The sequence below is a fragment of the Triturus cristatus genome, chromosome 6, assembly GCF_964204655.1.
Source record: "Triturus cristatus chromosome 6, aTriCri1.1, whole genome shotgun sequence".
Classification (NCBI taxonomy): domain Eukaryota; kingdom Metazoa; phylum Chordata; class Amphibia; order Caudata; family Salamandridae; genus Triturus; species Triturus cristatus.
In genome coordinates, this window is record NC_140589.1 from 1659942212 (window position 1) to 1660086390 (window position 144179).

Here is a 144179-nt window from a genome sequence, read left to right on the forward strand (position 1 = left end):
CAGTGTTCTCTCTGTTCTGGTGCTCTTCAGAAACATATGTGCTCAGTTCAAGGGCTAGCATACCACTAGTCACAAATGGTGGTGATTGCTCCTTATAGTGTATTTTCGGTTTAATCATAATTTAACTTAAAAAGTGCAAGCAGATTATCTTTTTTGCTTTCATATTGTAACTAAATGCATATTTACTGGTACAATTAATTTTCTAGAAATATTTTGACCTTCTTATGTCTTTTCGGCCTCCATATTGGTTGGAGAAACCTGTTTTTCACGTCATAATCACGTTAATCTTTTTTATCTTATTACTAAACATCTTTAACTGATATTTTAATTAGAAAAACACTTGTATGTTAAAGAAATGCCTGTTAAAAATATATGTGCTATAAAAGATGTGTTGTAAAGATCTTTTTAGTGTTACTCTAGCTAGCGGCGTGCTAAAGGCATGCATTGTATAACACGCGTGATAGAGGTCCTCGATGTAAAGGCATGCATTGTAACGACATAAATCACCCTCAAGTGTTTGGTGAATGGCTCACACACACACAGATGCTAGCAGTGTTTGCTCGTAGGAACCCTGCCTTCATTTGTAAGGGAGCAACCACCCACCATGGGGCAGTCATGATAAGGACCATCCAACATCTGGGTACTCTCCCAAACTACAGGTGCGGGGGCTCTTTAAAAGCGTGCCATCTCTTTGGTGCCACCCCCGATTTACAGTGGCGGCCGGCACAGCCCGTGGGTGGTGAGCGAGGGAGAAGCAGCGGGGGCCCGGTCAAGCATCTTGGCTCCCCTCCGTCTCAGACTCCAGGAAACAGCCAGGCTCCCTTGACCAATAACAACACTGCAAACAGCATTGTGATTGATCTGAGAGCCGTGGTTCAGTGCTCAGCCATGGACAGGGAGCTGTAATGCAGCCTGCATGGAGATCAGGGAAAGTGTGCATGGCTGTTTTAGGTGGCCAGAGAGGGCCGACAAAACCGTCATTGCGCCCTCAGGAGGGTTCTACAAATTCTCCCCTGCTCTGCAGCCCCGCCCCGCCCCCTCACGCAAAGCTGCCACAGCAGGAGGACAAAATAAAATGATGTTAGCATTACGTTATTTTTTTATTTTTATACTGCGGCAAGGCAGTGGGGCGACGCCCGTCCGCCTTAGTGGAGGAACTGCCCCAGCCAATTTACCTGTTGCATGCTCCACCACCAGAAACGTGCACGGACAGATAGATTTTCTCATGTGCCTGGTGACATTCATGAAAATAGCTTAAAGGCCACATTTGAATACCGCCATCTGTAAGACTAGTCACCCAATCAGTATTATCAGATGCATCCGCTACAGCGCCAACTGTCAAAAGGGACGCTGCCAGCAGGGTACAATTTTGCTAATTCGGCTATAGAACTGTAACGTACTGGGGTGATAATAAACAGTAGAAAACTATACTTTTCAAATGGAAACATCAATTTAATTAAACCTGCAAGGTATGTATGTGCTTTCCATCTTTGGGTAGGTGTACGGAAGGGGCGCTTCTCTCCAACTGTACTTATGTAGTTGTTTTCATTCTATATACTTTGTAGGGTTTATGTCTTGAAATGGAAGGACAGTCCTAAAACCTTCTCTGGAATGTAGGTTTCCATGACAGAGAAGAAGCATGCACCGTAAACCTTCACCTAAGTTCAGAACAATAATCCCTTCAAATAGTTAGCCTAAACCCCTCTCCTTTTATTTGGTTTACTAAGCACATGTTAAAAGTTAGCTTGAAATGATTTGCGCCTTCAGTGTGTAAATGTTTGCTCACGGTGTAAGGGTCAGAAAATCTTTAGCATTGTCAATACCTAGAAAAGATGCCCTGAGGATCGGGTCAGAGGTCACTCGAAGAACTGCTCACAGTAGCGCACGTAGGCGGAATGGTGCCAGCCCTGTGTGTGCCTTCGCCCGCCCCCCTTCCAGTACATTGTTTTCCAGTTAGCTGCAATCAGAGAGTGTTGGTTTGGATTCCAGCAAATATCACTCAGCTCGGACCCCAGTTTGTTCTCGCCTGATCCGAAAGGTCAACTATTCCAGCGGTGCTTGGAGTTTCCTTTCAGTTATTTGGTTTGTCCGGGATTCCAAGGCATTTGGAAGAAGTAAACACACGTGCAGTGCACCTCATGGGATCATCGGAAACGTAGAAAGTTTAGCGCTGCAAAGGGTTTCTTTGTTTTATGCTTTAAGCGCTTTTGTGGACAGAAGTCCAGTGGCCACTCTACTAAAAGCTCCAAGGAACGGCTCTTTCAGTGGAACAGATGGATTAATGCTAACTATATGTTGACTTTCTGAATCGATGGTTCATTGTGGCCCAAATAAACCATAGGAATAGTTAAAGCCTTACACCGCATTTACTTCCCGCACAATTAAGTTGAAAAGTATTGCTTTTGCTCTGTATGCCTGTTTCATTGCAAACATCACGAATTGCTTTATTTAACGAATGACCATGTTTTCAAGAATTGTTATATGTCACTACATCTGCAATGCTAAGCACTGTGGCTTCTTCCTTCACTCCAAGATAAAACTTCTTTTAAAAAGTACAGAACGACCCTCTGGTTTGCAAAATGTTCACCTTTGTTAAAGTGCTTCCCTGATTGATTTTCTAAACATTATATTTTGGGTCTGTTTTTATAAATCGGATTTGTAAAACAAATCCACATAATGCAAGAGTTTGTGGGGTGAGAGCTGGTGTTCAATTTGAAATTGTAAAGGATTCTGTTGTCTTCATAGTACTGTATGAATAAATTAGTCTGTATTCATTCAGTTCTATATTATATGAATGGCAGTGAGAGTTTTTTACTACCGGCTAACCGCAAATGGCATTCATTGTGAACACAAGAGGATGAATTCACTAAAATATGGTGCTACAGTGGTCAGGACAATGTGTTTTCTTCTTTTCCCACTAGTAGCGATTCCCCATTCAGACTAGTCGCTAATGGCGGACTAGCCCCCAAATACAGTATCTGAACTCAAATTTACTGGCCCCCTGTTCTTGCACACTATCACACAGTGCAAGTGCCCCTTCCTCTGATTCAAGAGGACAGAGAGATAGAGACCTGATATGTTAGGAGGCTCCCTTGCTGTGAGTCAAGCGAGTAGAGGGATAGAGACCTGATATGTTAGGAGGCTCCCTTGCTGTGAGTCAAGATAGCAGAGGGATAGAGACTTGATTTGTTAGGAGGCTCCCTTGCTGTGAGTCAAGCGAGTAGAGGGATAGAGACCTGATATGTTAGGAGGCTCCCTTGCTGTGAGTCAAGCGAGCAGAGGGATAGAGACCTGATATGTTAGGAGGCTCCCTTGCTGTGAGTCAAGCGAGCAGAGGGATAGAGACCTGATATGTTAGGAGGCTCCCTTGCTGTGAGTCAAGCGAGCAGAGGGATAGAGACCTGATATGTTAGGAGGCTCCCTTGCTGTGAGTCAAGCGAGCAGAGGGATAGAGACCTGATATGTTAGGAGGCTCCCTTGCTGTGAGTCAAGCGAGCAGAGGGATAGAGACCTGATATGTTAGGAGGCTCCCTTGCTGTGAGTCAAGCGAGCAGAGGGATCGAGACATGATATGTTAAGAGACTCCTTTGCTCTGAGTCAAGCGGGCAGAGGGATAGAGATCTGAAATGTTAGATGGCTCCCTTGCTGTGAGTCAAGGGAGTAGAGGATAGAGACCTGATATGATTAGAAGTCTCCTTTGCTCCGAGTCAAGCGAGCAGAGGGATGAATACCTGACATGTTAGGAGGCTCCCTTGATGTGAGTCAAGCGAGCAGAGGAATAGAGACCTGATATGCTAGGAGGCTCCCTTGCTGTGAGTCTAGCTAGCAGAGGGATAGAGACCTGATATGTTAGGACACTCCTTTGCTTTGAGTCAAGCAGGCAGAGGTATAGAGACCTGAAATGTTAGATGGCTCCCTTGATGTGAGTCAAGCGAGCAGAGGGATAGAGACCTGAAATGTTAGATGGCTCCCTTGATGTGAGTCAAGCGAGCAGAGGGATAGAGACCTGATATGTTAGGAGGCTCCCTTGCTGTGAGTCTAGCTAGCAGAGGGCTAGAGACCTGATATGTCAAAAAAATACGACCCTGGGGCATGGGGTACCCAGGGCCTAATAAGGCTGCGAGAGGGTCAATGTGGCCACCTACCCATTAAAAAAAAGTCCCTGGGATTGCACTACCAGGCACTGTTGCTAACCACCTGATGCGCATGGCCAAATGCCATGCACAATGATGTGTTAGGAGATTCCTTTGCTCTGAGTCAAGCGAGCAGAGGGATAGAGACCTGATATGTTAAGAGACTCCTTTGCTCTGAGTCAAGCGGGCAGAGGGACAGAGACCTGATATGTTAGAAGGCTCCCGCAAGTGGCTCATGGGACAACATTTCCTTGCACAGACTTTGGCGATTAGTGCAGTAAAATAAAAAAGAATGGATTCCTAATCCTAATCTCATGGTATCAACGTGTTCCTCTAGTCCTCTTCTAATTCCACTGCATTGTAGGCCTGTTGACTGCTAAGTCGTTTTGTAGATGAGACCAAAAATACATTTCAATGAAAAGGGAGTCAGCATCATCAAGGCCGGACTTGCCGGACCCGTCTTCAGGAATTTCCCTGGGAGGCTGGAGGGGTCAGGGCCAGTTTTGCAGTGGTGGGGGGCGGTTTTGTTAATGGAGGCCAGTTTGGCAGCAATGCTGCAATACTGGCCCCCAGTAACAAAAGCAGCAAGTAAGCATCTCCAGCCTCCCAGGGCCGAGCAGTGGTTCCCCAAGTGCTGGTCCGAGAAAATTGCCAACGATGCTTTGGGTTCCCAGTCCAGCCCTGCTCATTATACATACACAGTTGCTATTGCCAACTGGGGGAATAGTAATTTTTATTTATTTCCTAAAAGTGCATGGAGAACACAGACTTTATCCTCTAACAATAGAAATACTGAAAATAAAAACATTTGTGAAGGTTGTGGGAGAAGGGGTATCATTTGTGTACATGTTGTGAGGTAGATAGAGAACAAGAGGGTCTTTAATCAAATAGAGTAGAAACAAGTCACATTTCTTGTAAGAAGACTAAAGTACTGTAACTTAATTTCGAATATTGTATTTTTGACGTGTGAAATTACAATATCCATTGAGGTCATTTGTTGCATTTTGGAAGCCATTGTAAAATGATGTTTGTATTGCAGTAAGGAGGGCTGAACAAGAGAATTTTTGTATATGTTGGGCATCACCTTTAATGAGATTTAAGCTTTTAGGAGAATCTTTAGTGTACACAATCGTGGAGAGGGGAGGCAATGGGTTTGTTAACTCTAACGGCATTAACATATTACCTCTTGGATATTTTTACCAACCGCCCAAACACCATACACCTCGATGGTGCACGTCTGCAGGAGAAAACTTCATGGGAAGCAGGGAAACCAGATACCCGGTCCAAATGAGTAATAGTTTTGAATCCACTGGAAGACATTGACTGACTGGCCTCAGGGAACTTTGCTCATCCTAAGCCCGCATTTGGTTGGTTCAAAGGTAAGGGTCACCTTGGAGTGACGCGGGCAGGAAAGGATGATCTCCCTCCCATTTCCACCAGTAGACGTCATAGAGATGAGGACCCAGGGATAACAGCTCCGAATTTAGAAGCTTTAACTGATCCCGTGGGTTGTTCAAATATATCTCATCCATATAGTAATACAATTGAGGACATATGTGGGATAGCAACCCCTATTAACCTTTTAGACAGTGGTAAATTACCTCTCTGTAACATTGTTTCATGGAACATTGCGAGTATTTGTTCCAAGTTAAGTAATCATCTTTGGTGGGATTTTATTCTAGAATTTGAGGTTTTATGTTTTCAAGAAACATGGTCTAAGGAGGTGACTCATATGAATGGTTATAGGACGTACCATACCCCAGCAATAGATGATCTGTGTGGAAGGGCTAAGGGCGGGCTGTGTACGTATATATCGAGCAGTTTGAAAGCAAAGGAAATAAAGGTGCTTGCTAATGATCCCTATTACCAAATGGTTATATTGGATTTAGATGCAAAACATTGTATAGTCCTGACCAACCTTTATATTAACATCTCCTCAGACAAATTGGGAACTGTTGTAAAAAATATGATCAAATTGCTGAAATCTGCTGGTAAAAACAAGGCAAAAGACATGATGCTAACATTGGTAGTGATTTTTTATTGTGCGTTATGTGCTAATGCCGAGGATAATTTATGTGGTGTTCTAAATGAAGAAGGGGCATGTTCATCCCATTTTCGGCATTCTGCTTTGGGAGAGCAATTTAATGAATTCATTTTTAGCCTTAACTTGGTTTTTTTAAATAAACTATGCCCATCACCCATCCCTATGCCCTGGACCTTTAGTGGTAGGGGTTTCCACTCTACCATAGACTATATTTTAATATCAAGTAATCATGCGCATAGTCTTTACTCGCTTAATGTCTCAGAGAATTCTCTCAGTGATCATTTTCCTTTTAGTCTGTCAGTTATATTACCCTCAAGTAGAATTGTCAAACCTAACAGAAATGATCAGCTGCTAGAAAATATAGTTAATGGGAGATTGAATGGGTATTCTCTGCGCTGGTCCATGGTAGATCAAGTAGCGATAATTAAAACAGTGGTGAACAAATGTAAATCTGCTATTGGGACTTGTTTGAGTGAAACAGCTGCCCCAGATAATATTTTAGCCTCATTTCTGGTGATATCTTTTTTGATTTCAAAGTGTTTTATTCGTTTTTTATAAACAAGTACATTAGCATTTCCGTTACGGGGTACCCGCCAAAATGTGGTTGGTTTTGCAGTAGAGACAGGTATTTGGTATACATGTTTAGCTGTGCCCCTTTACATTGATTTGCTAGGAAGTTAAGGACCAAATGAAAGAAAGAGAGAGGAGAGAAAAGAAAGGGTGGCGATAGAATACAAGAAGTGTTCTATAGCAATGAGCCTATTCTGGGTTTGTAGCCTTGTGTGCCAGTCCGACACCCCCCAAGTGGCCTCACGGGGGTTCATAGGTGTCCAGAAATGTGTCGAGCGACTTCCACGTCCCCCTAGTGGCTGGTTTCCAGGGTGAGATTTGCAGGGCCGTGCTGTCTGCGCCTCTGAGGTACGTCACCCAGTTAAACCAGCCTCTGTATGATGTCTTAGCGGTATCCTTCCAGTTGGACAGGACCATTTTCACTGCCGCGGTCAGCAGGAGATCTAGCAGGTCCCTGTCATGCTGTGAGGCAAGTCCTGTGGTCAAAAATGTGGTAGCGAGGGAAGAGCATTCTGGGTTTAGAGTACATCCCAGCGCCTTTTTCATGAAATCAAAGATTTTTCTCCAGAACGTTGAGTTTTGGGCAGTAGAAGATAAGATGTGCTAGATCCCCCTTTTCGTTGCCGCAGCTCCAGCATAGGTCGTTTTCTCTGAGGCCTGGTGAGGCTAACCGAGCAGGGGTCCAGTATTCCTGGTGATATCTAATGCAATAAAAGAATCCCTTCTTAGACATAAAAGCAGTATCATACATTCGAATGGATGGTTCGACTCTAGGTGCACCCTAGCATATTCTCATTTAAAAAAGGATCTACACAAAACCCAGAGAAACCCTGTTGATCTGAGATAAGCCAGAGGGGAATATAAACAAGCAATTAAGGCTAGAAAAACTACCTTGAAAAATGAGGCCTGCGAGGCATTACATAAGGCCTCAATAGCGAACGATAGTTCGGCATTTTGGAAGGTAGTTAAAGCACCTTTTCTGTCGAGTGAGGCTGGTCCATCCATAGAAATTGCAATTACTGAGGAACAGTGGATTAAACACTTTTCTAGAGTATACAACAGTGAGGGAAACCCTGACGTGATGGGTATCAATGTTCAGGAGGATTATAATTTGAAGTTTCCTCCTTATCTTTCTGACTTGCTGTTTACTTTAGATAAAGTGGAGAGGGCATTATCCGTAAGCCAGGGTGACAAGGCCCCTGGACCGGATGGGGTCCCCAAAGATTTTTTTAAATTAAACATTTCTCTGTGGGGGCCCATCATAGTCCAGGTGATTACTGCTAGCTGTAGCACTGCTATTCCATCTACATGGGTAGAATCTACCATTGTGCATATCTTCAAAAAAGGGGAGACAGGATCCGGGATGTTATAGGCCAATCTCCTTACTGGACGCTGTAACAAAAGTAATAGTTAGAATTATTTTAGAACGTCACCAGGACTGGGCGGAGGAGAACTCTGTTCTATCTGACCTGCAATATGGTTTTCGTGCGGGTTTGGGGATGGTAGAACAGGGTTTAAATCTGTCCATCTTGGTGGGGAAATATACGAGGGCAAAGAAGGGGAACCTGTTTTTAGCATTTGTGGATCTCACAGCCGCTTTCCACTGTGTGATTCACAGTAAACTCTGGTCAATATTAAGAGCTATGGGAGTTGATGATCAGATTATTTATTTTCTTAAGCGTTTTTATAGTGATGCCAAGGCACGTGTGCGCTGTGGATTGAAGGGTGAGTGTTCGGCTGCATTTCTGATAAGGAGCGGAGTCAGGCAAGGTTGTGTCCTGGCTCCGTTCCTTTTTAATCTTTACATTAATGGTTTGGGGGAGGCTCTTTTTAAAGATAATCAAGACTTCCCACAAGTGGCCGGACGTTCAATGCCAGCCCTCCTATATGCAGATGATGCGGTGCTGATGTCCCGCACACAAGTAGGTCTTCAGAGGGTGCTCGATAGTTTCTCTTATTTTATGAAAGATCTTGGTTTAAGAGTAAACTCCTCTAAAATCTTTATTATGCAATGTGGCCACGGCTTTAAGAAATCGAAAGATATGTTTGTGACAGGACAAAAGATTGGGGCTCCTAAAAACATTTGCCCTCACTAACTTTGCTAGGAAATTGGGAAAAAGACCACCTGAGGAGCTCATTAAAATTTATAAGGCAAAGTGTGTTTCATGAGTAGTGTATGGTGATTCACTGATCTGCTTCCTATCCAACATATAGAAATTTCCTTCTTAAGATATATTTTATCTGTTCCGAATAGTACTTCATCATGTATATGCCATGCGGATCTGGGACTTCCCTTCATCTCTGATTTAATAAAGCTTGAGGCTGTACTTTTATGGCACAGGCTCTGGACCAAAGAAGAGGCAAAGTTAAACAGAGACATTTTATCAGATAACTTGAAATTGGAAGGGGCCCTAAAATCCCATGGATAAGATACATCCGCAATTTTCTAATTTATCTGGGTCGTATAGAATGCTTTACTAATCCCAGAACTATTCGGACAATAACAAGGAAAGAATTAAGAAAAGAGGGTCCTTTGTTGTTGGACACTATTAGAATGTCATCTGAGATATTAAAACCCACTGTCCGGTACAACCAGTTGATTTTAACTACTTTTAACATTCAACCCTATTTAACTTTTGTACCAGGAGTTTATGACAGGTTTTTATTAACTAGATTTAGGTTGGGGGTATTTCATAGACTAGTCACTTTACCTATAATGAATGACTGGTCTCAAAACCTTCAACTATGCCTTTGTGATAACAATTCTAACCAATCCACAATTCATGTGGTCTTCTTTTGTAGATTCTATACCCATGTAAGGAGAATGTACTTAGTACCAGTTTTAAAATTGCTTGGGCTCCGTCAATGCCGACCTGCTCTTCTTGCATTACAACACTTAGACAACGAGCACAGTGCTTTCAGGCTAGTCTTAGACAACGAGCACAGTGCTTTCAGGATAATAATCTTCCTGAAGGAAGTTCTGAGTCAAAGGAAACGTATGCTTATTTAATCGATTCTAATTGGATGAGGGATTTTGTCAATTTAATAATGTTTTTAACTTTGTAATGTATTGTAGATTATGTTTATATTTGTATGACACTTTTTAACCTATGAACTGATTGATGTGTTTTTTCAGATTTTATGTGCTTTTATGATTGTCTGATATAGCAATCGAATAAAGCTTTCTTTGACTGACTTTGACACCCGTCATATACAAGAAGTTCAACAGTAAAAAGCATGCCAAGGATTTGCAATGTGGACCGAACTAGTATGCTGAGGTGTCTATACTCATTCTTTAACATCATATGATGTCTAAATGAACATTTCAAAATTTGTTGCACATATTCAGGTAAAAGTATTCTTGATTTCGGGATGAAAGTGCTTTTAGAGGGGTTGGATAATTCCACTGTATAAAATTAGGTATTAATTTAATGCTTATAGTATTGTGCTTTTGTGTTCAGAATGAGGATGTTAAAAGATGTCATTTGTTTTTAAAATATGACAGAGAGACAGGGCTGGGCTTGTATTCTCCAAGTTTCCAGAGATGTGGCTGCTGATTGAGGTCAGTCATGTGAGATAGAGATGATGATTTTTGCTTCACAGGTTTCAGTGTAATTGATTTATTTTTGCTTGAAATCTGTTTATTAAAGATTTTCCAGAAAACAAAACAAACCATGAGCATCAGTACTGAGGTCGCACCTCATTAACATAGGAGGACAGTATTGATTTTAAGGTGCTGGTGATATTGAGAATTTCATGGCTGTAGAAATTAAAGAACACTTTAAAAAATGCTCTTGATGAAGAAACAAACAAGATTATTCCATGCCCAGAAAGATCTTATTAAAATATGCTTTTTAGGGTTCTGCTAGAATGTTCTTTGGTTTTAATCGTCCGCTGCACTTGATTTGGAACTGGGCTGTTTGTAAAGAACTGCTGTGCTGCTCTAGAAATCTCAGCCTCAATTGACCCTTTGCTGTGGGTGGGTTAGGTCAAATAGATCCAAAGTCATCTCAAAGCGTTGATCGCTTAACTATTCCTGTGGCTACCCAGAATATGTAGTTCATTGAGGTTATAAAAACGGGGTTGTAACACGAGGGACGATAGATGTTATAAAACTGATTTTCCTAAAAAAATAATGTTTGGAAGAGATATTTAATGGAGAAAAAAGAGGGGGCGTCAAGAGTTATCAAGAATAGACACTTTTTTGTGTGAGATCAAGGACACCATTAGTGTGGTTGGCTAGTTTTGTGTTTGTTTAAACACTGAATAAGCAATGGAGATAAACAAGTAAAACAATGAACAGACACAGAGAATATGTTTCATAGAGGAAGAGCAAGTCTAGTTTGCGAGCATGAGTGTGAGCAGTGTCTAATCGTTTTGAGATTCTTTCACTGAGTAGGCGTTGGATAATGTGAGTGCTGTGAAAATGTTGAATCTATAATATTTGTAATATGATAGTCCCATCAAAACCTTTCTGTAGCATTTCTGTTTTTGTGGATAGTGAAACTAAAGGCACGCAGTGTGTGGTCACTTTAGATATACATGTATTGAAATAAGAGATGAACAATCGTTTAAAGAAGTTGTGAATGTACCAAGATATTAATCATCCCTAGAAAGATCAACTCATCTTGATGGAATGAAGTCTTCATTCAAGAGAGAACATTGCCACTGATGCTAACAGAAGAGGTATTTAAGGATGGCAAGATGCATCAAATTCTGAACTTGATTGTGGAGTGTGGTTTAAGTGGAGCAGATTTATTGTAGCAGTTCTGAAATGCTGGAAGGGTCAGTGTGGGTCCGCAGAATCACCAACCACCTAACAAGAAGACACACAGATTTACTCCTGCAGACATTGAAAAGACAGCTAAAGAAGGTAGACCAAAGGCAGGCAAAAAAAGACTGCAGAGATAAGGTTGGCCTGAAATGAAAAAATTAGTATTTTGGAACCGGACTAACTTCAGTATATCCAGTAGTATATTGTAACATGACTGGATGGTGCAAAATTATTAAACACCATCTTTAGGACTTCACTGTCATTTGTGTAGACATCCTATGCATGCTAGGATGTTTGAAGCATCTGCTCCTTCTTCTAAGGCCTGGGTATTTTTTCTCAAGGACAAAAAGTGCCGGCCTTAATACAGTTTAACATAATTATGGCGGCACACTGCAACATACCAAAGGTGGCTGCACCGAATGTGGTATATACTGGGGATGGAACGCATTACCCTCACTTTATCGAACCAGGGTGATTCTTTTCCCAAGCTATGGAGCCCCTTTTTGAAACTATTAATGTCAGAGTTCCATGAACCCGCCTGTCCCAAATATCTACAACTTCTTCGTCTGTCTGAGGCCCCTTCAACTACCACTTGAAAGAGTCCCATTCGTGGTTTGGAAATGCATAAGACAGTGTTGTTCTGTTTTTTCATGCTGCCGGGTCTCAGGGTGGGGCGTTATGGGGATGTGCTGCATTCTAATGCTATTTGGCCTGATAACTATAATCAAAGGAGAGTGACCCCTGTGGGTTCCATAGGACATGGGAAGTCCAGAATTAACCTGAAGCCCTCAACCAATCTTGACACTGGTGGTGTATAAGGATCACCGCTATGGTGTGCTTTTGGGCGGCATCATCATTGGGCTTCACACTTAGGTACTCGCTTCCCTAGGTGAGTACCGCCTGTATCTGAGGGAAAGTACAGGTGGGATCTGTAAGGTGTTTTTTGACCACTGAAGTGTGATGAGTAGCACAATTCACATGTCCATACAACGTCAGCATTTCACTCTTTAAAATCTTACCCCTACATACTTGATCTTCATTAAAAAATATTTTCATAGGATACATGAGGCCCTTTTAAACAAACACCTTACGGACCCCAACAGTACTTTCCCTAAGATAGAGTCACTACTCATCTAGGGAAGCGAGTACCTAGGAGCTAAATCCAATGATGATGCCGCTGAACAACACACCATAGTAGTGCTCACTATACATCTCCCCTTTAAAAGAAAATACAGACCTGGCCTTTAAAAAAATACGGCCCTGGGGGATGAGGTCCCCAGGGCCTAAAAATGCTCAGGCAGAGGGTCCATGCAGTCACCTACCCCTTAAAAAAACACAGTCCCGTGGAATGGGGTCCCAGGGATTGCACTACAGGGCAATGTTGCTAACCCCCTGCTGCACATGGCCAAATGCTGTGCACAGTGTGGGGTTGGCTGCCTGTGGGGAGGTTTGCCAAAGGCCATGCATGGCAGGGCGTTGGCTTTACGTAGGGTAATAAAATATTACTTTACGTAAAAAAAAAACACCTAGTCATTCACTAAAAAAAACAAAGGTTAAAGTAATGTTATAGTTTAGGTGTGATGAAAAGATTTGCTTTCATTTAAAAAAAACCTTAGAAATTCACAGAAAAAAACGTAATAGTTAAGTGAATATGTCATTGACCACACTAATATTTTGAACTAAAAAACACATAAATTCACCCGTTCTCATTGCCAGGGCTAACTATAACTTGTGTCCCTGCCATGCACTGTTTATGTCCTCAAATAATACTTCACTCATGACAAGTTCTATGACATCACTGATGACATCTCAAATGACCATCCAAGCTTCTTTTGTACACATTACTCTACAAACTAGTATGGCATCAGAGGCCTGAAAGTAAGTACAAAATAGCTCAGAATAATGTGAAGCATCATGCCTTCACGCATACAACTTAGTTAGGTGTAAAAAGCATGTGTTATGTGCAACATTAACCCTATACCATACACCTCACGGGTAGCCTAGTTCGTATTAACAATCAGCTACAGATATATGGGAAACTCTCCTTGCACACAGTGTTCAATATGCAGTTTAACCTTTGATTTTTTTGCCAGTGAATTTCTAGGTTTATTTTTACGAAAATATTTAATTATCCTATGTAAAATCATCCCCCGCCATGCATAGCCACTGCAGCCACACCCTGAAGTCGACCACCAACATGCAGCCAACCCCACACTCAGTGGGGGGTTGGCAGCAAGGCCTGGCCTGTGCCAACCCCACACTGCACAGGGCCTCCGGTCATGCATGGCGGGGGGTTGGCCAAAGGACCTGGTCGGCCAACCCCCGCATGCAGCTAACCCCCACACTGAGCACAGTCTTTGATTGTGCATGGTGGGGTGTTGACCACAAGGCCTGGCTCTGTGACCTACACCCCCAAAGGCAGCCAACCCCACACTGCACACAACCTTTGGCTGTGCGCGAAGGTGGGTTGGCCATAGGGCCTGGCCCTGGGGACCCTATCAGGAGGATCCGCAAATCCACAGAAAAAAAGTTTTAAAAACAAGCGTGGGCTCCACCCTTGTTTCAGAAAACAACCCAGGGTGGGCCAGGGCCCGGGAGTGCGAAGCATGTAGTTGTTTTGGGGAGTGGGGCATGTGTCCCCCTCCCTGCGCCATTTGAAGGCTCGGGAAGGGGGCCACGCAGCCCTCCTACCCTTTTTCATATATTTCAGTCTCAGGGGATAGGATACCCAGGGTCTAATAAGACTTACCTCTGACGTGGGTGCCACTATAGGCTTGGGGAGGGGGGGCCATGCAGTCCCTTCCCTTTCTAATGAAAATCAGCCCTGGGGATGGGGTCTCCGGGGCCTATTATGCTCAGGGGCGGGTTCCATGCACCTCTCCACTGTTTATTGGAATTTGGTGCAAGGAAATGGGGTCCCCGTGGCCAATTAAGGTTTGGGGAGGGGGACTGCACACCCACCTCTCCTTAATATGTATGTTTTGGCCCTGAGGGATGGGGTACCAATTAAAAATATGGGCGGAGAGTGGGAGGGGCTTCCAAGCCATTCTCCGATACTGCATGCCTCGCAGCAGCGCATGCGCTACCCAGCTTCGACCTAAAAACTAGCTCTTGCTCATGTTGTTTAAAATGAATAAAACAAGATTGCACATGACTAAAATCTCAATGAAACCCTCTAAAATGATTTTCTCTTTGGCTGTCTAGCTTTCTGGCATGTAAGTTTACTATGACTGTGGTGAAAGTAATGTAGACGGTGGGTATCACCAGATGTATCTTTGGGTCTCATCCAGTGCAAGCAAGGGACGTCTTCTTCATCGTTTGCATAGTGTAGACATTAAGAAACAAAGACGGATGCATCAACAACCAAATGTAGGGTATAAATTCTCAATTCAGTTACCCTGAACAAACTTATTCTCAAGGCCAAAATGTCTCCAAGCAGCTTCTCCGTGTATGCCACAGTGAAAGGCTACTTTTAAATACAAAATGTACCATGAATAGTTTTATATTTCTTGACTTCTGTTTTTTTCTGGCAGGTATGTTAATGCTACTATTTTAAAGCAATTTAAACGTGTATTTTAACCTTTGGTTGTAAATATGGCTGCCAGCATGTAGGAAAGGTAGAAAGGCCCCTGCAGGCTTCCATTTTGCCCATGCAGATCACCTAATGCTGCTCAGCTAAATTCCAAAATCAACACCACCATCCAGAAAAGCACCACCAAGTGAAGGAAAGTGACACTCATGAACAACCGTGGAAGAACACCATGTAGTAATACAGTCGACTGTGCATGATTCTTTGTTGTAGGTGTGACAGCGTCCAAGCAATTCATTCTGCACTTTGCACAACATGCACTGCAAGTCACCAACGGATTCCTGCCCCTTTAGCTATGAAAAGCTGGTGCACAGCACGCAGGGCCTGTAATCACACAACTGAGCAGTTGGAAACGAAACAAAGGAACCGCCAAAGCCTCTTGTCTCCGACGAAAAGGTCATCGCCTCCTGTTGGCGCAGACACAATGGAGCTGGGAAAGCAGCCGCGACCAGAAGAACCAGCCATGCGTCAAGCCATTTCAGAAACATTTATTTATTTTTTTACAAAAATAATTTTAGAAATAACCAAAGTAACAAAAAGTCCGAATGTACAAACGACTGTACAAAACATTATGACAATGGTCACGTTTAGCATTTTTATTAGTTTACTGCTTTCACTGAAAGCAAGCCCTCTAGACACACCATGCCTATAAATAGCCACTCACTTGCATTTTGTCAGTAATTAAGGCTCCTGTTCCTTTGCCAACATAAAAATGTTTGCCTACTACAACTTGTCAGCAGCTGGAGAACTAAGAATCTGAATGCAAAAAAAAAAAAGAAACTTACGAACTATCTTTCTTGTTCAAGTTTGCAGAGGTTGATCATTTCAAAATGATATTGGCAACGACAAAAGCATTTTTCAGAAATTGATTAATAAATTAAACTTGGCTGGGAAATTTTAAATAGGATTTAGTTATGCTACATTCATAAGCCATAACCAAAGGGTATCGGTGACACATGTTTATAAATAAAAACGGATGTTGCTGCAGGTCACAGGAAGTACACACTTTGGTAGTCCATGTTTACATTTGATTTTGTTGAATGAGCCACATCACTAAATAATTTTGCCTGCAAGCATGTCTGATCTTTTCACACAAAACGACAGCCACGCGCGCCTACAGCGTTGCACCCGACATACAAACAACACAGTGTATCCTTTGTTTCTTCAAACAAAATGTCACATTTCACCATTGCGGCGTTATTGCACATTCCTCCTGGTAGTTGAAGTCATTGTCAAACGTGTAGTTAGCACTCGAGGGGGCAGAGAATGATTCATAGTGCAATTATCTCTCCATCCGCAGCTGGACACAGCACTTTGCATCTGTTTTGCAAACAGATTTGGGCTGGTGCAGCCTGTGCATCCGGAGAACCGTCAGCCAGTCACTTTCACATACGCCATCTTTGCAGGATCCTTCAGCAGATGACTGGACCCCGTCTTGAAGAAGACAAGATGCCGACCTGGAAATATCCAAGCAGAGAGGTTAATAAAGGCAAAAGGCATCTTGGCTGCATGAGATCATCATAAGAACAGCAATACCCTTCCTGGATACTTCTGACAGCACTATCATGGAAGTGTGGGGACGGGGAAACAAACTCCTTGGTGTCAACACTTGTGTGGTGCAGGAACCATCCATGTAACAATGTGTTTACTTCATAACAAGGCTCTTTTCGATAATCGTCAGACTTTGTTCCACCCTCATCTTTGTGGGGCTCTCACGCCACCATTTTAACCGAACCAGTGAAAATGAATTTACCTCAGGAGAGCACTGTAATGCGTAAACCACACCCCCCGTTGATCTGCCTCCCTTGTTTGTGGTCTCCCCAAAGCTTTATTTAGATGTTGGGAACCACTAAGCCAAGGCGTTTATGTCAATGTGGCACAGATGACTTCATGGTGGACAGAAGATAAAAGAAAGTCCTTGTTGTATTATGCACCACAGGAGGGGGCTTACAGCATCATATGGAAGGAAATGAATGCCAGAGTATGGCCCACAGGCCCGAAAATATCATGATAATGTTTTGCCACTTGACTCATCCTCTTTGCTTGTTGGGTGTTGCTGAGTAAGAAGATTTCAGTTCAGTTTGCAGTCGGTTCGGGACTGAAATGCACAATTAGTGAGAAATAGTAGAGCCATTCTTAAAGGATAGGGTTTTGTTTTATGTTCTGTATTATCACAGTTCTTAACTGAGAAGTTTATGTCACCTCATAAAATGTACATCTGGGTTATTAGAATTCATTAGATATCGAGGGCCAAATGAATCAACTTTTTGAATCGTCCCTTGCACCATGCAAGGTGGCGCACGGCCATGCATAACCAAGATTCAGATTTACCTATCCATGCAAGGCCACCCTGCGTGGCTCGGTATGTCTGGTGTGACTCAAGGCAGAGCAAGTCACTGCCTTGCTTGCTGCTGCATGGCGCGGTGTTACATGGGGTGAGTACAGGTGTTCCCACGCATCTACTCATGTATTCTGGTGCACTCCCAGATTTACCAACACTGGGAGACCTGGGAATGCGTCAGATTTGTAAGCCTTCCACCAGCGGTGCAAAGAGAAGAAATATACTTATTTCTTCTTGTTTTTTCCTCAATCTAAATGTCCTGTAGGACACTTAGAAAGAGTAAAATACCTCTTAGGATTGTTCTGCACAGGAGAGTAAAAGAATCCTGCGTACAATGCAGGCACCCTTGCACCATGGTGCGTTTGCCCAAGGCAGCACATTGTGCGTCCTCATACACCATATAATGTTAAATATGGCACAATCTGCCCTCTTCCTTTCACACAGCACAGCAAGGTGACGTGCTGCGTTGCATGAAACATTGCTAAGCTGGCCCCCTATTGACTGGGCAAAGACTAGGGTGAGAAAGGACATGGACTAAAGGTGTGCACTAAGATCAGGGAGGCACTGCTCTCCAACTCGGTTAAAAATAACTTAATTTGCTGTTCAAAACTTTACAAACATTGCAAATTTCAAAATGTGGGTTACTTTTTGTTTAAAAAAAATGAAAAAAAACTCACTAAACGTAGGTTCTGCATGTGAAACAATTCATTTTGTAGCCAGATAACTTTGCCACGCCTACTTCTCCCTTTGCTTTCCTGGCTGCATTGCTTGCTATATTTGTCATCTGTTGCACTGAAACAGATTCAACACTATTCCAACCAAATACATAAAAGATAGCACTCAAACGAAGAGAGTGCAGTGGAAGAATATCTGCATTAAGGCACTCTAGATTGGAATGACTTTTTCTACCATTTAGAGATAAAACTGTAGAATGTAGTCCAAATCAATAAATGAAATGTTAATCTTTGGTGAGTGCTGACTTCATTGTATGCACGCCCTCCTTGGGCCCGATTCAAAATTGCATTTCCAAGTGTAATGTTAACTCGGTATTCAAATAAATCCATTTACTATTGCAAAATTCCAAAACCAATTCACAAACTAATGATTGACAGGTTTATACTCAAATTGGATATGTGAATATGGAAAATTCACAATACTGCAAATATAAAGCCGCAATGAGGTTGGTGGTTGTTAGTGTGAGATCCTATGAGCGAAAGTAGATGAGCACCCACAAACCGATAAGTTGTTGGGTAGGGGGTTCTCCATGAGGGAAACATTTTTCTGAGGAAGATACCAGCAAAAATGTATGTGTGCAAATGTGAGTTCGTTTCACCTGGTAAATGTTCTACGTGAGTATACTGTAAGCATGTGAGTACCATAGGAAAGCTGAGCCTTCACTGCTTTCCAAGAGCACCATGGGGAATGCCATGCAAGTAATACATTTGCCCCAAGATTAATCCTGCAAGGGCAATGTTTAAGCTTTTTCTCCCAACTTTTGAGAACTGGGCTGCTCATGTTCAGTGACTTGTGGAGAATGCACCAATGTCCCTTCAGTTACTATGAAGCTTTACATGTTTGGCCCCCATGCAACAGTATGGCTTACTGTAAAGTTTGAATACACTAAAATAGCTAACAGCAGATGGCATGTAAGATAAAGTGAAGTAAATAGGACCTTTGAAAAGAGCTTGTTTAAAAAAACCTTTGGTGCTCCAAAATTAAAGACAATTCCAGCCTTGCAATGAAGCAGTGTTAGTTACAGGACTCAGGGGCACTTCCTTTGGGATTTCAATTACTCCATCAATCCATCCACACGTCAGGGTTAATTTGAGACAATCTTTCAGTACGGTGTCATATGCTGGTGTTTGCTGGTGTCTAGATACTACTGCCTGATTCTAGCCGTTGAAGTGGTCTCCTACATACTTCCGCTAACAGCTGGGTGGGATCTATGCATAATCACTACAGCAAACACCGTGAAGGACACCAGGAAATCACTGAACATATGCGATCGCTCCTGTAGCTGTTAACCACCCTCCCCCTACACACACCATAAAAACCTAACTACTGAAAGATGTGTTCTTCAACATAGGCACTAGTTCCGGCTCCAGAATGTGCTGTCTATGTGTCTGTCATCTTAGCAATTTATAAGTTATTGGAGCATTTAGCAGGCCCTGGAAATGGCAGAACAATATTGCAGAACACACTGGTGTGCTTATGCAGCAAATTAGCAGATAGTTTTTTGTGTCCAATAAAAAATATATGGTGCAGTGCTCATAAGATGTAGGAGAAAAAGGATACTTAACTTTTGACAGATACTGAACTTTTGACAGATCTGTAAAGGTCTGAATATTTTGTGTGTTTGCAGGAATAAATTATTCACAAAGTTAACCTGAAGTCATGTCTATCTCAACATTCATATTTGGCTTCTTTGTAAAATTACGTGCTTGACATATTGACTTCTTAGTACCAGCATTTTATTAGGGACATGCAAATTTGGGAAGTTTTTCTCTTGTGAATACAACGGAATAATATCCATATTTAACAGTTTTCTGCATGTGGGCTTTTACTTTAAAATAGTTGTTTTCCCCTTTAAGCTGTGTCAGGAGGAAAAAAGTCTGCCTAAATCCATCTAGTTTCAAAGTCACAAGGAAAACAGTTGTACCACTAACAGCCCAGAAAACAGAACATCCACTTTCAACACCAACTAGCTCAGAAGGGAAAACTACCACTATCTGGTGAAAACAATGCAAGTGTGCAGATACAGGAACATATGGAAAGTCAGTGAACTACACATAGGACTTCTAGCTGTTCTGAATGTAAAAGGACCTTCAGTTCATATTTTGTGGATCCATTGACTACATCGAAATACCATGAGATTTAATACTCTGTTCTCTTCACGCCCTTCTTTAGATTGGTGTCGTGTTTTATCTGATTAACATAAATTGAGCAACAAACATTGTCCGCGGATAGGAAGCATGCTAGGAACTCTTTTGCATAAAGCAGAACAATGAAGGAGTGCACACACCTGAAAACGTATGAGTTTCTGAAATTCTAATTTACCGCAGAGAAAGGAGCAGTAAATTAAGAAATTGAAGTGGTAATAATGGAAGGAATTGCTTAGCACAGTTGTACCATCATCTGGCACACTTAGGTTGGTCCAATACACAAAGCGTTTTCCATGAGAAGTGTTGCTATGCTGTTGCATAACGTGTGAACCTACTCTTGAAATTTCAGGTCTGATTTACACATTTGTGCCTCTTGCTGGCTTGAAACAAGCCTGTCATAAATACGATCTGAATAATGCAATCTGGGAACCCGTCAACCAATGCTAACATTTTAGAGGAATGTTAACGGTCAGACTTTGACCATTTGGATCTGCGGTGACATGAAGTGCAGTTCCACTGTGCAGCTAATGGAGAGATTGTTGGGATGCTCAACATGCTCTCCACCATCGCATGAACATGTAACCTAACTTGATTACCTTGGGGTGTTGACAGAGCCTGCCAAAATTCAATAAACAAACTGTATGGAATTATTGCCACAGGCTGAAACAACGAGAATGCTTAGAATTTAGGCATTAACTACTACTGACTGCTTGAACTATGTGTACAGTGAGAGTATGAAGCAGGGAGTCAGGGGTAGTGGCCATGTGTTTTTGTCTGGGTTGTATGAGATTGGGGGGGTGTTACTATGGGCCCTCTTACAATGGGCTCCTACAGCTGTTATTTCTTTTTCCACTTATTAAAACCATACTAGCCTTCAGGCTCAGGCTCATGGTTAAATGACAGGCAATTGGCATCAGTTTATTGGCTGAGCAGAGAGCAGCAATTACTGCTAATATTCTGAGCACTGGGCAATAATGCTTAGTTTTGTGCTTCAATTAAAATGCAGAGATATATAATAACCCAAAGATAAATTACAAAGTGCAATAAAACCAAGTGGCAGTTTTTCCCCATAGTTTGTCTGTTTATAAATATGACAAATTATCTGAATTTACATATACAGGAAACTGCAAATGTCAACAAGGCCTGCCTAATGAAGGAGCCATCACCTCAATGAAACTAAAAAGAGCACAAGACCTAAAAAAAGATGCCATTAATTAAAATCAAAAAGAAGCAACAGGTCCTATTCCGATACCAGGGAAAGCAGCGTATACAGGGACGTAATACAGGCCTCTGCAGCCCCATCAGCGCGTGCGTGGGTGGGGGGAGGGAACTCCTAACCCTTCGGGCCCAGACAATCCTTCAGGGGGTGCCCCTTCTCCCACAAGGCCAAAGAATATCTGTGAGATATGGGAGAGTCAGGGGCCCCTCTTTACATTCCGCAGGGGTGACCCATCATTTTGTTATGCCACTGCCTATATAGATAACAACATGAAGTACATTCTTAGATCCTTTCAACAGGTCCACTTTGCTTTCACCAGCCTTGCTCCTGCTGCAGCAATTTAGATATTACATCAAATTTTCTTTCTCTGCCCTATTTTGAAATGTCCTCTCTTACTTTGATCTCAAAGCCTTATTCAGAAAAAAACCTCTCTTTTCCTCCAGTACACATCTGAGCTGCCTTAAGCAGCTGCTTGCAGTGCCCGTTGCTCATTAATTTGAAAGAGGGCATTCAGTAATGTTTCACTGCTGTAAGGGGCACAGCGCTGTGCTATTCAAGCACTCCTCGCGCGCCTTCGCTGCCAGGGTAATTACCTGTCCATGTCGTCTGATTGGTCCACACAAAGGCGCTGCACTGGGAGTGATTCTCACAGACCTCGATGGCTTCCGCAACATCAAACACCGACAGAAGACAACCTTTGTGGTGGTAAGAAGGCCAACATTTGTAATCCTCGTCAGAAATAGAAGCTTCCGGCATTCGTCTGTACTCTGGAATGGAGGACAGTGACATCTTAGCATCAAAGGATAATTGTCAGCTTAAAGCAGAGAATCCTGAACATCAATATATATGGTGGATGGTGGTGGAATACAGCAGATAGTATTCTGGCTATTTTATTCTACCTATTACATCCCTCTTGGAGGTTTTATATATCTGCAACAACGTTATGTCTTTGTGATGGAGGGTTCCTGTATTTTTCTTACAATCCCACATGTCCACCACCTAAAGTTTCAATTAAGTACGGTTTTGAAGGTGCCACATCTGGAGTGCTGTACAATTCGTGGAATATTATTATTAATAGTATGATTATCATTGTTGTTATTACTGTTATTAAATATTATGAATACGAATAAAGCTAATAATTATACTGATATTAATGTTCATCTGATTCGTGTCGTCAGATTTTTCGATTCCGCTTTGTTCGCCTTATGCTTCCTCGAACATAGAGCCGTTCTGTGCGGCCTTTTGCCTACATTAATGTTGTTTCCCTCCCTCCCTGCCCTGCTGGAATGTGGCATTAAATCAACAGCATCTAATGAACGGCCGAGATGCCCTGTGTACAACGTGAGCAGCACCGTCAGCGCGAGACGTGATGAGATCAAGTGTTCCAGGCTCGCCCCTGCTCCACGAGCACGCCACGCTGTCCCCGCGCCAACCAAGCATGAATGAAAAAACAACTTTCTAATGAGGCAAAGCCCGCTTCCCTCTGGTCAGATGAACACGCGGGGGCTGGGGAGGGGCAGGTTGCGTGCGAGGGCCCCTGGGAGCTGAACACACGAGGCGCCCCAGTCTGCTCCCCCCTAGAAACGTTTCAGGGTACTACGGCCTGTTGGGTAAAACTGACTGCCTCGCAGGCTCTCTCTTTTCTTCTCTCTCACACTCCTTCTCACGCTCTTTCTCTACCGGATTGTGTTGCTTTTTTTACTTTTTATTTGCTTGGTCTTTTCTCTATTATTTTCTCAATCCCTGACTCTTTTTCACACTTGCTTTCTTATGCACCCAGGTTGTCTCTACTCTATTTCTCTTTCAATATCCAGCCTCTCTCTTTCTCTGCCATTATCTGTCTCTCTTAACCTGTCGCTTAATCTCTGCCTCACAAGGCCTTACTCTATCTCTTGTCTCATAATACCTATCTTTTTTTCTCTTTCTTTAGCCGGCTGCCACTGTGCTTTTATGTTCTCTTTGCATCTGTCTATCTCTTTCTCTCTTTACCTCTCTCTCTGTCTCTGCCACCTGCTCCGTCTTGAAACTCCATGCCACCTCTCATGATAAATCGGTCTCTTTTCACCAACCTTGTTCATTCACTCCTTTTCTTCCAGTCCTTTTAAATAATCCAACTCTCTGGCTCCATATGTTTTCTTTTTTTTATCTTTAGCCCTCTCGCTTGCTTTCTCTGTGTGTCTTTCAATCTCACGGTCTCTTATTAACCTATTTTCCTTTCACTCTGTTTCTCCTTTTCGCGGTGTGTTCCCTCTCTAAACTTTCTTTTTCTTTCTCTCTCAGTATCACATGGCCTCTGTCCGTCTCTCTTCTTATCTGTCTCTATACCTTTGTCACCAGCATTCTCTTTTAACGTTCTTGCACTCTTTCTGGCCTCTCAGTCTCTCTTGACATATGTCTCTCTTGACATATGTCTAAGTTTCTCACTCTCTCGTGCTCTTTATCTCCCCCTTCTCTCTCTCTCCCAGTCACTGTCTCTTTTCGCCTCTATGTGTTACTCTCTTTCTCTTCCACTATCCTTTTGCATGCTAACTCGGAAAGATGGAAGGACGAATCTGCCTTTAAACAGAACAGATTCGAACTAGTGGCCTTCAGATCACTGCAGTTGTCAGTAGCGAGCGTTAAGTCACAAATCCATCTTGACAGAAATGAAGACAGACACGAGAATTGTACTCATGCGTATACCAGAGGGAAAAAGGGATAACAGAACTGGAATAGATATACATGTTAATAAATGCAATCAGTGCCATGTGAAGAGTAAAGCTCTGTAAATAGACAGTTCTCTACAGCTAGAGGTTACAATATAAGACAGAGGGATCAGGGGTCTCAGGAGTAACTTGAGAACATATATTTCACAAGGAGAGCAGTGGATTTGGGAAGCAGCCTCGTGAAAACTGCTAATATTTGAGAATGCCCAGGCGTCTCCTCTTCATGAAACGGGTTCTCTTCTCAATTTGGTCGCTGGTTGAAATGATATCAAACTTGGGTGGCAGCAGAGGTAACGCACACAACCGCACCCTCCATTTCAAATGTGATGAACATCTATACATGTTTATCATAAAATACAAGTAATTCGACTTTAAAACCCCTGTCTACTACAGTTTGCTTGTTGCCAAAACTGTTGAAAGATTTCATGCCATTCTTGATATGTCTGGACAAGTTTTCAACATTTGCCCATCATATAATACACAGATATAACTAAACATGTTTCATTAAAACTGTGACAGCCCACTAGACATATATTTCTTAGTCTTTTTTGTTTCTAACTTTAGCTAGCCATATTTGTGTTTTGCAGTAACACATCAGGTTTTATTATTTTTCGGTGGGGATATCGTCCAAGTATGTAATGCATTCAAATAAACTCCACGAAGGCCTGACTACGAGGTGTGGGGTACATTTTGGTCTCTGTGCAAACAGGAGTTTGGGTTCGAACTGTGAGTAGTTAGGTAAATACTGGACCCCTCCAGATATTTCTCATGGCAGGAGGTATCATTTCAATTCCACATGGCCCTCCTCCCTTTCCAGAGGAAAACACAAAATAAGAAGAATTGACTGCATCTTCGGGTATCCCAACTTTATAACCAGGGTCTAAGAGTGGAGGCACTACTGACCCCGGGTCTCACATCTGCTCAGATCTGAGTGCAAAATCACAGGTGATGTGCAGAATCGCAGCTGAATCCACTTCCTCCTCTGAAGCATTTGTTCATAGGCAAACTCCTCAACGGCAAACGTGTGGATGGAGTCTGTCTCAGCAGCTCATGCGCTCTGTCTGATTCCAATTCTTTCCATTATGCGTGTGACCTTTGATTGTTTCTCCTGTTTTTCTTCCTCACTTACACACTCTCGCTCTCTCACCCGCACATTCTCACTCTCTAACCCACACACTCGTGCTCTGTCTTTTGCTCTTAGCCCTTCCTCTTTCCCACTCGCTCCTGCTGCTCCAACTCTTGGTCTGTCTCTGGGCCCCTTTATCACTTCTCAGTTACTGCTTCTTTAGCCTTCTCTCTTTGTTTGGAGCTCCTCTTCCCCACCTGCTCTTAACCGCCTGCGTACTTAAACTCTTGTCCTGTCTTGCTTTCACACTCTCATTTTCTCTCCAATGATCTTTCAGGTTCCCCTCATCACTTTTACTTCCTCATACACTCGTTTCCATTTTTGCTGTCTCGCTCTTTTTTTCTCTTCCTTGCTTTCTTCTCTTTCTCCATCCTCTCTTTCTCTATAAACCTCTCTCTCGATATTCAGTGTCTGCACGACATTTACGCTTTTTATGGCTATATTAAGCCGTCTGCCCTTTTGAACATGTTTTTCGGTGTAACCTCTTGTACACACAACTGAACTTTAAATAGCTGAATACTTCAAACGCTTCAGTGGAACACGGTGCTCTGTCACGCCATCAGTGTCAGCCTGCTTAAACATAAATAGTGTGTGGCATTTGAAAGCTCACAGCAGTAAAGCACAACTGAAAAGGTCATTGCTCGACTTCTGAACTAACGTTGTTCAAAACCAGCAAATACTTGCCATTCACTTCAAAGGCAGCAAAATATTTGGGGTCCAATCAAGAAAGTTATTTTAATCTATAAACATCATTATATGATCTTAAATTGCTGCACAGAATGGCATCTAGAGTAAATGCAATTCCTGCTGCTGCCTGTAGTCACTACTGAGAAAAATTAAGCATTGGTAAAACTCGCACCAGGGGTGGGTAGTGGACGGATCAACGCAGGGCTGTTCTTAAGAGTTAGTGAATGCCCACAAGATTCTCTGTTTGTGGACATTCACAAACTCCGCTCCAAGCATTTCCCCCTAATCCCCCCCCCCCCCCCCCGGCAAGGGTTGGAGATTTCTTCCAGCAAAGAACTGGGGAAAGTACCCTGGATCGCTGACAGAATGTATGAAACTAAAATATCGTGTGGGCAATTAATTGCGTCAAAAATATCGAGATCCAAAATACTGAGAAGGTAAGTACAAAGAGGTAAGTATAGATTTACTATTCTTAACTCTACATCTGCGTACCTTCAAGATATATACATTGTCACGGCAGCGGCGGCTCCTCGAGCGAGTGCTGCGGGGCGGGGGAGGGGCAGGGTGGGAGGTAGTAAACTCTGGTATACGGCCGAACGGAATTAAGTCAATAAATAAAATGAATTACATTGCGCGTGCTGCAACGCCAAATTGGCGATGCAGTACACAATGTAATTCGTTTTATATATCTATTTATTTACTCAACTCCGTTCGGCCGTATGCCGGAGTTGACTACCCCACACCCTGCCCCTCCCCCATCCCGCAGCACTCCCTCAAGGAGCTGCCTATGCGTCAAGGTACATATATGTGGAGTTATATATAGTAAAACTTGGCTTACATATAGAAACTGACCTTCACAATATCTTTGCCCTCGATATTCTTGACGCAATATTTTTTCCCACGATATTTCTGTTTCCGATACTATGTCTAAACACCACTACCCTTCCAGGGTGGGACGTGAAGGAGAATAGCCCCAAACTTAGTTGTGCTCTAGGGTTAGGGATTTCTCTATCTCCAAGACGGAAAAGAAACAAGTGAACCATTGCAAAGTGGGCTGCCTTTCCCCAGTGGTGCCTTGTACACTATGTACAATTCCCCACACTGGAAATAGCAAAGTCCAAAGATTCCACATGACTCTGTCAATAAAACACCAGGAAATCTGTGACAGGTGTAGTTTACAGGAAATCCTGCTGGCTAGTTTTGTGAATTTCACAATGTAGCAGATCTGCACCAGTTTTTATGAGTGAATGTAGGAGTGTGGATTTTCTTAACTTTTTGTGATATGGGCAATTGTGCTTCACTTCACATTCAAGCGACTCACCATTCTACAGTCTGCATGAAAAGCCAGCTGCTGCGAAGATGTGCAATGCATTATGCGACAGCGTGGGTTGCCTTTGGCCTGGTGAGAAGTGTAAGAACTGTGCCAGTTTCTACAGACCTTAAGATCTACTTCTGAAAAACCTGCCAGTGTAAGACACCGGAGCACTATAGCAGCTATCGTTTCTATCACAATTCAAACATGTGCTCCAGTCCGAGCTGGAAACAATAATATACAATGCAAGCAAAAAAACTCACAGGCAAACCATCACATTCAGGGTTCAAATGAATAATTCAAACTATACCTCCTGACATTCCATCATCAGAGAGACTGCAAACGCTCAAAATAAATATCCAAAGAATATCACCCGTTAGACCCTGTCCTAAGCTTACCTTTTTTCTTCTTCAGAGTATTTTAACTGTTTTCAACTTTTCATTGATGTTACTCAATAGATATTTTAGTGCTAAGTCCTCTGGCTGTGTGGCAATTCTCCCACATGATCATGTGTTTCATGTTTTGTGCACCATTATGGATTTGTGTGGTTGTGATTTTAACTGGGCTAAACACCTTCTCCTGACCGCTACATAAGTAAGGTTTGATAGTAGGGAAATGATATGGTTTGTTGACTTAAAATCAGCTTTTGACTTAGTGACCCAGCCTGGCCTGTGGAAAGGCCTTACTGACCTGGAAATACCACCACATATTTTATCGCTAGTAGTTTGTCTACATGAGGACAACTATGCCCGCATCAGGTGGAGGAAACAGGGCCAGTTGACTGATAGGGTACCAGTTCTTAAAGGCGTATTGGCACCCACATTGTTTTAGCTATTTAACATTGTACATATTAACAAGGCAGCCACAAAACGTAAGCAGATTTTGGGTGCATCATAAAGGAATATTTTACTTCATATACCAAACCCATTACACCAGCACTCAAAATCTATGAGTCCAAAGGGCTCTGCCATTTATGAAAGCTGACCGTTTTAGCAAGGTCTCCTGGCTCTCCAGTATTAAGGAGGCATTTCACTCTCTTGGGTTGCTCGAGTTGTGGGACCATCCGGATTCTTCTAAGTACCTGTCAAAGGACTCTATGAAACAGCACTACTGGCCAATTTCAAAGGCCAATGAATCCCGATAAGCCACTTGCTCTAAGTTAACTAATGACATTATCGACTTCAAGCGGATTCTCGGGTTTGAGCCCTTCTGGGATCAGGTGTTTGTCACTTTGGACAAAAACTTATATTTTCAGTTTTGAGTAGGCACCCTACCAATGAAATGGTTCACTTCCAACCAGGCGAGTGGGAGAGCTGCTGGGTATCCGGCTTGCAACTCCCCAGAGGAGAATGTTCCGCATGTTTTCTTTGTGTGTCCAGCTTATTCCTCTCCCTGAAGTACATGGTTAGCTCCTATATGTAGGCTGCTGGGTGTGAGCAGTCACTCCGTTGCCCTCCGTATTCTTAGGGTGGACAGTCTACAAGTTTTTGCCATTTTTGTTTCCAAATTCTTGGGTGCCATGTGCCCACTTAGAAGGAAGGCTCTTCCCCCCTCACCCCCCGTAGTCGCTTGATGTTGTTTGTACCACCTAATATGTACCGCATTTTTTTTCTGTATCACTTATGTACACTCGCTCCTTGTAAAATCAATGTATTGCTAGCTTTTTAGACTGCTGACAATTTTAGTCCTTGGCATGCAACAATGTTTTTATGAACTGGTTCCTTTGGTCTTTTCCATCGTGCATTTTTTATTTATTTATTTTATGCTTTTATCTGTTTGTACTGTCATCGCCCTGGTGGCCGCAATAAAGTTATTTAAACTGAACTGAACTGATTCAGGGTATGTAAGAAAATTAGTTAATATGTAAAAGAAAGATGCTAATTTGCTATAAATGACTACACAGTTAACATTGCCATATAAAAACCATTGATACTTTCCTTTGCAAAATGAATGCATGTGTAGTCTCATCTACTACTTTTACTCTTCATTAACCTAAGTAGATGAGGGACACGTGTCAGTTAATGCATAATATGTGAAGAAGCATAAGAAATAAAACATATATGAATGTCTAAAGCTTTTCAAAGTATCTTTTAGACACGCATTCTCATGTTTATTAAAACATTACCTCCCAAATCAAGGGGGAGAAAAGTAAACCGAGCACAGGCTCATTCTGTTGAACAAAATAATTGTAAATGAGCAAGAATCGTGCTTTTGCTAGGGGTGTGTAATACTCGGCAGGAGACTGTGGCAAACACAGAACGTTCTGGATTGGACAAGCCCAATATATTGTATGCATCTATAAACAATCGACAACAGAGAAATGCTGAAAATATTCTAGATGTTTCACCCTCTTCAAAATATAGTAGTGTTTTCTGAAAACGGACTAACTTTCTGCATATTACTTTCACGAAAATAAGATTAGTTGATTTTGATCCGAAATGCTACTTTCATTTTTGTTATATTCCTTTGTAAACTGTAAAATGGGTCCACTGTGGTTTATGGAATGTATAAACTAAAAATAAACAATGTATTACTCTGAACTGAAATTACTAACTTATTTTCGTGTTGCCCAAAATATCCTGTACAGAAACACACAGCTGCAGAAACAAACGGTCTAGTAAAATGACAGCAATAAAAAAAATCCAAAGCGAGGCAGCCAAGTTGATGCGATGTACAAATGTAGACCAGATATGATGGAGCGCGTCCTCCGAATAACCCGGTGTCTGAAAAGCAGGCGGGGAGAGCGGCGGTGCTGCGGGGTAGAGCCCGCCTAACTCTGATTCTAATCAGTCCTAACGACCAGTTATCTCAGTCCCCGCAGCCCGGATTGCATGCTTTACCACCAGTGGCAGCTATCTCCCTCTTGGAAGGCTGCCCGGGCTTCGTTTCCAGTTATCACCTGCCATTGCGTCACGGCTCAGTGAGCCAGACCCGTCGATGCTGTGCACATGTAATCACATTACCCCTTCCTGTCTTCACTCCAAGGGTTACAATGAGGAGAGGGCGTGGCTTCAAGCCGCCATTTCACGGCAGCGCTGTTAGCGCTCATTAATAGCCAGGGGACCTCTGCTTGTTGTCTTTTTTCGGGGCTTCACGATTCACGGGGTAGCAAACTTTGTACTTTTTTTTTTTAATCGCAAACACCATGCAGCAGTTATATAAAAACACACTAAAATGCACAACCATGAATAAAAAAGTTTGACACAATCAAAAATGCTAAAATTACTAAAAGTGCAATAAAATACTTACACGCCTTGTTAGCGCTGTATCCAGGCGCGGCCAGTACAGGTAAGAGCAGTAGGGCCGTGGGAAGTATACAGATGACGGGATAGGGTAAATAAAGTTTTAAAAAAAAACACTTACCTTGCGCTCGCCGCATCAACGATGCAGCGGACGCGAGGTAAGCGGTTTTATTTCTTTTTTTATTTAATTTTCCCTATCCCGTCATCTGTCGACTTACCCCCTGCCCCACCCCGCACCTGCCCCACCGCTCTTACCCGTACCGGCATGCCTGGCTGTATTTTTAAAGGGTGAGATTGCAGTAAAGAGCTCTGCTACTCAAGTTCAATAGACTCTACAGTCCTATATACCAGGAAAGAGTAACCCCAATTACCAAAAGGCCCAATAATTTGCTTCTCTCTACAGCCTTTGATAATATATTATAAAGGATTCACATCAACAGAAAAGCACATGGCTGTGAGTGAGTAGACTTTCACACATAGAGCTAGAAAAGGAGTTCAATTTGTGTCTACCATTCCCGCTTGGCCCCACAGTACATAGAAGTACAATGTAAAAAACTAAGGTGGCAATCACACCATCACTTTTTTGGGGGTCTCTACTAGACGAGACTCTCGGTTAAGAATTTGCTTAGAGTATATTATGATGGACTGATATCACAAGACTTCACCCACAGAGGTACAGGACCAGAGCCGGACTCGCCGGAGTAGGCACCGGGTGTTTACCAGGCAGGCCGTCAGGGTGGGGGCCGGTTTTGGACCCCTAGGGGGCCATTTTTGTTACGAGGGGTGGTTTTGCAGCATAGCTGCAATATCAGCCCCCTGTAACAAAACCTCCCCCCCTACCCCTGCGGGTGGTCCGACTCAACAGCCAGGGCTGGTTTGCATTCTGTACTGGACAAACCTTCAAGGTATGGAAACACAATTTTATGAAGGCTATAAAGGATCTTGTTGGATATAAATATTTCTCAGCTATTCTGATCTTAACACTGAATTTTGAAAAGAGTTAAATATTTAATCGACTAAACACTTGTTGGGCGGATGTTTGTACAGGATAGCATGCCCCCGGAAGCATTTGTGTACATAAAAACAAAGTGACCTTCTAGTTCAGTATTTCTAGAGAAGTGTATGCGTCAGTTCTACACTTAAGGAGGGACCTATGCATGATAACGAGTGAACTCCTGTTGGGATTAGTAAATCTTTACTTTCCTAATATACTTATCTTAACAAGACAGTGGTAGTCGATATTGTGGATGAGATATTTTTGAATGTCAATATTTGCACCTTGAAATAGTGTCATACAACCATTATGAATGACCGAAAAAGGCAAGTGGGGACCATTCCCTGATTGTTACTGGGCACTTAGTAGAGACCTGGTGGAATATAAGTGTGGAGGTCAGTTAACCTGGCTCAATCCTTCCAACCAAACAGCCTGATGTAATCTGGCACATTCTGATTGGCGTGCATTGCTACTTTAAATTAACCAGAAAACAAATGCTTGGAAGAAATGTATTGCACATTTCTGCAGAAAGGCAAATTCATGCTACAAAATGATGTTCACAAAGTGTAGGCATTTGAATATTTCAAGCTCAAATTCTCAGCTTCCAGAAGCAGCAATGTAACAAAGTGTACCTTTCACATACCATTTAGTGGGAGTATTTATTGTTTCATTAAGTAAGCCAGCTATCTCAGACAAAAGCAAATTTGGTGTACACCGGATGATGTGCCTTAGTTTAAAGAGTATAATAACACTGTAAGCGATATTCCCATCAGACGAACAGCCGAGCCTCTCAGTGTTGAAAACTGCTTCTGAACAGCTACTTTATGCTCGGAGGATTACATTTTTTAATGATACCCTTTATTCTCTCAGTCAAAGCACTGGTCGCTTTGATTCTCAGCTAATTACATCCTTGTCACCTCATAGACGCACTCCTTAGGAATGGTAATGGCTTTTCATCAATTATTTTATGATAATGTGCATGAAAAAACTTGTTTTTGATTAACTGGATATGTTATAAAAGGATTTTGTTTGTAACCCTTGAAAAAATCTGCTTGCTCAGACCTTGTATTAATTCAGTTTTATAAATGCCAAGAGGGTTAAAGTGTTTATACTCCAGTCTGAACATTTCTCTTAAAGGGGAACTTCATCCTTCAAAGAAGATATTGAAATTCGAAAGTCATCACTCATTAAACACAGGGAAAGGCTTTGAATTCTGATCTATAATTTTTAGAGAAAGATCTGTTTTTCTCACACTCAGTCTTAGACATTTTTAAATATACTCTCTTTCTTCTCCTTTGGCCTATGATCTGGCGCAGCAACATAACTCTTGTGTATTTCAGTGCAATGTTACTGTGTAGGTACCTGGGACTTCACAACCATTCAGCACTGACTGGTTCATCCCCCGAGGGCCGCCACTGAGCAAAGGCTCTGAAGAAAATGTATGACCGGGGCCTAGATTTACAAAACAGCCCCCCAGCCCTCCTAGACAGACCTGAATTCTGAATAAAGTGGTAATTCTAATTGAAGCAATAAACTTAGAAAGGCAATTATGTTTATTTGTAAGGTTATAGTCTATCAAAACACATATACTTCTCTATGGATAAAGTTCTCTGTGGTATATGGTAGAAGATAAGGGGCAGTGGAATTTACATGAAAACAAGAGTGATGCATCCTTCCCCAAAACATTGTGATGCAAATGTATTTGTAAGGAAATAATTATGACATTTTCAATACCAAAAATCCTTAAACTGCCTTCTACTTATCACAATGTCACAGACACCAGTCTACGAGGAATCAAGAAAAATCCAGAAGAGTAGCTACCAAACCGGGTGACGCTGCAATGCTATACCAGTGGCAGAATGTATGTTACATAAGTAACTATACCATAATACCACACACACTAGTCTAGTTCCTGAAGACCTGGCTATTCAGCTAATGAGGTAGACCCTACTAGCGCCTGGATACCCTCACGGGTGACAAGTAGCGCTCTACAAATTTACTGATTGACTGATACTCTGAGTACCTAGAGAGGAAAGAAATGTTTTTCGTGGTTTTTGAAGAGCAAGGGTAGGTGGGTAAATTGGTAAGCAACGGCAATCTTGGTGGAGGAAATACAGCTTTTTTGCCAAAGAAGTGCAGGTATAAATGGAAATAAGAAGCAACTGATCAATGATCGGTGCCAGTTCATGATATTGCAGGGATAAGTATATCAACTTACATTTTGGAATACTCGTTTCTGGATTTACACAAATATGCGGCATAAAAGTCAGCCAGTAGTGTGGTTATAGCAGCACAGGAACCCAGCATATACAGCAACAAGCATTGGCAAAAAACACAGGTCTGGCTTCTATGTGCCAATGCATACAATGCTGTTTACATATATTGCATGCAAAAATACTGTTTTTTACATTATAGCCCGCCCTGTCAGCTTTATCAGCGCTAGGAAAAAGTAGCAAAATGGATTTCTTCCTGTATAGAATGCACGTAGGAGATAAAGAATTGAATGGGACATATAGCGTGAGGATTAAGTGCACCTTCAAATGTAATATAGTCCCACGTGCATCCCAAAAGAAGCCCTTTTTGATAGGTAGAATGATACACCAAATATGCAATAGTATGAAGTGAGACAGTATAACTTCTCTGGTTGGAGACAGACACCACTCCATTTATATTTTAAAGAATTTGTAACAATATATCTTGCAAGACAGCTGTGCTATCAAGTCAAACCCATAAAGGACACGTATAGATGAACTATTGCGGTGGAGGGAAGATGAAAGTGAATGTTTTACTAAAAAGCAAAAAGTAGACAAGATGAAGACCATTGGGTAAAGCGAATTGCTAATTGCATAAATGATTTTTACTAAACGATACTTTTCTTTATATCGTGCATTATTCCACACATCTGCCATTTCCAAGCATTGCAGGTAATGGGAATATCCCCTGGCCACCAGGAAGGTGTTTATTGCACGGCCCTATCAGCCAGACTGTGCCTCACATTGGATTTGCTGTTCCTTAAGTGTCTCACGCGGAGTTAGAGTAGAAAGAATACTCCCAAAGGATTGTTATCTGTATCTGCCACAAACGGAGAAATATCCGAAAATATACACTTTCGAAAGAGTGCCTGGGTGTGCTGATTTACTGTGCACACATTGTATGCATTATAAATGTAAAGAACGTTTGGCACACCCCTCTAGCCGCTTGCACAGAGGGAACGAACACCGGGGCAAGTTAACTTCTGACTGCACTTGATTTATCTCAGTAGGTTGGGCTCGCAAATGTTTTAAATGGCCAATAAAAACCGTGACTCAGACTTCAAATGCGGTGGCTCCAGTCTACAAAGGTGCCCCGACGCAGCAATAAGGCCAATGCCATGGGGCCAGACCGTGACCTTGGGGGCTGTCTCGAGGGATGCTTGCAGTCTATTGCCTCGGCCCAAACACTGCCCTCACAACACAGCACAAACAAGGCGAATCGTCAGACTGTGGCCCTGAATATTTACCGTTGCATCGCCCACGATTCATCGTAGGCAGCAGACCGAGGGCAGCGCGTTAGGCTGAATCAGACACCCGCTGTGCACCTTATGTACTGTGCACTGGAGTTACTGAAGCAGAGTGGGGCCTAATTTACAGCGCTGTAAAATGTTTTACAGCTGGAACATTATGGCAGCTTAGGGCTCCACGCTCTGTGTAACCCGATCAGAGTTCACCTTGTTAAACTTTATTTCTGCCAGAGTCCAGATTGACAACAGGCTTCAGAACACTTTGCTGCTGATTGGTAATGTCACTTTTCTCACTCCCCTTGTACAAAGCAGGCGGTCCGTCCCTCCCAAAAAGTAAGAGGTACTCGAGCCGGAGAGCTTTGCGAAAAGTTACTCTTTGTTTTCTCCCGCTAAAAGAAGCTTTACTAATTGTTGCAGTACTCTGGATCTTGTCCTATTTTGCATTTAGGATTTATAAAAGTACAAAAAGAAAATAGAAGCTAAATATCTTCGAGACAAAGAATTATTTTTGCTGGAAAAGACTATCAAAGAAAACTTACTAAGAAATTAAAATAAGAATATGAAAAAATCAATGTGGGTTTTATAGAGGGCAGAACACTGATAGGATGGTAGCTGCCGGACAGAATTGTACCCACATCCTATTGTTGAGGCCTTTGTGAAAGAACCAAGATCCATTCCCCCTTAGCTGAAACTATGATGGTGGAGGCTCCTCTGGTGAAATGACCTTCTCCTGTTTCCTACGACAGGGATAATTCCATTGGAGGATTCCTCACGCAAAATGTTGATGGGAGAATTGCTTGCAATAAGTGTAGCCAGTGGCAATCGCGCGGGGTTGAATTCCAACCCATTGTTCTTTTGTGCACCATGCCACCTCAGTTGGGAAGCAGCCACATGAACACCAGTCTTGCGCCTGCTCCAACAAGAACAGTCCAGCCTGAGCTGTATGAATTACTGCTTTAAATGGCAAGGGTATGGACAGACTTGGCTCCCATGCTCACTGTGCCACTGGAACCAACCTATACCCAGCTGATGAGCACTAATAAGGGCAAACCGGTCCTGGGTTGCTTATGTTTCAGTTCAGGGAGGACTTGGCCTGGCAGTTTGGGCTAGAGTGACTCCCATTGGAGAAGGGTCAAGAATGATTCGCGTATGGCTGGGTTCGATCTGAGGTGGCATGGTGTGTAAAATTATGATGGACTGGGATGCGGCCCATGTAACTGCCAGTGGCGGAGATTAATTCAAGAATTCCATCCATCACTTTCTTGTATCCTTCAGTGTGATGCCCTAAGGGGCATGGGTATGCAGAGATGTAGGTCCTGTGCCCATTGTGCCACTGGAACTAAGCTATACATGGCTGACGAGTCCAGTCCTAGGCTGCTTTTGTTCTGGTTCAGGGAGGTCCTAGCCTAGCAGTTTGAACTTGAGTGTTCCCACTGGAGGAGGCTCAAGACTGATGTGCATATGGCTGGGTCCATACAAGTGTGGCATGAGGTGAAAAATAACGATGGGCTGGGATGTGGCCCAAGTAATTACCAGTAACTGAGATTAATTCAAGCATTACTGGGCACTCAGTACAGTTGTCGTAGTGTATTTTGTATGCCTCAATGTAACGCCCTAAGTGGGAGGATTATGAAATTCATGGATCCCGTGCACACTGTGCCACTGGAACCAAGTTATACCCAGCTGATGAGCTCTTATTAGGATGAAACCGGGCCTGAGCTGCTTGCATTTCGGATTAGGGAGGACATGGTCTGGCACTTTGGGCTCCCACTAGAGCAGGCTTAAAACTGATTTGCATAGTCCCGAGTACAAACTGGGGTGGCATGGTGTGCAAAATTGATGCAAACTTGAATAATTACCACTGACTGAGATTATTTCAAGCATTCCATAAATCACTTTTTGCATGCTTCATTTGATAATTCTCCACTGGTGGGGAATCCTCAAACAAAGGTGCATATTACTTGCCCACAAGTTGGAAGATTTTCTAGTATCACCCAGCTCAATTTCATTTCTTAAGTATTGGACACTTTTCAGAGTTTGATGTCCCCTCTTTTGTTCCAGCAAGGCAGTCACTGTAAAAAACACGCTGCTCAACACATTTATGGCAGACAGAGGCCTACCACCAACCATGGCGGCGGCAGAGATAGTACGTATATCCTAACCTGGCAAGGAACCCACTCTGTGTGCATCTTACAGCTCGATTGCTCTTCTGAACACAGGCCAAGATCTATACCAAGATTCTGGTGAACAGACTGCTGCCTTATCTCTCTGGACTAATTGACCAGGATCAAGTGGGATTCATCCGCCAGAGGCAGGGAGCGGACATCAGTCGTCTTGCACACTATGGGGCCGATTCCGATGTCCGTCTGACATCGGTCAGGAGCCGTAACCGACCGACCTGCTGTCGTCGGTTACGGCCCTGCAAGTACGATGCGACCGAACAGGGCTCTGTCGCACTCGTATACTTCACAATGCAAGCATGCATTCCGAGCGGAATGCATGCTTGCATTGTGAAAAGCAGGGGTGCAGTTCATCCCTGCACCCTGTGGCCGGCACCCCAAGTTGCCTGCTACCGGGTAAAGGGATCCACAGAGGGGCACCATTGGTGCCCCCAGGCTGCCATTAGGCAGCCTCGCACCCCTGGGGGCCCCCAAAGACAGTTTCTGACTGCCTTTTCGTGCCAGAGAGACCGGCATGAAATGGCAGTGAAAAACTGCCATCGTACTCCCTCGGTCGTAAAGAGGTGGCCGGAGGAGTACTGAGGGATTTCCGGACGGCGGACGGGCTCTCCAAGCCTGTCGTCAGCCATCCGGAAATCCGAGTCGGATTACTGAACAATTCTCACAGCCGATCCACCTGGCGAGGGTCACTAGACAAGGTTGTCAGCTATCGCCCTTACTCTTTGCCCTAGCTGTAGATCTTCCTATCTTCTTTTCGTTATCAGGGTTAGATATTTTCTCCTCTGTTGCTGGGCTATCTATGCGCCTTGTGTGCTCTCACGCTGGTCCGGCATCGATGTAACCTTGAAGAGGGGCTTACAATATGAACCTGAGAAAATACATTTTTGTTTCAATGGCCTGATGACTTTCTCTTTACGGCCCTCTCATAGGCAAGCAACAGTGCTTCTGAAGACACTGGCTACAGATTCAGGTTTCTGAGCCAGTGCCATGCAGTAATACTCTGAATCACATGCAGTCAAGGTGGGGTCTTCGTGGGCAGAGACCATGGATGGCATGTAAGCGTAGGTGGTAATAGGAAATTTGATTTCCCGACCACCCTCCTCTAGTTTCCTGCACCCCATTTAGAGGTAGTAAATAACTTAATGTCTGAGAATGGAGCCTCAGCTGGCTTCGCTGTTGGAAAGAACAGGCCGCCAGTGCTTCTTTTTTCTTACTGGGGTCACTACACAAACCATGGTAGTGTTCACAGGCAGGAAAAAAGCAACAATTTCTTATGAAAAAACTCCTAGCTCATCAGAGACATTACATTTTTGATTTATCAAAAACATCATTCGGCCGTGCGTAGGTTCTGTTAAACAACAAAATGCCAAATGTGCCGTCTAGAAATGGGGGGCCAGTCAGTACTGCACAGTTTTGGTGAAAGTGCATTTGCTCTGTTGGCAAAAGTCCTTTTGGAAAATATCCTGTGTGATTTTGATGGGGAATTCTAAACTGGGTAGTCCTACTGTCCCAGCGGCCTGATGCCAGCGCACCTGTGCTTAAACAAGGCCCTAAGGACCTGTTTAGAGTTACCTGGGAAAGAAATTACTCTAATTTGCAGAGGAAAAGGTAAACCCTCTGTTGGAGAGTTGTCCTTGTGTGCCAAAGTCTCTGACGAAATCACAACTACCTCAGGCAAAATATGATAGGATTAAATTCAGCAGAGCAGTCTCCAACAGAGTAGAATCCTCCAAGAAAGGATTACCACTTCCTCCACCAACTGAAGGACTACCGTGAAAACTGAACTCCAGAAGCGCGACAGCCAAATCCAGTTCAGATTCCCACCAACCTTGGAAACCTTAGTGAAATTGAAGTGACAGAAAATATCGGATCATCAAGGCGCTGGGATGTAGATTTTTTTTATGAATGAGCCATGCTGCATTAAATACTATGTCAGTGAGAGAAATTCTGACAAAGACAAACCTATGGCATTAAGTTGAAGGAACCATGACAAGCCAAGCCCTACCGGCTTTGAGAAACAGAAGGCTAACGTATGGTTAAGAATGAAACATGAAATGAAATGAAAAGTATAGCTTACTAACGGAATCTCCTGGCGCTGTAGATAACCAAAGTCAGCTGTATCAGTTTGAAAGCTAAATGAGGGCCAGACAGCAGGTGTCTGCTTTTCCAAAAATCCAAGTCTTTAGAGCCTTTCTAAACTGCTCTTCCTGTTCTGTCGCTCTAAGTTCCTTTGGCATGGAATTCCAGGCCTTTGCCCCCAATACCGTTGCCAATTTCCCTCCTTTGGTTGACAATTTGAAGCCAGACACCTTAAGTAGATTTGCAGAGCTAGATCTAAGTGTCCTCGTTGTGATATATGGCTTGAATCTTGTAGAGAGGTATATAGGACCCAAGCGGTGAAATGCTCTGAACGTTGTCAATAGTAATTTAAACAAAATTCTTTTATGAATCGGGAGCCAGTGAAGGGTCTTCAGGGCGGCATACTACTCCAGCATCATTATAAAAAACATGAGAAAAGGAGATATCTGAGTAGAGTTTTCTTTTATTTTTTCGATGAAAGGACTTTCATGTGAAGACTATGAGCTACTAATGCATAACACTTTTGGTGATGTTCTGATAACTACTCTTATTGAACCCACAAAAAGAAATTGATCCTTCAGTATCAGGGATACAGACAGAATTAAAATGATAGTCTCCCTAATTATTAAAAAATTATCAATTGGAGCAACAAGATTTCGCATTTATATTTTTATCTTAACGAAAGCACATCACAGTTGAGTAGGTGGAATACAATATTACCGGAATCAAAAAACAGAACGCCAAAGTTAATCTACCTAGAAAGTCGTGATGGAAATGCTTTCAAAGTTAACTTGCAAGAAAAAGACTCATCCATATTCAGATCAAATAGCACTCAGGAGGAAATACTGAAGACTACGAGGAAAAACTATGCCAGGACATACACGTAGTAAAAGCAGAAAACCATGAACTACAAGTAGGGCAACCTGAATCTCCAGGACACTTCACTTGTTTAATAAAAGTTTTATACACCACTGGCCGCCAGATATTAACGAATCAAACCATTCAGCACATGCCCATTTCCAATTACAATAAATATAATTACTTCAGTAGCTAAATGCTTAAAAATGTGGATTCTCTGAACAAGACTGCAAAACTGGAAGACATTTTTGCATTCCCTAATTCCTCGTTTGATGCCCAAAGCCTGCTTGAAAAAAACACAAGAATTTGAGAGAATGGCACTGCTGAGAGCACTTGTCAAATGAAGGAGGCTAGGAGAGCAGGAGATAAATTTCACTTCTGAAAAAACATCGGTGACATTCAGGTAAAAAAGTGCCACGGACCCACAAACATTCACATAATAGAAAATACTCTGTTTAGTTTTTCAACATTAACTAAAACACTGTGGTGTGATATTCCATAACTGGGTGCGTAAGTCTGAAATGTTTTCTGTATCGTACAACCAAATTATATAAAATACGAGACCTAGCTCAAATATTGTCTGAATGGATGAAATATGACCCAGAATGTAAGAAGTATAGACAACATTTAAGTCTGGGCTCTGGTGTTGATGAAATAGACTTTCTTGATTTCCAAAGTCAAGCAGAATCAATATCAATACAAAGTTGAAACCTGTGAATGAGTGAGCCGGGGTGCAAGTGTATTAGAAACATACATTTAATATCACCCTAAGGTAATATCTGACAATTACCTAACAATGGGAAGGATTTTATGTGCCTTGTGGCAAAAGTAAAAACAAATTGAAAGCAAACTGCTTTCTGAGGTCCATGACCTATTTTTTTAAGATGATGTGTAAGAGCAATGCTAGGGTGCTCGAACCTGCTGGCAACTTTCACAATGTAGATCCTGCCAAGTGTGGTGCACCTGTTTTAGTCAGACTGCATACTACACAGGACTAGCGCTGGGCCTTAAAATTTGGCTTGCTTCACTCGCTAGATGAGAGAGTAAAGCAACAATCCATCAATCCTCCAATGAACTAAAGGGATGTTTTTCAACCTGGAAACGTGACGTCATACCTACTGCATCCTCAGGGGCAAAACTATGCATTTATTAAATACAAAGAGTGAACAGCAAGAAATTAATTACTTAATGCTCAAGAAAATCAAGAATGGCGTGGCAGATTGCGCTTCAACCTTTAGAAGCTGGACCACATCACCTGTACTCTTTAAGGCCTGCTTAGTTCGCAGTGGTTCCAAGAATAAAATTCAAAGCAGTCTGCGCCATAATTATAGATTTTGAAAACTGCACCCTAATGCACCTCCGGCCAGAACATCAATGTGTCCCCTCCATGTTACTTTGAGTGCAGATGTGCTCCTTGTGAAAGTGCAGAATGCTGTTACCCCCACTGAGGTTAGTCAATGGCTGATATGGGCCATATGCCAGCTGCCCCATGCGGCATGCTGCAGTGGGCGTAACAAAAATGAGAACGGCAAAATAAGAGACCAATGAATGAAATAGGCTCGTGGAAAGCACCTATAAGTAAATTATGTATCTAATTTGACTAAAATCAAAATTTCTTAGCTTCCACCAGACCTAATAAATAATAAAAATGTGATATGTGCTTCTCACGTCAACCAACATTGTTTTTGCAGTGGCATGAGAAATTATACTGTTAACCACAGTGACTCTTTGAATAATTTTAACTACTTCCCAGTTTTAAATCATTTTAAAATGTCTACAAATGGGCACATATCTTGTGCAGGCACCTACATTGATACTTTCACATTGTAATCATGGAGCCCATAACTGCAAAACTTTTCTTTTTTTTTACATGATGGCTGCGCGTAAACTGACCCTCATCTTGATGCGACTTGTACCAATTAAATGCAAATTAGCGCCGCACATGTGCAATATGGAACCGATATTCCCAAACCTGGCCTGTGTGTGCCCTTCAGCTCTTGAGGCGGGAGCTGGCGGTACACGAGGAAAGCTGATCCGCGCGGCACGGCCATGTTCACGCGCGCCTAAAATGGCCGCTGGAAACACTTGTCCAGAGCACTGTGCGGCCTTATCAGGTTGCTTAAATATATCAAATCAACACGAGTGAGATTTAGCAGTTGAGAAACTGCAGTACAGCCTTCACTAACTTACCAGAGGCCAGACACCGCCCGACTATTTAATCACTGTGAACACAAGACGTTTACATTCACAGCCACACAATACGCAAGTCATTTCATCTGAAATAAATGTAAAATCAGGAACTGGGCAGACCTGGCAGCTGCTACTGGAATCAACGGCCGTCGCAGTCAGGCTCAGCCTCTCGCACTTATGCAACAAAGGGCTGTTTGTGTTTTCGACCGGACTGCTGAAAATAATTCCCCCGCGCTGACAGGCATCACTCAGCTCAGAATGTGACGACAATCTGAGAATTAGCGAAGGCGGCCGCTCACCTGCACCCGCTTCCCTGCCAGGCCCGGAGGAACCGTTTATAATTGTTGAATCTCTGGTCGGGACATTGTAAAGAAATATCTCTGTCTACGTTTCAATGTCTGACGAGGAGCACACTGTCTCCTCTGCCTCTTTCCAAAGGTTTGATGTTTGCAACTAATCAGCAGTCGCGTGCCTTTTCGAATCACTGGTGCTGTGAGGCTGCTGAACTTTGAATAATAACCTCGATTTTTAATCCACAACGTCACAGTGGACAGGGCTCGTGCCACTTGGGCCAGGGGCGTTCTTCCCACGGGTGCATTGGGTGCAGTTGCACAGGGGCCCAATGAACCCTGATAATTGGTGTATTTCATAATTTAAAAAGCAGCGGGAGGGGGGCTTGTCCTTACAGGCACTCAGGCATAGGACACACAGGCTATGCCACTGAACCAGGTGCCTGAATTAAACTCAAACAACACCAAGTATCTAGTTTTACCAATAACACGCGTTTGTCGCCGTGTCCATTTTAGATGCTATGGTGTAGTGTATATGGAGAACCAAGGCGCCTATGAATCCAAGATTACTTTAGAGTCCAACAGAGATAACGAGATTTTGCCCAACATTGTTCTGAGTGCAAAGCAAAGTCTCGTGAAGCAAGCAGAATTATAACAACACCACTGTCTCCCGAGCAGGTCTTAAACCTTCTACCACAGACATACACAAGACAAGCGGGACCACAGATCCAACTCACGCCGCATTAAAAGCACCTGAAATGCTCTTACAGTAGAGTGATGTGCCCCCATATAACATGTTTCAAGTGTGATGGCAATGGACTTACAAACCATCTTAATCGCACTGATTTACCTTTGAAAAGCCTGCTCTACATGCCATAAAATGCAAGGTTCAATAAGATTTGGCAAAACATGGTTCAGACCGAGATAAACTTCCTTGGTCTTTGCAATTTTTACATATTTTAAAGACACTATTCCATGGAGGGTTAACCTGCAACAAGTAACCAGCAACAAAGAAATGCATACTCAAACATAGCAAGTGAATGGATCAGTGTAGCATAATAGTCCTTAAGCCGGCGAATAACACCCCAAAAAATACATAGATGTATTTTGTAAACTTCCTCGACTCTAAAGTGTTCTTCCTTCACATGGTAACTTGTGGGCTTGAGAATCTTAGAAGAAAACGTCTACAAATGAAAAATTTACAACACTACACCTGATTTTTAAAGAAAATGTTAACACCTAAAAGGATAACTGGATCGTGGGTTCTGTGAATCAGGATTCTAATATGACGTTTCTTTTAGCAGAAGACAGAGCATCATAAGAAATCAAGTACAATAAGTCCAAATATGCATTGGTTTGGGAAAACGTTTTAGGTTCTCTAACTATATTAGCGTGCCTTCGAAAAGGCCTTTTAAATGATGTTTTGAATTAGCTTACCTGCTTTCAGAGTTCGGGTCGTGTTTCCCAAATAAAGGCCACTCTTGTACAAGTACAAAACTTTTTCTAGCTGACCAATGGTTTCATCGATCCCCCAACGAAGCTCTCCTAAAAAAGTGCCAAAGAAGACATTTCAGAAAATGATCAAAAATAGCACCTCTACTACAACTCAAACATATTGTAACGACTACATCTGCTATTTTAAATGCTTTTGATCAAAGTTGCCTGAGTAAGTTGCATGCAGTCATCTATGTGTGCGATTGGTTCCCAGGAATGTGAATGAAAGGAGAACAGGGGGTGTTTGCAGTTCATCCTGAACTATACCAATATTCAGGACCTGGTAGCCCAGCGCCATGGCTTTCCATGACCCATGGATCACCAAATATTCTTTGCTCAGTCAACCCTCTCTTTTATCCATCTTCTTCCCACTGTGCACAGCCCTGTCAATGTCTGACTTAACTCTCTGATACTCCTGCACCATCCTCAGCATCCATAGCTTACTTTTGGTTCCCTCTTCTCCTCTGGCCCTATCTTCTCAATCTGTTACTAGTATACGGAAGTCGGGATGTGTGACACAGATTGGTTTTGTCTGCGAGCTTTAGGTGGAAACCAAACACAACTTAACTTGTAGAAAAAAATCACAGACACAACAGGTGGAAACCAAACGTAACTTGCAGATGGCACACAAACCACACTAATTTAGAAAAGGCAGGCAAATAATTTATCATGCAAATATCCAGACATGCAAGAAGTTTCGTGACAACAAAATACTGGGTACAAATGTGTGTGTACCAACAAAAAATAGCCACCATTCAAAAACTAGAGGCATATTCAACACGTGCACACAAATAAAGAATTACAAAATACAAAGAAAGAGGGGCAAATAGTGAGTCAATGCAGTATAGCAGAAAGCGTTAGCACAAAGATGCCCGGAGTCGGGCTGCTATGAGCGTGGGTGGTTTGAAAAGAGCGGCAATACAATGCTTGCTGGATGTAGTGGACATGAGTAGCAGGAGATAAATTAGTGTACACTGGAGCTGAGTACTTCTAATGCAGCTATATAAAGAATGAGACATTTTACTGGAATAAAGCTCACAAAGACAGAACATAATCATATTAGAAGACCAGGACTGTTGCCACATCAGATAGAAAAAGTGATAAAAAAAACTCTCCACTGATATTGAATATAAAAACTTCCTTATACATATTCATTGAAAATATCCTGAAAACCTCTTTGCCAGCATACTTTAACTTGGATAGTCATTTTGCGTTAAGTCTCTGATTAAAAGAAACACACTTTTATGACTAATTGCTTTATGCAGAGGTTTCCTTGTAAAACTGCTGGTCTTCAATATACATAGAACATATGAAAAGAAAATAGTTGCAAAACAATTTAATGTAGGGATTCTCAAACCATAACAGTATATTTTTGGAGAACTCCTTATTCAACCCTCTTGGACACATATCACTACAAAGCGAATCAGAAGTACTACAATACCTGTTGCATTCACCACTGCATCCAACAAAGGTCTCAGTAAAGAAGGTGCGCTGTGTGGCAGAAGGTACGTGAAGAAAAACCTGCCGAAGAAAAAGACATCCTTTATTGAAGCAGGGTATGTCTCTAGTAACCATGGGACAGCTACAAATACAGTTCCAATATTTGCTATGTTACCAGTCTTCTCAGGAAATATCTTCATATTCTCTAATCAAATAAATACATGGCTGAAGCCATTCCCACAGCTGTCTGGCTCAGCTGGACCAAGCGAGCATACACAAGGCAGCCTTGTGGTCACCAGTAAATGCTCCATTAATACAGCAGCCTGCTGGGAAGCCCAGTGTAGGGTGGTTGTTTGCGAGCCTGTCTGCTTTCTGGACAGATTTTATTAAATATCTATTTCTGGAGCTTCGGCCCTGCAGTCCTGTACAGATGTGGGACGGAGCAGATAGAATTATAGCCTGAGCAGGGCAGAGTGGATGAGACAGCATGAGCAGAGATGATGGATGAAACCACAAACAATGTATGTAAGGAATGGTCGGGAACTGCATGTACGGTCCGATTGTTCTACATGCCACCCAGCTTCACGGGAACAGATGGAAGCAGCCCCCCCCTAATGCATAGTTAGACCACTCTGCTGTCTTTGCATATTTCTTACAGGTTCGGAAGGAGGATATCTCCATCCTGAGAAATGAGACAACTAGCAAATTGTGAAAAATCTCAGGACTTTACGAACAATTCAAAATGAAAAACAATATTGCCGCCTTTTTCTAGAGCTCCTGCGATACATTGGACGTTAGCACCTGATGGTCCCTTCTGTTAAAGGCAGAGACATAGTCTGCCTACTGTCTGTCCCCACCATCGGGCTGTTATAACCATCTCCACCTCCAGATGGCAACAGGCCCAATGATGACGCAGGGAAGAGGCAGGGGAGGCAAGGAGGATGGAGTGAAGTAAAAAAAAAAGAGCTGGACTGGCATGTGATCTGCGTGATGTGTAAAGGAAGTTTCTTACAAAGCATGTGGACTTGGAGGGCGAATCACCTCTCACTCCATCCACTGTCATTTGAATGAAGGGCGTCAAAAGGGGTAATTTGTCAAAATATTGCTGCAAAAGACATACAGTAGAGAAGGCTGTGCATAAATACCAATTTACCAAAAAGTCTGCATAGAAACGACTAAAAGACTGAAAAAGAATCATGTTCCTGTGGACCCTCCCCTGCTCCTTGCAAAGAAGGTCCAGTCATAGACCAGACTCCAGCGGTGCAAGGCCCATGGGAGAGAGTTTGAAAAAAGTAAAAGCGCTTGACTAAGCAGCCCATGGAATGACCGTAGACGACTTGAGGATGATTAAAATAGTCTTGCAAGGGTCTTGTATTCAGTTCTCTCTTTAACCAGCAGCCAATGGATTTACGCGAGCACAGGCACAATGTACTATTATAGATTAGATAAATAGGAGTCTAGCAACATGGTTCAGGACCCTTTGCAATTTGGGAAGTAACTCCTCTGTTATTATTGATCTGTGACACACATTTTAAGGCGTTCACTTTTTAGATTTTTGGAGCTTTATCTTGCAAGTCATAAGCCCCTCCCCCGCCTACCTATTTCACCATGCAGGATTCACTTTCCTTAAATGTGTCAATTACACAGAGTACATCATAATAAGTCACTCTTGATTAGTCGCTTTAATTTACTGGCTCAATATACTTTTGCCATGTCTTATCCAAGGTCACAAATTGTTGTGCCTCTTTAGCCATCTCTCTCCTTTATAAAATTTGCATAAATAAGCTCTTTGCACCTCTTTAAATTCAAGGTTGAGATTACATGCTGTGATTGGAAGCTCTGTGTGTCTGTGTGTGTGTGTGTGCGTGCATGTGTTGCTGTGTGTGCGCCAATAAGTCAGCCATTCCCCCTGTGTATGTGCCATCTCATTCTCTTTTGCCACCTGTGCTTCCTGGTTTTTGTTGGAGCATTTGCAGGTCCCTCACCTGATCCAGCAGGAATCAATTTGTACTGATCTGCTATGGCTGCCACAGATCAAATGCTCTATGTTTGGTCCTTGTGGCATGAAGAGAGGATTGCGGAGCCCCGAAACACCTGCTATATTGTTTCGAGACCATCTATCTTTGAATTTTAATCATGCACTAATCTGGAAACAATTAGGGAACAGTGGAGTAAAGATATCAGCTTGGTAAGGCTTGGGTCTAGCTTTTCAACCGCGTGGGATTAATGGAATGCATTTCCAATCAAAACAGCTTTTAAATATATGCACTTATTTTATTAGGCTTATGATTTATATCCACACCAGGGACGATCCTTCTTTCAAAGTCACTTCAGTGGAGCCAGAGGGTTACTTTTGATTTGATGTCCCGTCCAATAATGTTGGTTTCTGAAATGTTCCATCTTGTAGAGATTAGAAGGGCTCAGCATATTCCTTTTCTGACAAAGGCTCGCTCAAACCCCCCCCAAAAATAAAAAATACGGCCCTGTTGCCTTCATTATATGCAGTGCAGCGCTCAGCAACACATTTTACCTACCCTTAAAAGCTCCGCTCCCTCGTGGTCATTGAACTTCATGCAACAAAGGTGTTTTGCTTTCTTTTTTACACATAATGATCTTCTAGTATGTGCTCAAAATAAAAACTAAGGACTTAATTTCTTTTTCTGTGAATACTCATGCTCAACTCCCAACTTAAATGTCAGTTTCTAATTTCCAGATGTAACATACGCTTTTTTGTGTTGAAAAAAAATTGATTGGACCTCTGTTGTCCGATGATTGCGGTTTGTGCTGTACAACACTAACTTGTCTTACTATACCACAGTCATATTTTAGGCTGCGTACGGATATGATGTAGAACACATGCAACAAAGACTAAACATAAAGAGGCGCAAAAAGACATCACAGATTACAGAAGAGAAATTTCTACATGAAGAGAAAACCACACTAAACAAGACAAATACCACCGGGAAATGTATAAAAATCTGATGGGCGGAAAACAACTCTTCCTTTGTGGATAGGCTCTCTTCCAAACATCTGGCGTGTTCTTAATTTAGTTTTCTGTTTCATCGTTGGTCTTCTAGAGGAATACTATTTGACACTGAAAAGAAGAATAACATGGCTGCATCGGTTCCCATCTTCTTGAAATACACTGAAGGTTAAGGCACAGAAGGGCGGATACCATCATGGGTTCAATGTGTTCTTTTCGAAACACTGCAGCTGCACTGGAAGGGCCGCGTAAGAGGCAGAAAAGATGAACTCAGGCTGCCTTGGTAGCCATCTGAGGAACACTAACCCTAGCACTAAATCACCATCAAAGTTTTGTGTCTGTGAAGGAAGTCAAAATGCATCTTCTTGGTCTATGTCAGAATACTGTTAAGAAAAATACCATCTGACACAAATATTGTGTCTTAAATATAATTTACAAAACTATTGTTGCGTTGTGTGTAGATTTTCTAATATAAAATTCAATGGAGTATTTTTGCACACTATATTTTGAACATAATATTTTTATCAGACGATATTTAGACTACGATATTCTGCTAGTATACCCATCCTCTAAAAATCCAAGCACACATTTTGCATTTTCATTTGGAGATTTCTTGTATACTTTTACTTGTGCTAAAAAAATACAACCTCTGTATACGCCCAGTCGAACAGCCCACAGCATTTTACGTTATTTAACTTGCTTGACTTTCACTGTTTGAGATGCAGTAACACATTTACTAGCTTCTCTTGTGTGGAATCACTTATGTGGTGTATAGAAGTAGTGAACAAAGCTACTGCCCTCATGCCCACTCAGCAGGGAATGATAGGAAAGCATTGGAGACACTACGTGGGTCACGTGCTATCGGATGAGATGTAGTTCTCATCACTACAAATTCATGAAGGTCCGTCAGAGGGGTGGCAGATTTAAAGGGGTGGTGAGAAGTGTTCATTTTTTTGTATTTTTGGTACCAATTGATGAATCTACATGAACGTTGTCAGGCATTTGGCAGGTTTAAGCTTATTTTGGCTACAATAGGTTTTGAACAGATAAGCCTAGGGAGACAAAGATAAATGAAGGGCAAACACAGTTTCATTCACTTACAGAGTCGGCGCTGTTTGATTAATCGAGTCTGAATGAAATTTCACACACAGTGAATTATGTCCGGTACAGGTGCTGCGATTACCCTACCCCCGTGCACAGTTGGAGGGGGCTGGGCACAGGGCCTGGCTAAAGTCTGTGCTTAGCACAAAATGGGCGCCTGGCAGTTCAATGGGGCACACTGAAAAGATATCAATGAAAGGAACTGACCTGAACTGAAAAACAGAGTTAAAAGTTAGCTATGGTTCAGTGAATGCAAAAAAGGATAAAACCTGATATTCACAAACGCACAATCCACACCATAACGCATGACCTCCCAACCCCCGTCATTTTCAGTAGACCGCTTAGTGGACAGCATAAAAAAGGCTGTCTACAAAGACCGAAATATAGCTGAAGTGTGCGTTATGTGTTGCACACTATAAATGGCAAATTCAGGGCATTTTGAGCTTTGAGTTAGCTGACGCGGAACTCACCTTTAGCTGTGGTATACATATCGTGATCGAGGTCATCTGGCATGGCCGAAACGCGTCATGGATATAATTAAGCACTAAGTAATAAATATGTTTTGCACTGCAACAGTTGGAGTCTGTGCCTGCTTCTTCTGAAGTTTGTGGAATTGGGATTGTTTTCTGAATATATATATATGTGTGTGTGTGTGTATTAATATATAAATATATATGTTTATGGGGTTGTGTGCATCTCAAAATAATAAATAAGAGACACTGACTCAGTAAGGTCACCCAAGGTGGTGAATATTGTGGCCTATATATCATCCGACAAACATATAGTGTCCTAAATATAATTTCCCAAAATATTATCTAATATTACTAATAAAAAATTCTACACCAAAGGTAGCAATATTTTTGTAAACAATGTTTAGGACTCCATATTTATGTCAGACCATATTTTTGTCATTGATATTCTAACATACAACCCTAAGAGTAAAATGATGTCTTTGGATCATTTCAATGAGGAAATGTTTATTCATAACCATAGCAGGAACCCAAACAAATATTGAAATCATTTTCAGTTGTGCTTAATATTCAGCAATAAAACAAATTCAGTTCGGATTCTATTACTTGGTAGCTTACTGTATCATTTCCTGGCCGGCATCCAACATGAGTTTCCTAATTTTAATGCAAGAAGAGCTTAGTAATATGAATACAGCTTAAGAAATGGAACAGGATGAACACACTAAGAAAGAATTGTTCCTGCAGCCTATAAAGCTAGCAGGATGTACTTGGCTATCTTAGAGACAGCATTAGAAGCAGGGCGGGCAAACCACTGCCGTTTGGCAGATGGATACAATCTAGGTTTCTGAGCAGGCAGAGGGTAGAACAGAACTGTGCAATATAATGGTGAACATTTCTTCAAAGATGGGGGTACCAATTTGATTGGTTTATACTTTATTTGCAGAGGAACCTCTAGAACCGTATAACACAAAGTGGTGGGTGATTGTGATTGTACCAAGCATGAGCATTAGTGAATCCTTCGTGCAAGGGGCGTGGTCCAACAACAATGTGTTTAAGAGTTCACTTTATGTTCTACAGCTGGCGACAGTGACAAACTAATGCACTCTTGGCCTTAGTGCACTAAGAATTAATGAATCCCATTGTTCAAGGCCTTAGTGTGCTAAAACCTTGGTATGTGAGAGTGATCACCAGATGTGCTATTAGTGACGCAAACCTTCTATGTAAAAATGCCTGAATTGCTCACATCTACTCAACTAGAGAGAAGTTGGGCATGGGGTACAAATTACCCTAAACACGTGTCTCCCGTGTCCAGTTTTATGCAAAACCATATAGTGCGCCTTATCTTAGAGAGTGAACATGTGCAGAAAGAGCAGGACTGATGCGCAAGCGTGGACAACCAGCGAAGGACTAAAGCACCCCTGCATCATTTACAAAACTGGTTGACAACCGTGAATGAAGGACTGGCTCAGTTCTTTAGTTAATAGCACTGGCAAAACCAACAGGTTGATGCTAGCACTTGAGTTTTGACAGAAGCAATGAATAATGCCTGCTGCAGTGTACAACAATTAAGAAAGAAGTGCTTTCAGTATATAGTTAAAGGATGAGATTAAAACTAAAACTGTGACCAGAAAGAGTACTTTGCAGATGTATAATAGTCCCACAATTATTTCAATGTAGAAGTAAGCTACACTCTAAGAGCCAATAGAAAGAAGTTGAGACATAAATACTCCTGTGGGCTGAGCTAAAATACGATTGACAAAGTTTCAAACCAATGGGTGAAGGTTTTTGAGCCAAAGAAGACAATGGATAAAGGAAACTGCACCAAATCCACTTTGAGTATGAATAAAATATAGTATGTCAGGAAGGATTTTTGTTTGATGGTTTATGACACATCATTACAAGTCAAACCTAAAAATGGACTGCATCAAAGAAGGTCAGCAAACAGTGTAATGCATGGTAGATTCTATGCTCAATGGTGAATGCCATTCACAAGAGAGTGCAGTATACTGATACAAGTGCTCGGGTTCTTTGAATAATGTATTACTTATAATTTGCCATTTACTTATAAAGTAAAGCATGCACTGATTCTATTTGCTGTATAAGAGCACGCATGGTTATTTTGAGAAAATTTAAATAAATCATCAAGCACTTCCCAAGGTACCCTTACGCTAACATCACTGCCATCACCTTCCAGAGCCATCTAAAATGATTTCCCATTGTACTCAATGTATCCTCCCAAAATACCCTAATGCCCTCTACTGCGGTGCTAAAGCCTCTCCATACAATAAGCTAAACACTAACATAGCTAACACCACCTTCCACAGCCATCTTAAGTGATTTCACACAAAGCCCTTAACACTCCCTCCCAGCATAACCTAAAGCCAACTGCTGAAGAGCGCTAAAGTCTTACATATGATAACTTAACCCCACCTAATAACACTGTTCTTAGTCCACCCTTTGTTGTCTTTGGCCGGCCAAATTGACATGCGCACTTAGCATTTCTCCACCCGGCAGTGTTGCACAGCCGGGTGGAGAACTGTCCCAGGCACTGCCTGAGCTACCAAACAGACCGCTCAGACCAATCACAACGCTGCTATCATGCTGATGACATCAGCTTCGTGAATGGCTTAGGAGAGTCTGGGAACATGTGTGCTTCCGTTCCGTGCTGCCGGGAAGAGACGAGGATTGCAGAGAGGTGGCGGCTGTTCACAGGTAAGTGTTCAATTTTTTTCATGCCTCACCACCCCTAATCCGTAGGAGTCCCCACTTCAGGAGAGGTGCCTTTGAGGAATGCCGATGGATTAAGCACTGTTGGATATGGATTTATCACACCATGCAATATGTCTGTAAGGCACTGTAGGCAGTCGCTTTAGGGCAATATGGAAAGTGGCTATGGGCATTGTGAGAGCTTGATCTAGCATACATTGTGGCGGGCCATTCACATCATGGAGAGCACGTAAAAGGACCACAAGGTGGTAATTGTACCATAATGTGTACTCGATAGTGTTTGTTCACTTAATCCCAGAGCACAACTCCAGTAAAGAAGCAGAAAAGGGTGACTCGGAAAAGAGGTAGGACTGGAAATAGCAATGCTGCTAACCGAGCACTTAGAATGAAGAACAAAAGTTAAAGGCCATCTTTCTTTGGGTAGCCATGTTTTAATAAAATGGATGCACCTCTTTTTCTAGGCTGGGTTTTCTTTTTTAATATACTTTCAATCAACTTGGCCACACTCAATTATTCAAGCTGTTCTCAGGCTGAAGTTCTAGGCCCAACCCTCTAGCGCCTTCTGAGATGTGAAGAGTCTCGTTTGCATTGGAAATAAGACGATCTGTTCTTAGAGGTTTATGAAACCAACACTTTCAGCAGGGGCCCTCGAACGCAACGGAAGAAAAATGCATAAGTTAATATTTGGATTTCCTGTAACTGGCTATTAAGATATTGAGAGCAGCTTTGCGACTTTAACTTCGACATTAGCACTAACCGTGAAATAACTGGCATGCTGTTTGAAAAAATATTTGCTGATTAAAATAACAAATGTTATGTTTTACCGATGACTCACTTAGCTCACCGTGTGCATGCCTGGAGTCAGAAAGAGGGGGGCAGTGATGTACCTGTAGGCATTGTAGAGGTTCCTCTTCTCGTTCATGTTTTGACATCTGCCTTCCGCGGAGCATGCGAGTGTGAAATTCCTGGCTGGAAACTCCATGAAGCAGTCACTGTGGCTAGAACAAGCAGTCTCTTCAGTGCTGGCGTCATCCAGGTCGGTTACTTTCAGCTCCCCGTCGACAATCACGAACTGCCGGGGGCGGAAGTCCAGCAGCGTCACGGATCCGAGCGGGGAGTGCGCCAGGTAATGCAGAAGGCGAACCAGGCTCAGGCAGATCTGCAGGGGAAGGGAGCAGCCATTAGTGTGCTTTCATTTGTAGAGGACACTTACTTTACTCACTGACTACTGTATCCACCATCCCTCGGTCCACAGGTTCAACCACCAGTGCGGTACAACACAGTAGGCATTACTTGCTTTCCATTGCATGTATGCAAGGGACCCGTCGATGACCTCAGACACACTCCCTTCTTTCCAACCCAACAACCCCTGCAGTACCAGCCTGGCACCAAGATTCAGACTTGTAGTTTGATTAGAGATATCACAATCTCGGGGCGTATTTATTACAGAAAACATAACATTCAATGTGAAAAAACCTAGCACAGCACTCATATTTAAAAGGTTGTAGCCAGTGCTTGAAATGGAAAAACTAGAAGTCCCGGTACTCTCCCATTAAAAGTATTACGCCTCTCTTGAAATTGCCAGTACTCTCCATCTCAAAATTAAAAAGTGCCGGTACTCAGTACCGGACAGTACCAGCCCATTTAAAGCACTGGTTGTAACAGAATTATTTTTCCACAAACAAAGTTTGCCAGACATTGAGTCACCCAATCCCTCCCTGAGAATCAAAAACCATTTTGTGAACTCATGGTTTGCCCTTTAACCTGTCCCCTCTGCATCTCTGGCCTTTGCGCACTCTCTAAAGTGCCTCCACAGAGCAAAAAAGTCCCAAATGCTCTTAATGAAATAATTAAATACCAGTATTTGTAAAGAGCACAGCTACCTCCGAAGTGGTGTCCCAGCGCTGGGGGCCCTCGGGAAGATTAAGCAAGCTATTGCCCAGAGTCACATGGTGCTGGGCTAACCTGCTGTCAGCAACGGGGATTGAACCGTGAACCCCGTAGTCCGGAGTCAGGCACCCAGGCCCCTGCACCACACCTCTTCCTCTTAAGCCCTTCACTCTTTACTTGTGCAGGAGGTCCGCTCACCAGAGCAACCTGAGGTGCCCCCAACTTCTGCCAGATAGGTAATCTGTAAAAACAACAATTGATGGACAGAATGCAGAACAATGTCATACATTCACCCAGTACAGAGATCTGGGCCTAAATCCATCGTTTTTTTGCTCACCGTGCCGTTCCAGTTTGAACCCAGCCATATGCAAATCAGTCTTGACCCTGTGCCTCATGGGAACAGTCCAGCCCGAACTGCCAAGCCAGGTCCTCCCTGGACTGGGACCAAGCATCCTAGGACCGGTTTCGGGGTTTCACCCCTCTTCAGCCAGGATAGCTTGATTCCAGAGATAGGTAATCTGGGCAACCAGGCCATGTCTTGATCCCCTGGAGCAGACCGCATCCTCCAAACCACACCAAAGGTCCTTAGCGCAAGTGCGCATGCGTGAAAAGAGGGTAAACAGCTGCGGTAGAGACCGACCCAACCCCCCACAAAAGGCATCTTTATAGCAATTGCTGCAAACATCCTCTTTGAGGTGCATATTATACTGTGCCTTGTGAGATGCCAAGGGGACCTAAAGTATCCTGCCAAACATGAATTCACTCCGCCCAAATACAACAGAAGGTATAACAAACAAAGAAAAGAACCAGAAAAGAAGAGGGGAATTAGCTACAACAGTAATTTGTACCAGCAGCACAACTCTATACATTAACAGTATAACAAAGGACATAGCATAACCAATATAATCTCCTGAACGAAGGGATGGGTGGGTGGGGAAAACATGATTCCCTGCCAGCAGTGGCTCCTAGGTTGCTGCAGGTCTCTCCGTGTCAGCTGATGGTGGGGGTCAGGTCAGGGTGGGGGCGGGGGCAGGAATAAAGAGCCCAAGCCGTTCTAGTCCTGCTGTTTTCATTGTGTTGCCTTTTGGTCACTACCCCACCGGCCCTAGCTGCTATGAAAACTCACCACAGTGCTAGGCACTGTAGGGCAAGATGGTGGGCTTTTCGCTCTATCAGATCAAAAACTAATCAAACAAGCATTGGCATAGCCAATAGGTCTCGCCTTTGGGACCTTATAAGTGTTTAGCTATGCAACAGTTGCATAACTAAATACTTATAAGGTCCCAAAACCGAGACCTATTGGCTATGCAAAGCGGCCGTGGGGCCCCGAAAGTGAAAGTGATCGCGTTCGCGATCACGATCAAACATCAAAGCGGCCGTGCGGCCGCGAAAGTAATCGCGGTCAAGCGCGGCGCGCGCGTCCGCGCACATGCACTGTAGCTCTATGCTGGCCTGGTAGCACTTTTTGGAGCACTCTCAATAAGTCTTGCCAGACCAGCGCATGCGCTGGGTCAGGCGAGACCTAAAAAGCAGTGACACATGTTGTCGCACAGTGGAAGACCCTTCTAAAAGGTTGACTGGTCATCTTTCAGTTGCTTATTGCTTTGTTTGGGTGTTAAACTATTACTAAAGAGGTGAAACCTTTGTCCTGAGACTGTAAAGGTGCGTAAAAATGACAAGATAATGTAGTAATACTATCAAAAAATGTGTCACATTGCACTGCATAATTTGCTTGCTTTCGTCAAATAATGTACTCAACCCTGCTGCATAAATGGACTCCGCCGAGTCACATATCTCCAGTGTACACACAAAAGTTGGAGAGGAATAGTTGCAAATAGTCTAACCACTGCCAATCACTCAGGGTAGCATTCCAACCCATCGTTTTTCACCCACCGAGCCACTCTTGACATAGACCTGACTTATGAAATCAGTACTGACCCTGCTCCTCATGGAATGAAGAGACGAGGCACCCTCCAGAAGGATCCACAAGCTTTTTTTGTGTAATACTGTTTAAATAAAAATGGAAAACAAAGCAGTTGTGATATAATGCCATCGCTTCAATGGAAGGAATCCAGCAACCTCACATGGTAACCTGAAAGGCATCTTCAATCTACAAGTAATGCCTGGAGAAGGCAGGGCAGTCAGCTCTCTGGAATATAATATCCAGTGATGAATTAGCTTCACGTACACAGGTCCAATACAGTGCAACAATATCTACAGCAACCATATATTCACAGAAATAAACGGTCAATCTCCATAAGCAGATAGGTTTCTTTGAAGTTATAGGTCAAATTAGTAGGTTTGTTAACCAAACTAAATATAGAGGGAATACGGTGACAAACAAGACCCTCCTCTACGTACCTCCGAGGCCTCATAGAATAAATACACATGGTAGATTTAGAATCAGCATACACGCCTGCAGGAATGTTACATCTTAGGCATTAAAGCTCAATAGTTCTGCTAAGGAAGAGCTACGTCTAGAAGAAAGGGGGCGGGTATGTTGTGTATGGACAATAGATGTGTGTTTGCTAACTACAGCCCCAGACATGGATCACATTTCGTGGAATTGAACAGTTGATGAATAATGATTAACCTGTAGACAATGAGTGTTATAGTTAAAAGGTACTTTTAGTCAAGCCTTGGGGGAATGCCTAGACACAACAGAGGGTGAGACGGGTAGATGAAGATCATTACATTAGTTTAATCCCTTTATGCATTAGGAGCACAGCTTTTCCAATTCACAACCAATAGGAACCCTGAGTGCAGAAATCCAGAAGTAGCACAACCTCATGCTCACCACTGCTGGCGAGCAAAAGTCCATCTTGATGCTGGAGCTTAATGTGACCTTAACACATAGAAAGCAAAAGACATACGGATGATGGATGGAATGCAGAACAAATCAAACATTCAGCCCCAGTCAAGAGATCTGGCTTAAATCCATCGTTCTTTTCCTCACCGTGCCACCCCTGTGTAGACCCAACCATATGCAAAACAGTCTTGACCCTGTTCCTCATGAGAACAGTCCAGCCCGAACTGCCAAGCCAGGTCCTCTCTGGAAAAGAAACAAGCATCCTGGGACCGGTTTCGGGGCATCATCCCTTATTAGCCAGGCTAGCTTGAATCCAGTGGCACAGTGAGCCAGGGACCCACGTCTGGACATACCCGGCGCACTTAGGGCAAGAAAGCAAAAGACACACAGATGATGGATGGAATGGAGAGCAAAACAAACATTCACCCCCCAGTCAAGAGATCTGGTTTAAATCCATTGTTCATTTGCTCACCATGCCACCCTATTTTAGACCCAACCATATGCAAATAAGTCTTGACCCTGTTCCTCAAGGGAACAGTCCAGCCCGAACTGCCAAATCAGGTCCTCCCTGGACCGGAAACAAGTATCCTGGGACCGGTTTCGGGGCATCACCCCTCATCACCCAGGCTAGCTTGAATCAAGAGGTACAGTGAGCCCGGGACCCATATCTGGGCACACCCGGCGTACTTAGGGGGAGAAAGCAAAATACTCACAGATGATGGATTGAATGCAGAAAAATCAAACATTCAACCCCAGTCTAGAGATCTGGGTTAAATCCATTGTTCTTTTGCTCACCATTCTGCCCCAGTTTAGACCCAACCATATGCAAATCAGTATGGACTCTTTTACTCATGGGAACAGTCCAGCCCGATCTGCCAAGCTAGGTCCTCCCTGGACCGGAAACAAAGCGATCGGTATGCCCAGACGTGGGTCAGTCAGTCAGTCAAAATATCTTTATTCGACTCAATTAAAGTCATACAAAGAGATTAAAAAAACATTTCATACAAAGAGTTAGGAACATTTCATACGTGTTAAAATATGACAATAAAATAATTTACATTAAAACAAATCTAGGCATACAAAAGTTAAAAAGGAATAACGATGGATCTAATGGGTGTGTTTTTTCATCCTAACTGCAGCTACCAAGAAATTGGCTATACAAAAGGTAATATGTATGTTGGGCAATGATTGCAAGAAGAGCAGAGCCGGTCTCACTTGTGTGAAGCCCGCCTCCTTCAAAGCTGATACCAGATATTTTTTCCTTGGCTCTAAATAAAACCCACAGAACATAACAAAATGCATGGTGTCTTGGGGTGAGAAATGATCGCAACTGCAGGGTGAGGCTATTTCCGGTTTTTCCCATGTTTTAAATGTGCCTAAATAAAAATGTAACAAATTAAACCTGAACTTGGTTAAAAGAAACCTATGGAATGGAATTGTAACAAAACCAAGATACGGTGCTAAAGAAAATGAATTAACGAGTAAGTAATGGCCCCTTACTGATGGTTTCACTAATTCCCTTTCTTCACGAAGTGCTCTTGCCCTCCCCGTAAAATGCTTTTTGACAAGATCGATGTCTTGGACCTTGATATCTTGGGGGGAAGTAAAGAGCTCTGGTCGTCCCAAATCTGAGAATACCTTCAACAGATAGGCCAGCCAGGGGATCTTTTTACAATGGTCTAGGGACAAGACGTCGGACATGATCTTATGGTTCAGTGGAAGGTCTTCATTAAGCCATGTCTTTAACCAAAAGATCAGGGGAGCCATATTCAACCCATCAGTAAGGAAATCTAGGCCCACCTCCAAGTGTATTGAGTAAGTTGGTGTTGACTGCGGCACAGAGAGGAGTGTCCGTATAAATCTGTTCTCCGCTCTCTGGATTGGTTCCACGTTTACATAGCCCCAAATTGGTGAACCATATAACGCAACGGCGACAGGTTTACTCTTGTAAATTTTTAACAACGCTTCCATGGGCCTGGCACCTAACCTGCCCGCAAAGCCCATGAGGGCCGACGATGATCTAATAACGGCCAACCTCTTCGCCCTCACTTGAGGACCCCAAGTTCCTCTCTGGTCAAAAAGTACCCCCAAGTAGGGAAAAGTGTAAACTCTAGAAACCATATCCCCTCTACACGTAAAGGTTTTTGTTCTCCTCTTACTACTTTCTCGGCCCACCACCATGGTATGCGATTTACTAGCATTTATTTTTAAATCAAGCTGTTCCATGAATGTGCCAAAGGCATTTAAGAGGCGTTGAAGGCCGACACCCGTGCGCGCAATTAGCACGGCGTCGTCCGCGTACAGGAGCGCTGGGATCTTAACTGCTCCCGCACGCGGAACGTCGACTTCCTTCTCCTCCAAATGTGCACCCAGACCGTTAATATAAATTGTGAAGAGCAGAGGGGCCAATATGCAGCCCTGCCTTACCCCCCTCAGGGATTTGAAAAGGGACGTGTACCTACCCTCATTTGTGACTCGTACGGCCGAAAAAAGCTCCTGGTGTAGGGAAGCCATAAATCTTACCAATGCCTCGTCGATCCCCATTTTCAGCAAGGTCATCCATAACTTAGCCCTGTTCACCAAATCGAAGGCCGAGGAGAGGTCCATGAATGCTAGAAACAAGGACCCCTCCTTGGCCACCGTATACTTTGATATGAGCAGGTGTAGGTTGGAGCATTGTTCGATTGTGCCTTTCCTCTCTCTAAACCCATACTGGATCTCTGACAACCCTCCACAACTCTCAACATTATCCCTTAGCCTGGACAAAAGGACTCTGTCTAAGATCTTCACCGACGAGTCCAAGAGGGATATGGGCCTATAACACCCGGGGTCGTCCCGCTGGCCCTTTTTAAAGATGGGGACGATGGTGGAAATGTCCCAGGAAGATGGTGTAGGGTTGCTATTAACAGCGGTAAAGACATTGGCCAATACCTCTGCCCACAACTTTGGGGCATGTATGAAATAATCGTGGGTCCCTTGCTCGATACTCTGCCATATTCAAGCAAGTCTGGCTGGTGAGGGATGTTACCCCGAAACCGGCCCCAGGATGCTTGTGCAGGGAAGATCTGGCCTAGCAGTTCGGGCTGAACAACTCTCATTGGGAAAAGGATGAAGACTGAATTCCAAATGACTGGGTCTAAACTGGAATAGCGTGGGGTTCACAAAAAACAATGGATTTACCCATATCTGTGGCTTGGGGTAAATGTTTGATTAATTCAGCATTCTATCCATCATCTGTTCTTTTTGCATTTGTCACCTACGTGGGAAGCGAATGCCCAGATGTGGGTCCCATGCTCGCTATGCCACCAGATTCAAGCTGCCTGACTGACGAGGGATGTTACTCCAAAACTGGCCCCAGAATGCTTGTTTCTGGTTCAGGGAAGACCTGCAGTTCGGGCTGGAATGTGTTCCTATGAGGAACAGGGTCAAGACTGATTTGTATACGGCTGGTTCTAAACTGGAATGGTGCGGCGTGCAAAAAAACGATGGATTTAAACTCAGATCTGTGTCTGGGGTGAATGTTTGATTAATTCAGCATTCTGTCCATCATCTGTTCTTTTGCACTTAACACATAGACAGGCCTAAGTTTCAAAAGATGATGAGCAGAGGCAGTGAAAGAGCATACCTTATACAGTAAATGAGTGCTTCAAGAGGGTACTACTATTTACAGAACATAATTCATGATTATGTACTTAAAATACGCACAGTGAGAGAATAATGCACGTGTTTTCACCATGTGATATTTAAGACTTTAGCCATCTTACCCACGTTATGTTATGTTATGTTAATGAGGCTTGTAAAGCGCACTATTACCGTTAGGTGTCCTGGCGCTGGAATGCATTGCCTACTGGTTAGGAGGTAGAAATGGTGAGTGAAGGGAGCTGTTAGCAGAAAAGCCACACGACCAAAATTACCATTAAAGTAAAGCATAAGCATTGGTGTGGAAATTTAGTACAATTTAGTAGCGATAACATCTACACCTATAATTAGTGGTAAACAATAATCATTTTGCTATGGTGGAGTTCAATCGCTGAACCCTGTAGTTTATTGCCTCTTACTTTTGTCTTGCAAGCCTTGGCAGATCCTCAGGCGCTCATGACTCCTATGTCCTTTCCACCTCATTGCTTCAATCAGACCCCAATTACTGTGTGAATTTGACACATCCATATATAATGCCAATCTTTTAACAGGCAGAGTACCTACATCGTGGACGGGATCAATTCTACATTCGCTCCACAAAAAGCGAAGACTGGATGTGCCCTGCAATCTTTCGCCTCGTTGCCCTCCTTGTTGTTGAAAGCAAGAATTTGTGAGCAGCTATTGCTGAAAGAACACGAGGAATGAGGAGCTACAAAAGATCTTGGGTCACAAGTACATAGGTTTGTTCTGATCACAAACAGGCTGTTTATGACTGGGCAAAATGTATTTTACTATGTTGCAAACCCACATTGCGATTCGGTAACATATTCCCAAATCGCAAAATGAGTTAGCGAGTCAGTGTTAGGAAGGGGTGTGTTAAAGCCATGCCTTTCTAATAGCGACTCGCAAGGGTATGTAAGAATGTTTTGCAACCGGAATGCAGTCAAAATACATTAGCATTTTACCGCCAACTTCAAGTTGGTGGTAAACCACTTGCAAATGGGAAGGGGTACCGAGGGGACATCTTGCGTACAAATCGTTTTTTAAGAGCAGACCACTGCCTACTCTTAAAAAAAAGGAAACTGAAGCATTTTCATTTTTCTTTTTGAAATGCGTCCCATTTTCATTTAAGGAAAAAGGGCTGCATTTCAAGAAAAAAAAGTTGCTTTATTTAAAAGCAAACGCAGAAATGGTGGTCTGCTGTCACCAGCAGGCCACCATCCCTTTGTTTTTAGCGATTTCCTACGGGTCCAAAATTGCGACCAACCTCATGAATATTAATGAGGTAGGTCAAATGCGACCCGATTAGGAATCGCTAAATGCGCCAAAGAAACATTAGTACATAGGTGCTTGAAATTTCCTAATAGCGAATTGCAATAATTCGCTATTAGGAACTCGCAAAATGAAACCTAAATATATGTGGCCCCTTACCTCTTTATTCATTCTGCACGAAGTGCAATAATTTGCAATGTTTTTAATTACTAACAAACACATTTTGAACATTACAATACATCTGTTTTGAAATCTAAGATCCGAAAAGATGGTTAGTAAGTGAATTGCTGCTAGCTGTTTGGGAGACGACATGGCATGGATTTAATGCTCTTAGATATGAAAACCTACAGGCAGTGTGAGCTTCTAACACTGTCCACAAGAGTTAGAACCGGCTGCTCCTGTGAATAAGAGATTCATTGCATCCTTGAATTCCTATGAGGCACTTTTGTGGAAATATTATTGAGGACATGTGTCCAAAAAAAAAGTTTCAGCGGCACAATAGGAAGGGGAGATACGGTTGTAATGACCGGTCACACCTGCACAATGGTGCTAGTATTGAAGTGACCCTTTTACCGCTTTGTAAACCCCATAAACTGCATCCTTTATAGAAGAGTGATTGTCAAAGATCAAAGGACCTGGTGGGTCACACGATGAAGTGGCTGAGAACCAGCAATTAATCAGCCAGAAAAAGTATTTGAGAGTGGAAGACAAGCATTTGGTCTTGAGAAGTAGTTTACAAGAGTGATGGAGGTATGCAGGAGCGACCTTTACTGAGGCCTGTGAGATGATTCGTCTCATAAGGAGCAGGAATTTATTCAAGGGTTTCTAGAATAAGGATATTTTAAATACAAGAATCTTTGTGTACAACAGAAATAACTGCTTCACGGACTATCAATGCGTATTTTGAGTAGACATGGTAGCAGAGCAGAGCTATCTCCCACAGAACTAGAATTTACTGAATACAAAGATTTAATTCCATGAGTAGAGGCTGGCAGGCCACCAAATACAAAGAGAGAGGAAACCCAGGTCTGGTGACTGGCTTGGGTCTAACAACCAAAGGACTAGATGAGCCAAAAGAAAGACCCATTGTGCAAATAGGCAAAATGATATATAATACATGATAACGCTTACATTGTTTTTTAACGTTCATTACTCATTGATGTGTGCTAACTTTTAATATATTACCCTGTTCAACTATAAATGAATAGATTTTTTTATAAGGCTAGTACTTGCCTGATTTGTTTGCTAGTGCTCCCCAAAGTTACAGACAAGGACGAATAGGCACTGTTACTAACATCCATTTCCTTATGATCACACAATATGACCTAGTTTGGAAGTATGAATTTCTAGAAGTATGTCCTGGCCATCTAGTCTGTGGTTCAGCCTTGCGTCTTATTTCCTCCTCTCCTTTATTTATAAAAAAAAACAGAACTTTGTGCTCAGTTGTCTTTCAAGAGAAAAGTTTGTAAGTGGTCTTCAATATTTTTAATAAAACGGACTTGCAAAGTATACAAATCACATAATAAGCCCATATGCCACTAAATAAATAAATCTGTCTGTAAAAATATTTGGTAACTCATACGAGATTTTATTAAAAGAAAATGTTAATAATTAAGTAGCAGGTTTGCAACTGAGAAGCAATGTCATTAAATGGTGGCTGGCTGTGGACTCCAGCACTGCAGAAGCTCTCCAGTCATTGGGCCATTGCTCACAGGTTTGCCACTTCCAGCCTGTGTCAATCGTGGAAAAACTATTTCCAGGTCATGGTGTGGAATATAAAGGACCAACCCCAGAGCTAGTCCCCATCTTTTTTCTCCATTTAGGTTCTGCTCACAGAGACCTCAGAAGAGCTTTGTTTTTCTTCCACCTAGCCCGCTATTTATGAAAACTACATGTATTAAAAAAATGCATATAGGTTGTTTAAATGTAAGGAAACAAGGCGCTTCATTTACATGTTAATATCATTGAGCTGAACATTTCACAACTATTACAGAATAAGTCCCAAGCTTCAGAAGATACAAGAAACAAATTAACCTTTTAAGTGCGGGCATTGGCCAACACCTGATGCACTCACTCCATTCCCAGTGTGTCTGTCGGCCATTGCCCGACGCTAGGGAGGGCTGTAAAGGACTCTCTGGTGCTCACAGAGGAGGATTTTCATTGAAAAAAATTTGATTGGGCTACTGAGGAAGAGATTTCCCTGCAGTCAGTTTAAAAAAAAATTCTAGTGGAAAATCAGTGAGTCTTTTCTGTGAAAGTAAAATGAGCTGGTAGGCTCATTTCACTTTCACTGGACTGGAACTCAGGGGTATATCTCAGCCACCGAGTGCCGATTTACATGGGAGGGTATCATTGGAAATGTGAATATCTCCCCTTTTCAATGATATCTTTCCCTAGTGGATCCCTGCTTTGGGGGCGCTGCAGGAGGGTGATACTCAGGCAGGGCTCTCCACTAGACAACTGGGACAGAATAAAGGCGGGGGAGGGCCCCCCGGGCAAGGGCCAATACTCCCCCCACCCTGGGGCCCACCAGACTGTCTGCCCCAATGGAAGTTAGATAGGGGTTTCCCCAGTGGTTTGCCTTGCCTTGCAAGGCTGTCACAATGTTTTCTTACCCAAAATCCACTGAAAACCTAAAGCGTTGCATAAAATTGTGCGTTTTCCTTACATTTCTGTGAAACAAAGTTCCAGAACCAGTGGAGAATCATAAAGTTTCTACTATTCAGCGTCCCCAACTTGTTCTGATAAAAATGGTACCCTACGTATGTGACTGGTCCTAATACTGACAATATAAAAGGCCCCAAAATGAAACACGGGGAAATCGGCAATAGGGGCAGCAAAGGTATTTGGACCTGGGCTGGATAGCTCGCCAGGGAAACCTACCAAAACCAGACATTTCTGAAAACTAGACACTGGGGGAGTCCAATGTGGTGTACTAGCGTGGATCAAATGACGGTTTCTTACCCATAATGCCTTACAAACCTCAAACTTTCCATCACAGAAATGGTTTTAAACAGTTGCAAGGGCTTCTGGGTATAAAAATCTGGTGAGAGCCACGCAGGTCTCCCCATCCTGGACATCCACGAGTGTCTAGTTTCAGAAATGTGCAGGTTTGGTAGGTTTCTCTGGGTGTGTGCTGAGCTAAGGCCTTAATACTGCAGCCACCATCATTGCAAAAGAGGACTGTTTTTTGGGAGGAAAAGTTTGATCTCTCATTGTTGTGTTTATGGCTTTTCCTGTCACGGGCACTAGACCCACCCACACAATTTAAGTACCCTTTTTTAATGGGTGACTTGGGGGGGGAATGCTGGATGGTAGGAAATCTGTGGCTCCCCACAGATTACAGAACTTGCCCTCACAGAAATGTGAGGAAAATGTGGGTTCTAACAAAGTTTTAGGTTTACAAGGGCTTAGGGTAAAAAAAAGAAACATTGACAGCCAAGCAACCTTTTGACTCCCCCAGATGTCTAGTTTACCAAAATGCGCTGGTTTAAAAGGTTTCCCTGGGTGGCAGCCGAGCAAGAGTCCAAATTACACAGGGACCAACATTGCTGAAAACAGTCTTTTTATTTGGAAAATGTGATCTATCCATGTTGAGTTTTGCCCCTTTTCCTGTCACGGCCACTAGGCCCACCCACACATGTGAGGAACCATTTTTATTGGGAGACTTAGGGGAATACTGGGTGGCAGGAAATTTGCATTACCCTGCAAATGTGAGAACTTGCCCTCAGAAATTTGAGAAAATGTGTGTTTTTAAGCGCAGTTTAAGGTTTGCAAGGGCTTCTACGTTAAAAAACACCTTGCTAGAACCACACAGGCCACACCACTCTGGACAATCGCAAGTGTCTTGTCTTCAGAAACGTCTTGGGATGCTATGTTTTACTGAGAAGCCGCTGAGCTAGGATCCACAGTCTGCAGCTGCCCATGTTGAAAAAAGCATAGGCACTGATAGGTACAACATGGGGTTGTGTTTTGGAGTGTTTTGTGTTGCAGGCACTAGGCCATGCTACACAAGTGAGGTAGCATTTTTATCAGGAGACATGTGGGACCACAGAATAGTAGAGAGTTTTGTTATTACAAATTAAATTTCTCTGCATTTGTGCATTTGTGTAAGCCAGTTTGCTAGAAAGAAGACATTTAGCAAAATGGACTATGAATCACATGCTAGTATGGGTACCCATACATTCAGAGATGTACAAATAACCACTGCTCCTAAACGCAGTATCTGCTGTACATTTCAGAAAATACATAGGTTTTCTTCATACTCATTTTTCACTCTTTTCGTTTTACCATATGGCTTGCTCTATATTTAGTCCACAGTGAAAACCATGCAATGTGCAGCTCAGCTTTTGGCTCTATGTACCTCAGGTTCTTGGACAACCTACAAACCCTAGATATCCCCATGACTAGAAGGATCTAGCCGACGAAATGGTATATTGCTTAAGGAAATCAAGAGGTTACAGATGAAAATGTTGTCACAAATACCTATTTTTCCTACTCATTTTCAATCTTTTTATTTCAACAGTTAGCTTCTTTGGGGAAACCTTGAGGGACTACACAAAAGGCCACTTGCTGAACTCAGAATTTTCTCTAATTTTCAGTAATGTATAGCTTTCCTGGATCTCCAGTGGGTTTCCTGCCAGTTTCCCTCACATACTGAAAGGAGGTTGGAAGCCCATCTATTAGGAAAACTGGGCTACCTCTTAGAAAAATATTTTAAAAAACGGGGAAATGGTAATTTTAGCACATCAAACTTTTCATTGGTGCCATTTCTAGGTAAAAAAAACCAAGACACTTTTTTTGCCAAGCATTTTTTCCCCCAAATTAAAAAATATATATATATATATATATATGTATCGATATTGTACCTATTTCCTCAGTCCCCGTTATGGGAATCAACAAACCCTGGGCACCTTTAAAATTCACATAATGTTTGGAAAAAATTATGCTAATTTGGTGTGGATCCCTTAAGTGAAAAGTTATGGGATCCTAAACCAGAATAGCCAAGAAAGGGCTCAGCACGGGAGTAGAAAAGCCTCAGCAGTGAAGGGGATATGGAGACATTACAAGGTAATTTATGATGGCATCAGCCTAGCTCTTGTTTTACAGGCTGACAATGCAAAATTCTACCACACATTCTCACATTATTGTTTGCATTTTATGAACAATGCAACTTAAGCAGAAGGAAAAAAAACGAATGTTTCATATTTGGTTCACCTATTCACTTCGTTACAGCAGCTCCCCTTCATTTTTCAGGATTTTGCTGTTTTCATTATTTTTCTTTTGCAAAATATTGAGGGGAGAGGGAGAGAGATGTCTCTCCTCCCTCGTCGGTGGTTCATCCCATTATGGGGACATACTCGAACCTGCCTTGGCTCGCCAACTTTAATCTGTGAGAAATAAAATATCCAGGATCTGTACTATACTAATGTTTATAAAGTGCTTTGGGTCAGTTTTCTTGTCAGTATCATTTGCTTGCTTCTTATTTGATTGCTTTCCTTCCTTTTCTTGTTTTTGTCCCTTTCCTTGAGGATAGTTTCTTTAAAATACTTTCCATTGGAGAATTTGTATCCTTTAACTGCTGGAACTACTTTTTCCCTTTCAGCACTCCATGAGACTGCTGACATTTTCCTACTCTATCCCTCATGTTCTGCATCAACTGTCAAATACCTGTTCGCCACACTCTCCGTATTCCTCCCCACAGTTTTTCTATTGCTTCCCCTCCCCTCCCCGTCCAGCTATTTTTCCATATTTTCTGCATTATTTCTCAACCACCCAACCCATAGTTCCTCCTTGCTGCCCCAGCCAAACTCCCATTGTTCCAGATATTCATTGCTGGCATTGGCTTGCCTAATTCCTCCACTGGTTCCTACCACACCGGTCTCATTTATATTTGCCATCTTGAAATGGTAAATTAAAACTTAACAATATTACCTCAATAGGCAAACAAGCATTTTCTCATGTTTGCTGACACGGAACAGCACTGGAAAGACCACTGCCAAAGCCAAAAGGTTGGGTATTGCTATTGAAAGACGAGATCTATGGCCTTTACTAATGCTTTTTATATGAAGAGATCATGCACTCAGTTTTTCAAATGTTTTCAATATTAAAATCTGCAGAATACGCTGTTTGACATTACTTGCCTATTCACCACCACAGAAGTCACATTTTAATTGTTACAGATATACAACAACCTTATCTAAAACCCTGAAAATGTTAAGGTGTCTCCTATATGATTAAAGGAGCTTCTTTGCCTGAAGCATAATTTAAAGCTCCAGCAGTGTATGTGCCACCAAAGCGTACAGCTTCTTTAATACTTGCTGAACGCTTTTTAGGTCGAGCCTGCCAGCGCATGCGCTGCTCTGCGTGGCATGCTGTATTCAGGTATGGACTTGAAGCTCCGCCCACTCTCCGCCCATCTTTTCAATTAGCTCCTGTTACTGTCCTTTCTAAATGGTTGCTTCTGATTGTGATCCCGCCTTAGTAACGCCTTGTCTGCATTTGTAACCTCCCACGAGGACTGGCCTTTTTTCACTTGTGTTTTTACACAGTCTGTTTTACCTACAGTCTGTGAGCACGATTTTCTTTAATGTCTTTAATCTAGAAACAATTGCAGGCACGACAGGCTCTCCCTAACCCACCCTCTTTTAAAGACAGCTCAGCGCCTGATCATGGACCCTGCGCTTTATCTTTAAAAAATGCTCCCTGCACAGCGCAGCACTTCTGCACGCGCTATGCTGCTTAACAAATGCTTTTTAATTTTAAAAGTGCCCCATACCACGCTTTTCCTTTAATTGTGCCCACACCTTTCTTTAGACAAGCCACGTCTTAAAGAAGGGAGCATGGCCACTATTAAAGTCAAAGCACAGCATGGAGTCCTTTTACAAAAAAAACCTGCTTGTTTGTCAACTTAAACAAAGGCTCTTATTTTGTAAAAGCGCCCCATACCGCGCTTTCACTTTAATGGCGGCCGCACACCTTTCTTAGACGCGGGCTGTCATTAAAGTGAAAGTGCAGCATAGGGCGCTTTTACAAACAAGCATTTGGAATGCAATAGGTCTCGCATTTGCAAGAGTTTAAGCTATTAGCACTGTAAATGACAATGACTTTTATTTGTGTTTTAAAACCAAAGCATAAATTAAAGGCATTGCCATTTACAATGCCAATAGCTCAAACTTGCATGAATGCGAGACCTATTGCATTGCAAATGCTTGTTGAAATATGATGTGCATTTTCTATGGATGAATGGACGGACATATGGATGCCCCACTGCACCAAATTAAGTAGCATAAATTAATATTCAGATACAGATTTCCGCTGATATGGTAATTAGTTATTTTTGTATTCATTTTTCAATCTGCTGGATGTAGGCAATACCCTGATATCCCGGTTGGGGCTGAGAGGCAAAGACACAATACTGGTTTCCTGACAATATTAGTTATCAAAGAATAAAATGTCCTTTTACGATGTGATTTTATGATCCAACGTTCACCTCAAAACATCTAGTCAGGGAAACCATGCAACATCTGTAGAAAGTATATGCAGCCTTGGTCGCATGGAATTGTTACTTAACCCCTTCAGTGCCACGCCCTTTCCCCCTCCTGTGCCGGGCGTTGTATTAGTGGGTGGGGTTCATGACGAGATAGTCTCGTCATGGGCACAGCGCAACCGTGCTCCATGACGAGACTATCTCGTCATGGGCACAGAAGAGGTTAATATGGCTGAATTGTATCACGCAGATGTGTGCCTTTTCTTATCTTTTCATGCTGGGGTGTGAATATGTCTATTTCTCATAATAAGGTCATAAGATGGTCACGTGAGGTGGAATGAGATATTAATTCTGTTGTGGGGGATAAAGAAAGAGTATCTTTGCCCGTCCGAATCCTAACCTCCCGTCCCCTTGAGCCCTCACCCGCACGCACCCCGGTGTGTAGAGTGTTTATGATGGAGAGCATGGGTGAGCAAGTAAAATTATTGTTTCTTGTTAGATCATTGGCCAGCGCAGGGAAAGATTCCTGTGCATATTTTCAGCTTTGCAGTTCATATACAAAAGCATTAATAAATACAAAGTCAAAAAATGATAATCAAAGGTTCTATAAATACTACCTAAGCTACGGAGATCGGAGATTGTGTTAGCATCGCTGCCCTCAGATGTCACTCATTTAGATGTCTACAGAGATATGATTTTTTATGCTACTGTTATGCAGTGGGGAAGGGCCACTGGTCATATACAGGGCATGTATGGCTGGAGCTGGAGCTGTATGGCTGCAGCAGAGGAAGTGACATTCTCATGCTGTGTGAGTGCACACATCCAAAAATATTTACAAATATAAGAAGAAAATGTCACAAAGTTCTACTACTGTTGGGCTTTTGCATAGAAAGCAAGACTTTTGCAACCATTTTTTACGCTTGTGCTCAATAACTCATGAGGAAAAGCTAAGTATAGTAATAACTTGAGTACAAAATGTTCTCAAGTTACTGGTGCTGCATGGCTTTATAACAATGAACGCCAAACACGGTATGCACTTGTATAGGGTACACCAGAGAAACAAGCATTAAAAATGCAATAGGTCTCGCCTTTTATTAATTTAAAGCCATTTGCTTTCCTATACAATACCATTAGCAAAGCAAATGGCTTTAACTCAATCAAAGGCGAGACTTATTGCATTTCCAATGCTTGTGCAGTGCTTTGCAGGAAACCTTGTGCAGCTACGGCTGCCAGTGACACTGGGTTAACCCAGGCCATCTTTGGGAGGTTACACTGTGTGGTCGTGGTTCCAATCGTTCTGCACGAATCATGCCACTTGAAAATAACTACATGTAGAGTAACATTCTAGCGTACAGAAGCAAGGCAGCATCAAAAGTACTCTTTTAGGGAAAAGTGGCACACCTATAGAAAATAGTAAGTTTTTATCTGAAATGCCATCCTATTGAAAAGTTGCAACCTAGCAACAGCCAATGGTGTCCAGACGCAGCCTGAAAACCCTGCTTCGAGGAGTCCTTAAGATCAATGATGGCGAGTGATGCTTCCAAAAACTGCCTGTCCTTTGCAGCACATAAATGTGATTTGCGGTGCAGAGGTCATTTATATTCATTCAGAAGATGAACTGACAATAGCCATTCTGTGACCAATGCCTTTCCATGCAGACGTGGAGTTATGCGGTCTCTTTACTTCGGTGCAGCTCCATAGTTGGGAAGGCCAGTCCGAAAAGTCCCCCAACACTCCTACCTATGCCTGTACCATGAATAAAGCAGTCACTGAAGTCAATTGTCACACTGGAATCACACCCAAACTTCACTCCACTCCAGACAGGTATTATGAGCTGTCAGGACACAAACAAAGCAAATTATACTAACTGTACCAGCAGGCTGTTTATGGCAAACAAATCTATCTGCATGGCTGCTTTCAGGAATAAAGTTCTATCAAACAGTTGACTTCATGAGAAACGTCATGTCAGTTTGAGCACTCGTTAAGGAAGAATATTTTGAGATATTAAGCAATGGGCACTGCCTGCCATACCCATCGTCATTTGACCTTTTTACTGGACTGGGAAATTGGCCAGAGAACATGCAGAAAACATTTGTTCCAGATACTTCTGAAGCCATATGCTAATATCTCAAACCCTGATGATGGCTATATTCTGTCACTGGTTGAAACGGTATTCCAGCCACGGTCTAAGCACTCCAACGCCAGCCGAGATCTAAATATAATATATTTGGAGACGCCAGCTCTTCAATTATACACGCGGGTCTACGCGTAACTGAATGCCAGGAGCCCGCCTCACGCGGCGCAATGTTGATTCCATAGAGACACAAAGTACTCTGCCAGCGATTGCACACAGTGCCAGCTCGGATTATTAATGCAAACCTACACGTATCAAAATGCAAACAAACTGCGGAACGCCAGTGATCGCACACACGTACCAAAATATAAACAAACTGCGGAACGGCTCACGCTCCCAGTACAACAAGTTTACCAGAAAAAGTGCGGCTCACGCTCCCAGTACTGCAGAACGCCAGCGATCGCACACACGTACCAAAATATAAACAAACTGCGGAACGACTCACGCTCCCAGTACAACAAGTTTACCAAAAAAAGTGCGACTCACGCTCCCAGTACAACAAGCTTGGATTATTAATGCAAACCTACACGTATCAAAATGTAAACAAACTGCGGAACACCAGCAATCGCACACACGTACCAAAATATAAACAAACTGCGGAACGGCTCACGCTCCCACTACAACAAGTTTACCAAAAAAAGTGCGGCTCACGCTCCCTGTATTGCGGAACGCCAGGGATCGCACACACGTACCAAAATATCAACAAACTGTGGAACGGCTCACGCTCCCAGTACAACAAGTTTACCAATAAAAGAGCGGCTCACGCTCCCAGTACAACAAGTTTACAAAAAAAAGTGCGGCAAGCTGATAATCTACCTCCTGTGTCACGCCGCGCGTAAGAATCCAATCCCGCTGGGCATGGCTAAAAGGAGACAGGGTGGCAACAAGCAATGATTGCCATGCCTTCAGTGCAATCATTGCACTGTCTTTAGCATAATTTGTGATGTCAAACGACGCGCACGAATCAACGCTGAAGGAAGAGCTAGGACGAGGCTTCTTGGAATCGTATCGATTCCATGAAGCCTCGTAAGACAGGAGCAGCGCATGCGCTGCTTACGTCACGAGACCTAAAAAGGCACATCCGTTTTCAGCACCAACACCCACAAGACAAAAACTGCACCTGGCATAGGAGAAGGGCAACTGGAAAACTGTCCACTATATGAAGGACAGTAATTGAGAAGTACCAAACCTTAGATCGTGTAATAAAAACTTTGATCACCCATGGCTCTCATCTACTTATATAGGCAAATATAGCACTTAGTGAAAACTACATATGCTTGCCTCGATTGGGGGACTTCCTGGTCCAGCCTCTAGCAAGTAAAAGTGCATATATAAAATGCCTTTACTTCAAGAGATATATCAACAATAACCATGAAAGTCAGTCATTGGTAGAAATAGATTGCACCTGCCAATCACAGTGTTGTGTTACTTACTCGGAATCTGTCCTCCCACGACGTCTGCAGAAGTTGGATCATTTCCAAGGGCGCACCCAGCTCCGTGATGGCGGTCAGTGTGTCCGGGATGTCACTGCTGTCCTTGTAGCAATAACCATAGAGCTGAAGGAAACAATGAACTCATATTAGACATAATATGCCATTTCTGATCCCACATCAAGGAATCTAAAGCCCTCAAGCACGATCATTTGGAATGGTGCCTCAAGTGTACTGTTCACAACATCTCCTTTTAGTACTGTCTCTTAAATACTGGGATCTAGGCCTTCTGCCCGCGCATGCCTAAGTGGTGCAGAAGATTGCAAGACCCAACCTCTCAACAGACCTCCACACTTTGTTACTGATCTCACAAGACCACCTGTCCCCATGCATGCGGGGGTGAGGAAAATCACAAGGCGCGGCCTCTTAACAGGTCTTGACTCTCCATTACCAAGCACATGTGAATACCTGGCCACACATAAATGGGTGTTAGGGAAAGTTGTAAGACTCATCTTCTTCACAGGGCATGATTGTCGCTACTGACCACACAGAGCGAGGTGTCCACATATACATGGGTGTTGGGGAAAGTCGTCAAGGCTCAAAACGTTCTTACTCCGCACACATGACCACCTATCAGTACATACATAGCAAGTGAGGACGGCTGATAGACTCAACCTCTATGTGAGGCTCGAGTCCTCTTTACTGAGTACACATGACCACCTGTCTACACAACCACAGTTGATGGAGAAGTCCACACAAACAAATCACTATACGGGACTTGATCACCTGTGCACAGGTGCGTACATAAACAGCTGTTTGGGAAGGTCACAAGACCCAACCTGTGAGCAGGGTATGCCTCTTCATTACTGAGCGCACAAGGCAAGCTAGCTACACAAGCACGGGTGTTGGGAGAGGTTTCAGGACTCAGCCTCTATAGCGGGCTAGACTCTTAGTTACTGAGCAAATATGATCACATGTCCACACATATATGGCTTTTGAGGACGGTCGCAAGACTCAACCTCTCTAGAAGGCTCGAGCGTTCTTTACTAAGTGCGCACAGCCACTTGTCCACACCTAAAAGGTCATGGGGGAATGTTGCAAGACCCATTCTCCATATAGTAGAGAACTTGTTGTTAAGCAACACACACTAACAAATATACATGGCTGATGGAGAAAGTCACATGATCCAAATTCTGTATAAGGCTTCAATGTTTGTTACTGAGTTCACACGACTAACCTGCCCGCACATACATGAATATTGGAGAAGGTCACAATACTCAGCCTCGAAACAAGGCTTGCATGTTCTTTACTGAGCACATAGAACCACCCCACATAGGACCACCTGTCCACATATACATGATTGCTGATGATGGACGCAAGACCCAGTCTGTGCCAAGAGTGTGCAAAGAGTACAACTCTTCCTTAATATGGAAAAATCCCCACCTGCACAAACATACATGACAGTTGGGATGGTTGCACTGCCTAACACCTCAACTGAGATCCCACCAACGGCACCCCACACTGAGCCTGCGAAAAGCTGCAAAGCAAAAGAGTTCGAACAAAGACACTGGAAATGGCAGATCCGGCACTGTACAAAAGATGCTTTACAAAGGTAACATAACACAGGCAAACTTGAGATATACTGTAAAAAGCGAGTATCTTTCTGTCCACCATCAGAGGGGGCCGGCCGTGACTGCACAGCTTCTTGTTGCAAAATGTCTGGTTACACGCATGTGTTTTTGGGCAAGCATGTGTGAATAATAACACGCCAGAGAAGGAGTTGGGAGAAGCGAAGTGACTGAAACACTGGAAGCTGTTGGGCGGAGAAAAACTTCCAGGGCCTGTAGTATACCTCACAGAGTCCTATTTTTTTACATTCTGGTGCTTGCATTCTAAGAGATGTAGTAGGATTTGCAATTCAGAAAATTACACTTAACAACCATTAAGGAAAACAGATATCTGAAAGTGGATACATAACTACCACCACTAGGTCACAACGCAAAGCTCTGCATACAGGGAACCTAGGCACTGCTGGGCCCCCAACCCCTCTGGATTAATGTTGTCTGAAAAAAATGTACCAGCTCGAGTGAAGTGTACGGTGTAAACTGCACTGTGTGTCTGTGGAATAAACACACACTGCTCCAGGAGAGGTGCGGGCACTGGCGGTGCCCGGGGCAGTGCAGGGAGTTCGGATGACATGTCAGGCGCTGGCTCTTGGCACCGCAGACGACTCTGTCCAGCGCCCGAAAATAGGCGTCTGAGAGGCGGGAGGTGTCAGGACATGGCCCCGGGTCATGTTCACAAGAAGGGCCGGGGACTAGAAAGGGAAGGTCGGTGCGGGGTTAAATTCTGAAAGGACTGGCAGTGCTAGGAGGCTCGGAGCGGGGCAGCAGCACAGGGGCTGCGGTGGTGGTGGGGGGTGCGGGGGGGGGCGGGTCAGTGGTATCAGGCACAACAGCACGGAATGAATCAGGTTCATGCAACACCAAACTGAGGGCGGGCACTCGTCCCCTGTTAGAGAGTGAGTGACAGAGCATCGCAGGCAGTGCGGTATGGCTGCTTGGAAATTGTCGAGAATATTAAAATAAAGTTGGAAATGTATAATCATGTTCCATTTGCATGACAAAGCATTTTTTTCATCACGTCGATGGTGTATAATACAAGGACTCTAGTGCTCGGAATTGAGGGATGGAATTTCCTACACAATAATGTGTTTTTACATTGCGCCTCATTTTGTATTTCTTCCGTTTCTTAGCGCTATAATAGGCTTTAGTCTAAGCACTTTAATTAAGGGACGTTACTTTTACCAAATGTTTAGCACCCAATTTCCCACTTCGGAAGGGTGGCTCAGACTTCCTTACCATCCTATGGAACTCGGTCTCACTGGACCATCATGCAAACCAAATGTATGTGTTTTAAATATTTCTGCCCGGGCAAACGTGAATAAAAGGCATATTCATGGGCATAACACTTGATATTGGAAAACACGATTCCTTGCCTAAGGTAAAATGAAAAATTATATGGGGCACAAAACGTCAATGGGAAACGTGTGCGCATTCCAGAACAAACATTCTTAAAAAAAAAAAAAAAAAAGAGGGAGCAAACACAGCAAAATATGTCGATCTAATATCAAGGGTTGGACGTTCACCAGTCTGGGGCTATTAAAATGCCACTGGCTCTCGTCCGCGCCTGGACGGCAGAGAGTGCTGGTCAGTGGCTCTGGTGCCCCGGGGGCGAAGGTCGGGTCACGTCGCCCACGCTGACGGATAGCGTGTTACTGGTCTTGGGTCCGAGGGGCAGCGATGACGCAGGACAGCGATTCACGAACAAAGCTCAAAGGAGGAGGAGTATGGGCGCTCTGTGACCCTGGGCTCCTGGCTGCGCGCGCCGTACACTGTGGATGCGGCGCCGTCAGTTTAATGAGATACCCCATACCCCAGATTTACTTTCTATTCTCGCACCTAGAGCAGCTCGGTGCATAAGTCTGTTATTTTATATTGGCTTTGCCTTCACGCACCGTCAATCCAGCCGGTGACTAAAAAGGCGCTGTCTTTGAACAATATTACATTAAAATGTACAGCAACACTTTTTATTTGGACTTTTTCAGCATTTTCCTCCGGGAAGTAAAATAATATTCCCAACAGATGAACTTATCCGCCAAGACCTGCGGCGTCCACTTAATCGTTCGCCCTTCTCAGGTCGATTTACATCCCCACTCTTTTATTTATAGCGCCGAAATTCCAATAATCAGCTAAAGCGAGCGCTGTATGAGAAACGGAATTAGAACCAGCTAAAGCAAAGCTCTGGTCGGTGTTGTAAACGTCTACTCTGGCTAATAAAACTGCTGCTTTATATGCGGTGTTTACTGCCTGGGCCACCACGGCACCGCACAATAAATTTACAACCGGCGTACACGAGCTATTTTATTTTATGCAAATTGTAGAATGATAATGAAAACAAAAAGAGGGCTGATGAATAGCTGAGAACGGGGCACTTACTTCGTTTTATGAATTCAAAATTGTAAAAGTACATTCCAAAGAACTTCCTGTCCGGCCATCAGTTCTGTTACCGATTGGATAATTGGACAGTTTATTTGGAGGAGGGTTTTCACTATTCGGGGTTATTGAACAGAGATACCTATTAAGGGGTTTCTGGGGACATGATAACACGAGGTCAATTATTGTACATGCCTTCAGGACCCCGATGCAGCTTTCCTCGGCAATAATGCACGCCCTAATCAGCACTTTTATATTACATATACAATTAACTTGGAAAGTAGCTTTAGATAACTTTTATCGAGGTTGGAAATGTCTATTAAAATCGGTAGGTTAATAACCCGACTTATCTGTTTTTTGCAGTGAAAAATAGAAAATGTTAAATTATGTTTTTACAAATGCCGGGACATCAGCAAAGTCGCGTTGACGTGTTAAGGGCTTCTCTGTAGTTTTGCCGGGTTTCGCAGCTGCTCTCTGCATTGTTTCGCTAACAAAGAGGGTTTTTCACGGAGGGAATGTTGATTAAAGCACTATTTAAATGCATTGTCATGCTTTTTGACTAATTACCTGGCGAGATGGGAGTCGGACCCAAGGAACCTGGGTGCAGTACGTCGAATTAAAATGAAACTAGAATTTACCCGAAAGATATGATGCAACATTGTTCAATTGTATAGTGTCATCGATGTGAAATATGGGTTTTGAAATGATTGAGAGTGCGTGGACACGTTTTTTTTAATTGTTTGTGTATACCTATGGTACGCCTGAAGGGGCTGGAAGCACTTTGCGTCGAAAACCTGCGGATTCCATTAATATCGACTGGTTTCTACAAAATGAATAAGAATAAAATATCGACTGCTCCGGTATAGAAGCAGGGTCAAATGTGTGTCAATCAGTCAGAATTGACAAAATGTACCTGCACCCCACCCAGAGACCTCTGCTGAAACCGCAAGCTAATGAAGTGAAGTTGGTTATGATGCATTTTCCAGAGCACCTACCTATTTTTAATTTTTTTTATTTTACAGAGTTTTATATAGTGCGAACTTGACCCGAATCGGGTATCAGAGCGCTTTACATAGCACCAGTTGCATTACATGAGGCATTAGTGAATGCTTCAAGTTTCTCACAGGGATCTGTTTTGCATTATTGGCCCTCTATCCTCCTGGCTCGCGGGAGCGCCGAGCCTGGAAGGCTCGTGGGTTCCCCTCGAAGCGCTGTGCCCGACATCGCAGTGACGTTTTATGGCGCCGCTGAAAATCCGTTTAAAGGCAGGCGCAGGCTCCAGACCCCGCTCCCAGCTTTCATTCTCCTGGTATCAATCAATCAATGAGAAGCGAGTGGAGTTGTTCTGTGCGCCTCCTCAGCGCCCACGTCGCGCCGCCGCCCCCACAGAATCCCCCAATACTACAAATTACAGAGACACATCTGCCCCCTTTCAGGCACAGAAAGGGGACGGGGCCGGGGTCAGACCGCACACAAAAGCTGACAAGCCTCCTGAACAAAAACACACAATAATAGACCTTATTAAGCTGTCATCAGCAGGGAAGTATTGGCAAACAACAGATTCCCGGCCTTTAGCGGCCCCGGGAAAGCGGCTTTGGAAAGTGAAATAAAAAAAAAAAAGGAGCCCAGACAGGCGCATTTACCAGAACGCGTGGTGGGCTTTGACTGAACAAAACGTTGCATTTAGTGGACTTCCTCGAGCCTTTTATACCGTCACTCAACAAGTAAACTGTGCTACGAGAAAGAAATGTACCGTGCTACCTGGTAGATTGATGCCATTAAGCTATATAAATCTTCAAAAAAAAGTTCTTTTACTGGCTCTGAGGGCTGCTGAGGTAGGACAGAGCCCTCCCTGCGCGCGCCTTCAGAGCTCTGCAACGCGCGCGCGCATACACGCAACGCCCTCCCCCCTCCACCCCATACTCTCCAACACGCGTTCACACAAGTAACCTCCATTTCCTATGTTAATTAGAGGCACACATTGCCCGGGAAAGGATCTCATTTGGTTTAATAGTTTAAAGACGGGGTTAAATGTAGGGTTAAATAAAACGGATCCCTGACAAGGTCTGCGAGATTGGGCGCCGCGGGCACCGCCCGCGAGAGAGGAAATCTGCTGGTACCTCGGTGCCCAGAGCTTGCAGCGCGAGCTGTGGAGACAGGGAGCCCGGGTGGATAGATATAGGGACAACATAGACATCGGGCTAGGCCCCTGTGGGTACACAGAGCCCATAGTGGGCTTATGTGGGGACAGAGAGCTCGAGATGGGGCACTGTGGGTACACAGAGCCAAAATGAACTAATATGAGTACAGAGAGCCCGGGGTGGGCAGCCTCGGTGACATGCAGTTTAGGGTGCAAGCTCTGGGTACAGAGAGCCTGGGATGGGCCGATGTCGGTAGAGAACCCGAGGCGGGCTGCTGTGGGTACAGAGATACCTGGACTGGCTGCTGTGGATATAGAGTGCTCTGGGTACAGAGAGCCCTGGGTTGGGTGCTGTGGGTATCGAGAGCCCTGGATGGGCTGCTGTGGGTATAGAGAGCCCTGGATCGGCTGCTGTGGATATAAAGAGCCCTGGATTGGCTGCTGTGGGTATAGAGAGCCCTGGATGAGCTGCTGTGGATATAGAGAGCCCTGGATGGGCTGCTGTGGGTATAGAGAGCCCTGGATTGGCTGCTCGGGGTATAGAGAACCCTGGATGGGCTACTGTTGATAAAGAGAGCCCTGGATTGGCTGCTGTGGGTATAGAGAGCCCTGGATGGGCTGCTGTGGATACCGAGAGCCCTGGATTTGGCTGCTGTGGGTATAGAGCGCCCTGGATGGGCTGCTGTGGGTATAGAGAGCCCTGGATGGGCTGCTGTGGGTACAGAGAACCCTGGATTGGCTGCTGTGGGTATAGAGAGCCCTGGATGGGCTGCTGTTGGTGCAGAGTGCCCTGGATTGGCCGTTGTGGGTACAGAGAGCCCTGGATTGGTCGTTGTGGGTATAGAGAGCCCTTGATGGGCTGCTGTGGGTACAGAGAGAACTGGATGCGCTGCTGTGGGTACAGAGAGCCCCGAAGGCGCTGCTGGGGGTACAGAGAACCCCAGAAGCGCTGCTGTAGGTACAGAGGGCCCGGAATGGGGCACTGTGGGTACAGAAAACCCGGAATGCTGTTTGGGATCTGAGAATTGTGAATGGGCTGTTGTGGGTACAGAGAGCCTTGAATGGGCCGGTGTGGGTACAGAATGCCCGGAATGGGTTGCTGTGGGTACAGTGAATCCGATAATGGCTGCTGTTGTTGTCGAGAATCCACGATGGGCTCGCGTGGGTACAGAGAGCCCGGAATGGGCTGTTGTAGGTACTGAGAGCCCGGGATGGGCTGCTGTGGGTACAGAGAGCCCGGGATGGGCAGCTGTGGGTACAGAGAGCCCGGGATGGGCTGGTGTGGGCGCAGAGAGCTCGGGATGGGCTGGGGCTACTGTGGGTACAGAAAGCTGAGTGTGTGCCCAGAGTGAGGCCGGGTGCCTCTGCTGAGAGTAAAGAGTTGGGTAGAGGAGATTGCTCCCGCCTACCTCTGTGCACGTGGCCGCCATTTCTCCGGTGAATGAGGGTGGGGTGGGGCGGGGGTCGCCCTCTGTTAAAAATTAGCACTGAGGGTGTTTAAGGCCGCTCGTTTGAAGGCTGTGAAAACATGGCTGCACAGGTAAATGATTGCAGGGCACAGGCAGGAAGTGCCCTGCAGCTCGTTCACACGTTAGCGATTGCTGCCGGTGGCACAGGCCTCTGCCCCACGCCGTCAACCGTGGAACCTGGGTGCCCTAATGAGAGCGTCCGCGGTGGCTCCATAAATGACACACTGTGTTGGGGGTGGATGTTCTTTCCCGCCTTACACCGGACGTCTCTGTTTCTTGCATGCAACCACCGCAAACGCGGCCCTGCCCAACTTTCCCGCCACCAGCCGTGCATACGCTGCCACCTCCATCTGCCCCGGTAGGGCACAGGCCGCCACCTCTCTGCCTGCACCATCCCAGGAAAGCAGTAACGCCCCCCCCCCCCCCAACCCCCCCTGCCGGAGAGCTGCGGACGCTGAGTCGACTCTTCCCCTCCCCGCCCGCACAGGAGCTGTAGTGCCCGCCGAGTCTCCCCACGTCCCCCTGGGGTGTCCGGCCCCTAATGAGCCCCTCTTCTTAATCGCACCCCAGGGGTGCGCCCGCGGGCGGCCAGCCGAGGTACCAAATGTCCCTTTCAGAGGCAGAGGAATGTCGAAACGGACCGCTCCTGCTGCATTTCCCCCCATTGTCCCTTGTACAAACCCATTGTGCTACTTGCATTTCATTGGACCAGGCGCCTGTCAATCACCAGGCTCCCCTGGGACTCAAGGAATGCAGGCCCTGCCTGGTGCCCGTGCCCGCTTTGCCACTGTTTCACAACTCTTCTCTCTATTTAGGCAGAAACGCTGCCTAACAAACTCATGTGACAATATACATTCCCTGCACTTTAACAATGAGATTAGGGTACACCCTCAGCCCTTCTGCATTGTCTTGGAACACCCTCCTCACTGGAAAGTCTACGGGAGCAGTGTGGTGGCCAATGCAGCCTCATTATGTGGAGCAGTTTTTTTGCCCACATACAGTGCAAAAGTCACTGAACATTTAAAAGGTGGAAAGCAAGGGATAAACAAGTTTGCTCAAGATTCTATGGGTAGCGGAGAGCTCTCTCTTCCTTGGATACAGATAATAGCGCAAAGCAATTCATCCAGCAGAAAATGAAAAAGTCATACGTTTGTTTTAGTTATTGTTTGGCATTGTATAGCCGCGATCCGGTGTTAGTATAACATTGCAGGGTTTCTCGCTGACACATGCCCGTGTCACTTCACGAGCAATATTTACGCTTTCGGGCTAGGGCTCCACCCATATTTTTGGAAATGTCATGCTAAATGTAGCGAGAAGACCAAGAGACACCAGTCGCCATTCTGGAGCAGTCCAGTGAAAATATATACTCTATTCTTAATTAAAAAAGAGGCGCCTGTTAATACTGACGCCATTCTGTAGCCCCCACCCCCTTCTTTTTGGTAGTGTCCATGTAATTTACGCTTAAAGGGATACCATCATTCCCTTCCAGCATTTTGCATGATTGCCCCATGGCCGATATATGGGCAGCTGGGGCGTGACACGACACCCAAATGTTTTTCAGAAACTTTGCACTCGTGCAGATACAGAGAAAGAAGGTTTGCTGCTTTTGAAACATAGGACGATTATTGCACCAGGCCACGTGTGAGAACATGCATTTGGGAACGTCGCTAAACATACCTCACATGCGTTCCATTGGCTACTTCAGGTAGCAGAAACCGTGCCCTTACCGTGCTCTGCAGCAGCGTAAAGCTTCTGTTAATACCCCTGTGTGTGACCCTTTGCTCTGCAGTCAATATACGCATGTCCACACTAGGCCATGGAAAGCTGGTCACTTGGGGAAAAGGATCCCTAAAACTCCGCCATCTTCGCTCAACTCTCAGCCTCCCAGCGACAGATGACACGTGACCAAAGGTCACGGAAGCGCCCCACTTATAAGTGCCGGAGCTTGCGGTTCACCAGGCCTGCTTCTCATTGGTGACACACTGCGCCTCGGACCTTCCCCGCCGCCATATTGGTTGGCCAATGTTGGCACTTCCGAGGGACCGAGGACGTTAGAATAGCTGGGGACGTGGCAAGGCTTGGTGTCTGCTGTACCTCCCGGAAGGGGGCGCTCTACTCTACCTTAAACTTGCCCTCCCCAAAAATGAAAATAGCGGCACGTATTAGTTAATCTATGTGGAAGGGCCACCTCTGGCCAGCGACTGAAGACGGCGTGCAGAGCGTTTGTCTAGATTATGGAGGTTTCCCCTTAAAAGTGAGCAGGGGGTGGCAATTAGACGCATTTGAAGTAGAGGAAAGTCGTTTAGCTGGCATGAACGTACTTGTGCGTGCTTCGTGAAGCATGTCCGTATGAAGTGTGTTGTGCAATTTTCTGATATGACATTTGCCTGTGTTGTGCTTAGTTTGTGTGTCTAAGCGTGTGGAACATGCGCGTGCGTGCACTCTGTCACATGTATTACGTGTGTAGATGGTGTTTCTGTGTGTGTATATGTTATACGTAGTGTGTGTCGTGTGTAGTATGTGTGCGTATTTGTTATACGTAGTTTGTGTGTCGTGTGCAGTTTCTGTGTGTGTTTTATGTGTTCGGTGTGTGTGTGTTTACGCGCGTTCATGCACTGAAAGTTCGAGTGTCCACTTGGGCACAAGTGAGGGCACTGACTCACAGAGCGGGTCCGGGACGCCTCCTGAGAGCACACCGACGGGGGGGCCAGGCCCCGGCTATAGTGGAGGGGACCAAAGGCAAAGCAATTAGCGAGGGCTGCCAAATCCTGTGTCACGATAAAGCAGTGACCCAAACCTCCTCTCCAAATACCCCTCATTATTAAATCAGCTTTAATGAAGCCCTCCAACCCCACGCATTTCCATGTTAATAGACGTGCACCTGCCCGCCACAATGGGAGGAATGCCTGAAACCCGAGCGCTGTCTGCGGATTACAAAGACCCCTCCTTCAGACCGGGCCCTTCGCCTCCAGTGCAGCCGAGACACCCTGCTCCAGAGGCAGCCGAGGGGAGACAGCACGTCAGCACCAGACGCGTCGGAGGCTGGCAGCTGCCTACCAACCATGCTCCTCATATCATCAACTCTAACATAGGTCTCTCTGACCTTAGGCAGCGTTACCTCTGCTTCCTGTGGAAGGGGTCTATTAAGTTGTAGGGAAGGCAACTCTGCAACCAGGAGCAGAGGGGGGACCTGAGAATTGCTTCTCAGGCGTGCTCCGCATTTCAACAATTCTCTTAAGCCTTTGCGCAATTCTTGTAACCTTACTCAGCCGCATCATTGCTTCCGGGGGTATATTACGGTATGAGGAGGCATATCTGCAACAACGGGCAGCGAGGATGGCTGAGAGCTGCTTCTCAGCCGAGCCCTACATTTCAACAGTTCTCTGAAGTCCTTGCGCAGGTCTCTATATCCTACACAGTGTATCTCCGCCTCATCAAAATGTGGCATGTTGGGGTATGGGGAAGGCATATCGGCAAGTAGGCGCAGTGGGGAGGAATGAGAGATGTTCCTCAGTCGTGATTCTCATTTCATCAACTAACCTCTGTTTGTGCACAGTTTCTCTTATCTGACACACCGCATCTCCTCCGAGAGAGAGGTTGTTTGGAGAGGGGTGAGAAGCTCAGAGAGAATGCCTTTCAGGTATCTTTGCACACATCTAGCGGCTTGAAGGGCGCCTACACAGCAAAGCCGGCGCTGACGTTAAGTGGAAGGCTTGGTGGGGGGGGGGGGGGGGGGGGTGTTATCTCACCCAGTGCGGTAAAAACTAGCAAGAGCAGGGCGTGCTGGGTCACGGGCGCAGGAAGCGTTATCCTTAGTGGGAACTTAAGCAAACAGGAACAGTCACGACTTGCGACTGGAGCCTGCTTCCCCTGCCCCATGATTTCCCTGCCACACTAAATAAATGTTCACTCTTGAGTTTGGAAAGGACACACTGCCCAGGCCAGAACAGAACACCAGCACCCCCCCCCCCCCACCTCCCGCAGCACAACACCAAAGCACCCCATGCGCGCATCACTAAGAGGCGTGTGTTGATGTGTGACCTTAGCCTTCTTAGTCACACCCCATGCCCGCATCGTTAAGAGGTGTGTGTTGTATGTGTGCTTTACAGAGCTCACAGCTCAGTCATTTCACAGGCAGTATCATCTTGGGGATTTTGGGGAAACGCAAGATATATTTTGAGGGCCCTGGTATGGAAATGATTTGATCATTTTTTACCAATTTCTAACTAACTCAAGCCCACCATGCCCAACAATTCTAAAGACCACGTTACACTCAAAAGCAGTTGTGATATGACTTGCCCAGGACCCTAAACATTCTTCAAATGACACTGGATGGGGAGACTTGTCAGAGGTAGACAGCGAGAGCCTTTAGAGAGAGGCATAGATTAGTCAGTGGTCAAAGAGAGAGAGACTTCATTTTCACCAGGGAGGGAGAGGGCTTGGAAGGAGGGGCCTCTGGACAATTGCCCACCTTCTAGCCTTAAAACGCCCCTGATCACATGTGCCTACCATTTAGAGACCTGTGTGAGCAATGGAGGGTCAGTCATAGCCCAGGCGCGCATCATTAAGGGGCGCATTGCGTGCGCCATGGCGTGCTCTCAGTCACACCCGGGGCGCTCACCACTTAGAGGTGCGTGAGCGGTAGAGTGCTCAGTCACACCACAAGTGCGCAGCAATAAGAGATGTGTGTTGTGTGCGCCATGGAGGGCTCAGCCACACCACAGGCGCCAGCATGAAGAGCCATATCTGGCTGTGTATTCTGTGACCCCCCCCCCCCCCCATTCCCCCCCCCGCGTTCAGTCAGACCACAGGCTCGCTTGCATTAAGACGACGCATGACTGCGTGTTAACCATGGAGTGCTCGTCCACGCGCTCTTGCGCGCGGCAGTAATGTGCGTGGGGGAATGTGCAACATTAAGAGGCATGTGTGGCTGCACGCGTGTGCTCTTTAACGTGCACTGGCGCGAGGCCCTCACGGCCAAGGCGGTTTCTTTATGTAAACTGTAAGCTTTAAAGCAGACGCTGGCATTTTCCAAACCGCTCGAAATCCTATAAAGACCTCTTAACTCTGTAACCTAATGCAAATGGCCCCCGAGGGAGCTCGGCTTCGGGCTGCGAGTTCACGCTGGTCTTTTATCTGCACCTCGGGGAGGGCCGGCCTGCGGACAGGTCCCGGGATGGGGGAGGGAAAGAGCCACTGTTTGCTAAAACCCTGGTGAGCAATAGAGGTAAGTATGTGTCAGCCGAAAATATTCGCATAGCAGAGGGGGCAGAAAGATGTTTGTATAAATTTGTAATTAAATACGAAGCTTTCTCCTTGATTTGTATTTTAATTATGCGCATCCAGATTGGAAAAAACGCAGTCCAATCAAGGCGACATTATTACCAGAAGGGGAGATTTTTAGACTGTAAGTAACACCCACCCAAATGCATGTTTCATTGGGCACAGGCCTCGGTAGCCGTCCCAGGCTCGGTAGCGGCGGCCTCAATGGCGCACCCCACGGTACACACGCCCAGGAGAAGGGCCCTCGCCTCCGGATGTTTCGAGACGAGCACATCCCGCCGAATGTAACCTGCCTGCTGCTTGGTGCTGGAGGTCTCTTCAGCACCAGAAACTCAGCAGCCAGCGATTCTGGAGCTCCTCGGTGATGGGTGTGTGTGTGAAGTGGGGTGCAGAACACCCCCTCTCTCTCCCCCTCCCTTCCCTCCCCCTAGAGGAAGAGGTGTTCAAACAGGGACCGTTTTATAAGTGAGCACAGTCGTATCGGAAAAACATGATCCCCTCTCAGATGGACTATATTTCGGATCAAAGGGTATCCCATCGCTTGTCTAGATATTTGTCATTGTGCGCGTCCAGAAAGGAAAATCGTAACCCACCCAAGGTGACTTTCCTCACAGACCTATAGAGTTTTGGACTGTAGGTGAGACCCACCCAGATGCATGTTTCTTTGGGCACAGGCGTGAATTATTCGAAGGTTCAGGGTGCAGGGTGCAGTGGCCTTGCTAAAGGTGTGCCCTGGGGATTAGGGACCACGCTAGCAGTGCACCTCCTTGTACGCGCCGGGAGCAGGGCGTCCGTGGCCGGGCACCACCGTGTATACGTCCGGGTGCAAGGCCTCGTGCCTGTAACCGCGTACACGCCGGGAGCAGGGGCCTCCGTGGCCGTGCACTGCCGTGTACAAACCCGAGGTCATGGCCTTATGAGCGCCATACCGTGTGCCCTCCGGGAGCATCATGGTCGTTCCTCAGCGTCTATAGGCTTGGAAGAGGCCTCCGCAGCCGGCGTCGGGTCCATGCCGGGAGGAGGGACCGTCGCGGCCGTGCCTCTCTGGCTCCAGGCTCGGGGACCGTGGCCTCAATGGCGCGCCCCACGGCATATAATACACGCCCAGAAAAAGGTCCCTCGCCTCCAAGTGTTTCGAGGCGAGCACATCCCGGCGAATTTGAGGAGAAGATGAAAATAAACCTATGTCTCGGCACAGTTTCATAACTCCGGACTCTACCCACAAACACCGTTTAGTATCAGTGCTTCCGGGGGGCTTGTGTATCCACAATCAGTTTGAACCCCGACACCCTCTGACCTGCCTGCTGCTTGTGGAGAGCTCTTCAGCCCCAGAAACTCAGCAGACATCACCGAATAAAGGGCATTCTAGAGCTCCTCGGCGATGGGGGGGGGGGGGGGGGGTGTGTGAAATGGGGTGCAGAACGCCCACCGCCCCTATGAGGAAGAGGGTTTCGAACAGTTAAGTTTCAAATGGGGGTCGTTTTATAAGTGAACACAATCGTATCGGAAAAACTTTATCCCCTCAGAGGGACTATATTTTCGATTAAAGGATATCACAGCGCTTGTCTAGATAGCCCCGCACACACACACGCTGTTATTGTGCCGGGGCAGCGAGCGTGTCTGGCTGGTGATCAGGACAGTTTTGAAGATGAAGCACACTTTCATCCTTCAACTGTCCGTCACAGCCCTGCGTGTGCACGAGTGTGAAGTGTGGGAGCCTCAGCAGTCGATCTGCGGCCGGCGTTGTGTGTATCGTGTGCCGCAGAGGGCTGTAAACGCGTTTACCTCCCGCAGGGCCTGTTTATCCAAGGCCCCCATAAAGCACTTAGCGCCCGAGAGCTCCTGCCACCTTTTATTGGTACGGTGTACAGTAGCTCTGCCTCGAGCGCGCTTTTCCTCGCGGCAATCTGCAGTGTTAGCGCTGTGACCACCATTCGAGGCGCATGTGTGTGCCTGACCTAACCACCCCACTAGAGAAGTGTGCAGCGAGACAATCTATGGCCCTTCTGTGCGTGAAAACGGGGTATAGAGGCCACCCTACGGGCGTGAGTCTTGTGCAGTGGAAATGTAGAAGTGCAGATATTCAATGTTTAGAGACCTGCTCCTGAGAAGTGCATGTAATCCCCCATTAAAGGTATGGCAGCGGTGCTGAGAAGTGCAGGTACTTTCCCTTTCAAATGAAAGAGTAGTTATTCAGTGTTTAGAGTACCTGTTGCTCCTGAGAAGTGCAAGTATTCTGTGCCAGACAGTGATACGTGCCAATTTGACGCACTGGTCATGTGTGATCATCCTAACAGTGTGCCAGACAGTAATACCTGCCCATTTGACGCACTGGTCATGTGTGATCATCCTAACAGTGTGCCAGACAGCAATACCTGCCCATTTGACGCACTGGTCATGTGTGATCATCCTAACAGTGTGCCAGACAGTGATACCTGCCCATTTGACGCACTGGTCATGTGTGATCATCCTAACAGTGTGCCAGACAGTAATACCTGCCCATTTGACGCACTGGGCATGTGTGATCATCCTAACAGTGTGCCAGACAGTAATACCTGCCCATTTGACGCACTGGTCATGTGTGATCATCCTAACAGGCATATGTGTGCTTTTGCGTGGGATGGAGAAAGAAGGGAGAGCATTCGCTTCCTGGGATATGGGTGTGTGCGCGTGTGTGTGCTCGCGCACCCGCCCTATTAGCACATTGTGTGTTTTGTGTAACTATTCTAACATGTATATATGGGTGTGTTTGTGCGGACGAGAGTGTCTTATGTGAACAGTGAAGAGGAAGGAGGCCATTTTAAATGCTAGAATAAACGAAACCGTGTCGGACAGGCATGTTATGTTTTGCTGAATATTCAGGAACAGCTATTTATGGTGCAGCGCAGGACAGGAAGCCGTTAGGCGCGCGCTACTCTGGACACACAGATCGGCCTTGTCTCTGTGAAGTGGCTGCCTGTGTCCACCTCCTGCCGAAGCTGCACTGACAGGACGAGGCTGCAGCAGCCACACTGACGGGACCAGGCTGCAGCAGCACTGACAGGATGAGGCTGCAGCAGCCACACGCAGGATGAGGCAGCAGCTTCACTGACAGGACGAGGCTGAGCAGCCACACGCAGGATGAGGCAGCAGCAGCAGCACTGACAGGACGAGGCTGAGCAGCCACACTGACAGGACGAGGCTGCAGCAGCACTGACAGGATGAGGCTGCAGCAGCCACACTGACAGGATGAGGCGGCAGCAGCCCTGCAGGATGAGGCTGCAGCAGCCACACACAGGATGAGGCTGCAGCAGCACTGACAGGACGAGGCTGCAGCAGCCACACTGACAGGATGAGGCTGCAGCAGCACTGACAGGACGAGGCTGAGCAGCCACACTGACAGGACGAGGCTGCAGCAGCACTGACAGGATGAGGCTGCAGCAGCCACACACAGGACGAGGCTGCAGCAGCACTGACAGGACGAGGCTGCAGCAGCCACACTGACAGGATGAGGCGGCAGCAGCAGCACTGACAGGACGAGGCTGAGCAGCAGCACTGACAGGACGAGGCTGAGCAGCCACACTGACAGGACGAGGCTGAGCAGCCACACTGACAGGACGAGGCTGAGCAGCCACACTGACAGGACGAGGCTGCAGCAGCACTCACCGGACCTGGCACTAGTTGCACTGACAGGGCCAGGCTGCAGGAGCACTCACCGGCCCTGGTAGACGCTGCACTCCCCGGACCTGGCACTAGCTGCACTCACTCGACCTTGCAGGGGCTGCACTCGCAGGACCAGGCTAGAGCAGCACTCACCGGACCTGGCACTAGCTGCACTCACCCGACCTTGCAGGGGCAAAGCTGCACTCACCGGACCAAGCGGATGCTGCACTCGCAGGACAAGAGTGGATTTGCACTCACAGGACCAGGGTGGAGCACCACACCCAGGACAAGGCTGGATGCGCTCTCACCGGACCTTGCAGAGTCTGCACTCACCGGACCTTGCAGGGGCTGCACTCACCGGACCTTGCAGGGGCTGCACTCACCGGACCTAGCAGGGGCTGCACTCACCGGACCTTGCAGAGTCTGCACTCACCGGACCTTGCAGGGGCTGCACTCACCGGACCTTGCAGGGGCTGCACTCACCGGACCTTGCAGAGTCCGCACTCACCGGACCTTGCAGGGGCTGCACTCACAGTGCCCAAGTGGAGCTGCACTCACAGTACCAGGGTGCATCTGCACTCACAAGACCAGGTGGAGCTGCGCTCACAGGACTAGACTGGAGTTACAGTTACTGGGTCAGGCTGAAACTGCACTCCCAATAGCAGCTGCATCCTTTGGACCAAGCACGAGCTGCACTCACGTGGCCAGTTTGGGGCAGGACTCACAGGGCAGGATAAAGATGCAGTCTCAGGATCAGATGGGGGCTGCACTCGGAGTCCATCTGCTGCCCTTTTCCACGGGAACGTGCGCATCCGCTGACTTATCAAGTGCTCTTTTGTCCATCCACTGACCCACCCACTCGGATATATATTGACACATCGTCACTGCGAGAGCATTAGTTCATTGGTCACATGGAGGACAAGAAGCAGCCCCCTTTAACGCCGTGGTGTCCATGGCATGGGCAGAGCCGGACTGGTGGTAGCAGGCACCAGGCTTTCCCCCAAGAGGCCGACAGGGTGCGGGCCGGATTTGGACCCCTGGGGGGCGTTTTTGTTACCGGGGCCGGTTTTGCAGCATAGCTGCAATATCGGTCCCCTGCGGCAAAAGCGGCCAATACTGACCCTGACAAACAGCTACTCCGTCCCCCCTCCCCCCTGGTATGACAGCCGAGCTAGTTGCCAGGGCTGGTTTCGGTTCCCAGTCCGGCCGTGGGCATGGGGCTCCCCGGCGGGTTCTGCTTGAAACCACCCTTGCAGAACCCGAATACCAACAACTTGGCGTGCTTCGATGCCCCACACCAGGCCTGCCGAGAGACAGCACCGTGTGCCAGCCGCTGGGATCTGAAGCAGGTACGGGCGAGAGGAGGCACCACGGCGAAAGTTTACACAAAGTTTGGGAAATATGTACTAAACGGAGAAAGCTGTCGACTGCAGCTGTGATGTCCGCAATGAAGCCTTGAGCGACCTCTGACCTCCCACGAGCCACGGTCACTCGGTCACGGTACCCGCCGAAGTCTCAGTCTCTCGCTCGTTAGGCAGCTCTGTTGTGCCACGGTATGATATAAAAATAATAAAAGCTAAAGAGGAAGTGGACTTCTGGTCGCAGGCCAAGAATCCCAGAAATCGAGACGAAAATCCCTGCGAAGAAACTTGGCTTCGTCGCACTCCGAGTCTTGCCTGTCACCGCAGTGCCTGGAGGCTGCGCAGTAACATCAGACGCTACAAGATCCGCGCCCTCCATCCCGTGCAACTTAATGCCACTGAAAATTACCATTTACTAGTAACGGTTTGATGGGCCCTTAATAAATAACATAAACTGAAATTGGGACCTCTACTTCCGCCCTACCAAACTTTCTAGCGATGCGACCAAAGCTCTGTATGAATCCACCCAACACATCCATACACCCACCCATTCAACCCATCCATGCACCCACCCTCCCATTCAACCCATCCATCCATCTGTCCACGTGCACCCACCCACCCATTCGACCCATCCATGCACCCACCCTCCCATTCAACCCATCCATGAACCCATCCACCCATTCAACCCATCCATCCATCTGTCCACATGCACACACCCACCCATTCAACCCATCCATCCATCCACATACCAGGTCATCCACTCATCCTTTCATCCACCCATTGAACTTGCAAGCGATCTACTCCAACCCTACCAAACCTATCCATCCACCTACTCCAGACCCACCGATCCATGAATGCACCCTGCCGGCCATCCATCCACCCGGGCACACACCTCTGCCTGGCCCGTTACCTGCAGCACGTTGGGGTGCCTCAGCCGCTGCAGCAGCACCATCTCCTTGAGGATCTTGTAGGAGGCCAGCCGGTAACAGTCCCGGGCCGCCCCGTACTGCCGCACGCAGCTCTCCATGTCGTGCCCGCCGAGGTCCACGGTCTTGAGCGCCACGGAGAGGCTGCGGTTCAGCGCCAGCCTGTGCACCGCCTTGGTGTAGCCCGAGCCCAGGTACTGAGCCCCCGGCGCACCGCCCAGGTCCGCGCAGCCCAGTCCGGGGGGCTCCAGGGCGAGCCTCTGACCGGGCTCCGAGCGCGGCTCCAGGTCCATGAGCCTCCGCTCCAGGGCTTTCACCTGCCGCCGGCCCACGGGCGCCCGGTAGCGCAGCACCTCCTTGTGCCGCTCCCGCAGCTGCCAGGCCAGCTCCCGGTGCTCGGGCTCCTCCTCAGGAGGGTCCTCCGGCCGCCGGCGCCGCTCCGAGCCGGGCACCAGCAGCACGTTGAACACGGTGGCGATGAAGAAGGATCCGCAGAGTCCGAGAGCCACAGCCACCCGCCGCCGCTGCCGCATCTCTGCGAAGAGCCGAGCCCACCGCCTTCAGCACATGGCCCGCACCGCAGAGGGCCAGCGCCGGCCAGCCGCCTCCCCGCGCCCGCACCGCATATATCACCCGGAGCAGCCTCGGGGCTGACACCCCTCCTGACGCGTGCTGAGTGACAGCCCGGCCTCCGGGGCGCTGCAGTGGGGGCCGACGGGACGAGTAGTCCGCAGCAGCTGGATCCCCTGCTCTTTAGTGGGCAGCATGCAGGGGAGGGGACTACATCCCCCAGAGGCGGGCAGCCCCGAGCAACCGCCTGTAGCAGGCTCCCTGGGCAAGCTGTGCAGCCTCAGTGACAGAGGGGAGGAGTTGCAAACAGAAGGGTCAGCGGGATACTTCACAGGAGCCAGGCAGTGACGGACAGTCTCTGGAAGGCATCTACAGATGTGGAGTGCTGCACACAGAAGAGGCACATGGGCAACCCTTGCACATCACGCATGCACACCACCTGCTCCAAACAGCAACATATTCCCTACAAATTCAATTCACAGGACAGTTGCACACTGCCTCTGCACTACATCTGTGCAAGACAGCCACGCATCCCCTGCTAATAGGTGTCATCAGTGTAAACTCTTCATACCTGCATAGTAAGGCGACTCCTTAGACGTGCAGATTAAAGCTTAAAACGAGAGTGATACCTTAGCTGCACATCGCATTCATGTACACCCATAACATACCTGCATATCTCGATCCTGGCACATTACACTGACACGGTGAATGTGCACACGATAGGTATACATAGCAGAGCATACCTGCAATTGTACTGGTCCATGGTAGCTTCATATAGAAGGCCATTGATGGTTGGGAATGGTGTCTGCGCGTGAACAACCCATGACCGTGCAGGTACCTGCATAAAACACCTCCAAATGATGGCTGCTCGTGAATTCTGCACAATAAAGTTTCACGCGCCACCTACACATACAAGCTACTTATACTCACACTCGCCACACATGATTCTTTTAGACAATGCCTGTAGATGATAGCTGCATGCAACAGCTGCATCCTATACATTCACAATATACCTGCATGTCACTGCTGCACCTTATTCATACATGTCAAATGTACTTTGTTTTTAAGAGCTCATGCGTGCATGCATGTTCCATGCATAGTACTGGCTCATGACGCCCGGCCGTCAACTGTTCCTTTTATCAGCGGGACACATGCACAGGAAAGCCGAACATGAAACCTGCACGACACACACGAAATCATAAATGCATATGATGCCTGTGCATCACCTGCACGCGACATCTGCGTATCACTTGCACGTGACATCTGCAGACCGCATTCAACATCATAGCTGCAGAGAATGTTTGCAGATGATTCATGCAAGGGAGATACATATGACACATGTGTTTTACATCTGAATAGTGCCAGCACATGGTATTTGCCGCTTGCAAATGTACACTTTTTTATGCACCTATACACATAGTCGTGTTTGCACGTGATACCAGCACAGAAAGCGTACATTATACCTGCCCTTTGCTGCATAGCACTTCACGTGATGTTTGACTTGCTATGCAGAAAGCGCCAAACATACCACAGTGATGCATGGCTGTTCCTAAGCATGAAACTCCCCGAGGGATTGGCTTATTACTGCTCGCTAGGGGCGCGCCCCACTGGCAGCAGCACTGCTCTCCAGAATGGCGCTCCGCTTTTAATAGCATTGATCTCTGGGATGCTCGCTCCACTGGCGGCAGGGCTGCTCTCTAGGATGCGCACAAACTGGCAGCAGCACTACTCTCTAAGATGCGCTCCACTGGCAGCAGCAGTACTCTTTAAGATGCGCGCTCCACTGGCAGCAGCACTGCTCTCTAAGATGCACGCTCCACTGGCGGCAGCACTGCTCGCTAGGGGCGCGCTCCACTGGCGGCAGCGCTGCTCTCTAGGATGCGCACAAACTGGCAGCAGCACTACTCTCTAAGATGCGCTCCACTGGCAGCAGCACTGCTCTCTAAGATGCACGCTCCACTGGCGGCAGCACTGCTCGCTAGGGGCGCGCTCCACTGGCGGCAGCACTGCTCTCTAAAATGCGCCCCCACTGGCAGCAGCGCTGCTCTCTAAGATGCGCGCTCCACTGGCAGCAGCACTGCTCTCCAGAATGGCACTCCGCTTTTAATAGCATTGATCTCTGGGATGCTCGCTCCACTGGCGGCAGGGCTGCTCTCTAGGATGCGCACAAACTGGCAGCGGCACTACTCTCTAAGATGCGCTCCACTGGCAGCAGCAGTACTCTTTAAGATGCGCGCTCCACTGGCAGCAGCACTGCTCTCTAAGATGCGCGCTCCACTGGCGGCAGCACTGCTCTCTAAGATGCACGCTCCACTGGCGGCAGCACTGCTCGCTAGGGGCGCGCTCCACTGGCGGCAGCGCTGCTCTCTAGGATGCGCACAAACTGGCAGCAGCACTACTCTCTAAGATGCGCTCCACTGGCAGCAGCACTGCTCTCTAAGATGCACGCTCCACTGGCGGCAGCACTGCTCGCTAGGGGCGCGCTCCACTGGCAGCAGCACTGCTCTCTAAAATGCGCCCCCACTGGCAGCAGCGCTGCTCTCTAAGATGCGCGCTCCACTGGCGGCAGCACTGCTCTCTAAGATGCGCCCCCCACTGGCAGCAGCACTGCTCTTTAGGATGCGCGCTCCACCGGCAGAAGCACTGCTCTCAAAGATGTGCGCTCCACTGGCAGCAGCGCTGCTCTCTAAAATGCGCGCTCCACTTTTAATAGCATTGATCTCTCGGATGCGCACTCCACTGGCAGCAAAACCGCTCTCTGAAGATGCGCGCTTCAATGACAAAAGCGCTGATTCCTAGGCTGCACTTTTTACTGGCAGCAGCACTGCTCTCCAAGATGCGCGCTCCACTGGCAGCAGCACTGCTCTCTAAGATGCACGGTCCACTTTTAATAGCATTGATCTAAAAGATTCGCATTGCACACCACTTGCAGTAGCACCGCTCTTTAGGAAGAGCGTTCAGCTTTTAATAGCATTAATCTATAGGATGCGCACACCACTACTCTTGAGGATGCGCGCTCCTCTTTTTAAAAGGATTGATCTCTAAGATGCGTGCTCCACTGACAGAAGCATTGATTCCTAGGATGCGCTTACCACTAGCAGCAACAGTGCTCTCTATGATGTCGCTCTTGTTTTAACATAATTGATATATAGGATGCCCACACCACTAGCAGCAGGGTCGCTCTCTGGGATGAGCGCTCCACTGGCGGCAGCACTGCTCTTTAGGATGCGCGGTTCACTGGCGGCAGCACTGCCCTCTAGGATCCACGCCTCACTGGCAGCAACACTGCTCCCTGGGATGCGCGGTTCCCTGGCAGCAGCCAAGCTTCTCTCTAGATGCGTGCTTCACTGGCAGCAGCACTGCTCCCAGGGATGCGGGTTTCCCTGGCGACAGCGCTGTTCTCTAGGATGCGCGCTCTACTGGCCGCAGCACTGCTCTCTAGGAAGTGCTCTCCACTGGTGGCAGCACTGCTCTCTAGGATGTGCACTTTTTTGGCGCAGTACTGCTCTCTAGGATACGCCCTCCGCTGGTGGCAGCACTGCTCTCTAGGATGCGTGCTCCACCGGCAGCAGGGCTGCTCTCTGGGATACGCGCTTCCTTGGCGCAGCACTGGTTTCTAGGATGCGCGCCCCACCGGCGGCAGGACTGCTCTATCCTGGGTGCGCTCCACCGGCGGCAGGACTGCTCTATCCTGGGTGCGCCCCACTGGCGGCAGGGCTGCTCTCTAGGATGCGCGCCACACCGGCGGCAGGACTGCTCTCACCTGGGTGCGCGCCCCACTGGCGGCAGGGCTGCTCTCTAGGATGCGCGCCACACCGGCGGCAGGGCTGCTCTCTCCTGGGTGCGCGCTCCACTGGCGGCAGGGCTGCTCTGTAGGAAGCGCTCCACTGGCGGCAGCTCTGCCACCCACCCATTCAATGTCCCACTCGTCCGATCGTCCGACAGTCCCTCCGACTGCCTCTTGATTGGAACTTGCCTGTATTACAACTTTCACATTTCCAGAAACATATTATTTAGATTTCATTCCGCATGTTTGTGTTTTTTAAGGCGCTACACATCACTGCAGCGTGATCTCGGGTCTACACAGGGACACGTTCTACTAGCGCCCCAGTGTTTCCACAGGTCCATTCTGCGTGTCTCCGGAGGGCAGCGCATGTCACAGGGGGAATCCACGGAGCCCTGATGGAGACATAGATGACTCAGAACATCTGTAATGCGCCACATTCCTCCAGCCTCCGCTGGTCCAGGCCTTACCCTGTTGGAGAGAAGTCTGTGTTGGGGGATGTCACGCATATGACCTCTCACAGGGGATGTCTCAGTTCTCGTGTTCTTTGAAGCCCTTGGTGCACAGAGAGAGAGGTGCGCTCTGAGACTACGGGGCAGAGCGATGCGCCGGCCCAGAGGGCTTTTCCAGTCTAACGCCCTCGGGAATCCTGCCCTAGTGCAGGAGAGTGGACCAGCCCAGAAGTACCACTCCAGACTGGGGCTCCTAGGAGCCATTCCCTGTTGCACGGTGACAGAGCTGAGCTCCGAAGCAGGAGGACAGAGCTCCAGCTTGTATGGGCCCTATTTGAGAGGGCATTTCCAGGCTGGCGCTGTAAGGAGCGGGACAGTGCGCCAGCCATGAAGTGCTCTCTGTGAACCCGGAGGCCATCTCCAGGTTGGCGCAGATAGAAGTCCTTCCCTGGTGGATGGTGACAGAGATCGGCTCCAAGGCCAGAGGCCCTGAAGTGCCATCTTTCAGAGGACAGCTCCAAGCTTGCGCTTCCTGGAGCGCTTGCCTGGCGCAGGATTTCCGAGCTGGGCTCCTAGGCCCATAGACACAGACTGCCGCTGCACAGAAGACGGGGGTGGCTCTCCCGCACTCGCACGCACAGTAGACGGAGCGACTGCTGCGTTGTGCTTGCACAGGGGGCGCGGCTCGCTATACAGCGCTGCATGCGAAGAAAGTTGCGCGTCGTTCTGCAGCGCTGCATATGCTGAAAGGACGCGGTGGTGCCTCTTCTGCGCTGCGCATGGACAAATGGCTTTAATGCACTGCTCATGCATAAGGAGACAGACATTGCTCAGTGCCATGTGCTGCACTGCGCACTTTGCTGCTTGTGCACAGATCACGCAGAGCGCCTCTGCTGCGCCGTCCACTCCCGTTACCAAGTACTGAAGGTACAGCTCATGCTCCTCGTAACGGGCCTCTGCCTCGCTGCAGCAGGAGCTCTAATGGCCGGGCTATCCATCAAGAGCACATTATGGTGCTGTTAGCAACTAATTAACAAACACAATCAGCCCGAGACTCCACAAAAGAAGGCACATCAACAAGTGAAAGCCATAAAACCGCCGGCAGGGAATTCCGGGCTAAAGTTCATCACTGCGCGCGGGAGCCGAGCAGTATCCAATGGTGATCGCCCGAGGGGGCGCGTAAATACACACGATGGATACATTGTGGCTGCAGGGTTGGGGAACCGAACTCAGCTCGCTCATCAGGTGGGGCCAGTGCACCCGGCATGTATTCTCCTCATCTAAATCCAGAAATGTATGGATCCTATAATATTAGCCTGCCACTCGTTTTTGGCCCTCACCATTTTAAGCAGGTATGGAAAACAAGGAATGTGGCGGCGAAGCAGTTTGTCTAGGATCACACAAAATGCACACTGAAGCTGGCGAGCCAGAGCAGAACGCGCCCCTAATCGTGCACGTGTTTATGAGTCTGACAGTTGGCACCACAGTTACACAATGTCTTCGGCTCTCACAAGACATTTACAATGTATTGCGGATCTGTCTAAAAGGGTTCCCAAATCTAAGAATTAGGAAAAAATGCTCGTCAAAGGCAAAACTACTGCTATTGGTATTATTATTATTAAAATAGCAATTCGTTTATATTTACAATTGCTTTCCTAACCTAGGCTTAAAAACTCCCCCCCTTCTCCCCAGTCAGAGGGCAATGAACACCAAAACCCTTGCCTACCACGGTAATCTGTGAGAGTCCATGCAACAAAAACCTGTCCATAGACTTTAACACAGTGTAATAACAGAGAAAAGCCTATTGGCTTTAATACATTTTTCACTATAAATAAGAGCGCCCAACACATGCATGACCGTGTAAGTGACGCAGCATGGCCCCCTAAGCCTGGATCCAAGAATGGCGAACAAAGAGGTACTAGGGCATCTTATTATGGTAAATAGCTGTATTCAGAAGCACAAGGACGCCTGCCACAAAATGGCCGCAGGATTTCCGCGGTTCGTCGCAGAAACCTCTCCACATAAGCCATGATTTCCCAGACCGAGTCAGGCAACATATAGTAGTGCTTGAAGCGAGTGTGTGATTCAGGAAGAATGCTACTGTGTCCTGTGCACCCCTTTGTCAAGCAATGTGCACCTTCTCCCACCCAATGGCATTTCGAGTTAAAGAATATCCTATTCAAGGAGGGCCTTCCTATAAAACCAGAGGTGTAGCTACCATGGGTGCAGCAGGTGCAGTGGCATCCGGCCAGAGTCTTCAGGGGAGCATTGTACCCCGATAATTACGGTAGTTTGCGTCCCCAAAAGGAGTCGAATGGGCTATTTCCTTGCTTGCACCAGGTCGCATGGCATGCATGTATAAAGGGAAAGAGAAAAAAAAGACTTGTTATTACCCTGCCCTGCATCGCCAACTGTCAGCAGAGTTCAGAAAGTAGTTTTTCTGCGATGAGGCCTGGTTCGGTTTTGGGGCGTGCTGTGATGTCCCTCACTGGACGTCCTCTTTACCACACAGCGACACAGCGACGTGTTCATTCACTGCCCCTTACATAGTTTATTTAAAATAATCTAGACTTTTTATTAAATCGTCCAAGATCGAGTGAGCACCATCTGAACGAATTTTCTCTCGCAGGCGCAGCACCAAGTGTGCGTCCATAAGCGTTTGCGCGTGACAGTACGTGTACGCACTGTCGACAAGGTTAGCACGTTCTTTGGATGACAATCATACCACAGAGTGTATGTAAATAGTGCACCGATTTCTGGTTGAAGACACTGGAGGGGGCAGAGTCGAGGCAATAAAAGCGCCCAGGTGCATATAGCTCCCGATAACATTTTTCAATGCATCCTCCACAAGTCTGATAAATAGTTCGTAGTAATGTGCACACATCCACAGAAGAGCGATCACATGTCAGAATAATTCGATAAAATACTACAAAGGGCCTGGGAGGAGCTTGCAGTCGGAAAAGTCAAACACGATTTCACTGCCATGCTCAAACTGCCTCCACAAACCGCCCCCGCCCCCCAACCACCAGCCTCCACCATCCCTCACATGCTGGCATCCGCGGGAGGCTCTCCAGCAAGCAACACTTGTCAAAGTGGTTGTTTTCGGGGCAGGCGCCAGAAATGGCGCCGCAGATCACAACAGATAAACAGCCGGCTCTCTTCTAAAGTCGTAGGGCTCCATCGGGTAAGAGGTGCCCGCTATTGGTCAACAAAACAGGCTCGCGCATGCAAGAGGCTTCACTGCGCACGTGCTAGCCTCATGCTCTTATTTGTATATGTCTTTTATTTATGACAGGAACTTTCAGTATCCAAGGAATTTTCTACTAACTCGACACGTAGTAAATCTACAAAACATTTTATATCGGCCTTTTTAGATGTTTCTGGTGTTAAGTAGCTGGGTGCTGGATGCAAACATATTTTACCACTGAATGACGAATGCGTGTTTCTGGAGATGGTAATGCCTCACAATAATGTTTGTGCCTATTGTAGCAGCATGGTGCAGCTGAGGTATACCATCACAACAGCACTAAAACAAGACAACAGCTAAAACAAAACATCACCACAAGAAACAAAAAAGCAATTTAAGACATCACAATGCAACAACAAAAGCATTACAAAACAGGGCATGTTATATAGCCAGGCAATACAACACACCAGCAAAATTAAACATCACACCAACAAAATACAACGCAGTGACAAGAACACAACAAAGTAACCCAACACGCTAACCCAACATCACAATACACCAACATAAAATGTATAATACAACCACCACACTACAACATATCAAAACACAATGCAACACAGTGCCACAACTTCACAACTATAGCACAGGAGCCCACAGACACAACAAAATGCATTAATATACTAAAGGAAACTCTACATAACATTACACAAGTTCAACAAGGCAATTTTCTTGTGTTAGGCTGTTTTTGTTTTTATTTTTTTCTGTTGTGCTATGTAGTTCCTTTGCACAGGTGGGGGACCACAGCGAGACCGGTCATATCTCAAACCAGACAGACATTTACACACTCATATACATAGCTGATTCTGCAGAAAGACCCAATGCAAGCCAACATTAGTGCATTAGAGAATATACCATTCTCTGGAAGGATTTATTATATCTCATAAACACAACACATTTTTTAGTTTTCATATAAAGTTACAATATGTACAGTGCAGCATTGTGATCACATGGACATACCTAATCCATAACATTTCCTAGCAAATACTGCATAGCTAATACATTAAATTTCCTAGCAAATACCCCAAAGGAGTCATGGTTGACCAGCCGTCAGGCCCCTGTGTCATTGACTGATTCAATTGACTTGGACACAAGACAAAAACCACGCTGGTCCCTCCATAAGTCCTCCTCTGTAAGGCAAACTCATGAGTCTCTTCAAACCAGAGGGAGCTTGGGCCAGCATAACAGCTGGTCCCTCAAACAACCATGCTAGAGCCACCCAATAGAGGGCTTCCCCCTGGCACCCAATCGGAAATGGGCCTTGGCAACCAGGCTATACCTTGGTCCCCTGGTGCAGCCCCCATCCCCCAGTATCTCCAGGGCCATGTAATGGAGTACTCTGGCTGGCTATGGACAATCACTGTAGCGGGCATCCCCAACCTTCCACACTAGACACCATAGTACTCCTGCCCCGGCACAAGCTATTGGCTTGAAAATACAATCCCATCTTGAATTTGCCTACACTTATATTCCTGATGCCCAGGTTGTCTATCTCTTTTGTGGCTAAACAAGACTCCTCTCCTGCTCCTACCCACTACCCTGATGATCACTGTATTAAGTGCACCCATCAAGTGCACTTAATACAGGGATGGGAGAGTGAGGAAAAAAAGAACTCTGGTGCTTGAAATGGCAGGGGCCGCCTTAGCAGTCACCAGGGGCAACCAGGCAGCGATGTGTACTCAGGTAACCTTGCCCATTATTTAACCTGTCCTGCTGCCCCTGACGACAGCCCAGGCAAAATTCTAACCGTGACCACCGTTGGCCTCTCTACCTGACCAGTCTGATCTAGCCCAAACCTGTCTCCATTGCCTGCCTGTCTTCGGTGCCCCTTGTCCAGTCTCTAACTAAGGTTGCCTTGTTTCCAGTTGAAAGCAGCACCTTCCAGGAAAGTGCCAGTGAAAAACAACCACCTACCATTGCCAAAAGTGGTAACATACCACAAGTATGGCCCCTGCACTTTATATGATACCACTCAGTCTAAAACGGTGTCACAGACCGTGGCTTATAATAGCACCTTATGAGACTTTGGCTTCAGCTGCTGCTTTTAATGTTTTATCACCTGAAAAATTATGGATGACAGACGCCAAGAGACAACACAATGAACAAGATACAAATATCATCACATAAGGGTTCGAGTGGGACAAACACAGGCATGGGTAACAAATAGGAAAGTGGTTGACATTCACAAATTGGGGCGCCCGCTTTTGATAGCACAGAGGCAATACATGTCAATGTACTTTTGGTATATTTATAGCATCTGTATATCAGTTTCGATGTCTTCTATGCAGCATGTCATTGGCACTACAGTCACATCAACTGCCAAGGCGAAAAACAGTGACTCAGGCACACTACGCTTATGAAGGTGGTGCCGGTCCCCTTTGGTTAGCAAGGCGGGGCGGGTGGTTGCGCACAATTATGAAGCGGCCGGCACCCTCACCGCCTTGTGCATCGATTGGCATTGGGATTTGTTAATCCGAAAGCAACTAAAGGGCTTCCGGGCGCTGCAAAGAAGTCAGGCAGCCGGAAGCAGAATTTGGCTGGTTTTCCCTTGGGGAGGGATTTAAAAGGGGTTGTGGAGCGGTGGGATGGTCTTTCCCTTCGACGCTCCAAAGCAACAGTCTCGTGCAAGGCCCTCCATCGAGGCAGAGACTTTTCCATCTCTTTTTTCCCCATCCACCGTCCCCTGAGGCAGCAGATTTTCATTTGTGCAATGTTTTTATTTGTGTTTTTCTTTGCAGATTGTCCGGGTTGTTTGCTCCAAATCTGTTTCATAGGTATTGCTGTGTAGATAATTTTTCTTACAGTGGGGCATCATTGTCTTATTTTATGTAAAGTATCCTTGTTCTGCGGTAAGGTCATGATTGGTGGGAATTTTTTACGGTCCTTAGTTGGCATACCCATTGTCAATGGGGACGCCTGGGGGGTACAGTGGTCTCTCATGGAAACCCAGGGGGCGGTTAGAGCCTGTAGGTTTGAAGGTGAGGGGGAGGGGAAGTTCTGCTTCCGCTTCCGGTAGGCTTTTGGGCCAACCCCCGCACATGGGCACAAAAAGTCGCCATAACAACACAGCCCCTGGGAGTTAATATTGAGGGTGTAAGGGAGTATCCAGGGGAAAAAAATCTTCTGGAGAACTGGGCCTCCTGTGCAAAGTCACTCAGGTAGGAGGGTGGGACCTACAATGTTGAAGGACCAGTCATGACCTTTGCCCTTAGGCTCATTTCGGGATACGCAGAAAAAGCAATAAATGTATATTATTTTTAGTTTATGTCAGGAATGGCTATGTATTAATAACATGTTAAGGCTTGCCAGCTTCAATGATGAACATATTCAGGTATATGTATCAATGTAGTGATCTGAAGGACGGTTCTTTTTCTGCGTATTGTAAATAGTGCACATATTACATTCTAATATGTTTGTTATGTTTTAATGAAATACAGCCAGGGTTTTACGATCCCTAACCCAAGGCATAGTATTGAAGTGAATTTATGCCTTGGGGGAGAATGGAGGGGTATTTATGGGGAGGGGACTCAGCAATACCTGGCCATATGTTCTGCTGCTCTACCTGGGAAGACATTTTGATCGAACGGTCCCCTGATCAAATACTACCAAACATATGCAGATTTAATAGTTTCTAAGGGTCTGATTATGAGTGCGGCAGTCTTCCGACTACCGCACTCACGGTGGAGCAGCAGTAGCGGTCAGCCGGATTATGATTTTCAAAGTCATACCGGTGGAACAGTTGTTCCCTGGTGGTGGCGAAGCTGTGCCACAATGTAAAATGCTCAGCGGGACTGGGCCAGTCCAGCTGAGCATATTACAAGTTTCTGCACTAATAGCCATTTCATTAAGTGCCCCGCCATGAAAAGGCTGGCGGCGCATGAACAGAGGAGGCCCTACAGGGCACCCATTCCCCCCGCCACAGGGATACATTCAGGGGGGCACATTTTGTGTATTCCCCAAAAGTTCCAGCAGGGCATGGACGTCACCGTCCATGCTGTGCTGACATTTGTTTTGCCGTTCCCATTGCAGTGCCCGTTTTCCAGGCACAGCTATGGGAAAGGCAATGGACCATCCACCACACATGTGTTCAACTCAAAATAAGGCGGACGTCCTTGAGCTAATTTGGCGCAGCTGTAACAGCGGAACCCGGGCAACTGCGCCATAGTTGTAATCAGGCCCTAAGTTGTTAAAGTGTATACAGTGGCACTAGAAGAAAGTTGTCTTCCTCCATCAACCTTGAGACCATGATAGTACCTCTCCGTGGACTTTAATGATGTCCCACAGATAAAACATTTTTATATGGCCCCCTTCATATTAAACTATGATGATAAAATGCTTAGCAAATAAATAGATAGGAGACTGCACTGGTTTGCTTCTCATACTGATCCATCCAGACTGTGATGCAGCACTGCCTTAAACATAAGAGGTTTATACAAACTTATGAACAAAGCCTCCTACTGATCTAATCCATCCTTTGACTATTTCATTAAACATGGAGAAGGCTTTTGATTCCTTGCAGTGGAATTTCCTCCTAACAGCCTTGCGTAGAATGGCACAGGGTGACAGCATGACAAAATGGATCCAACTATTATATACTACTCCTACTTCCAGGTTTAGAATGGGGCAATGGTCATCACCTTTGTTCCATATATGCAGGGGCAGAAGACAAGAATGTCCACTGAGCCCTGAGGTATTTATTCTGGCTTTTTGAAGCCCTGGCAGAACTGATTAGCTGCAGCAGACCATCCAGGATGTCCAGCTCATGACAGAGGCCATAAGAGTTCACTTTACGCTGATGACTTACTACTGTTAAAGCAAAATAGTGATCCAGAGATATATACGATAGCCCATACTCTAGAAGACTTTGTACAAATGTCTGGTTTAGAAGTGAACTGGGCCAGAACATGTGTGTTTCCTCTCTGGGTAGCATATTATGTGAATCCCCCCACTGTGACAGTGTGGATTTTGACCGGGCACTTTCAGGTAAATGGGGTACAAATATGACACAAAAAGGACATCCTCAGCAGGGTACTTACCTCAATTAGATGGAGTGTGGGGGATTTGGAAGGCACTCGCTCTTTCAGTGATGGGACATTTGGCTATGCTTCAGCAGATCTTATATTATTTAGTGCTCTCTAGACCCACCTTTCAGGAACCAGATACAATCTTAACCTGGTGTATTGTCAAAATATGGTTTCAAAATATTTTTTGACACACATATTGTGTCAAAAATATAGTGATGTCAAAAATATTGTGAGACAGAATATAGCAGTTAAGAATTTTGTTTTTTAGGTTCTTTATGCTGTTTAATGAATGTAGCTGTACATAATATTGTTTTGAATTATTTTGTTGTGTTTTATTAGTTTTTGTTTTGTTAGTTATTATTAATGTAATGTTAAGTGTGCCTATTTTCTGAATAATTTAATTCTCTTTTTTGATAATATATTACATGTGTAATTTTTTAAAAGTTACGCATTGAAGGGTTGTTGGGTTTGTAAGGAAATATGGTGAGGCGTTTATTATTTATTTTTAAATGTTTATCTTCTATTTCTAATTTCTTAATTTTGACTATTAATTATGTTACCTATTTTAATGGAAACTTATTTGATACATAGTTTTAAACGAATTGGTTCCTATTTGTTCTAATTGTTAACAGAATATTTTGACTATTAATTATTTAAATTATTTGCTTGATTGTAATAAATAGTATATTCATTGATTTCAATATCCTTTTTGAAACTATTTTTCGACATTTTGTCATTTAAAAAATATTATTTTTTATACATGTTAAAAATATATTTTATGTCTATTTTTTAAAGTATATATATTTTCTAAATTAGGGGAGCAATAGTAAGTTTAATTTTCCAGTCTTCAACACTTTCCCTACTGTTGCTTACTTTGGAATGGCAACAGTAAATATCTCCTCTCGAAAGTTCAACACTATCCCAACTGTTGCTCAGGCTGGATTAGGAATGCTAAATCTGACCCCTGAAGAACCAGAAACCTTATGGGCCTGGCAGCGCAGGGTACGCCTTAATCTCCTGGGTTCTCCTGCTTCAGCTAACAGAGACACGGGGACACTCTGTCGGCGTAAAAGATCAGATTTTATTAGCTGCAGCTGGTACAGTTGTCCTAGAAGTACACACGGTATGTTCTCAGGAGACTGCCACTTCACTCCGTGGCGCACAATCTTTTATAGTACATAGGTGACATATACATTAACGAAGGACACACCTAAAACATACATGAAAGACCAATAGGAATAGTCTGAAAGTAAGTCAAAGCCAATTGAAAGAATTGGAAAACAAAAGTATCGAGTAACCCGAAGAAGTCTCTCCTCCAACTGTGTTTGCCACCCCTCCCACAGGTTAAGGTATTAACGTGTCTGTAACTGACTTGCAGGTGGCGAGATAGGTTCGTGTGTTTTGGAGGACAGTTGTGAAACGAGAGAATACGAGCAGAGGACAGCGAAGGCCAGAAGATAAGATAAAGTCAGGAGAGAATAGTGTGAACCAACAGATAGTTAAAACAGGGATTAGAAAAACCAGACAGGGATTAGTGTACTCGGCCAGTCTCTAACACCAGCTTTGTAAACAGAGGCAGAAGGCTATTTTGACACGATACTGCAGGAAAAGCAGAAATGACTTCGTTCGTCGCGCTGCCTGAGTGCGGGCAACACAAAATGGAGGCTCAATACGATCGTGATCGAAAATCGAATGTCCTCAGACCCTCCTTTTGCCAGAACTCAGGCAAGATACACAGACTCACGTTAATCTGAGTCGATGTCGATGGCCATGAGGTCATCGAGTTGTTGCTGTAACATCATTCTAATATTCTCTGTTCTTTGTGTCTTAGGTTTTGGGATGCACACAGTAGCACAAAGGTCGCAGATGACGGGAGCATAGTGCATACAAAGACAACAACGATGGCTAAAACCATACCAAGGAATGTTAGCACTTTCCAACCCCATTTGGACAGTAGTCCCCAAAACCATCCCAATAATGACCAATCTCCTTCGTCTTGATGAATCGACTCGGAGATTATATGTAATTTAGAGATGGCCTGGTATACTGTCGGAGCATCATCAGGTATATGAATACAGCAACTTGATTTGATCAATTTACAGACTCCACCACGATCTGCAAGAATAACATCTAAGGCAACTCGGTTCTGTAAAGTCATAAGACGATCCGCCTGTAGTTCCGCTGTAATATTACTCAAAGCTCCTACAGTGATGTCTATGGTAGTCTCTACAACACGAACCAGTTGTCTCATATTCCTGCTGTTTGCCATAGGACCCCAAAAAGGAAGAAATCCTTTCAGGAAGTCTCCTCCCTCTTGTCCTGCTGTGTCTTTGGAATCAATAATTCCTCTGCCGTATCTGTTTTTATGAAAATTTGAAGAAGCAGTGTATGTAGGGGGAAGAAGAAAAGCTATATAGCAAGTTCCAGAAAAACCAGTCGGCAACCACGTATAGGCTCTATCGTGACAGATGAAATACGTGCCCTGAGATGGCACTAACGGCGGTGAATTGTGAGATGAGTGGATGTAAGTATGGGAACAAAAGCCTTTTCTCTGTTCGGTGTCAGTAGTTTGGCCATTTATTTGCAAACAGAAATTGCCTTGATGAGGTACAGTCCAAATTGGTGGAGATTTTCCCTGTTTAACCTTATCACTAAGGCTAGTGATATAATGAGTGACGTTCCAATTAGTATATGCTTTTCTCTCATCAACAGAAATTTGACTATTTTCCATGATTTTAGCCATAGCTACCATTCCCTTTATCAATGAACTATGACTGAAATCTGGTCCACCAATATAAGAACTGACAGGTCGTTTAAATTGGCTTTGATAGGCGTTAGAGAAAATTACAAAATAAGCCCAAGCAGAACCTTTATAAGAGAACGGGAGGACTAAATATGGCATCCCTTTTTCTGTGGTATGAGGCATTAGTCCACACACCCAACAATCAGTTGTATTAATTACTAATTGGTGTTGGTGCAATAACTGGATAAATAAATTATTGTAATATTCGGTTCTTCTAACGAGTTCATGCTGAGGAAGTGTATGAAATAGATGCGGAGAGATAGTAGAATAAGAAGACACAGTGATAGAAGAAGGGACAACTTTTTGCTGCATAGCATAAACAATCCAACCTTTACACGCCAATAAAATACATAATAATATAAAAACACATAGAGTTATACCACAACGACTGTATATTATTTTACAATGATTGTCTTTCATTTTGCTCTTTCTCTCTCTTTCGCCTAATGTAGTTTCCATCTTCTAAATGGATGCTCACGGCAATCTTCCTTAATCACTTGGTCACGATTGTCTGCCATCCTATGACACTGCAAGTCCTGCAGGCCTATTGCCACTACTCAGGTCACAACCAAGACTCCTACCGTGACCCTGCAACCGGGATAGAAACTACATAGAAGAGAGAATCTCAAGTTTTCGTCTTCAGTCTGGGTCTTAAATCGTAATGAGCCTTATCAGGGACAGTCTGATCCTGAAACAATGTTCGTGGATTTGTGGTGTTCAGACGAAAATGTGGTGGTACAGCTTCTTGGAGAATATGGTTCAGTACGGCCTACCGCCCCCTCCTCCCCTCTGCTGTGACAGAAACCTTTTCAGACATTTGTTTGGAATAGGGGGTCGTAGACCCCCGATCGTATTTATTAACAAAACACACATATTTGCAAACAAATATACAATTACGCAGAAATGACAAGACAGGATTCGGTACATTAAATTCATTCCTACCTTTAACCAAACTCTAATACATAATGTTCCTATCCTAGTCTAACCATATTGATGATCACATTTCTGCGTATTCCTTTGGGCCTACGGCAAGGTCAAACGCTGGCCCCCCCCCTTTTAATCCAAATTGTCCCGCGCCCCCCAACCAGAGTGCGCATGCGCAGGGGGCCCAGCTGACCCGGAAGTACTTCCTTCCAGGCAACCCCCATACGCTCAAGACTTACTCCATAAAGGGGCAAAAAATGCTGGCCCCTCCCCCTTTAATCCAATTTGTCCCGCGCCCCCCAACCAGAGGGCGCATGCGCAGGGGGCCCAGCTGACCCGGAAGTACTTCCTTCCAGGCAACCCCCATACGTTCAAGACTTACTCCATAAAGGGGCCATGCAGACAGCGCAGCTTACTTACGCCCGCGTGCGGGGTGGCCAACCAGCCAATGGAAAGCGTAACCCCCCCTTTGGCCCCGCACCGTTGCAACCAACCGGTTGTAACTGCCCCTGGAGTCTGGTGAGAGCCACATGTCCCTCCCCTATGGGCGCCCCACTTAATAAGGCGCCCCCAAAAGATTAGTAAATTTAGTCTGTCCAACCGATGACCTTACCGCCTGACTCGAAATACCGCCTAAAAACACGACAAAAAAGGCATTTACATTCACTATATTTGACTTTTCCTCATAATTGACACCCTGTGGAAAAAACACATTAACCATACTTTGCTTCAACAAAACATCTATCTCAGGGATGGTGGGTGGGGAAAGAAGGTTAGATTAGGGGTGGGCGGAATTTGCGGAATTAACCTCCGCAAATTATCGCGAGATTGCAGAAAATCTCCGCAAACACGCCGGAAATATCGCGAAGATGCGGAAGTTTTTTGCCGCCTGTTCGCGGTATTTTTTGCGTGTTCGCGGGTCGCCAACTTACCCATGCGGTCGCTCACGGGCGCGGCCATCTTGTTTTCACTTGTCCCGCCCTCTGGCGTTGTTTACTTCCTGTTCCGGGTCGCGCAATGCATGTTCGCGGTCGATATTTCCTGTTCGCGATCGCTTTTACTTGATCGCGTTGCTTTTTGCTTGCTCAGGGAGAAAATATCGCGCGAACTTGCGCACGTGGTCGCAACGGGCGCGGCCATCTTGTTTTCCACTCTATTGCATGGTTCTGGGGCCTGATTTTCAATCCTCCCTAAATCTTTTCAATCCTTTGTTTATAGCCACTTTTTTCGGATCTTTATTACTTATTATTTCTCTAACTATTTTCCTGCCTCTATATTTTTGGTTTTTGTGTACCTTTTTTTTTGTTTTTTAGCTACTTTTTCTCTTTGTATTGCCTGCTATTTATTTCCTTTACTCCTTTATTTATTTTACCTTTTCTTTCCCGCCCCGTCCCCAGAACCATGTCCAAGGGCAGGGCTGTTCGCCGGCGCAGCCAGAGCCACGACCGCCTTCCTTGCGGAAGGCGGCGCCCACAAGGGGTGCATGCACGGGCCTTATTTGGGGAGGCGGAGTTGGCTGCACTAATTTTCTTTGTGCAGCGCCACCTCCCCTCAACCCTGGCAGCAGGTGGCAGGCCTGGGTCCGGGTACGGCCTCCGGGAGCGTCGGCAGCGGTGGGGGAAGGTGCGCCGGGCAGTGTCTCGCATCTCTGGGGTCCGGCGCACCCAGGCACAGCTGACGCACCGGTGGTCCGACATCCTGGACCGTGAGCAGGACCTGCTGGACCTGCTAGGAGTGGAGGTCCCGGGGCTTGGTGAGTACCTATTTAATTATTACAACTTTGTGTCTGTTCTTCTGCTCTATGTTATATATTGCGAATATCTTTTTTTCCTTCCAACCAGATAGAATGTTGCTGCTTGCAATACATTCCAGGTTAATAATGTTTAAAAGTCTTCTGTGATTATGACACAGGTGCTCTTCTGCGCTACTACTAATCTTACTTGTTTGCAGCTTTGCGTTTGCGCTTGCTTAGCGTGATTCTTTACGAGTTAATTTTAGAGAAATTAAGTTACGTAATGCTACAGTGACTCATGTCCACTCCTTACTTTGTCCTGTCACTAATAGATAGGGGCGGATTGATACATAGGTTTAGGTACTTTGTATGAGCTTCTAATTGGTTAGTGGTATGCGTGATGCCCCCTCACTCAGTTACGTGACGTGCTGCTAGTACGCCCGTCTTTAGAACCTTTCTAGTTTGTTCAATGAGTGGAGGTAGGCTTTGCAGTTACTTAGCAGTAGCAGATGAGCATCAATCAAACCAAAATTGTGTATATACAAAAAATGTAGTCATGTTAATGTGTCCTCCATGATTGGATCATACACATTGTTGAGGAATACAGTCGAAATGCATACTTAATGTACAATTGGCATGCCTGGAATAGGTGGGCTAGGTTGGGTGGTAGGTTGTACTAATACTTAGGCTTACTTGTAACTTAGTTTTCTGGAATCAGAATGGAAGAATGGATTACTGTTGATAAATAGTAACTTAAGTAGTCGAACTGCGAATCCCCCGATATTACATGTTGACCAGATGAGATCGGTCAATGTAGTCATTGCAATTGTTTACATAAGTGTTTTTTGACCGTTGTTGAAAAAAATTGTATTTGCTTAAGTTGACACCATCCATCAATGTTTGTCTTTCTTATATCTTTCCTGTTCATCAGCACCCAGGGGCAGACGGGCAGGGACTGGGCAGTCGGCGGGACAGGAACACCACGAGGAGGACACCGCTGAGGGCTCCTCTGCTGGCCCCAGTAAGTCTTCTTGTTTTTAATAATATTTCTTATTCCATAACTTTTACTGCCCCATTTCTCCCGAACTATAGTGTGTTTCCAAATGCTATTTTTTACCACCAATTATCCTTCGATCTGTACGGTTTCAAAAAGCTTATCCCTGCCTCCGCTATGATGACTGAGTACTACTACATACTATCAGTCTGTCTGTCTGTACTGTAGTAGCTAGTCTTGCCCAGTGCCACTCTTTGTGAAAGGTTGTAATATAAAACTCATATTCACCAGTAGCTCGTACAATCCGTTGGGTCGTTGTCTTGTACTACTTTTTACTCTTGTTGATGTTTAGGCTTTGAAAATTCACAGCAACAGCCCTACCAGATTTCTTAATATTTTGATATGATACCCTATAGGACATACAACTGTTGTAGGGATCTTGCACATACATTTGCACCAGAAAATAGGATGTTGGTGATGGTAGGTTGGACCTTCCTTGCACACCTCAATCAGAAATTCCGCACCCACCACAATTCCACTGCTTGACTATAGTACTGTCTTGTCATACCTATTAGGTCTCGGAACCCTCCCCCCAAGACAACCAACAAGTAGACAACCCAGAACATTAACACACCCAACCTCTGTCGTGGAAGCAATTCACATGCACACCCTTACTTTAATTTGCTCAATCGTGTAAGTTAGTCCACTCCACACCAAATACCACAAAGTCTATGTAAGTTTAAAATTTTTATTTCAATTTGAGAAGGTCTGTACACTGTTATCTTAGCAGCACCAACCGGCAAATCAATAACATTAAAACAAAATACATTGTTACACTAATACAGTTGGGAATTAAATCATGATAACTGAAGTGGTGGAAGGCAGCACCACCATCCCATAGCAATTTAGTTTATATACATTTATAAATGAAGATGTGAGTGAAGGGACCCCTCACCTCAGAAGAACCTAGTACTGGTAGTTGGTGCATCGTTCAGAAGCTCTGGTTCGTAGAAGCGAATCTTGCGTCTGTAATGCGAAAAAAGGAAATGGTGTGCGTTAGTATATTGCAACTTGCAAGCATTTCTCAGCCGTGCCAAAAAGTGTAGCATCTATGGATAAGCAATATGGACTAACAGTAACAGTAGTACACCAGTTCTTCCTAAAAAAGTGGCTTGTTAATGTTTGTTGACCGCCTGTACGCAGCGCGTAGACTAGACAGTAGCAGTGTGAGGCAGGTCATGTGGGCTCAAAGGTGTCTTAAGAAGCTGCAAGGTAAAGGTAACGTCACATGTGCATGGCTAGGGCTAATCAAGCAAATGCTACAATGATCATATAACTTAGTGTCTACTCTACTACTACCTGATTTGTACTAGTGATTTATGTTAGTATTAACTCATTTTTCAACCTTGCTACTGATCAATAGGGGGGAGGTGTATATGTTGCCTAATAAATGTGTAATGTTTTCTAGGCGCACTACCGACCACCATTGCTGGGGCCAGCGAAGGCGACGCAGAGGGCGAGGATGCGGCAGTTGCAGATAGCAACGGAGGGGGAGTGGCAGCACCAGTGGCAGGCGGTGGTAAGTTAGATTCATAATCTTTAACTATTGTTGAACTTGACAGCACACTCACTGCAAAGGTGTACTGTATGTATATGTATACTGTAAAGTTGTGAATTAGGGCCCCATTAGGATGGTGGGCGTATTGCCCCCGCCGGGCTGGCTGGAATTCACTGCCGTCACAGCAGGGGCAAACCTCCCGCCATCCCTGTAGAAAATATTCAGACATGTCTAGGCGGAAAAGGGTTCAATATGGCGGTGGTGTCTCTCTCACCACACCGGCAGCCATATAATCTGCATTTTGGAATGCCTTTGCGTGGCGGCATTACCGTCCGCCACGGAAAGGCATGCACACATTGCAGAGTATGCTTGGGGGCCCCCATGGAGGGTTCCTACCGATGCTATGGTACCCCCCGACTTTCAAAGCAAAACGTGACAGGCTCCGTGCGAGGCCCGTCATGTTGTGCTTGGAAAAGCACCACAACATTTTAGCATTGCTTTCAGCAAAGCCAACCAGAATTTAAATTTAAAATAACAGGGTGCGCCCGCCACTGTGCCGGGCGCATCATCCTAATTAATTGTCCCCACGGGACCCCCACCCTTTTTAGCAGTCGGATGGCGGGCGGACAAAGTCCGCCCGCTATCCGATGTCGTAAGTAAGTATGAGTTCTTGGGGACGTTTGAAGAGTGAACTAGAAGACTAGAATTCCCTTTAATTGGTATAGGACTAGGAGCCAGAGTATTGAGTAACCAATGGCCTCATCTATCTGATTTCAACTCCGCTTTGAAAGTTTTATGGAGAAGAGCACCTGGTGCACTGTTCAACTAAAAAGTGTAAGACAGGTGGAAGGAAGAAGGACGGGCGACATTTAAAATGTTATGTACTACTGTGCTTTATTTTATAGTGCTACTCTACCATGCCACTATGTGTATAAATAATTACCTTGTCCTACTGTTTTATTAAGACTATATTTTACAATTGTCTTGTTTTTTTCTTTTTGATACACAGCTACTCCGAAAATCAACCGGAAGGAGTTGGCCGCCAAGGCACGGCGCCGGAAGCTGGAGGCAATCCAGCAGGAATACCGGCGGCTGGTGGTCCTAGCCGAGGAGGAGGAGGAGAGTGCAGCAGCAATTGAAGCCTCCTCCAGTGCCCCGGGCCCCAGCCACCGCCCTCCAGCGGTACGGCGCCACCGTCTGGCGGCTGCCCGCCGCCACCGTGCCATCTCCGGTGCCCCCCCCACTGTGGTTGCAACTGCCGCGGCCTTAGACGCCGCGTCGCCCATTTAGAGGACCAGATTCGTGTCCTCCTCCAGTCCCGCCCCACCAGTTAGTCCCTGTCACTGCCCCTTTTTTAATTCCTGTTTGTTTCCTCACTCGTTTGGGCGTTCTCTATTTCTATGGACAGTCGTTGGGGTTAGGGAGGGGGGTGGGTCAGCTTTTGTGGGTTTAGTTTATTTGTTAGGGTCAATTAAATATATTTTTCTATGTTACATGCAATGTTGTTAATGTTTTGTAGGTGGGGTAACTGTTTTACATCACACTGTTTCTTTGCTGGTGCATGGCCGCCCATAGCGTGTGTTTGATTTCAATAATTTGCTGACTGTATAAGACACAAACAGATAGATGCGACACACCTCACTCATTGACTGGTCCTACTATGCATTCTTTGGAGTGGTGTTTGAAACTGACATCATTGACAACATGTCCATTATTGATTCTGCCTCCCCCAAACTTCTCTCTTACCGGTGCTTGATGTTTATGTCCAACTGTGGCACAGCACTGGCTGCATGGTGAAGATGGTTTCCTTTTTCATACATGCCATGATTGGGGTGGTGGTGGTAGTATAGTAGTAGTATACACTGGCAGGGTAGCAGCATTTCCAAAAAAAGAAAAGGAGATAGTCAATCGCCTTTGAGAGACTGTTAGAGGAGTAGTTGAATGAAGTACATCACAGAATTTACCGAGCAACAATTATATGCTCAAATATTTGACAAAAAAAATGAATGCTGGATATTATGAGGATAGCCTACTAGACAGAGTTACAAACTATAGTTTTGTCGACTTGGCTATGCCTACAGTCTAACAGTTAGTGCTGTATATGAGGAATGACAACAAACAAATCAAATCAATGCCGGCAATTCATGCTGAGGTATATGTTCCTTTGTTAAATAAAATAACCTGTGAAATATCCTACTCATGGGTGGGCAAGCAGAAGAAGATCATCACTCTGCATTGAAATTGAAGTAGTGTTGCTTTCACCACATCCGCCCCAGCAAGTGTGTGATTAAGTATTGGTGTACATTTAATTTAGTTACACCTCGACAATAAGTCACACAGCCCGGGGGAAGAGGGTTAGGGTCCGTTGATTGGATGGGAAGGGGGATTTTGGGAAAGGTTTGACATAGAAAAACAGTATGCATACATAGACAAACAAACGACAATCATTGAAGACTACCATACCATATCCATTCCATATGTTAAGGTATAAAAAAGGAAATGCATGCATGATGAGACCCGGATTACATACACTTCTATTTCTTGTTCTGTTCCGGCCTTAAAACTTTAACAGATAGCAAATAGAAATTTTAAATATTGGTAGTGAAGAATCGTAAACACAGAGCAAACGTAATGATGATTGATAATAACAACTCCAAGAACACACTGTTGTAAAGAATGTATACAAGATATTAATCAAATTATTTAAAAGAAGTGAAAAGTGGATACTGTTACTGTCTTATCCTGGTCAAAAATGTGGACTGGTTTTTTGCATCTCGGCATCCCTCTTGCTCCTCTCGTCCATCAATCTTGGGTGTGTCGCCTCACCACTCGCCACTGCCCGGCTGGAATAAAAAGGTGATTGATTGGTAAGGTAATTAATATGCATTGTAATGTTTTACAAAGTTTTGGACAAGGCCCGGCCTGTAATTTTAGATTGAAAACCAAAGGGGATATTCAGAAAGAAAGTGAAAACAAATGCACAAGTGATGGTGTAGTGCAACAAGAACACTTTCCGAGGTGGCATGTATGCATATGCATCATCTCTACTGTAGTCTGTTTCCAGCATAGACCTTCAACAGTAACAGGAGAGATCAGGCCCACAGTGCTTACCATTAGCACATCCTACGTTAACACTTTAGAGTCCTTTTTTTTTTTCTCTCAAAGAGTTGGACAAACGCAAAGCACATTATCCATTCCAGACATAGCATTTTACAGTTAAAGTTAGTAAAATCAATGCACTGCAGTCATCCCACCGCTACACTCTATTCAACTTCTACACAGACATTTGGGTGTGCTGTGGTTGTGGTTCACGTGTTTACCTTTAGGCTTTTCCGTTTTATGCCACTCATGAAACATCCTCCTGACTTCATCATCAGCTCTGATACTTCTACTGACTGAAGATCGGCCTGCAGTACAAGTGTAATTTTTAGAACACAACAAGAGTAGAAATATAAATATTACTGACTTGAGTCATTCTTTATTGTGTACAGAAAGATAGATTAACACTAGTACACTTTGACATCATTCACTTTGTGCACAACAAACAACGCAAACACAAAGATCAATAGCTCAGAGTCAGGTGTCCAATGCATGCCATTAATTATCATCATTTATTACCTGTTACTTCTCATCTTAAGTTAACGGGCCGTCTCTTTCGCCATCATCATGACGGACGGTGCTGTTTAAGTCACAGTCATTTGCATTGCGCAGCAGATTGAGTGAGTCCCCTTCCTGTATTGAATTAAAAGCAATGTATCACCAAGATGCAGGAGAAGTACACATTTCTTGTTTGCCAGAAGAGGAAAATTAGTAATTACTAGTGTGTTCTGTAGAAAGTTGATTAGTGGCAGTGCACAATTACATCAATTCATTCATGCGCAACACACACAACAAAATCTACATCACTCAGTCTGCTTTTCTGCGGACAATGCATGGCATCAATCATTACCTGTTGCATCTTATTTTCAGTTAATGGCCAGTCTCTCTCGGCTCTGAAGGAGGATAGCTATAGAAGTCATCAGATTCATGGTCCACTTGTTTTGGAAGGACGAGGAAAGTTTGAATTTGTTGTTACCATCATCCAATCATCATTCATGGAAATGGAATTGACCAGGAGATGCAGTATGATCGAGCGGAGGAGCTGGATTCTGAGGACTGTAGTGTCAAATGGCAGACACCTGAAACTTGTATCTTAAATTAGAAGATTAGAAGACGGTGATAATGCATTGGTTGCGATTCACAAGTTTATAACCGGAACAACAGACACAAACAAAGGGGGAAAAAAGGGAGGAAGACAGTAAGTGCGAGCCTAATTGTCAGGGAAGTATAGCTCGTCCTCAAACTCTGGGGGATCGTCCAGTAGTAGGTAATCATCTGACACAATACTTCCGTCACCTGAGCCGCTGTCCTCATCTTCCTCTGTTGATTCATGCATTGTGTAATTCGGTGGTATGAAGTGCTGATTCATTTTGATCATTGTTAACCTCTCCACGTTTTTGGGAGATAGACTGGTCCTTCTCAAGGTTACAATGGAACCAGCAGCACTGAAAACACGTTCGGAAGAGACACTTGCGACAGGGCAAGCCAGATAGCTTATTGCCAGCCTGCTGAGCTGTGGCCATTCAGACCTTTTCCTATACCAATACTGCACTGGGTTTTGATCAACGTACACCTCTGTTGGGTCGTCCAGATAGGCCTGGACCATCCGCTCAATGTTCAGGGTTGCTGCTGGTAAGCTTTTGTGCTGTTTTTTCTGTGCATCAGCACTGTGCTTACGGCCCATCTTTACATACCAATCTGATAATGATTGTACTCGGCTGAATGATCCAGTTATTGTTTTTGTAGTCGATGGTGATGGTGAGTGTTGCGATTGTGAGCCAACCGCACTGCCCTCAGCCGACGAAGTTGCACTTGATTCTGCATGGCCTGCTTCAGTATCAGTACTTGTTGTGGGTTGATGTGGCGGGCTTTTAATTAGCAGCCCTTCGTTTTCAAACTTGATGGCTGCTTCAGCTATACAACTTTTGTAGCGGGCAACATCAGTGTCGGAAAAAGAAAGGAATAGTCCTAATTTTGCACGTGGATCCAGAATTGTGGCACAAATGTAATGGTCTTGTGACAAAATTTTATTTTGTATCCTTACATTTTCTGATAAGCGCCTGGATAAGCTCTCCACCAAGTCATGGGCTTGCCTTCTGTCCTCTACACCTTTGTAGGATTCAGACACATTATTCAGCTCATGCTCTAGCATTTGCAACAATGGGATCGCTTGGCCCATTGTACAGTCCTCCTTGCTGACTTCACGTGTGAAGACCTCAAAAGGAGACAGCATCTCAGTCAGGCATTGAATTAGGGTCCATTGCTCCCTCTGAAGGGTCATGCCTTTAACACTAGCATCACTGCTTCTGTACCAGACATAATCATTGAGTGACCTGTGCTGTTCGTACAGACGATCAAGCATGTAATACGTTGAGTTCCAACGTGTTGCCACCTCCTGGATGAGTGCCTTGACTGGCACCCTACGCTCACGTTGGAGGATCCTCAGCTGCTTCCGAGCTTTAAAAGAATGGCTGAAATGAGTGCATATTCTTCGGCAGATGGACAGTAAATTGCTTACTATGGGTTCTTTTTTCAGAAAGTCTTGCACTATAATGTTTATGCAGTGTGCCAAACACGGAACCCTGAAATAGGAACCAAGTTCCATGGCCTTAAGTACATTACTGCCATTGTCTGTGGCAACAAAACCAATACCAAGCCCTCTGGGCTGCAGCCATTCCAAAACCTTGGTGCAAAACTCTTCTAAAATGTTTTCAGCCGTATGAGATTTCTCCATGGCGAACATGGCTACAGTTGCATGTTTCCGAGTACCTTCAAAAATCGCAGCTGTGTCAACAACACCTCGTGCAGATAGTTGATCTTTAACCCCCACAAAAGAGATCCAGTGTGCAGTGATACACATGTAATCTGTGGCTTGGCAACTGGTCCACATGTCTGTTGTCAGGTGGATATTGTGCACAGCACTCTTCTGCAAAGCTTGTCCAACCAATTCCAGCACATCATGATGTAGTGCCGGAACAGCAATTCTTGCGAAATAGGACCGGCTTGGAACTTTCCATTTCGGGCAGATGGCAGACACAAATTCAAGGAAACCCACCCCTTCCACAAATGAAAAAGGAAGAAGGTCCAGCGCTAACATTTTAGCCAGCTTCGCATTGTACAATCGTGCCGTTGGGTGGTTGCGTTGGAACTGCCCCTCCAACCTAAACATGCTGTCAATGGTAGGCTGGCTTACTTTCCTTAGTGGTGCCATTAACCCACTAAGGCTCAACGACACAGATTGTCTCATTGAGGTACTCGCCGCCGGTCGCCTTGGTGTCTCACCCACACTCTGAGTATGGCTCTTACTGCGGTGCCACTCTGATGTTACTGAGGAGGATGTGGGCGTTACCACTGCAGTGACTGCACTACTGGAGACAGGGCTAGAAATGCCTCCCTGTTCTTCACCTGCCACCACAATAATATTGCTCCCTGATTCCTGACCAACTTCAAAGGGTTTAGTTTTCCTACTTTCTTTTAACTTAAGTAGGTGATCCTCCCACACAATAGTGTGGTGTATTCTGAGATGACTTGCTTGTCCTCCGGTACCATAGTTTGTACCAAGCTTACCACGCCGAACACCTTGCCGACAAATTGCGCATATAGCAATGTTCTCCTCCTTGGCGCTAACAGAAAAGAAGTCCCAAACTGGGGAGGAGAACTTTCTGGCACTGCTGGATGTGCCACTTTCAACACCAGATGAACTTGAGGGGGTCCTTGAAAATATGTGACCCTGTCCACCTACACTGTGACTTTTACTACCACTTCCTACTGAGGTGGTTGAGCTGGATGTAGGTCCCTGCCGGGCCTTGGAAAATATGGCAGCTGGAGGTAGTGGTGGTGTAACCTGTGTTGGTGAGATCCGTGCTGCATCCCACTCAGTAGCAGCCTTTCTGGATAGGGTTAGAATGTCGGTCTCCAATCCCTTTGGGGCGGGAGTAATGTGCGTGATGACTGGCTCGTCTTCATCAACATCATCACCCCCCTCTTCTACATCTACCTCCATAACTCTAAGTTTTTCTGGGACCTTCCTTTTCAGAAGCAATGTCTTGTGGCGTACTTCACTCTCAGACCGAGCTGGTGGGACCCAAGTGTCATCACGATCATCAGAAGCGGGGCTTGAAGAAGAAGATGATGGACTAAGCCTCCGTTTCCTTGCTGGTGGTCTGGAAGACAATAGATGTTCTGAAACAGTGGTTTGACTTCGCTCCGCTTTGTCTGCAGGAAGCTCGATTTCCTGAAATGCCCCTACGTCAGGAGCAACAACTACTATGGTGGGCTGTTGTGGCGGCTGCTGCTGTTCTGGTTGCGGCGGCTGCTGCTGCTTTTCTGGTTGCGGCGGCTGCTGCTGCTGGTCTAGTTGCGGCGGCTGCTGCTGTTCTGGTTGCGCCGGCTGATGCTGCTGTTCTGGTTGCGCCGGCTGCTGCTGCTGTTCTGGTTGCGCCGGCTGCTGCTGCTGTTCTGGTTGCGCCGGCTGCTGCTGCTGTTCTGGTTGCGCCGGCTGCTGCTGCTGTTCTGGTTGCGCCGGCTGCTGCTGCTGTTCTGGTTGCGCCGGCTGCTGCTGCTGTTCTTGTTGCGGCGGCTGCACACTGATCTGCTGAGTTTGCGCCTGCGTTGAACTTGATTGTGTACTACTTTGCGGTAATGACATTTCTTCAACATCGCTGCCCGTTAGTAGACTGGCTACCTCTGCGACAGTAAAGCCCTTGGGCCTAGGTTGGTGGGGTTGCTGGACCACTGTGCTGCTCCCAGCTTGGTTCCCGGACAACGCTTTGGTGCCAAAAAAAACCTTGGCCGGCACACCACCAGTCGTGGTTAATGGCACTTCCTTTTTCTGTTCCTTCTTCTCACCAGCAACTTTCTTGGTACTGGACCTGGTACCTTTCTTTGGGGCCATCTTATTCCGACGTCAGGCAGGAGGCAGATGCACAACAAGTTCTGGTCACACGTGGGCGTGATGCGCAGCAGGACTTCTGTCTGGCTGGCAGTACAACGGGTAGCCAGGTGATGCCGATGACACCTCCTACTCTGTCTTTTGTGCACCTAAAAGCAAAGAAGACAGGAGAAGAACATCAGTGAAATGTTGCATTTGTTTTTGTGGTTCAGTTACTTAGTACTGTACTAGTGCAAACAAAAGATAGTCTAGCCATTTATGAATTTTTTTTAACTAGAGCTATGTTATACTACTAGTACTGTGTACAGCCACACTACACTCTCAGGAAGGTGATGTCTAAAAATTCAACAGATCACATAGAAAACACTTGATCAATAAAGCTGTGGCTACCTGCTCTGGTAGCAGTGGATGAAAGCAGGCCTGCTGGCAGACAAGGCCAGGCAAGCTTGCAGGCCTAGGGCTCAAAATGGCCACCAGCCACATGGCGAGCCCCAACAACATCAGCAAGGCCACCCCAAAATACACACTTCCCCAACTCAATCCAATGCCATCCATGCCCAAAATGATGTCTAAAATCAACAGAACACACAGAAAACAGTAGATTACTAAAGCTGTGGCTACCTGCTCTGGTAGCAGTGGATGAAAGCAGGCCTGCTGGCAGACAAGGCCAGGCAAGCTTGCAGGCCTAGGCCTCAAAATGGCCACCAGCCACATGGCGAGCCCCAACAACATCAGCAAGGCCACCCCAAAATACACACTTCCCCAACTCAATCCAATGCCATCCATGCCCAAAATGATGTCTAAAATCAACAGAACACACAGAAAACAGTAGATTACTAAAGCTGTGGCTACCTGCTCTGGTAGCAGTGGATGAAAGCAGGCCTGCTGGCAGACAAGGCCAGGCAAGCTTGCAGGCCTAGGCCTCAAAATGGCCACCAGCCACATGGAGAGCCCCAACAACATCAGCAAGGCCACCCCAAAATACACACTTCCCCAACTCAATCCAATGGCATCCATGCCCAAAATGATGTCTAAAATCAACAGAACACACAGAAAACAGTAGATTACTAAAGCTGTGGCTACCTGCTCTGGTAGCAGTGGATGAAAGCAGGCCTGCTGGCAGACAAGGCCAGGCAAGCTTGCAGGCCTAGGCCTCAAAATGGCCACCAGCCACATGGCGAGCCCCAACAACATCAGCAAGGCCACCCCAAAATACACACTTCCCCAACTCAATCCAATGCCATCCATGCCCAAAATGATGTCTAAAATCAACAGAACACACAGAAAACAGTAGATTACTAAAGCTGTGGCTACCTGCTCTGGTAGCAGTGGATGAAAGCAGGCCTGCTGGCAGACAAGGCCAGGCAAGCTTGCAGGCCTAGGCCTCAAAATGGCCACCAGCCACATGGCGAGCCCCAACAACATCAGCAAGGCCACCCCAAAATACACACTTCCCCAACTCAATCCAATGGCATCCATGCCCAAAATGATGTCTAAAATCAACAGAACACACAGAAAACAGTAGATTACTAAAGCTGTGGCTACCTGCTCTGGTAGCAGTGGATGAAAGCAGGCCTGCTGGCAGACAAGGCCAGGCAAGCTTGCAGGCCTAGGCCTCAAAATGGCCACCAGCCACATGGCGAGCCCCAACAACATCAGCAAGGCCACCCCAAAATACACACTTCCCCAACTCAATCCAATGCCATCCATGCCCAAAATGATGTCTAAAATCAACAGAACACACAGAAAACAGTAGATTACTAAAGCTGTGGCTACCTGCTCTGGTAGCAGTGGATGAAAGCAGGCCTGCTGGCAGACAAGGCCAGGCAAGCTTGCAGGCCTAGGCCTCAAAATGGCCACCAGCCACATGGAGAGCCCCAACAACATCAGCAAGGCCACCCCAAAATACACACTTCCCCAACTCAATCCAATGGCATCCATGCCCAAAATGATGTCTAAAATCAACAGAACACACAGAAAACAGTAGATTACTAAAGCTGTGGCTACCTGCTCTGGTAGCAGTGGATGAAAGCAGGCCTGCTGGCAGACAAGGCCAGGCAAGCTTGCAGGCCTAGGCCTCAAAATGGCCACCAGCCACATGGCGAGCCCCAACAACATCAGCAAGGCCACCCCAAAATACACACTTCCCCAACTCAATCCAATGCCATCCATGCCCAAAATGATGTCTAAAATCAACAGAACACACAGAACACAGTAGATTACTAAAGCTGTGGCTACCTGCTCTGGTAGCAGTGGATGAAAGCAGGCCTGCTGGCAGACAAGGCCAGGCAAGCTTGCAGGCCTAGGCCTCAAAATGGCCACCAGCCACATGTCCAGGCCCAACAACATCAGCAAGGCCACCCCAAAAAACACACTTCCCCAACTCAATCCAATGCCATCCATGCCCTAAATGTGATTGAAAATGAAATATATTCAAAAAACAAAAGGAACAGTTGCTTCATCATGCACACACACACCCATGAGGCCATGCCCATGGCTAGCTCGGGCCTACTACTACAACCCACAAAATTAAAATAAATAAAAAAAAAAAAAAAGGAATGATGATAATTAATTATCAAAAATAAATTGTAGTTACACAACAACTGCAATGCCCACAATCAAACACAACAACCACTTACTTGTAAAATATCCTATTCCAAAAATCCTGAAATCCAATTGCAATGATGCAGCAGACAAAAAGAGAGATCTTTCCAGCTCCAAATCCAAAGGCAGAATGAGCAGGAGATGGACAAAGCACTGGGAGGAGCCTGCTGGACAGGAACAGGAAGTTGGAGAATCTGTGTCACTTCCTCCCTCTCTCCACTTTGTAAAAAAAAAATGACTCCTGGAGTCCTTGCACAAAAAAGGAAAGCCAAATGTGAATGTAAGGAGTTCTTTTCATCCAAAATCAGTATTTGCAGATGGTTTCATGCTGCTAGAGCCGATATTCCTCTCCAAATTGTAAATTTTACATTGTTGAGTTCTCCAGCTTCACATTACTTCCGCCGGCGTGTCGAAAACGATATGATCGCGTTCTCTTCTTTGTCCCTGTCGCGTTGGATATGACGTGTTCGCGGTCTCTTTCTCCTGTTCGCGTTCGATTTCATGTGCCCGCGTCCTCATTCTCTGGCTCGCGATGTAGAATGACATGTTCGAGATCTCAATCTTCTCATACTCGCGCGGTGCATGATCGCGAGAAGAAAGACCTGATCGCGCGACAAATGACGTGATCGCGTGAAAAATGACTTGAATGCGGCCGCGAACTCTCGCGAGACAGCGCAAAATGGCTACCAAAATCCAACATCTCGTGGAGAACGCGACCGGGTCAAGAAAACTTGTCGGAGAACGCAGGGATTCAGGTAAGGCGATCGCGCGCGCGCGAGAATGTATTGTTTTACAGCGCGAGCAAGAAAAAAATTATCGCTAAGCTGCGGAATGCGGAAATTTTGACATTTTCGCGCTTTCCGCGGAACGCGAGAATGCCAAAATATCGCAACTTCCGCGAACGGAACGGAATTTTGGCCCAGGCCTAGGTTAGATACCCCCCGAGGGAGGGGGCACACGCGACGGGTGTGCTTCCGAGGGGAGCAGAGTGCAAAGAGACCGCACTTCGCACTCCCCCGGCTTTAAAGGGTTGCCCAGCCACCAGCTGGAACTGGTTCTGGGCAAGGGGTCACCCGGAAGTGATCGGATCACTTCCGGGGCGTGGAGGAGCCTTCCATGACCCGGAAGTGATCTTATCACTTCCGGGGCACGGCCCCTGACCAATGCGGAGCACCGGGACGGGCTAGAGACGGGGGCACGGCCGACCCCCATAATGGCGGCGGGGCCGATGCCGGCCCCACCTTCCTCTATGGTTCAGTACGGCCTACCGCCCCCTCCTCCCCTCTGCTGTGACAGAAACCTTTTCAGACATTTGTTTGGAATAGGGGGTCGTAGACCCCCGATCGTATTTATTAACAAAACACACATATTTGCAAACAAATATACAATTACGCAGAAATGACAAGACAGGATTCGGTACATTAAATTCATTCCTAGCGTTAACCAAACTCTAATACATAATGTTCCTATCCTAGTCTAACCATATTGATGATCACATTTCTGCGTATTCCTTTGGGCCTACGGCAAGGTCAAACGCTGGCCCCTCCCCTTTTAATCCAAATTGTCCCGCGCCCCCCAACCAGAGTGCGCATGCGCAGGGGGCCCAGCTGACCCGGAAGTACTTCCTTCCAGGCATCCCCCATACGCTCAAGACTTACTCCATAAAGGGGCAAAAAACGCTGGCCCCTCCCCCTTTAATCCAATTTGTCCCGCGCCCCCCAACCAGAAGGCGCATGCGCAGGGGGCCCAGCTGACCCGGAAGTACTTCCTTCCAGGCAACCCCCATACGTTCAAGACTTACTCGATAAAGGGGCCATGCAGACAGCGCAGCTTACTTACGCCCGCGTGCGGGGTGGCCAACCAGCCAATGGAAAGCGTAACCCCCCCTTTTGCCCCGCACCGTTGCAACCAACCGGTTGTAACTGCCCCTGGAGTCTGGTGAGAGCCACATGTCCCTCCCCTATGGGCGCCCCACTTAATAAGGCGCCCCCAAAAGATTAGTAAATTTAGTCTGTCCAACCGATGACCTTACCGAAAAGGCCGGTATAGTTGACCGACTGTCAGGCCCCCCCCAAAACCCAAGGTCATACTCACCATTGAGATTGGCCCAGCCAAGCTAAAATGTTGCCCAGGAATAAGGAGACATCCCCTGTTATGCACCCATGAGCAATCACTTGTAATCTCAGGGCCCTAAACCGCGTGCCTATTTCATTATTGATCCCCTAAACCGAGTGTTTGAGAGCCCTCACTGATTCCCCTCCCCGCCACTGAAACCTTGATATCATGTGTGACCACACAATAACCGCACCTGGGCAGCGGCCGGCCAGCCATGCTGACTCTGACAGTACTGTGTCAATCAGGATCCTCCTATTTAGGTGCCCCAAGTCGTTACCACCAAGATGTAAAAATGATAGCGTCGGGGGGAGTGCCAATGGAAGCAAGCATGTGACCTATCCGCTCCCTGAACCTGTTGGAACGCAGCCCCCCGTGCCCAAAAAAGGAGACCCTGCAACCTAAGCGCTTTGCACGGGCTGCCCCATTCCCTGCAATAAAAAAGGGTTACTTAGACGGGAGACATACAAATGGCCGAAAACACATGCCTGACGTTCCAACTCGGCATCCAGAGAATCGACTTTCGTCGTGGTTGTGTCTTCTTTGTGATGAGGTGTCGCTGTCTCTTCCTGCGTGACAGGCCACTCCCGTCCTGGATCTTTCGGTCCACCTGCCTGCCCACATCTTGCAGTCATTGCGGTGTGGAGCGCCTCCCATGTAACCGTCATGGATCCAGCCATACATAAATGAAAATCAAACACAGATGATGAATGTTTTGTACAAGATACAGTGTGATACAATGTGTGACACCAAACGAATGCAAGATGTCAGAGGCATCCCACACACTATAAATGCACAAGCCGTGAGCGGTAGGTACAGTGTATCGCAGAACCGAGTGCAGAGATACCGCGTGACAAACCATAGGCCTCTAATGCGTGATCAGGTATATAGGGCGGACCCGTAGCGAGTGCCACAACACCGATATCCCATGAACCAGTGTGCTGGCACCTGGGTGCAGAGCTATTGTATGACACCATAACCTAGCAGTATACATACCTACAGGTAGAGCACATGGGTGCCCCAGTACCATGTGACAACCACCAGCATATATTGCTGCACCCTCCTTGTGACCTAACGGGTTTCTAAATTATAGGTGTCGTTGCAATGGGTGTCTGGGAGCTTTTCGGCCGTCACTTACTTGTATGTGTAACTGCACACGCGTGCCTAAGTACTCAATAATGCGTGACAGCAAGGCATGGGACGTACTGATATTACATACTATGTGGCGGCATCTCTCACTCTCATTTTTGTAAAGCGGCACAAACTCAATTGTAACCTACACAAGTGCATTAACATCAGACTGTCCGCTGAGAGTGCTTAGCATAGCACCAGTTGTATTAAAGGACGTGCTCAGTTAAAATTTCTTGTATGACTACAGCTCATGGAATGCCAGAATCTGAGCGTAGTGCTGCTAAATAATTAGAACCATCCGGGAAAACTAATTCCAATATTTGCGTCAAAACGCATTCTCTCTGAAGCATAACAGTAACATGATAAAGTGATGGATCTAATCCTATCACTGTGTTTGTAATCCCATGGGATACAGCTAAGGCACAGACCAGAGAGTTTCTCAGAGGTAGGAAGTGTAAGTAATTAGAACCATCCGGGAAAACTAATTCCAGTATTTGCGTCAAAACGCATTCTCTCTGAAGCATAACAGTAACATGATAAAGTGATGGATCTAATCCTATCACTGTGCTTGTAATCCCATGGGATACAGCTAAGGCACAGACCGGAGAGTTTCTCAGAGGTAGGAAGTGTGATCGCTGGCTGAACGTGGGCTTCTAGCACCAGGCGGCGTGAGATTTAGTCGTAGCTGCCTCACTTGATCAACCATATAAAATTATTGCCTATGTAATATGTAGCTTGCACGCACCGTATTACCATTAAATTGCCTCATGGCGAGTATCTAAGTCATTCCTGCATAGAAACATGTGCACGTATGCCACTGGCTGGCACTCTAGTGCACAAATGTTATTTAAGCTAAGATGTATTTGCAAAGGTCCAAGATCTCTTGTTGCTGAATAAGAGACGGTTATTGCTCCCCAACCCAATGGTACTCATTTTATCCATCTCTGAATGAGACAAGGCTGGATGGACCCATATGGATCTGAAACTGTGGCCCTGAGGTCAAACACAGGCCACTATAGTCCCTCTAAACCACCGGGCCCCACTCTACAATTTAGAACACTTATGGCACCCTTTGTTGTACACGCTGCACAAATGTAATTGGTATTTAAAGTGGGAGCACTTAGCATAGAGCCAGTTCAATTATATGAGGAACGATGGACCCTAGAGAAAACACTCGTGGCAAACCAGGTAAAAACCCTTCTTTCCACTATGTGATGCATGCAAATAGGTAGGTGCAATAACCGTATTCAAAAGACAGTTTACTCATGTAGAAAGGAGGTGTAGGTAAGTACTTCTATAAGACTGGACGTTTCTCTTACCCCACCAGTTGCAGTTCTTTTACACGTTTAAATTATTAACATCAGGCTTTCCTTTAATCGCTGAGCTACACTTATAAGCAGCTCGAAATCCTTCTAACAATGGCATCTGGGGCCACCAATATGCTTATTGCGCTGTAGACGACCCTACTCAACAAGCTCTGCAACCTACTAAACCCCATAACCCACTTATGTAAGGAGACGGGAGAGCGTTTGTCAGTATTGGTATTCCCCCCGCAACTTCCACCATTAATAGTGAAAGCCCCAGCTATTAATTGTATGGCCACACTTGCAAAGCATGAATTCCAAAAAAGAGGGACACAATGGGGCTTTTTCCGTTCTCAAGGGAGCGGGAGGTCCAGCAGAAGTAGATGCCCCTAGGGTATACAAGCTCAAAAAGGTAGTTTCCGCTGTTCCTCAAAGTGGAAAGAGGGAAGAAGAGTCAGGTGAAAGGCTAGAACCAATTGTATCCACTTTGTATTGGAAATTGGTAATCCATTTGTCGGATAATAATGCCCTCACACACCCTTGCAGGTGTCATGCTTCATCATATGGGCTAGCTCCTCGTCGGGCCGGCGGTGCAATGCCCGACGGGCTCCCTTAATAAGGGGCACTTTGTCGGAGATCTTCAATCCGACAGCCGTATGGTGAAGTGCGGGTGAGGGGGCCTAAGTGGTGTAGATGTGACTATGTGATATAAAACAGGGTTAAAGTGCCAGCTGGGAATCAATTTTATTCTTGGGGCCTTCTTCCCTGATTAAAAACGTGAAAAAGTGGCACTCAACAGAGTATAATGTCTCATGTGTGAGTGGACTAAAAGATGGTCAACATGTTTCTCGCTATGAGTGTGTGTACTCGCGATTCTTCAGGACCTAAGAAAAAAACACTATCTACAAAACAGTAAAACTAGTAATAACAGTATTCTGAACTGTGTCGTGTCCTACTAGATGATGACTACTATTGAAGTACCTGTCAGTGTCTGGTATTACCTGTAAAGGAAATGATGCCAGTTAGAGTAGAACATCATAGACACATTGGTACAGAGAAATATAGCCAATAGGTGACTCTTCAACCATGCTAAAGATAAAAACTGTGGTGGTTTCCTAAAGCCAAAAAATTTATTTTTAGCAACTAGACAAATGCATACGTGATGTGTCCCAAAGGTGAACTAGAAGTGGCTATTCACCTGTGTGGACGATTTAAAAATGCAGAAGGGAATACGCGGGAATGGACTTACCCTATTCGGTAATAGTTTAGACAGCAGCAGTACTCGGTGGGTGTACATGGAGCTAGAATCTCTCATAAAGTAGAACTGCGCACGAGACCAAAGATTGATATGGGTAAAACAACAGTTAATTAAGAGCAGGCACTAAGTAAGGCAGTACAGTTGTGGTCTAATGTATTAATGTAATGGCAAGCATATCCTTTAGATGTAGGGAATATATATACATTGAGGTGACAATGGAGATATAAAGGCAGTCAACCTGTAGAGTGTGTCGATTGCATCACATAGATAAATACATAAATAAGTAAATAAAGAAACACCACAATTCCAAGTTTATAGGTATAAAGTGTTGTGACTTATTGTCCGTGAATAAGGAAAGTAAACTGCGTGAAAAGCAGTTTGCTGGAGAGCCTTCATGTTTATACGTGGTCTGAGCTGTGCGCGCAGTCATTCTATCCAGAGGATTATTGCTTGGGTGCAGGCCGGTGTTGAAAAAGCCCAGGGGCATGTCCTGTAAACCCCTCCCATGATAAGCGGGAGGAGCTAAGTCGCCGTAAGATAGTAAAAACGGTCACCGGAGGAGACCGATCGATGCGACTAGAATGAATGAGAGTATATTCAAAAAAAGAGAAGCGTCAGTTACCCGTCGAGGACCTAAGTGTGCCTGACGTTCCCAAGTTACCTACTACGGGGAATAAGAGGAGAAAGCAGGTCCCTGAAAGGGTGAAGCTTAAAGTTAGCGGCAATTTGATAGAGCGTAAATCTACTTACATTGCGTGCCGCTCATGTCCGCCGTATTGACCTACCCTCTCCACCGAGTCCGGAAGGTGACTCGTGCCTCAGGGAGGTGTGCTTAAAAAGAGGAAGTCGAAGTCAGGTGACTATGGGCGGGGGTGGAGGTAGAGGTAGGACTGTGGTAGAATGGCGGCCATCATGGATTGGTGTGTGATCTCAGTCAGTCGACCAGTGAAGATAATAAATGTGGCGGCCATCTTAAAACGGAGGGTTGATCACTAACTTCATAATCACAGTAGCGTATTAGCTGGGAAAACCAGTAGACTGATGGCTAATTATGAAGCACTAAGTGTGAGTATTGGTGGTACCTCTCGGAGGGCAATGAATGTGGTATATATCTTCTTGTCTGGGAATGTATGCCAATATACTGTAGTGAAAGTCTCTTGTTGGGACTAAAGTCTCAACCAACAGGGGGGGGTTGTGGTCATGCTCCTGGTATAGTGTACAATTGCTCAGGTTCTTATCGAGCTCCACGGGATATCGTCGTTGAGTCCCCCAGTATCAGAGGATAAACGGTGTATCCATCTCTGCTCCCTTGCGAAAAGGCTCGATTTAGTAAGAAGGGGGTTGGCTTCTAAAATAAGCCATTTCACCGAGTCCGGTGAGTGTCCCTTCTCGTGAAAATGAGCATAGAGTTTGGTGTTATTTTTGTGGCACCGGAAACTGCTGCGATGCTCAGAAATGCGCAGTTTGATGGGGCGTGTTGTCATCCCCACGTAGTAGAGATCGCAAGGACAGATAAGTAGGTAAATACAGTTTGGTGTGTTACAATTTGTGTGGGTTCTCAATTCCCAAACAAAATTGCTATTCAGTGTAACTGTCTTATGTATTGAAGTGAAGGTGCAAGCACTACACGTGCCACAGGGGTGGTGTCCCTTCACAGGTGGTAATTGCCAGAGTGTGCGTTGTAGGGACTTGATCTCAGGTTTAGGCCTTGTGCGTATGAGCATATCCTTAATGTTCTTGGATCGCTTGTATGCAAAGCGTGGTGTTTCAAGGTGTAAAGTTCCTGTATTCAGGATATCCCAGTGTTTCTTTAACACGCGGGTCAGTTGTGTAGAAACCGGTGTAAAGGTAGTGACACAGGTTAGTGTTGTAGAAACACTTGGCTCGGTTCTGTGTTCAAGGAGTCCTTCTCTATTGTTGTTACGGGCACGTTTATTAGACAGAGTGATGCTCCTCTGTGGGTAGTTCCTCGCTTTCAGGTTCTGGGCCAGGATAGCTGATTCACTTGTGTATGAATCTAAAGTGCTGCAATTCCTCCTAACTCTTAGAAATTGCCCAAAGGGCAAGTTTTCTCTGAGTGATCTAGGATGGTGGCTCTGAAAGTGTAACAGGCTATTACGGTCAGTGGCCTTCCTGTACATGGTTGTTGAGAAGTGACCCTGTGTCAACTTAATAGTCAAATCAAGGAAGGCAATCTGTGTTGGAGACGCTGTTATAGTGAACTGTAAGTAGGGATTCAGGTTATTAATCCAGGTAAAAAACTCAGTGTAGCTCACGCTGTCTCCTGTCCAAAAGATGAGGATGTCGTCGATAAAACGCTTCCATAGGCGGATGTTATCGCGATAAGGATTGGTGTCACAGAAGATGTGTTCCCCCTCAAAGGAAGCCATATACAAACAGGCTACACTAGGAGCAAAGGTACTCCCCATGGAAGTACCTTGTGTCTGGTGATAGAGTTTGCCCTTGAACTCGAAAAAGTTTTCAGTTAGTGCCAGTGTAGCACATGCTGTAATGAAGGATGGAGGGGTGGGAGACTCCCAAGGGGTTGCATTCAAAACATCCTCTATCACCTCCAGTGTGGCCCCTTGGGGGATGTTTGTGTAAAGGGCCACAACGTCGAGGGTAATGAGGAAGTTGATGTCATCAGACCCTTGAATCTGGTCAAGTAGGCGTAATACATCAGTTGTGTCCTGTATGTATGATGGGGTATCTTTGACCAAGGGTTGCAAGAAATAGTCGCAGAATTGTGAAAGAGGCTCCAGGATGGAGTCAATGCCTGATACTATCGGACGGCCTGGTACTGGTGTGACCCCTTTATGGATTTTAGGTAAAACATAAAAGTAGGGGGTTTTAGGTTCTTTCTTAATTAGAAAGGAGGCCTCATTCTCACTCAGCCATCCTTGGCTTTCGGCTGAATCTATCAGGCTAGTAATAGATTTTTTCAAGCGTTCTGTAGGGTTTTTGGAAATAGGAGTATAGTATTTCCTATCCCCCAACTGTCGTAGGCATTCAGTGCCGTAATCTGTTGTATTCATTATGACAGTGGCCCCACCCTTGTCAGCTTGCTTAATGGTGATACTCGGGTCATTGGCCAGTGACTCAAGAGCCAGTTTTTCTTTGTTACTGATGTTTTTGAAAATTCGGCGTCCTTGAATCGTTTTCACTTCCTTCAGTACTGCCTGTTCATAGGTCAGGACTTCATTTGGTACCATTCCCGCATGTGGGGTGAAAGTAGAAGGATTACGAAGACCTGAATCCATTTCGGTTATCCTTGTTTTTCCTTCGAAGAAAAATCTGAGGCGGATCTTGCGAAAAAATTGGTGTAATTCGCAGATCTGCATGAATGGGTCAACTCTTGGCGTGGGGACAAAACCAAGTCCTTTTTGGAGGACGTCATCTTCTGTCTGTGTCAATTGCCTGGTCGATAGATTAACGACTAGGTTTGTTTCTTGTTGCTGTGGCTCCTGGTCTCCATCCCTCGTTGGGGAGGTTCTTCCCACTGTACTCTTTTGCCTTCCTGCGAGGGCCCTCTTCTTCGCCCTCGCCCTCTGCCCCAACCTCTGCCTAAAAAAGGCTGGCTCATGCCTTGGGGTACAAAAGGGGATGGGCAGTGTTGGCTAAATTGTGGGGGGCCTTGCTGGTACATCGGGTATGGCCAAAAGGATGGTCCTTGGTACATAGGTGGAGGAAAGGTATTGTATCCTTGTCTACCCTTCTTTCCTCTGTATTGATTGGGTCTTGAGTATTCAGTGCTGGAGTCACTGCCGGTAGAGGACCCTCTTCTAGATGAGTTGGTATCGGTGTCTGATGAATAATTAGTGTTAGATGGGACATAATCAGCTTTAAGATATGGGTACACTTTCTCTTTCTCAAAGCGTTTAATGTCCTTTTGTAACTTTACTACTTTTTGTTTCATCAAATACTCTTTATGTTCAGCGATCTCGTTATTAAGTTCAGTTAATTTGGACTTGAAACTTGGGCCAGGGTTAGATTGTTTTAACGTGCTTTCCGCTGCTTGAATCCGTATCAACAGCTCATCCGCTAATCTTTTGGCTGTGTTAACGATGAGGATGAGGAGATCTCTTGTACACTTCCAGGAGATTTGGGACCATTCAACTTTGAATTGCCCATCCTCCCAGAAGATCCTGGGGAAGTTTTTCACAATGAGGCCATTAGGTGAAATGTTGGCCCTAAAGTATTCTGTCATCAGGGCACCATGTAATGTAATCCGTACCCACTCTCGTTTCATGTCTGATAAGGATTGCCAATCGGCCGATTGGCTTCCTGTGGCAGTCTCGTAATCAAGACCCAGAATAGAGGGGGTCCTAAGTATTTCCGCTGGATGGTCGTCACCATAGCTCAAGCCCTGGCCCTCCATTTGTGGATGGGAGGAGTTGAGGTGGAGGTGTAGAGAGAAGTGTAGGAATGTGGGGGATAGAACAGATCTTACCCACCAGTAAGGGTCCCACGGGGTTTTAAGCCGTGCAAAGTATGAATTCCAAAAAAGAGGGACACAATGGGGCTTTTTCCGTTCTCAAGGGAGCGGGAGGTCCAGCAGAAGTAGATGCCCCTAGGGTATACAAGCTCAAAAAGGTAGTTTCCGCTGTTCCTCAAAGTGGAAAGAGGGAAGAAGAGTCAGGTGAAAGGCTAGAACCCTGTTTTATATCACATAGTCACATCTACACCACTTAGGCCCCCTCACCCGCACTTCACCATACGGCTGTCGGATTGAAGATCTCCGACAAAGTGCCCCTTATTAAGGGAGCCCGTCGGGCATTGCACCGCCGGCCCGACGAGGAGCTAGCCCATATGATGAAGCATGACACCTGCAAGGGTGTGTGAGGGCATTATTATCCGACAAATGGATTACCAATTTCCAATACAAAGTGGATACAATTGGTTCTAGCCTTTCACCTGACTCTTCTTCCCTCTTTCCACTTTGAGGAACAGCGGAAACTACCTTTTTGAGCTTGCACACTTGCAAAGCATCTCCGAAATGGTTTATGGTTTGCAAGTGGGTTGGTCACCATCCTTGCTGTAAGAATGAATGGCTTGGAAAACAGGTAACTGAGGACTGATGTATATCGCCTTAGACTGTATGAAGGGCTTGAAACACAGAGAACTGATGTCTGATGCATATTCAGATAGGATGCCCTACAGCGATACTTCAATTGAATAGTTACCCCTCTAAAGTAATCCTTATTACAATGGGGATGCTTATACGAGAGATATTCACTGGATATCTTAAGTCTTGGAAATGCGTTGTGCCATACATTGCGGACAATGTCCACAAATCAAGGAACATTAGCATATCTCGAGTGCAGGCATAGTCCCAACCCAAAATGTCCCACGCCACCCTTCACTAATGTTTCTATTTGCAACAACGCTACAATAATTGCTGTAGGCAAGTTGCCCAGTAGTCAGGTATTTGCATCTATGGTCACCCCGCCCGGTGCTTACTGTGCAGTAGACGAGCCACCAGCTCCGCAAGCACTCCAATCTCCCATATCTCTATTCACGTACAGGGATGAGAGAGCATTGGATATATATTAATGCCAGCCTGCATAACACAAAACCTGAAAGCAAACTGGCCTGAAATGAACACAGTCATTGTTTGTATATATACACTTGTACAGCAGCTCCGACATTCTTATTACTGTACTTAGCTAATTATCAAGAGACAAGTGTGAACCGGTGAAACACAAGCCTGAGCAGAATTAATCAGCCACTCTGCCGACACAATCGCACTGCCCAGCAGCTCTACCCCACAACTCTGGCTTACAAAAAAGCCCCCAATCGCGCTTTCACTGAGTTTGTCAAAAGCATGCATAGCCCTTGTCACCTACCACTGTACCATCTGTTCTGGCCACTAAAAAACTTGCTCTGTAAAGCAGCGCTACTCGCGCACCCTCCACAAACTCCTAGGTCCCTGCCCAAGGAGATTACACGGCAGACGAAACCTGTCCCCCAGCCGTGCTTCGACTGCGCTTGCTAACAGCGCGACCTCCCTTAAACGCTAAATCTCGCCGTGAGAACACACCCTCAGTTGCTGCACATTTCTCAAGGAGCTGGCCGTGTACGGATTCCCGTGTGCACGACATAAAGCACCCCTCCCTTGACGGTCACTAGTGATCCTTGCCTGATCGCGCTACACGTGTGACCGGCGCAGCCACAAGACTAAATGCGGCGGGCGGCGGTATATTCCCAAAACCGCCCGCTGACCACTACCACAAGTAAAGCAGACAGAGCGCCACATGCCCCGTGACGTGATGGAAGAAATGTGTTTAGAAGATTTATACAGCACAACCTTGGAGCACTTTCCATGAAGACCAGTCACATAACACAAGGGCACAATCATGTTGTGAATCACAGGATGTTGAGCCGACGTGAGGCTCGAACCTTCTCTTTTTCTTTTTTTAGCTCGAAAATCGGGAGCCCAAACCTTACAGCACAACCTTGCACATGTAATGATTCTCCGCCGCCCCCGCACCCCACTGTAATAAGATGCCCAAATCCATACGTGCAACATCATCCCAGTCCTGCGGCGGGACGGGAGTGGGGATACTTACACTCTACTCCCCGCTATCAGATGCAGCCTGCGAGTTCCGAAAACCGCTCCCTTCGCGCACAGCAAATGCCTCTCCCGCCGATCGTCGCTGCGATTTTCAGCGTCCATAACGATGCGGGCACCAAGGCCAGGCCCCCCGACAGGATCTCGGACGTACAGCTCCGCGCACCTCTCAGGATATTAGCGCCCTGGGCCTGGAAACGATGCGTGCACCAAGCCAGGCACCCGACGGGATCCGTTCTCCCGCTTGTCAGTTTCAAAACCGCAGCCTGCAGGGAAACAAAAAAGAAAAAAGGTTAGAAACCCCCCGAGGGAGGGGGCACACGCGACGGGTGTGCTTCCGAGGGGAGCGGAGTTCAAAGAGACCGCACTTCGCGCTCCCTTCGGCTTTAAAGGGTTGCCCAGCCACCAGCTGGAACTGGTTCTGGGCAAGGGGTCACCCGCGACCAGGAAGTGATCGGATCACTTCCGGGGCGTGGAGGAGCCTTCCATGACCCGGAAGTGATCCAATCACTTCCGGGGCACGGCCCCTGACCAATGCGGCGCACCGGGACGGGCTAGAGACGGGGGCACGGCCGGCCCCCATAATGGCGGCGGGGCCGATGCCGGCCCCACCTTCCTCTGTCGTCGTTTTCTTTTTCCGACAATGTTCCATTCAAGCGTGCATCACTAAAAGGTATGAATCGTGGAACCTTTTCGCTTTCAGAGTCATTTATACCCTTGCGGACCCACTGATCAAAGGGCAAAGGCAAAGGAACCTTCTTGCAGTGCACGTCGTGAATCCAGTTCTTCTTTCCTTCAACTTTTACTGCTGTACGAGTAGTCAGGAGAACCTGACGGGGTTTTCACCAGCGAGGCTCCAAATTCTTCGTCCTTTGGAAATTCTTCACACAAACCCAGTCACCTGGTTGGATGGAATGACCTGAGTCTGTGGAGGCCTTTGGCAAAGCGCTCTGAACCTGTTGATGGAGAACACACAATTTAGTTGTAAGGTCGTGCAAATAATCAATCAACATTGGATATGGCAAGTCTGAATACCTTTTAGGGCGAGGGACTCCCCATATATTAGCTGGGCGTCCGAAAACTATCTCATAAGGGCTAAGTCCCAAACGAGAATGCACAGCCGTTCTGGTGGATAGAAGAGCCAAAGGTAGGGCATCGGGCCAACTAAGGCCTGTACTAGCTTGTATTTTAGCAAGTTTGAGTTTTAGAGTGCCATTATAGCACTCCACTAGACCCGCTGACTGTGGATGGTTTGCCGCACGGAACTTCTGTTTTATACCAAGACCTGCACAAACATTTTGCATGACTTGGCCCACAAATTCGCTCCCATTGTCACTCCAGACAATGCGCGGCAAACCAAATCTAGGGAAAAACTCTTTTAGAAGTACTTTGGCTGTAGATAAAGCAGTATTGTCTTTCAGGGGGTAAGCCTCTATCCATCTGGAAAAGGCACATACCACCACTAGAACATATTTGAGATTGTTCCATCGTTCCATGTAAATGTAATCGATTTGTAACACCTCAAATGGATAGGTCGGAGGAGCAAAATGACCTGCTGGAGTTGGGGTTCCCTTTCCCGGATTGTACATTAGGCAAATAATACAATGTTTCACTACATTGTCTGCACACTTCGGGATTCCTTCGTTTTGCCATACTGGAGCCAGAAGCTTGCATATTCCTTTCGCACTTAGGTGGGCTGGACCATGCGCCATAGTAACTACAGGTAGTACATAGGCATCTGGCAACAGCCAACGTTGGTGCTTGGACAATTCCACCCAACATCCCATCTCGTCTAACATTCCTGTACTTTCTTTCCACTTTCTCAATTCTTTCTCTGTAGCCTCTTCTTGAATTGATTTCACACTTTCTACTGTATCCTTATACATTCCTCTTTCTCTGACCCAATTTGCAGGGCCCACAACATACATGCGACTTGTAGCATCTCTGGCTGTCTTTTTCGCTACCTCATCCGCAAATGCATTCCCGCGACCAACATCGTCAGTAATCTTCTTATGCGCACTCCACTTCACAATTGCTATCTGGGTAGGCAAAGCAAGTGACTCAAGGAGGTCAGTCACCAACTGACCATGTTGTATCTTAGTGCCGTGGGAAGTAAGGAATCCCCTTTCTTTCCACAAACGTCCAAACTTGAATGCCACACCAAAAGCGTACTGACTATCGGTGTACACGTTCACTCTTTTTCCTTTGGATAAGACACACGCTCTGGTCAAAGCTATCAGTTCAGCTGTCTGAGCTGAATTATATCTGATGCGTGCTGTTTCCACGACTGTATGCAAGGTAGTAACAGCATAGGCGGAAGTTGTTTCTCCATTAGGAAGCTTAAAACAAGAACCATCTACCCATAGCGTTCCATCCGGATTCACTAATGGCGTATCTGTTAAGTCAATTCTACCTTCTGTCTCTTCCTCAGTACGGAGGAAACAATCATGTTGTTCTTGAACACCTTTCTCTTCTGGCAGAGGCAACAAAGTAGCTGGATTCAAAGTATTACATCGTTTGATATGCACATGGCTAGCCAAAAGCGTCAGCTCATATCCAGACAAACGAGCACTCGTAAGATGCTGTGTTTTTGTTCTGTTTAGCAAAGTATCCACTGCATGTGGCACCATAACAATGAGAGTATTATCTAGCACCACTCCAGCCGACTGTCGAATAGAAGTTGCTGTTGCTGCTGTCGCTTTAAGACAACTAGGCAATGCTTTAGCTACTGGATCTAACGTAGCCGAAAAATAGGCACATGGTCGCTGTTTATCTCCAAATCGCTGTGTTAAGACTGACAACACACAACCTTCTCTTTCATGAACATAGAGCATAAAAGGTTTACTGTAATCAGGAGTACCTAGAACAGGAGCAGAACACAGAGCAGCACGTAAGTCAGTAAAACTCCTCTGACATTCGTCAGTCCATGGAAGGGGCTGAGGCGTATCTTTCAAAGTGAGTGCCAACAAAGGTTTGACCAACAGAGAGAAGTTAGGGATCCACTGCCTACAATAGGAAGTAATGCCCAGAAAGGCACGTACCTCTCTTTGTGTGGATGGCACAGACATTTGCGCAATTGCTTGGATACGTTCTGGGGTTAATCGTCTTCCCTCCTTTGATAAGAGATGACCCAAGTAGGTAACCTCTCAACGAACATATTGTGGCTTAGAAGGTGAAACCTTATGATTAAGATTGGATAAGTGTCGCAACAATGCAACCGTCACATTCTTACATATATCCTCTGAATCAGCAGCGATTAACAAGTCGTCCATGTACTGAATGAGAGCAGCACCAGACGGCAAGGAAAAAGCATCAAGATGACATTTCAAAGCTTGACTATAAATAGAGGGACTTTCACAATAGCCTTGAGGTGCGCGCTTGAACCGGAAGCTTCGGCCTCCAAGAGAGAAGCCAAAAATATCCCTACTCTCTTCGGCAAAGGGAATACTAAAGAAAGCATTTTTCAGATCGATAACAGAAAACCAAATCGCTGTAGAAGGTATCATCGTCAACAGCGCAGTGATATCTGGGACAACAGGAAACTGTGGTACAACAATTTTGTTTACCTCCCGAAGATCAAATACAAAGCGATAAACAGGCGGCTGAGAAGGATCAGTGCGTTTAAGAACAGGAAGAATAGTGCTATTACATATGTTACCTCTCGTTTCCTCAACCACATCTTTCTGAATCAAATCATGAATGATTTCCAAAAGCGCTCTTTCACCTTCAGTGGAAATTCTATATTGAGGAACACGTGGCAATTCAGTATTGGGCTTGAGAGTAACAACATAAGGTGGAATTTCAAGACAACCAACATCATTTGGACCCGTGGCCCAAAGCGTTGTAGGAAGAGAGAGCAATTCAGGTGGGAAGTGATCTTTAGACAAATACATTGGAGAAGTCAGTTCCTGTCCTAGAGTAAGATATACACCAGAGGGAGAGCAATATATCGTTGCATGCAATCTTTTCAATAGATCCAAGCCCAATAGATTCTCGCCGCAACCATTTGTTAAGAGAAGCGGAACTTCTAAATCATAAGGGCCAATTGAAATAGGCAAAAGGCAAGAAACCGGATTACGAACTGGGGTGCCAGAAAAACCTACAGATACATTTGTTAGGCCAGACAAAGGTGCCCCAGGGAGTTTTGAATGAATGATAGAACTTCTCATCGCACCAGTATCTAAAAGAAATGGCTCTGAAACACCCATTGTAGTGACATTAACATGAGGTCCATTCTGATCTACTGGAATCGACACAACTCCCTTACTTTGTCCATGGCTGTCCTAGTTAGCATGAAGACTTGCATTCTCGCCTTCAATATAACAATCCTCATTGTAATTCTGTGTAGATCGAGCTTTTTGCTGATCAAAGTAGTTCACGGAATTAGAAGGAGGAAGGGAACGCTGTTCTTGGGTCAACATACCTCGACCTCTACCTCTGTTTGCTGACTGAAGGCCACCACGGCCTCGTGGAGCAGATAGTGTCCCATTACGCTGCAATAAAACCAGACAACTATTCTTAAAATGACCTTCCTCTCTACAATAGGCACATTGATTAGGACATAACAAAGGTCGCGAAATATATGGCTCAGGCTTTTGATACACCCCCTGAAACTGTGGAGGCTGTTGAAACAGGGGCTGAGCATAACGAAGTGGATAAGCCTGTTGTAAGAGAACCTTAGTTTTCAATTCTTTAGTCTTTTTCTCTTGCTTATCTTTTTCTTCTTTATCTCTATTTTCATAATATTGAGCAGTAGCCAATATCTGGGCTGAAGAGGAAACAGCCCATGAACTCTCGGAGTCTTTCAGCTTATGCGATAGCTCGGGAAGCAAATTAAATATGAACTTATCTACAAATAATCGCTGTCCACCCTCCGTAGTCATGTCCTGACCACTGTGATCAATGAATGTCTCCTCGAAACGAGTGAAGAAATCGGAGACACTCTCATCTTTCTTCTGTTTACACACGGCTAGTTTATCCCAGTTAACTCTCAAGGCAGGCATCATCGTTTTCATTAATGTAATAATCCTACCAGGGAGTTCTGAAATCAAAGCATCGGGCTTCGCACCACCCACTTGGTCTCTATCTGCGGCAATTATAGCATCCCAGTCTCCACCTAATTCTTGGGCATGATTCTCTTTACGAATCCTAGCCCATAACGCTTGTGGGACAACATTCCCCATCAACATATCGATAATATCGGCTAAATTCATGATGCAGGCATCAACAGTCTGTGACAATTCTTTATAATAACCTGCAGGGTTCTTACGAGGATCCGGTAGAGACTGTTTAAGAGCCAAAACTTCAGATCTTTTCCAGGGGACATGTACCCATATTCGCTGGAAGTGAGCAGGAATAGCTTGATTAGCACCTGCTGCTGCAACCTCTTCTCTCCATACCGGAGGAACCTCTCTCATTGGGTAATTTTTCAGTGTCAACTTAACTGAGGGATCGGAGTCAAGAAAAGTCTGTGAGGTAAATAAGGTTCTAAAGGTAATAAATGTCTTTACAGCGTCCTCAACCTTAGAACCCACAATGAGTCCTTTATCAAAATTAGCCTGAATATCTAACAGACCCTGAGGAACCGAACCCAAGTCCATATCCTCCCAACCTTTAACAAGAGTATCACACATGACATTGAAAACATATCTCTGCGTAGGCGCATTCCACTGTGAGAATGTAGGCATAATGTCAGGTACATTATACCGAGGACCCTTCTCAATCCATTTGCGAGCGAGAGAGTCCAATCTTTCTCGTTCTTCGGAAGCTGGGAACTGACTACGAGACTGTCTTCGAGAAAATGCCAGAGACACGTTTAACGCCTCAAAGAAAGGAGATAAAAGACCAGAGACCGTATCTGTAAGTCGTTTACGCATAGACGGAGAATTGGACATAAGGATAGGGGACAAGGTATTAGGCGAACTAACTGAAGAGAAATCAGTAATTACCGGGGGAGCAGAGGACAAAGAAGATGAAGGTAAAGGAGTCGAAGGCAAAGCTGGCAGAGGCGGCAAAACTTGAGGGGGCAAATGTGGAAGAGCCGGAGCAAGCGGAGGCGCAACTGGCGGTTGAACAGGCTGTAACAACGGGGGTGCATTAGCACCTTGTACATAGGGCGGAGGCAATCTCAATAGGTGAGACATCAAGGGATCTTCCTCTAAATCTTTTCTTTTATCAGAAGGGGAAGGTGGCAACATCGGATAGCATTTATCTATCGCCATACGATGCTGTCTTTCTGAAATTTCTATCGCATTATCAACTTCATTATCTTTAAGTTGCTGAGCAGCCTGTATAATTGTCATACCCTGTGCTTTCCTATCTCGTTTTTCTTGCTTCATTTTTCTCTGTTTGGCTTCCTTACGCCAAAGGCGGAAAGAGTCAAACATTGCCGGCCGGGCTTTTCTTTTAAATAAAATAGTTTCCAAATTATCTAGTATGTCAGGCTCAAAACTACCATTCTCTGGCCATCTTAAAACACCATCATTCTTTGTGTATCGGATCCATGTCTCATTACAGGCAATGGGGCCAACACCATGTTTAGAATAGAGCTCATAAGTGGGAGTTCCAACCGAAGGAATCGGACAAGAGTCCTCCAGCCGGGAATCCCTATTACAACCAAAGCAACAAAGTTTCCTAAACTTAGTCAGACCAGGCATCCTTATTTCACTGGACTGTTCACAAACATCAAGGGGTTAACTCAATTAACACAGCACAAATGTACTTACCCCTCGGCTTCGGTTATTGCAATACCCGAATCAAAGACTCAAAGAACCTAAGAACCAAAGAACCAAAGAACCAAAGAACCTAAGAACCAAATGTGGGAGCGACCCACCAATACTTAACTAAGATGTCTTCTTACACCAACAGAGGCCTGTCTATCGTCTCGCTTTACATACATCACCAAAAAGAGGGCCAAGGCAGGGCGGCAGTTAGGGCAGCAGTCGTCAGTAGCCGTCAGGAAGGAGTAACCACGCTGCAAAAGACTTTCGGACCACTTTCGACATACAGGGGTCGCTTGACGTGGTTCGCGATTCCTCCAGAATTTTCCTGCGGGGTTCCTCACGACCTTCAGGCAGAACCACTACCTCTGAAGCCGGCCCATGTTGGGCGCCAGTTGAAGAACCAGAAACCTTATGGGCCTGGCGGCGCAGGGTACGCCTTAATCTCCTGGGTTATCCTGCTTCAGCTAACAGAGACACGGGGACACTCTGTCGGCGTAAAAGATCAGATTTTATTAGCTGCAGCTAGTACAGTTGTCCTAGAAGTACACACGGTATGTTCTCAGGAGACTGCCACTTCACTCCATGGCGCACAATCTTTTATAGTACATAGGTGACATATACATTAACGAAGGACACACCTAAAACATACATGAAAGACCAATAGGAATAGTCTGAAAGTAAGTCAAAGCCAATAGAAAGAATTGGAAAACAAAAGTATCGAGTAACCCGAAGAAGTCTCTCCTCCAACTGTGTTTGCCACCCCTCCCACAGGTTAAGGTATTAACATGTCTGTAACTGACTTGCAGGTGGCGAGATACGTTCGTGTGTTTTGGAGGACAGTTGTGAATACGAGCAGAGAACAGCGAAGGCCAGAAGATAAGATAAAGTCAGGAGAGAATAGTGTGAACCAACAGATAGTTAAGACAGGGATTAGAAAAACCAGACAGGGATTAGTGTACTCGGCCAGTCTCTAACACCAGCTTTGTAAACAGAG

At 45.6% G+C, this 144179-nt stretch overlaps 1 protein-coding gene across 1 annotated transcript; it reads right to left on the reverse strand.

Moving 5' to 3' along the window:
* Positions 1 to 15580: 15580 nt before the first annotated feature.
* On the reverse strand, positions 15581 to 93045 carry PKDCC (protein kinase domain containing, cytoplasmic). The gene is made up of 7 exons (XM_085612818.1): positions 92393 to 93045; positions 73596 to 73718; positions 53817 to 54088; positions 45650 to 45729; positions 44152 to 44259; positions 22146 to 22319; positions 15581 to 16567 (listed from the first exon to the last, which is right to left on the reverse strand). Exons 1-7 carry the CDS (start codon positions 92939 to 92941, stop codon positions 16482 to 16484), a joined length of 1392 nt encoding a protein of 463 aa, XP_085468944.1. The 5' UTR covers positions 92942 to 93045; the 3' UTR covers positions 15581 to 16481.
* Positions 93046 to 144179: the final 51134 nt, after the last annotated feature.

Coding starts and splice junctions, on each gene's coding strand:
- PKDCC (XM_085612818.1), bottom strand. CDS start 92,941: ATGCGGCAGCGGCGGCGGGTGGCTGTGGCTCTCGGACTCTGCGGATCC. Junction 45,730..53,816: donor AACCTCTACAATGCCTACAG/GTACATCACTGC, acceptor TTTCTTCGGCAG/GTTTTTCTTCACGTACCTTC. Junction 44,260..45,649: donor TGCAGTGGTGAATGCAACAG/GTATTGTAGTAC, acceptor GCACTTTTTTAG/GAGAGCTTCGTTGGGGGATC.